The sequence below is a fragment of the Varroa destructor genome, unplaced genomic scaffold, assembly GCF_002443255.2.
Source record: "Varroa destructor unplaced genomic scaffold, Vdes_3.0 BEIS01000004.1, whole genome shotgun sequence".
Lineage (NCBI taxonomy): Eukaryota > Metazoa > Arthropoda > Arachnida > Mesostigmata > Varroidae > Varroa > Varroa destructor.
Window position 1 is genome coordinate 17,006,339 of NW_019211457.1, and position 109,311 is coordinate 17,115,649.

At 40.4% G+C, this 109,311-nt stretch overlaps 2 protein-coding genes and 2 long non-coding RNA genes across 21 annotated transcripts; 2 read left to right on the plus strand and 2 right to left on the minus strand.

Moving 5' to 3' along the window:
• Positions 1-6,920: 6,920 nt before the first annotated feature.
• Positions 6,921-108,845, plus strand: LOC111248667 (uncharacterized). Of its 2 annotated transcripts, XM_022801387.2 has the most exons (12): positions 6,921-7,766; positions 82,879-83,095; positions 84,005-84,179; positions 96,145-96,315; positions 100,788-102,616; positions 104,226-104,655; positions 104,802-105,112; positions 105,299-105,596; positions 105,756-106,038; positions 106,145-106,270; positions 106,682-106,834; positions 107,676-108,845. In XM_022801387.2, the coding sequence occupies exons 1-12, from the start codon at positions 7,654-7,656 to the stop codon at positions 107,752-107,754; spliced, it is 4,185 nt and encodes a 1,394-aa protein (XP_022657122.1). In that variant the 5' UTR covers positions 6,921-7,653; the 3' UTR covers positions 107,755-108,845. The 2 variants fall into 2 exon arrangements, with proteins under 2 accessions (XP_022657122.1, XP_086842077.1); XM_086985951.1 differs by lacking the exon at positions 96,145-96,315.
• LOC147755907 (uncharacterized) lies at positions 11,360-22,401 on the minus strand. Of its 2 annotated transcripts, none has more exons than XR_015325590.1 (3): positions 21,127-22,401; positions 14,372-14,454; positions 11,360-11,612 (listed from the first exon to the last, which is right to left on the minus strand). It is a non-coding gene; the product is annotated as an uncharacterized LOC147755907 (long non-coding RNA). The 2 variants fall into 2 exon arrangements; XR_015325591.1 differs by lacking the exon at positions 11,360-11,612 and adding an exon at positions 13,328-13,803.
• LOC111248669 (uncharacterized) lies at positions 33,015-52,184 on the plus strand. 5 transcript variants are annotated; one of them, XR_015325593.1, is made up of 4 exons: positions 33,015-33,245; positions 50,950-51,022; positions 51,299-51,575; positions 52,037-52,184. It is a non-coding gene; the product is annotated as an uncharacterized LOC111248669 (long non-coding RNA). The 5 variants fall into 5 exon arrangements; XR_015325592.1 differs by lacking the exon at positions 33,015-33,245 and adding an exon at positions 33,252-33,369; XR_015325594.1 differs by lacking the exon at positions 33,015-33,245 and adding an exon at positions 33,364-33,382.
• LOC111248668 (uncharacterized) lies at positions 41,510-56,118 on the minus strand. Of its 12 annotated transcripts, none has more exons than XR_015325587.1 (6): positions 55,379-56,118; positions 54,759-55,134; positions 45,227-45,407; positions 44,609-45,018; positions 42,145-42,222; positions 41,510-41,874 (listed from the first exon to the last, which is right to left on the minus strand). XR_015325587.1 is itself a non-coding variant. In XM_086985953.1 (4 exons), exons 1-3 carry the CDS (start codon positions 50,870-50,872, stop codon positions 42,174-42,176), a joined length of 366 nt encoding a protein of 121 aa, XP_086842079.1. In that variant the 3' UTR covers positions 41,510-41,874; positions 42,145-42,173. The 12 variants fall into 12 exon arrangements, 2 of the variants coding, with proteins under 2 accessions (XP_086842079.1, XP_086842078.1); XR_015325586.1 differs by having other exon boundaries at positions 55,249-56,118; XR_015325583.1 differs by lacking the exons at positions 54,759-55,134; positions 55,379-56,118 and adding exons at positions 47,988-50,225; positions 50,737-50,877.
• Positions 108,846-109,311: the final 466 nt, after the last annotated feature.

Consider the following 109,311-nt stretch of genomic DNA (forward strand, 5'->3'; position numbering starts at 1 on the left):
AACCGATGTCCTTTTTACTTACTAAATGCTCAGGCAATTCCACCGAAGAAAAACACCGAGAAAAGTCTGAAAATATTTTTTAAAACCACGAAAACTTCGTTGCATGTATCGCGGCCCATATATTATTTACTGCTAATTGTTAACGATTTCATCATCCGCCATAAGAATTATTGGCTTTAGGATTAACGAATTTTCAGCACCGGATAAACTCACTTGTACTCTAATTTAGTACTTCGTTTTCGCTGTCCCTAGCGCAATACTTATATGGTCAAATTAATGGAATTTACAAACATTTATTTTTAAACATGCGATATTTTCTCTAGCCTATATGTTCGGATAAGCTCAAATTATAGACTATTCTCAATCGACTTTGGTATCAATTGTCGCAGGATGGTGCTACAAGCATATGATTGAGATTTTATGGCGGACTCAAAAAAGACAGGCAGCTCATGGGCATCTACCAGGTGCATTTTCCTTATGATTTTTCTTATCAAAAATCAAGCCCGGAGCATATACAGACATATATACAGTACGAACTCTGCTGTCTTATTTGGCTCTATGTGTTTATGATTTGACCAAACTGAAGCCAGCTCAGGCCAGTCTGCTTCAAGATTTTACAGATAAAATGACTTTTTACACATGTAGCGAACGGCAAAGTCGTCATTCGAGGTGAGATGCAACTATAATGGCTTAACTCAGAAGAAAGGAACGTTCCGACGTGTGCTATTAAATGTTTTAGACGTTATCTACACCAGCAAAACAGAAATAGGAGATTTCTGGCGTGATAGTGTAAGCTCCACGCATAATGGGCCCATAGTCAGACCGGCATTGCAGAAATTCTCCCAATAACGAAAACTATCTGGATGTAGAACACGAGTACCCTAAAAAAACAGGTTTATGATGTCGCTACCGGAACGCTAAAGAAACATCCCAGGAGTGGCATCCGACACAGAAAAAGAAGGCAACGGCTATAATTACCACGTCCGTTTACAGAGCTCAGAAAAGATTTTAATAAACAGTAAATAAAAGCGAATGTAAAGCATTCATCATTATCTGACTGGACGTGATTTTAATAGGGACAAATTCGGTAATCTCTTGACACGTATAATGACAAAAGCCCGTGATCAGACCTTAGAATCTGATTAAATGCTCCAGTAAATAACAACGCGATCTTTCTTTACGAACGCAGTGAAACAGGATTGGTTTTCACCGATGTAGCGGCGACAGAAGCGTATGGTCTTTGAGGAGAGAGTGGACTTCAGACAGTCATTGCATCTAACGTGACGTACGCACTTCATGCGTACGTCACGTTAGATGCGAATAGACATTGAAACAGACGAAAACAATAATTGATAGGTTAGGTTAGATTAGGTCTGCAAAAAAGAAACAGGAATGTTCGATAGTGTTCCAAGGGGCTTGCTGGCAGGTCATGTAAGAAAATTTACATGGACTATCATAAAATTTCAGTAATCTGAAAACTAGCATCGATGCACTTCGGTGCTTTGTGAGAGAAAGGAGACAGAGATTATAGAATAAGAAATGTCTCTTTTTGCTGCACATAGATAAATTATCATATTTAATAATTAATAACTAATATTCAACCCGTGCCCGCGTTATTACGAGGTCAACCTACATAATCACGGAATGGCACTTCGCAACGTACCGGAGACTGTTTTTCCCAGTTCAGAAATGATTTTTTGCAGCTGACTAAGAGCTAATGAATCATCGAAAATTTTTGCCAGTTAGAAAGCATTGTAGTGTTAACGGCTTGATGAGGATCGCAAATGGGCTTCTCCGTAACAGTCTCTTTGGCGATTTCATACTTCGCTAGTTCTTATGTCACTATCTTTCTTTATTACTGCCACTGTTTTGACAATGGCTTGAATTCTGTTCGCTCCTCAGACGTTATATCATAAAATTCGTTGTATTTTATCCTAAGGAAAGTGTTTCTCGTAAAGACGTACTACCTGCGTAGTCAATGGTTTAGCATTTTTTATCAAAGACAACGCAGTTTCGTAGTGATTTCTGTGTTTCATGTGACGCAAATAACGCTTATTTTTATTGTTTGAGAGGGAATCTTAAATATTTGATGCTTCATTTTGTAATCACTGCGTGCCAGATCCTGCAATTGCATATCTTAAGTTTCTACTGAACTATTAGGCACACGTCCACCCCACCTCCATTGTATCGGCAGACAGGCCTCATGTATTCCGATGCAGTCGGAAACGCCTTGTCAGCTAAATTGGTAGACTCGTAGAGCGCTTGTTTTTTCTACATTGAATTACTTAACTTCTAGGGGGAAAGGAAAGCGGCTATCAGTTCAGTACTGATTTGGCTGGATTGATAAATGGGGTATTAGTGAAGACTAAGATGGGTGAAAATACTTGTCGCAGTGATGACACCCGCACTACAATCGAATAACATAAGCGGACTGGGTGTAAATTGACCGCTATTCTGCATAAATGTAACACAAAACGTGCCTTTTTACCCCGAGCGACAATTACGCAGTGGGACATGTAGCTTGACCTGACGTCAACCAAATATATAAAATTGAGAATTACCGAATTCAAGATCATTACGTGTCGCACAGCGGTTGTATCGTTGGCTATAGACTGAAATCGAGCATGACTATGCCTAAAGCATACAAAATGCGTACCCTTCTTTTTCTCTAAAAAAAAATTAATCCAAACCATTGCCTTTGCTGTTCCGATTCCAACTTTCTTTTACCCTGCAGGCCTTATAGAGGGTTACAAAGAAGTTGGCGGGCGCGTCGTGTGGTTTGCCATCTGCTCCTGGAGTTGCAGCGGAGTGCCGTACCACAACATATGGTAGAGAATTAACTTAGACTGTTCATTAGAAGAATGAACAAAAATCCCGCACAAAGTCGAATACGCCTATGTAGATCTTAAACGATTTTCATAAACAAAATACTAACTTCAGTAATTTACTATCGAATAGTCCAGGCCTGTTATATTGTCCTGATTAGCAGTGGATTATATCCTTTATTTATTTATTTATTGTTGCCTTTTTAAGCGAGCCTTTAAGCTGTATGGCTTGTGGTCTATTATGATTTAAATATATGTTTTTACTCGTATAGTGATGCTACGTTACCTGGTCCTGTCGTATTACACCAACCGCTACGATTCAGTCTACTATTTATTTCATCTTCCAGAAAATGTGCATTTTTATTTGAACGTCATGCAATGTATATGTGGATTTCTGCACGTTTCTCGGTGTGCCCGAAGGAACCGTCATTTAGCAGTGATGCTACTTCAAAAATAACTCAATTAAACCAACCTAATAGTGGAAATTGAGGTAAAGACAACTTATATTAATATGAGTTGTAATCTTTCAAGTTTTTTTTCTTGTGCAAATGGATTATTAAAACGGCGAGTCTGATTTGAAGAAGGTGAGTCTTCTTCGAAATACCGCAAGTGGCCAATCATTTAACTTGTACACATCTTTTGATATTTCGAATCACTATTATCACTTTCTTAGCTATAAATACCTATAAAAAAAAAATAAAATAAGAAACAAATACCTATATATTTCGTCGCCCATCGATTTCACCAAGCTCGTTCAGTTGGCGTCTAAGAGGAAACATCTAAAAGTTAAGGTACCTGGCATCTGTTATATTCACTCGATTCTGATCCCCAATACATTTTAAAGAATACGAAAATACATTAGCTTTCACCGAAAATCTTTTTTTAGAAACTAGATTTATTAGCGGCGCGCTGTATTTTGGCTAATTCGCCTGGACATCTTCGTAAATGTTCAGCATTGCTCGGAAAAACAAATTACGTATGTCGAAAACGAACTCCTAATTTAAAATGGGGTCGGTGCACCTTAAGCATCAAGCTCAAGAATTGCCCATTCCGATTCCGTCGTGGGTTCCGCAGATAATTAAATAGATGGAATCGGAAAGACTTTAAACATGAACATTTAGTGAGCTTGGTCCCCGTACTGGTTTAGCAAAAAAGAAAAAACGGCGGGTCTTTTTCAAGCAACTGAATCCGATTAAAAGCGTTTCAACACGTCGTTGGGAAGTTGTTGGATTACTATGATTAACGCAATTCGATAGCAAATCACCGTACGAGTTGGGTTAAGAATTGGAATCTTCGGGTTCGCTGTGACCATGACATTCAATAGCAGCTCTCAACTGCTCTATGGTGTAGAATAGTATTTTGGAGTATTAAATCGCGTTGGAGTAATTAAGTTTTACTCCAAGGACGGCAAAACAAAGTAAACGAACGGTTAAAAACTTGAGTGCCTCTATTTGATTAGCCATCCAATATACGTAAACAATTTTCTTTATTGAAGTTTGACAAAGAAAAAATGTATTTTCAATATGTTTGTTTACAAAATTCAAGTACCCAAAAGAAATTGGCACTTCTAAAAACAATTAACTTCTAACAGAATTTGCGTCGCCTGTACGCCTCATTAAACATTAAACTTTATAGTCTTAACTACAGTTGGCTTACGAAGAGCTCATATCTTAATAAGCTTAACTTAAATAGATCTACCTGCACCATTTACCTTGTCCTTTACTTCTACCATTAGCTTTGTCATCAACGACGTCAAATTACTCCGTACAAGCACGGAATATCTAATCATTTGTTTAAAACATACATTTTATATAATACATTAACTATTGAGCTAACTAGCTACTAAGCTCAATAGCTTTAGGCCCTTCCAAATAGCTGCCCCCTGCAAGCTACAGCATCACGACTAAGCTCAGAGTTTACTGAGAAACCGCCAAACCTCCCCAATGTACCCCCACGAAGGCCTGCAAGGATTTGCTATTGCTTTGGGTTCATTACGAAGAAGGTGCCTACTCGCTACCACTGCAAACAACTACGTGGCAATGTGTTGATTAAAAAAGGCCTCAATTCAACTGTGTTTTATTTCACAGAGCGCATCTTTGAATCTTCCTGTTTCATATTTTTAAGCTGATCAAGTTTTTTAAGCAAACGGATCGCAGCCAGTATTCCAAGGACACCCCTCATTCCCAGGTAGCAAATGCATTGTATAGAGGCCCTCCCATTAGTTCACAAGATGGTTAAAGTGCTAGCTGAAATCTACCGAAGCCCAAAATTTTAGAAGGACCACGGCTCTTTTGTTAACGAGAAAGCTTCTGCGGCTTAACAAGCAGGCATTCTACTCTGTGAGCTAATGCCAACAGAATGTCTTAGAGTCGGCGTATTTAAGGTGGGCGATTTTTGCCAAATGCGATAATCTGCAACAGAATAGTCGGCTTTGCTTTATTTTACCTGGCCTGATATTTGGGATTATATAGGTGACGAGCTCCATGCTGATCACTGAAACTTAGAGCGATCCACTGCAAATCATCGAGTCGTTGATCGAGAATAGAATATTAGTATGGCTGAGGGCTGTCTGATCAGAGATATGTCCTAGAAAGTGACCGTCTGTATGCAGAGACCCAAGTGGGTCTTGGGTTCGATTGCTTTGTACTTTTTAGTTGGTTTCAGCGAAACAACTGGACACTGACGCGCCTCATAACTATAAAAATCTATCACACGTTTTTTCCTTTACTGCAAAAAAAGTTTGAAGGACTTTTCATTCTTCGACCGTATTCGATTTCGGATACAGACCCACTTAAATACTGTTTGAAAATCATAAACTAACTGTTTATCTCTAATGCACTACCCTAATAGAGTTCTAGCAGACAGCGCGCTTCATTACGAAGCTGGTAGAAAAAAGCGGCAAGCCAACGCATTGGTACACTACATTCCAGATTTTTGTCAAGTTCTGATCACATTTAACTGTATTTTGTTGAAAAAATCTACTTATGAATCTGTGTGTATGCCCCCTATATCATGCCTTGCCCTTGTATGACGCGTGTTGAATTCAAATGAAGTAGTCTGCTCGGTTTCTAGGAGAAAAGGCTTTTCGTCGCTTGATTGAAATCGAATTGAGTCTTTTACTGGAGGGTCACAAACAGCCCATGAAAATGGGCGATGCACACCATCTGCCCAATACTCAAATGAAGACAATCATCTTTGAACAACATGTCCCGTAGCCGACTGCACCATTAGCTAACACATGCGATTTGACCAGAAACCTGTGTTAGTCGAAGTGCTAGGTATAAAAACTTGTGTCACTGAATTTTTGCTTCGCTCATTTTTTAGCCATAACGATAACTGCAGCAGAACAAGTATCGATCGACGTAACGATGACAAGACGCCGGCAGTTCTTCGGAACAACGTGGATACTTATTCCATGCATAATATCTGTCGCCTTGTTGAACTGGTTAAACTAATAATCATATAGTTGTCACCGTAATAGCGGTGACTACGCGGCACAGTTCTCTTTCCCAGGTCGAAAGGCGATTAATCCATCAAAGGCGAGGAGGATTTCTAATGGTAAGGACGTGCCGTAAGTGGTGAGGGTTAGGAACACAGTGAGCTGTACGTTGGCGTTGCTGTTGCCGCGACTATGATTGCTATTATGGCCGAAATTAATGGCGAAGGCTTCGAATTGTCCACAGAACACGTTTATCAATGTTCGTAAGAGTGACTTCTGCTGATTTAGCAGCACTTCGAAACCATCGCCGCCGCCGCACCCGTCGCAGCAGCTATCGTTGGTAGCGCCCGCTTATTTCTGTCGATAGTCGCGCAGAAATCTATAAGAGAGAAAGATTCAGTTGCCCCTTCGTTTTCGGCTCTCTCCTCTTGTCTAGTCGTCGCTCGGTCAGCCGTACGTGAGAGTTTTTTGGGATCTGCCCGCAACTACGACGAGATGGCACTAACCGTGAGAAGTATTGTACCAGCAGCAGCGCTTTCCTCAGGCAGATCTTTCCATCACCCTCCGTTGTTGGTTTCGCCGCTGCGAGCGGTTTTTTGAGAGGGCATCAGGGCATCGGCCACGATCGGTCTGCGGTGCGTTTCTCCGTTCGTCCCGAGCATCAGAAGATTCGGAGACACTGAAGCTTCCGATACGACAACCTCGTTGTCTGTATTGCGCTGCACAGCGGACGCGATCAGTGACGAACTGCACACGGATTTAGAGCCACTCCTTGGAGAGGCGCTGCGTCTGCCTGTTTACCTGTTAAAAAGCAGAGAAGCATAAAAACAGCATAAGCGTAAATCTCTATACAAATATAAAGAGACAACGAGCAAAGGGGTATCCACCAGAACGACCAATTAGACGCTTGAGGTGATGGTCGTAGTGCGTTTTGAAAGCGAACACTTACAATATCTCAAGAAAGAAAAGTATCCATTTGTGTGTCGTGAGCTCTAATTGTTGCTGCTACTACTACTGCCCAGCAGAAGATAGATAGAAAAGATCAGTCCTGCGAAGTATTGAGGAATCCTTTAACAGCATGGGACGTACTTTTTGACCCCTTGTTTGAGCGGTTCAAGTCGAAGTATTAGCGGACCTAATCGTGAAAGGAGACTGCCGTCCTGAAGAGCAGAGAAGCGGCCAGTGAACCCAAGTGTATCAGTGCAATACATTCGTGAATAGTTGAGTATATTGTTAATGTCTTCAGATGCCTAATTAACAGGCATATCGTTTCGTGAGGGTGGTGTTAAAAGCTCGTCCCCTCATCGAGTGTGGAACGGAATGTTTTTGTGCCCAGGGGTGCGCTACAACCGTTAACTGACGTACAAATTTTGTGCACGTTCTTATACTATGAATGAATTCATCTTGCTGCTCCTCCTTGGAGCACCGGCAGCTCTAGAGGCCCAACAGATTCAAGTCAACCCACAGCTGTTACAATGGGCACTTAACAGAGCTTTTCACAGGTAAGTGCATCACAATATGCCTTCCTCTATAGGTGACAATAGAGTAGGGGATTGCCGAACAGTTTTCGAATGGTCTATCGTAACCGATGGTGCATTTTTATAAATAATGTCACGTTGAAACTAAAAGATTTACTTGTAGCTTGAATTTGCCGTTTATATGATCGCTTTTTTAGCATTGTATAAGTGGCCATACTGCTTGCCATGGGCAAAGGATATGGCACCTCATTACATGGTGATTGTTTCTTTTTATTCCCGGAGTCGTAAGATCGACCGTACCCACTCTTAAGCACTGTTCAGAGCGCTTCGCAGACTTCGGGTCCATTATGGCACGCTAGCTCGAGCCAGTTATGCTTTATATCAAGATTCAAACTAGCGGTTTTTAGCCGTGTCGATTGGACTACAATTAGAACTAATGCAAGATGAAATCAGGGATATACAGTATCGAAAACTATTTTCTGTGAGTGCTCGCAAAGAAATGCGTATCTTTCAATCATTCCAACAACTACTGTGTAGTCAGCCGATAATGCCTCTTTCATTCAATGACAGTTGCGCTCATCCACTTCTTTGTTAGCAGTTACTTTATTGGCAACAAACATGCTTCTACTATCAAAATCGTCTAAATCCAGACTTTCATTTCTACCGATACTCATTTCAGAGCATTAATAGGTTTCAATTTACATTTATCTGTATAGTAAGTTAGTTGTGCATCTACATGTGCTCGGTTCTCGGTATGACTATGCCACGGGCGATGAAACACGAGATAACAACTTTCAGAAATCTGGCACTTTTTTCCCCCCGTGTTTACCTCTGCCCCACCTAGATCTATCTGCTGTATATGGGACATCGATGGTGAGTCTCTTACGATGTTTCTAATTGTGTCCGCACTCTACCGTTAAAGATCATAATCGCCCTATGACGCTCTTTACCAACGAATGGTTCATTACTGGCAGCCTGCTTTGTCCCATTCAGCATTTTATTGGTCACTTGCCTGTCCGTTTTGCTCAAATCAAGACGGCCCTGCTGCTACTCCTGCTAAACTCTGCTGATGTCAGTCCTTTGCCAAATGTCATGATAATGGCCATTTATGCTACAGCGACATAAAGAGCAACAGCAGACGTAAACGTACATGTGGTAGTGGCAGAGGAAAAGGAAAACGTCTCTCGTTTTCCGCTATGCGCTGGCAGTTCTCGCGTATCGTTCTATTCGGTATAGTCGTGCTTTTCCGAAGCGGGCAGTAGCAAGATAGCGTGAAGCAAAGTAGATCTAAAGACTCGCAATTCATCATTTATAACCTATTTACGGAAACTGACTATACGTCACTCGAATCTACTCTACGCAAACAGACAGAGAGATGCTTATTTGTCTAATCGTCAGCTTCATTTGGTAGCATACGGCCATCTTGGAATGGGGCTCACTAGTCGGGTACGTCTTAGCGAGTGAAATGCTGGAAAACTGGCCAGCTGACTAGGCCATTCTGGTTAAGCAAACAGTGTGTAGTTTCCATAATGGGTTTTGCTGTTGGCCAACTTGGTTAATATGTTTGTGAAGGATAACCCCTGTTTGTATGAGGCTATGAAGATGATATACGTGCTGACATGGCCAGTTAATTCGTAGTGCTGAAAACACTGGCCAAGATACTGTCTACGCGTTGCATACATTATATTTCACACAGAAATGTCTGTATGTACAGCCTAAGAACCACTCAGCCTAAGGGTCAACGGGCTTTTGCATAGCGATGTATCGTTGTTCGAAAAATTTGCCCACTTCTATAGGCCGTTTTCTTTGACAGACGTATATTATAACATAGCTGAGATTAGATCAAGTCATCGTTGACTTGATCTCTATACGGGATTCGAGCCAGCGATGTTTTTCAGCTATAGGCTTTGCTTCTGTGGAAAATTTTCCGGCCTACAGGTTCTAGCCCTTTGGGCAAAGGCAACTTAAATTTCATTTATATCCATGTTATTATTTCTGGGGTTATTTGGCATTTGAATTAAGTATTCGCCAGTCTATGTATATATCTATTATTAGGTAGGTATGAACTGCTTATCAGATATCTTCGAAGGATGTCAAACTTAAATGTGTGAGCAGCTCGTTCAGATCCTTGTGCGATATAATCCTTGTAGCCGACAGCACATACGTGAAATGTTAGACCAACTAATACTGAATTGCAGAGGAATTACATGCGTTTTACTAGTTAACTATATTATCGACCATCAACTTTCAATCTGGCGAAGTGGTCAACATGCAGAAAAGTTCAGGTGACCTCGGGCCTGTGTCCCTCAGCATGTTATTATCTTATTATTTGCTGTGTGCTAAGTTAGAACTTGTGCTATACTTACGTGAACGTGTGCATAGCTAGCTGATTTTCTAGACGAAACGCTTTGTACTTAGCAAAGTAAACCCTTGAACTTACCAAAGAGCAAGGAGGAAATAAGGCCACCGGCGAAGTTTGACTAGAAAAGAGACAAGCCACGAGTGCATCACTTCAGCATCATCATTTCATCGTGTTGTGCTATTTTCGTACCAGTCTCATCCGAAATTGTAGAAATGTTTATCTAGACTTATGGGTTATGTAAATGTTTACCTATAGAAGTCCGAAAAAATGCTTAGATCGAGGTGACACCTTGACAAGGCAGTCCTTTGGAATCAAAAGTAGCTAGCAAAAATAGACAAGCCGTTAGTGTCGAGAAAACGTTGTTATGGCTGAATAATCTAAAGAATTTTTTTTCTCATTTTTAAAATCTTAGGAATCTTTCTTATGAATGTATTCTATATATCTTATTCCTTTTTTGATGTGTACACACATGATGGTGCGTGATCGCACACGTTCTGTACTGTAATAATAAATAATGTAAAGATATATTGGCGTGCATCGCTGTGGGTTGATAAGCGTCTACGATACGTTATACAGATCTGTGTATATATATATATGTAAGTCTTAGCCAAAAAAACGCGTTTGGATGCTTGCCCCAAAAAGAAGGACGGCTCATCAACTGTTGTACGATTGAAATAGTGTTTCCAATATCGAATACGTAATGTACGTAAACGTTCCTTTCTTTCTGAATTTCATAATTTAGCTCAGTGCAAAAAAATCATGAAAGATATTCTAAGGCGTGTAAATGGCATTTAGGTTGGAAAACTCACCACCATGGTAGTATTGCAACATAAGAATCCTTTTATCATTATTTCAACGAAAACCGAAAGTTACGTTTGCAAAACTGCAATATTGTAAATAAGCCAAATCGGAGGAAAATTTATATTATTATTATTATCACTAATAAGTTGGGCGGCCATATAAATTTCTATAAAATTCTTATAACCTATGGAATATAACTGTTTACATCAATTTCAACGTTATGCTTTGTTTGTTTTTATAGCAGACGACTTTTTCAATTCGATACATTCTAGTGATAATCGTTGTCTTATTTGAGAGCCACAATTAATCGATGGATCCGAGGGTGGAAGATGTTCCCCGCGAACGTACGATGTGCATCTGTACAGTTACCAGCCTACAAGGACCTGAGATAATTGCTAGATGTATCACACATGTACCATTACATTGACTGACTAAATAAACTATATTGTAGCGCAAACGTAATTAATTATTTATTATTACTGTTATTATCAGCGGCTGCAGTGCACGCACAGAACTCTAGCAGAGGGATATATATGTCTCCACCATATATTAGAGGACAATGCGGCTCGAGCCGTACCGGTCGGGCATCTTGTTTTTAGGTACAATATGGCGTCAATTCGGTTTATTCATTCGTGGTCGCTTATGGAACATGCTGCTCGCTTATCGATGTTACTGAATACATTTCATTTGTTAGCGATCTAACACTGCTGTGGGAACAGGTAACAACACATAAAAAACACAAAAAAATAAGCGTAAAAAAATCTGTCAATTGGAGGCGTTCGTACATCATATTTGTGATCGTTTGCTCTTTGGCGTATCGGCGTCGCCGTGCTAATGAATGGTATGGCGATAAGAAACAAGAGGTTGGGGAGAATATTATCAACAACGAACCGCTGATCGCCATATTTTGGGTGGCAGCGATTGATCTCTGTATGAAGATCGAAGACCGCACGTGACAACCTATGTAACAAGCAATCAAAATGAAAACAGTAATAATGTGACGGACGCGTGCAGACGCTCGTTCTCCCATACAAAGGCAAAGTGAACCGAAAAAAGTATACCAAACTGCAACAGATAATTGAAGGGTTAGCGCATTTGAAAAGTGGACGTGGTCAAAATCATGTGGCAAAAAAGGACGTTTCCTCTGAATAACAACTGGTTACGGTAGCGGACGAGGTGTGGATTTGTATGACGACTATTGTAAGCCTAATACTGGACCCAGGCGTGGGGCGTAAACGTACATATGCAGGCAAGCCAGCTCATCTATGTAATGCTAATTCATTCGTATACGGTATATACACAATATAGTCACCTCGCCCTCACTGAATATAATTTCCAGTGTTTGGTATATGCAATTGTTACGTGACTTTGATACGCACATTTATGATATACGCGTGTGAAGCTAAAATAAGAAAAGGGGTCGTTTCATTCGCTTGTGGTGCGCACGGGTCCGCATGTGGTTAGATGCCCAACGGGAGTTGGGGCTTTTGGTGAAACCCTCAAATGACGAATATGTTTAAGAAATGACATTGTGTTTTCTAAAGTAAAAAGAAGAGGTTCTACGTTGGCTGTTGAAGTTCTTTCTGAAAAACGAGAAGATAATATCTTCGTGGAAAAAGAAAGTCTTTTTTTTTTAATCAAGTTGAAACCAATTTTGATCAGTGACAAAATAAAGGCTATAAGCCTGGTGTGCATGAAACTGGCGACCCACGCACAATGACTAATGGACAATAAACCCATTCGAGTCAATAAAGTCCGACCTAATGTTAGCAACTACTGATAAAATCGATCGACTATCTCAACAATGAGTTTTGTAGTTATAATTTATATGTAATAAATAGTTACATAGAGCGTGTACGAGCAAAGCACTTAGAAGCTGCTAGGATGTAGCTGCGACCATGGCACTGAACCTCCTGGGAACAATCTATCACCCCGAGGAATGAATGAATTCAGCACAAACAGATATCTTTGATTTCCCTTATGAGCGGGAATCAATGGCTGCTGGAAGCCAGCAATTGAAAGTAGCCATGCGGTCGATTTCACATAGTATTCCTAGTATTTAGCAAGTCTCCTTTCTGGAGGCCGATCGGTCGAATGTACTAGAGGGAACACCCACTGAAACGCCTTACGTTATGGTCACAGGTTCCGGTAGGCAACGTGTTTGTATCAAAGCTAAATGACTGACGAATGAACGATGCGTTTATTCCTTCACAAAATTTACTATGAACCAAGTGATTATTGGAGTTTCGCAGAGTGGAAGCTGCATTTTCCCTTCACCTACATCTGTTTCAGTGCATTAAATTGAAAGGGTTTGCGTGTGTAAGTTGGTGATGATGGATCGTCTCGATCTCGCTAATTTTTACAGGACTCATAATCATATTGTTTAGCGTTCGGCCTAAAGTTGAGAATTGATAAAACATGGTTTTATATAGTATGCGCGGACACTTTTATTTTTACTCGAACAAAACGTTGCAACACTTGATTCTGGCTATGCAAGAATGAGTCATTCCTATGACGATTCCTACAACTACACATGAACGCAGTCTATCGAAACAAGTGGGACAATGGTTGATAGGGTCGTAACTAAGACTAACTTCTCTATAAGTAATCGTAATAAAATTGTCTGACAGGTTACTATTACGCATCTAAAGTTGCAAAGTAGAGTCAGGCTTAAACTAGACGGTAAGCCTTCTGTGAAAAAAAAACAGAAAATGAAATTATTTCGTGGATTTTTTGGAAATAAGGCTATCGGATCGAACAGGTACCATTGAATTCCGGTTTCTTCTAGGAAAGCATTATTGGTGCCTGCCAGGCTTGGTGTTCTGTAAGTTTATTGTAGATTATTTGATGTAAGCGCGATGTCTGCTTTGCCTCAATCTAAAACATGACACCTGCGAGCTGAAAGAACGATCTTGCTAAGCATTTTAGAAATAGTAGCGCTAAGTGAAGGCGTTCGTTATTTGCGAATTCACTTGCTTGTTCCTACATTTGAAGGTGGGGTAGAAAACACTCCACGAAAAACGAGGCGGAGTAATCTACAGGTTCAGAACCCGTTGACCTTCCCCGCTTGATCGAATAGGCCGGCTGGATTCTTGCCATAAGTAAAATTTATATGAGAAAGTATGACCAGATTCGTCATTGAAAATATGCAGTTTAGAAAAAAACGGGGCTATAGCAGATAATCATGCATTGCCTTATTTTTATGTGATTCAAAGCGATTTTTCTATAAAATCTTTTTCAAAAGATTTTATAGATGTTGTTTTTTCTTTTTTTTTTTTTTATAGATTTTACATATATAAAAATGTTGCAATCCTTTCTTTGAAATATATAGCTTACTGGACCAACATCTTTATTGCAAAATATGTTAAATGAATAGTAAGGAAGATATGCTTAGAATAAATTGCATATAAAAGCATATATCAAGGAAGGAGGCTCACAATGATCTTCCAATCCTGTAACCACTTACTGGACACGTTTTCGTGCAATGATCCACGCAAGGACGAACCCACAGCGATCGCCCAATCCTGAACTGGTACATTTTCGTATGTCCTGAAAAGCGAACGTACACACAAATGTAATCTTCCTGTTTACATAAATGAATATTATTGGTTTACTGAATAGTTTTATAGTTGACCGCAAGACAAAATGGGGCTTTATGCGTGTAAATCAAAACTGGCTAACATAATTACGAGGAGGCAGATTACTGCTATGTTCTATACCTGACAATGAATAGCCGTGAGAATCTGGACGAAATCAACGACGAGATGATGGCGTTAAACAGCAGGTTGACAACGAAAAGGTAGAGCATTTACTTCGTTTTGTGTGTGAAGTCTGCTATTATTACCGTTGTTGTTATCATTGCCGCTACAGATGCAGCGATTGGGCGGCCTGGTCAGCTTCTGCTGGCCTGAAGTCATGGCCAAGAAGAGTTTGACGGCATTCGAAAAGGATACGAAGCTGTTGTTTGCGACTTAGAGTGACGGAAGACGTTCGCAGTTATGCACGTGCTCATGTATGCATGTATATATATATATATACAAAAAAACACAATTGATATTACTGCGAGTGCGATGAAGGTCATTACAACTGCTTACTGGTTCGTCGTCTACGTTGGGTGGTAACCTTATATTACCGTTATTGTTACGAGGGTAGTCACCTGGTAGACCGCCTTCATTCGTTACCATGGCTATAGTGGACAGCTACGGGTGGCGGAGGTGGAGCTAAACGTGTTTCAACTGTGTCCCCGTCTACCTGTCACAGCATTGCAACAGGTATCTTGCGGGCTATATCAGAAGCATCCTTTCAGCACACATGGTGCAATGGTTTGAACAATCATATGGAAAAAATTAAACAAGCTGATCCGCTACTAGATGAGCGTTCCCACTTCAAGAGAGAAGACACGGCCGCAACGATGGCGACGAAACCATCTCTGTGATGATCACTATTATGAAATACATCGACTAATCTGATAATATTGATTGAGATGGTAATCGAGTACTCTGCGTAAATGATGGGAAACGCGTACGTGAGCGACACGATTAGTGGTGGCCGGAAGTTTTGGATTTCAAGGCCTCAACATGAAATATATTTCGTGATTATATGTGTGACGACGATAATTATTAGACAGTTGTACCACGAAAACATCATTGCAAGAACTGTTCCCATTAGGTTTGGAGCATCTGAAGGAATATTTGGGTATTGTACAGCGCCTTTTAGTCCTGTCTCGTCTGCTAGTAGTGGATGAGTAAACATTAACTCTCATTTCCAAATGTCCGTGATTAGCTCAAGGAGCCGTAGGTACTTACGTTGGTTGAGCTCGAAACTTTTGCCTAGGTAGGACTTGAAATCGAAAGAGTCTTTACGAATGAAGTACTAGAAAATAAAGCTAATTAACAAAAGTGAGAGGATCTTAAAAATACGGCTTTGAAAAACAAGATCACAAATTTCAAACGCAAGGCACATACGCTTCTTTTAAAGAGACCTGCTTAAAGCCGACGTATCTCTAATCCATAAAATAGCAGGTAAAAGCGCCGAAGAAATTCTCAAGAAAAATAATAGCTACAAACCACTGATATCACATATAGGGTCATTATTTCGCAGTAATAATTTGAATTATAACATGTTCAAAATAAAGGTTTGACTTGAGCAAAATTTAATTTAGGCATGTAAGGGTTATACATATATATATATATGCGTCTACGCCATCTGCTGTATGCTTGTGTTAGTAAGGCGTAAATACGTAACCGCCTCGATGGAACAGCACGCCCTTACGAACACATCGGCATGCTTCTTTTTGGTTCATCTATGATTCGATGCAGAAAGCTTTGTCATTGTTCATTATGCTATAGCTGCGCATATATAACGATCTGCTAGGTCAACTGCCTCGCGAAGTACGCTCAGAGGACTCCCTGGGAACATTGCATCCTAGCGGTGATAACCGATATACCTTTTGCGAAGAAAGGTCAAATAATTTGAAGAGTTTGATGCATGTCGAATAAAAACGGAAGTTATAACATCATTTTTTGATAAATGGATAGTATATACATGTAGAAAGTATCATGTAACAGTCTATTTGCGCAGTGGCGAAACTGATAACAGGAGAAAGACTCCTATTTAGATTTCAAGGACATATTGAACCATGTTTATACATCCCTCAGTCGCTGTGTCAAATTGGTGATATCGGTAACTGTTTGGTGGCTTTAAAACCGATTAATGTCTTTTTTTTGGCTGTGTTCGTTTACTTTGTGCTTGGCACTAAATTAAAAAAGTAACTTCATACCTGTACCATGAATCATTCTTGCAATCAAAGCGACAGCCGCTTTGATTACGCATGTTGTAAATATACCATTTTAAATTTATTTACTTATTAATCTTTTAGTATTTCTATGATTCTAGTTATCATTACTGTTACTATTATTGAAGAAGCCAAGGTATGAGTTAAAGGATAAAATTATTCAGCGTCGATCATCGTTCCAAGCAATCTTGTAAGGAAGAACTGCATAGTTCCGGCACAGTTGGGGCTTTTGACGAGACGGTAGTAGACTTCTTCTGTATAGATTGATGGGCACGTTGGCTCGCTACATAAAAACTTTTTGTAGGACACTATATCTACGTGGAGAAGACGCTAAGGACGATCAACGGCGGGGATGAAACCCGGAGCGGTATCATCGGCAATCAGCAACTGGGAAATCTTAACACTGGTTGATTGACCAACTGGCGAGGCAACGTTAGCTTTTAGATGGATAACGTACGGCGAAAGGAAAGGAAAAATATTTAAAGACGAGCCCCCTTAGCGAGGGTGAATAGGGCTGGCGATACGGTTCACAGAGATACCATAGCATGCCACGCAGTCTATTATACCCGCTTCCCACTGCCTCAAGGACGAGCAGTCTGTCAATAAGTACCCACCAGTCATATAATAACAACTGTGACAATAAAATATTAACAACGGCGAAGCCAACAACAGGTGCATTTCTGCCGCTAAAATGACCTCTGGCCCGCCGTGTTGGCCGTCCAATCATTTGATGTCCCTGTGACGCTTAAATAAATCTGGCCACAAAAAGCACACACAGCAGAAACTCTATAAGGCCCATCTCATCCTGTCTAATCCGCTGATTAGATAAAAAAAAATGGGTGATCGTATAACAACCGGAAAACGTGTCGGTACTCGAAACGGAGTGATAAAAAAGTGAACCGATGAAATAGAAGGTAAACATTTTGAAAAAAATAAGAAATCTTAATTACCGTTGCATCAAATTTATTCTAGTTTAAAATTACATTTTTGATGAGTGACTGACTTCAGAGTGACTGAGATGCTACACTATGCCGTGCGACCCAGTACACTCACGTGTTGGCTAATGTACGTAATTTTTTAGTTCCTAAGAGAATCTGAACGCAGAAAAACAATTTTTTCTTTGTACTCGTTATATTTTACTCAGATGATATTTAAAAACGAATCAGAGTTGAAGACATATCTATGAGGATAATGCTTCTGTGTTTAAAATATGCACCTTAGATTCCTGTCTGACATGAGAAAGCCCGCCCCAAATAATGGCGCAAAACCGTATGACACACGTGGACGCCCAGCAGCTGCCTTATGATGTTATAGATGTTACCTAGGGTCTGAGTTTGCAAACGCTTACGTCAGTGGTATATGATCTGTTCAACATAGGCTTTATGTCAACAGGAACGGGCGAAACAGCCAGTTTCATTTAGTCAAATGCAGGCAGTAGTCCAATCAAAGGCAGTATACGAGCGGAACTACGTGTTCCGAATCAGATCAACCAGAAGCAAATGAATACAGCCTATGTATCTATGAATATATGGAAGGCAATGTGCCCTCAGGAGGGCGGGAACTGGGCTGACGTTAAGCCAACATGCTTCGACAGAAATGTTCTCAGCAGCTGAATTTTCGGATTTTTGTTACTTGCCTTTTGATGGCCGCCCTGGCGTATGGGCTAGGTCTTTAGTGTTGGTTTATAGAAATATGTCAGGTCGAAGCTATTCAGGAGTGTATAATCTGTCGCATCCGTGATATGAATGGAGCGTTTGCTCTTGACTATCTTTATTTCATGTAACACTTATTGCTAGCCAAAGCATATTGTTGTTGCCCACAATTAATGAGCGGTCCAATCAAATATAAACGACAATTTTCAAACCAATAGGTGTGCCTGCTGAACCGAGCATGAACTTTTGACTAGCAGATATTATACCTGAAGGGAAGAAGCGATCCTTGAATGAAGCATCCATTTCTCTAGTAATTAGTGTACGGAAATGTACTAGCCAGATGTAACCTGATCAATATTTTACGATTTAGCTTTAAATATTCACAAATCAGATATCTACATAATAGAAACCTAGAAAAGTTTCGATAAATTCAGGCAACACGTATATATGTACCCCCCAAACAGTTACTCTACCTAAAAGAACAGAAAGGCGTAATTGTCTGTAATGGCACGATAATAAGTTCCTATCTAACTGCTTATTGTGGTTAGTCAACGGCACGCCATTGTTATTAAATTCTTACGTTATTACGTACGATACGTCAGATTAACTACCACTGAATAAATGAGAGACGAATCAGGTTTGTATGCTCTGGTTCCACCATGGCTCATAATCATGTTTTCGGCAACGACACCATTTCCAAAGTGTAATGCGAGGCGCCATCCGGGAGCCTTTGTCCTGCCAGTCGGCCCTTATAGCCATATTGATTATTAAATATTATTAAATTTGTAAACAGATCTCCTCTCATCTACCCCAACGAGAGACGTCAAGCGATGAAAAACACAGTGTTTTTATTTTTTCATAGTTGGTTCCATTTGCTATTGGGCCGCCATGGCAGCGGCTGCATAGTCAGCCGCTATGGACATGGCAGTAGCAGCAGCACCACCTGCTGGGTGATGATGGCCCATGCCCGCCTGGTCCACTCATCATGAGTAATGATGCCATTTATCTTAAAGTTCTCTCAATGTAAAAGAAAGCACTGATCACTAAACACGTGGCGATATTAATAGGCAAATATGTATAAATAGCGCGGATTCTAGTAGTCCTGTCGGCGTTTAAGGCGATATAATTATACGCCTGACTACAGGACAGAGAACAAAATCGCCATGGCAGCAGCCAGCTACCAGATTACTGCTAATGGTCAAACCTGCGTACGGTCGAATAGAACGACAATAACGATTATTGCAGTATGTCGGACACGGGGAGGCCATTGTAGCTGCGGCTGTCGGGCCTTATCTAAAAGAAGGAACATGAAAGCCTGTATAGTAACGTGTGTAGTCAGAGGCGACATTAAGGTAAAATGTTGCACTTCTCGAAAAAAAAAACGTTTATTGCATTAGACGTTTTTCGAGGGAAAAAAATAAATAAATAACACCGCAAGGAATCGTATCCTTACTGCGCCATTAACTAAATGCTGTATGAAGCAGACTAAGAAGTAGCTTGCCTTTTTCACTACCTGTGTTTGCGTGGACAAAGCTTATTACACTGAATGACTGCACCTAGTCCGCGTATGTCTAAGACAGTACGGCTGCAGTTGCTTGCGAAAATGCCCTATGTGTACGATTTAGCGGACACACGACGATGTATGTATATATGCCTTTGAGACTGCTTAAAGAAACAATAGCTTGATATATAGTGTTTCGGTAATAGCCGCTAGGTGACGATAAACGTTAAAATAGCACCCTGTCTGGGCACTCATTTGTACACCGTCGAACCATTCGTTTCATTTATATTTAAACTTTTTAAAAAAAAAACCTACTTTCACATTTAATAGAATATAGACAATTAATGTAATGTTTTGTTGCCCGAGCGCAGCTCTATAATGACAGGTGCAAAAAATCGCAAAAAAACGAACCCGCCAACTTATCTGATGATCGCAACGCCTGTTCATATATAAGTGTTGAACTGGCAAAAAAATAATTTCACCCCATATGGTTTAGCTTGTTCTACCTACTGTGTTTTGAAAATGCAAAGCTGGTCGACTCTGTGCAGAAACGGATCCCGCTTCAAAAAATCGAGAATTAAATGATTATCTAAAAGAGGCACTTTATGATTTGCCATAAAAGTGGAATCGGCCTAAATCGAATGGTGGAACGCGCGTAATACTATTCTAATTGGAATATTTAAAATGGAGTATTTAAATATATCTATAGTATAGGGAAAATAGTACGCATTCCTCCCAAGAAAATTACGTTGGAGACATTTCGAAAAGTGTCGGTACATGCTTGAGGTAAGGATGAAAAGTATCTTTTTTCTAGGTTACCGTTAGCTGGAAAGCTTCAAAGCATCTCAATGCTTATTATTTTTGGCTATTGTAACAGATTTTACATTTTTTTTTTTGTATTTTTATCGACACCAGCCGAAGAGTTTTCAATGCGAATAGACGCTCTATAGCCACCAGGCAAAGTAATGACTAGGCGGAAAAAATAAATTAATTACTTTTATTTGTATGCACTTTACTTTCGATTCTGCTATATTGCTAAATTATGTTGACGATCGCCTGATACGTAAAATCTACGCCCACGTCCAGTACGAAATTAGCGGCGAACGCACTGCTACCAAAGATTCTGTTGACGTATACCAACTGATTTCAGCAAACAGTGCCAACTCTATGAGCGAATATGCAGCGTCAGCAGCTGTAGAATTAGGTACCAGCGGTAGCGGCTGTGATTCATGTATCTATACTATACGATACGATACGATACGATGCGTACTTACCGACATGGCTCGATAGAATCGATGAGCGAAGAAACGCGTAGATACCTTGATTGTCTGCCGATGGTTAAACAGCTGCCGACTATCCGATATCACCACGACGAGCATCGGCATCAATCTCACAACATCAATCATCTTTGCACGACCCCAGCAAAAGGTTCAACTGCCGAACCGATAGAACAGTTCACCTGTGTGCGCATTCGTACATAGATTGTCTGTATACCTATGGGACTGTTGTGCGTGTGTAAAGCGGCTCCTGGAGTCATCCCCCGTTTCGACAATGACAAAGAGCTCGCGAAAATCGCTAGTCGCCATCAACACCTGTTGCCTTTATATTTCCGCCGTTTTAAGTCGTATAAGTGCCCCGCTGCTCATTAATGTGAACGCTTTGCCGCCAGTGGCGTATCGTTCTTAACGTAAAAATGTTCTTTCTCTAGCCGTGGCAGCGATCGCTGTCGATAACAGCGCTCCTGCTGTGAACAGCACCAACGTGCTCGATTTTCCAGGGATTTCAAAGCCACTGAAAGAATCGGTACGCAATGGCCCTGTACGAGCGCATACATCTAATCAATATGTGTCCAATAGTGCGTAATAAATGGTTATACCTGTTGCTATGATAATAGATTGTAACTAACATCCTGACAGAACGTATTGTGCCTCGTGACACCATAGGGGGTCATCAGCCTAAAGGAAAGTTTAGCGGACAGCGTGGCACATGTGTTAAGATGTCGCAGGGGTGCTATATAATACAAACTGGGATTGCAAAGGCTCTGTAAGAGTTTAACCACAGTAAAATCATAATAATAATTGGCTAACTAAGTCATAAACAATACGTTCCCACTGCTGGGTGTAAAATAGTGGGCACACATAATTTTCATAGAGTTCAACAGCCGCACACAACAGTCCTTTGCCATCTGTACAGGTTCCTATCGCGTCGAGTTGATCAAGAGTCCGTACCATCCTCGAACAAACGTCCAGCTGGTTTGCATGATGGGTTATTATATATATTGTATTATATATGCATACAAACACATTCATGTTTATGCATATCTATTTGCATGCTGTTATCTTTGTGTAGATGACTGGCGTTGTTGAAAACAACTGGTAGACACTCATCATTTAACGTTATGCTGGTGATGAACGAGCCCGAGATTATCAATACCGGTAATGTAGTCATGACTGCAATGATGGATAGGATGATTATGATGCAGGTAGTGGCTATAATTTGGTAAGTATTCACAGCCATTTCTCAAGAGCAGGAAGGAACGAGTTGGAGGGGTAAACAGTTCTACAGTGCTGCCACCAGTTTGGCCATCGACGTTACGCTATGGACAACAGCGACCTTCGTCCTAGTCTATGCAGGATACGGATAGGCGGATTATATAGACAGATGTACCGTTCTATACAGAACTGTAATTGTAGCCATTTCAATAAGTATTGCTTGTTGCAACTGTTGATTTTTTTAATTGTAGATGTTTGTTTTCAATCTATTGAACTGTCGTTTTTTGTTGCAGTATTGCGTCGTTCTCATATCAGGGACCTTTCCAAGGCCTCCGGAGGCCCACCTCTATCACTGTTATAAACCATTTCTCTAATGCAGTTCTGCACGAGAATGGCGATGAGTGAAATTAGAGTGGAGTCATCCACATGATGAGTTTATTACTAACTGTCTAAATACAATAAGTGTCTTCACCGTTTGCCGCCGATGTTTCCTATCGTGCTTCATTGTTTTGTCCTGTTTGTCAATGAACGTGGAATCTCTATAATGGCCGTTGGGAGCTGTCGTATGGTTGTTTGGGGCACATTTGAAATTCTGGCACTTACTACGACCGAACGGGTTATTTTGGCGTCCACAGAAGGAAAGCGACGGTCGCGGTGTCGAAATGTTATCGGAGTCATAGATATCAGTAGTGTTCTTTAATTGTACGCGCGTACTGCTATCCTATTTGGCGTGTCGCAAGTTACATTAAACACTACCTATTCGAAATGCCAAAAAGCCGTCGTGAGCCGACGCACTTGGCAGCGACAAGTTAGCTACTTATCAGAGACTTTAACTTGTTTTTGTTACACACTGAAACATAAATTCACGTAGTATTCATTTTGTTATCTATCAGTACGGCGAGATCGATGCCTTACGACTGGCCCACAATAGGAAATGAGTAACAGGATAAAAAGTTACTAGAATCACAAACAAACAAATCATAATGCCTTCCTACATAATAACATACAAGGATCCATTTTGTTTTAAATTGAACAAATTTCATACTTATTGGATAATGTCACACCTAAAACAGTTGCTATGGTCTTAGGAAGTGTCAAAAGTATTTCTAAGTTATATTCGTTCATTAGATTGAAGGTCCGCTTACGTTCATATGACAGTTTTATGGATAAAGCCACAATGACAACTGAGCACCTAAGGGCATTCCACCTTCCGGTAATCAGTGTACTAAACCATCACACTGATTATTGTTAGTACAAAATCGATTGGCGAAGAAAACTAAGTTTGACACTAAGCTTATTTATTGATTTAACAGGTGCGACTAGCAGACGTTATCTCAGTGATGCGGGTTCCCGTTTTCGACGACAGGTGATCTAAAACAATACGCTTAATAATCCACTTTAGAATGTACTCCTTTATATGTCGTCCTTCCAGCGCAGGTGAGACAAATACTTTCCGGGAATATCGACTTTAAGCAAAGGCCTGTAAGTGGAGGGTTCTTTTTTTACGGAAGAATTCTCATTACTATACTTCATGCCATGCAGGCGTATGCGATTGATCGTGAGCACGTAACATTTTTACGGGCACACCAAATTGCTCTAACCCACAGCCAGTGTTCGTTGTGTATTCTCGATAGCGTCGCCGTAACGTTTACAGGAGACGTTCGTTGAACTTGGAACATTTTTGGGAAACAATATATTGAACAGGTTTTTACAATGGATTGCTGATTGCATCCTTACCTAAAGCTGACATATTCTTTCTGTGTTAATATATCTTATGTAGCTTTGATTACTGATGTGACGTTATCGAAATCCGCCAGAAAAGGTATCATAAAAACAAACGAAGCAAGTTTCACGCGGCGTTAGCGGGGCAAATGACATCCAGTAATTTTTTTAATCAAACGGGAAGATCTCGTTCACTCGATAGATTTTAAAGAAGGCCACCGATTTTCTGTGCAGCAGCGTCGCTTATGCTCCGGTTGGATAGCCGCTTGTTTACGTTTGCCAGTGTTAAATCTGTCCGTTTTGCGATGATAATATGATCAGAGCGTTACGGGTCGATACTTTTCTGTGGTTTCCCTCTTTATAAATTTTAAGCACAGTTCCAGCTACCTTCCGGCCTCTGACTGGTCTCAGATGCCATCTTAACTGACATTCTACTGCCTGACAATCTATAAAAACATTCTCGGTCTAAAATTTGAACTTTGTATGTCATTTATATAGAATGTACTGTTACATAATAATACGTACGTTGGGGGCAACCGACGAACGTCGGATTAGGGTGACTCGCGTCCGTTTCATTCAACGCGTACCTTTGATATGATAATTTATAGTTTCGCTGTTCGTTTTGGTATAAATTGAATGAGCCACAAACGCCTGTTTTCATTACTCGCCACTCAGCTGCTCATCATTGAAGCCTGTGTCTCTATATTGCCCATGAGCCTGTCGATCCTCCTTCAGGGTCCTCCTGGCCAAACGAAATACCCTCGACTACAAACTATCGATATGGTATCCAATTTAATATGCAATGAGTCAAACTGTCTCAAGCTTTCGTGCTGCTACGGATCGTGAACTTATAGTAATTAAACAAATCGACTGCTGCATTTGCTGTTCGATACAAAGGCAGTTAACAGAAAAATCTTGAAATCAATATGAAAGCGAACGGGTACATCGCGCCCTTTTTGTTTTTAGCCAATCGCTTAATTTTGTCGACCGTTTGCCTCCGGTCATCCTTTTAGCAAACGTGGCAATCTCGGAACGGTAACAGTCTTTTGTCCAATTAGACGAATGTACTTAGTTGTACCGCTAAACACAGGCCACAAAGAATTCTTGCTAGTAGAGATCAAAATGAAAGGTTCACTTTTTGTTAGAGCCTAAACGAATGCACGATAGGCCCATGTCTACTTTTTCGCGAAACCGCTACGAAATTTTTGATAATAATCACTATCATCGTTAATGAATGACACGGTATACCAAAATACCTCGTTATTTTAGCAATCGATTGTTGCTTGTTTAGTAGCTTCAACGTGCCTCTCAATAGATAGATTGCCAATCGATCGATAACACGGCAGCAATGCTCAGTCACGTATTGCATATACGGACAACATAGCAAAAAAATAAAATAGAATTACGGTGAGTTGATGAAAGGCTTGTTTGTCCTGCGACCCTTGCTATCGTCCATTGACTCCTATTCCCATTGAGCCCTAATCGACTCTGTTTGGACGTTTATTTAGTGCTTATTGCTATCTACAAGGTATGTTTACAAGCGTTTGTTAGTACTGGTGCAATGTACAACATTGTCACCAAATTCGTCGGCTATTCCAAGTTAGGGTTTATTGCTATAGCATAATGGCAATACGAACTGTCATTTATTTCCTGTACAGTTGTAAGATAAGATCTAACGATGCCTATACCTCAATATACGTTCACGTAGGCGGCTACGTCAAAAGAGTATCATCGTAAAGTGGACTTGAGAGAGGCTGGTCTATGGGAACTTTAAAAGAGTGATGGCTCTATAATAATCGCTGCTGCAGGGGCAGCAGTACGAGCTGAAGTAGCGCTGGAAGCCGGATCTCATACTGCCAATGCTGTAATTCATTCACTCGTCAGCCCTCGAATGACGCCGATGCGCCGCAATCAGCACCGGCACACCAAGCTATAATTGACTTAAAGAAGCCCCTGGTACACATAGTGCAGCTCGTTCTTAAGGTATCATGCAGTTGCCGTGGGCACTGACACGAGGGCGCACCCGTATCACACAGCAACAGCAATGTACGTCGACTTGTATGGCTCGTACGGTTTTTCAGGGGCGATTATTGCGGTTTGTCTGCCAGTTACCACATACTAGACGGCACTCGTCTGATATATACGGTCAGGCGGACAAAGCGACAGAGATCAGACAAACGAATGTACCCTTCATCGGGTATGGCAGTAGATGGACAGGCAATCGAATCGCAAAAAACACGGGAAGGAGAGCAGGGGCAATCGAACTCGCATCACGCAGCTGTGACCGAACGGTCAAGGCGCTTCGGAGAATGTTCTCTCTCATCACAGTCGTCACCCGATGGTATACAATCATACCAAAAAAAGTGTGTGTGCATTGGGGTACATGTGCAGCCGACTGTGCAGTATGTTCGATGTGTGGCACAAGAAGAAAGGGCATACACGTTTGCTTGTCTTCCTCGTTTTGCTTCTATTATCCATATAATTTGCAAATAACGTACGTGTCCATCATCAACGTCAAAACCACCACAGATTTGACGAGAGGCAGTGTAAAATTAACATTATTAAAACAAAGGCGTTCGGCATCTGTAATGCGCAATAGCAGTTGGAGCTTTTGTTTGTTGCTCACATGCGCGCAATAGGAAATGTCAAGTTCCGAGCAGAAGGGACTGCCATAATTAAAACTTGTCGGTTTGCTTATGGATTGTGCTAGTACAAAATACCGTTACGGCCTTGTTATGTCACATAAGCACACCATTCATGTTCACGTCATGTAGTAAGTTAGTAACCACACAACGACTCGATATAGACAAGCAACTATTAATAATGACTGCTGAACGCACGTGGTCACCGACATCAGCCATTCGCGGCTCGACGATGATCTATCAGTGAGTCAATCACTCAATCAATCCGACAACTTCATGTTGCACTGTTGAAATCGTAGCTCGATGCTTGTAGCAGTAGAATTATGCTGTCTGACACTTGGTGTGATGTTTACAATACACTGATTATAAATCCGGCCTTCTTTGATGTCAGCAGTAGGGAAGTTTTACATGTTTACACGCTGAGATTGTAAGCTAAGCCATCGTTACGGATTGAAGCAGTAACTGTAGCCAATGAGAAGACATACTGGATATATTTCAACGCCAAACGATCGCGTTTGGTGAAGTGAAGAGCGTTTTCAGATCTAGTGCTAGTGTACATATTAAGCGACCGCAGTTAATATCTTCCCCATCACGCTAGAAGCCAGTGAGGTTATAAGACGCTTGTAAGTCTGTGACAGCCTGAGACAAGGAGCGAGTGAATATCTTTCAAGGTTACGCGTGGGAAGCAGCAATGCCCCGCCGAATGTTATTTACTTTCAGTTGTTGCCCTCGCTGATAATGAGATATGAACGCGAGCGGAGGACTCGGAGATATCATCTGAAAATGTTTAGAGTGAAGCTTCGATGCATGCTGATACCGATGCTTTTGTGTCTGCGTTACTTATCGACACCATGATAGCTTCTAGCGATGGTTCAGTAACGCCTGATGGCCAACACAATTTTACCAGCGTCAGCAAAAAAAAAAACAATATCGAGCGGGACGTTTGGCTACAGCCGAACTCCAATCGATCGCCTTTCGTAGGCTTAGTGAATAATACGAGAGCAGAAATACGTCATATCTCCACTCTCGTGGAAATTGATTGCTAGTAGAGGCTATTTCTCTTATAGTAATGGACACTCCCAAGAACGAAAGGCGACCCTAAGCTACGTGTGCAATTAACAGTAAATATATTTAGTTAGAAAAGTTTTCACAACGAGCTTTTCTTTCTTGAATAAATAAAAACACACTGGGCACTCGCATACACGCACCGGGAAAGTGGTGGCTTTGTCATTACCATAGTAGTTTTTAGAAGATTTCCCCTTGTATCATTTATTGCTATATGGTATAGTCCACTGCTAAGGCATACGTAAAAAGCAAAAACGCCGTTTTATGGATGCAATGTATTACGTTATCATATTTTATATATGTAGGTGCTCAACACACGCCCTTCTAGTTTCGCCGCGCGGGTGTGGCAACTTTACAAACAAGCCCTTTTGTTTTAAATATTAAAGTAAAGACGAACGCAGGTATATGAGCAACATTATATCATTATCCATTACTAGTGTTATTATTATAATCAAACAAACAAGTGATTTAATCCTGCCCCTGTTAGGGATCATAGTTTTTATTCGTGTTATTCTTAGTCGCGGGTCAGTGAAACATGATTAGACTGTGTGCTTGCCGGTTCATAGTCAGCGCTGCGTTTAATATTGTGTAGATTTTGCTCACGTACACCCCTCTATCATCCCGCGCTGCTCAAATAGTAGAGTCTCCTTGGCGTGCAATTGCCGCTATCGTTAAGGGGCCTTCTAGGGAGGTGTAAGCGAACCTCTTTATTTTTAGCCCTGGCAAAAATGATGGAGTCGTGAAATGGTTAATGCTGTTCGGTCCATTCCATCTCAGCAAAAATAGACAACCCCGAATGAATAAGTTGGGGGTCATATGGTATTTTTGAAAAAATGCTTCAAAAAAAGTGCTGCGTATTGCTTTTTTCCACATAGCAATAGATGCACAAACACGCATCCTGTTAGGGATTCATCCATCCAGTAACGGCATCACTGGGCGCGAACAGATAACCGTGCTGTCGTTGCAGATCTAAGACCCTCTTTTGCTCCTCACTACCTATAAATTCAGCTGTTGCCCCGTTCAGCCATCGAGAGAAAAAGTGCAAGCAAAGCAATGTAGCTTCTTATGCTGTAATAGGTGTAATTGGAAAAGAAAAACACGGAAAGAAAGAAAGCCAGTTTAGAGAGAGACCTGGGGGATCTTCTACCGCCAGCATCCCCTTTGTCCGTTTGCCTTCGAAACGGTGTTAACGGTGATGGCGAAGACGGTAGCGGCCCTGTGCGATTTTGCCTTCTAGACATCTATTAGCTACTGCTTAACACGTGTTGCTACTCCAGACACCGAGCAAGGGGTACAGCAGGGATAATAAACATCGACGACGTTCAAACAAATTACTAGTTACAGCTCGTTGTAATCGTCGAACAAATATAGAAAAAAAGGAACAAATGACATAGAGAAAGAGACGACGGAATCGGAAAAAAAGTAGCGAATTTTATAATATGGCGAATCGCCACCGCCGGTGTACCGCTGTTAAGGTCAGCCTCAATGCGCCTTGCTGAGACTTATCAGCTGCTATACTATTATTCTACTAGTCAATATTAACAAAGTTCGGTAGCCATTAAGCGCACCATTCACAACTGACAGTAAGGAGTTCAATGTTACACCAGTTCACAAAGAGGAGCCATCTTTGTTTCTTGCCCAAATCATTTCTGCAAAAAGATATGGGCGTGATGATTTCGTGGTGGAATATAAGAGGTGCAGTTTTACACAGCTGGTGTATACACATACGTATCTTTCAACAACACGAAATTCGTTTGGTTAACTCTTTCAAGCCATGCTATGTATTATAGGTTAACCATTAGCCATTTTTCGATATTGCTTCGAAAACTGCTAAGGGGGTCTTGTCGGATTTACACGGTGCTTCTTCGAGCAGATCTAGACACTAGGATGTTCCTATCAGCAGCATCTGTCGTTTTGCACTTTGTCTTTCTTTTTCAAGAACGTTTCGTCACCTAACAACGATGAGATCTGAACTAGTGGCAATCGGCATGTGTGCTGCCCCTGCTAGCTATCGCTCTTCGAATAGAGACACGTCTTAGTCGCAGGGTCTACTAGAGCCGAAACGAGCCCAACGTATATGGGGGCTGTACTGCCCCTGCCTCAGATCATATATAGCGTATCGGTAGTTATGGTCTCGGTGCGGCAAGCCGCTAAATCTTCGGCTGACGAAGCCAATGATTGCTGATGTAAACCCCGCCAATGCCATATTGTACGGGATAGATGTCTGATCATGCGAAGAAGCACACACGCAATTAAAATATCAGTCTTCGCCTATGCTTGTGGTAGTACATAGCGTTCAGTGACTTTTGTTACCGTTGAATTAGGGATCAATCAAGTCGGAGCTGTGCCTTATATTTATTGCGTCTATCAGCTCAGGCATTGATTTATAGCCGACGTGCAATTCCATTTATTATATTAGATAGAAGCCGTCGCCTGTACAATATAGTACAATTTTGAAGTCGTATTACCATTCTTAATATTATTACTGTTATACTATATATGAAGTTAGATATCGTAGTCAATACTTCGATAGGAACTTGCATCGATTTAATTACGCATTGCAGTTAGTTCAATTGCAAATAACTGTTTTCAGCTGCCGTTGTTACTGTTGAAGTCCACCAGTTGATATTGTTTGGATCGAGTCAAATGAAAGCATAACTGGAAAGTACCAATCGAAACGTAGTCGTACCTCATCAACTTTGTCCTGTGAAGTTCCGATTACGGCTACTCGTACCCATAGCACTTTACAAACGTGCATGCCTGTCATCGAAATGGGAACTTACGATCCCAATAAAATGCACATAAAAAAAGCAATTGATATAGTACTTACTGTACAAGTAAGTTCACATGTTGAGTTGTTGATCGTCGCCTTTGTTTTTGTCTGTGCTGCAACATTTCACAGTATTTTAGTGCATGGCTCATTTCCAGTGAAAGAATAGTCTTTAGCAAAACGTGACCTCCACATAATTCTGTATTGTTGTTAGGCAAACTTTTTATTGAGTGTAAACTTACAAAACTGAGAGTACATATAGAGCAAAAAAAAAAAAAACGCTTATAATAGAAGGCCATAATTTGCCATGTTTGTACTGACGCTTCTACACGTCATCTCTAGCGTAATCTTTCTGAAACCTCAGGTTCCATATGGTTTAGTCATCTTCTGTACGCGAGGTTTGCTAATGAGCTAAGTATTCTCACTGATCTAGTTTCTGGTATATCGTTATTTATCGTTTCAAATCTTTCAGAAACCATTCACGCGTAGTTTTAGAATGACCCAGGTTCACTCTTCGCTTGTTCCTCTCTCTGCATGGCTGCTATATGCGCAGGTGTTCTGGACCTTGAGTGGATCCTGTTGTCACGCCTGACGACAAATCTGTCGAATCTTGCCGCACGGCAGTGTGTGTATCGTTCGTGCGTAAATGCACACGTGCATCGTACAATGATGGCGGCTCTGAGTAGGTAATACTTTTCGTTGTTGTAGTTGCCGAGGGTGTGGCTAGCGAACGCAGCGATTGTCTGCAGTGCATAAACGGGCATTAAAGAATGAAAACATGGCTAACTCCAGATACCCCATTACTATATGCAGTTTATGATTTGCGTCTGCTGATCATGGCATCTCATTAAACATATTAATGTTATGATAACTAATTACCAAATAGTAGCCATTATACACTTGTTGTTAATGTTCTATTATTACGAATCGGCTACCTATCATATATATATATATATATGTATACGCATATGGTACAAATATTCGTTTTCGATATATAGCGACTGTAGTTGCTATTAGCAACGTTTAGCAGCCTGTGGAGTTCATAACAATAACACGCAGTTATGGAAACGCGCATTAACTTTGTTTATATTTAAACAATTAATCTATTCGATGCAACAACGCATTTTACGACATCAATAATCTAGCCTCGAGCGACATCTAGTGGTTACTCTATGTACTATTCAAGCCAAACCGACACGCACATACGAATATTATGTAAACATTATTTGTTTTCTGTTAATATTTTTTTTATTTCATCGTAAATGTAAATCGCAGATATTATTAGTTGGCATCATCCCTGAGTTTACATTACCATCACTTGTCATGGGTAACCAAATCTATCGGCATGTCCTTCCGAGATCGAAAAGACGAGACCAGATTTATGTCATCGACGCATCACTTAATATCCGGCTGTTCTACCAATCAAACAGATTTATTGATTTCTATTTACCTCTCCTAAATATCCACTCCCGTTTTACTAATCACTCGCCACTCGTATGTTAACGTCAATGAGCTAAGCATGAAGTATTTCTGTAGATATATATATATTGTACAACAATTAGACAAATTTGTCAAGTTTTTTTCTCGTTTACTTTAAATTAATGTCTCATTATTTTAATCTGTCCATTAATAAAAACCTCATACTTACTGTAGTTTTTTTTTTAATAAAAGGTCTAGTTTAGCTTGATGACTTTCTTCTGTCGCGACGATTCATCGCTTTATACTCGCATGTAAGTCCGTGAACATGATCGATTACTTTGCGTTTATTACGTCCGAATAACAACGTACTCGATACATTTGAATGTCAGAAACAAATTGACGTGAGGATGTAACCATTACTAAGTAGGTAATGTTAGTGAGAATAGCACAGCTCAGAGCATCGACGGAAAAGTCTGACGGAAATTATTGAGGTGACGCGTGCGGATCGTTCATCATGTCATGGGATGTTGTGAACGTTTTCGCTTATGAAAGGGGAGGGGAGGGATGGTGGGTTTTCCCTCTGGCTCCATCTTTTTTTTTTGCAACAAACGCTGCTCAGCGATGACGCAACACTTCTATGTTTTTGGGTTGGGAATATCTGAATATTTAAAGATCTTACGGTACATACTTCTTCTACGTTGTTTCGTTGTGTACTATACAAGCGATGCTGCCGTTTCCTGCAGCGTCACCTGCCTTTTCTAGCCTACAGCTGATATATATATATAGGGAAAAGGAAAGAGCGCGCGTATGAGCGTGAATACACATCTAGAAATTGGCAGGCACTACATGTTGCATGAACGAAAACGCGATGCTACATATCAGAAGCAGACGTGCATACGTGTCGACCATGTCGGCGTGGCAAGAACTGGCTGGTTGTCTATTGCACGTGTGCGTGTTGAACTGAAAATGATGTATCACCATTAACTACAGCCACATGTGCCGTCACGCTCATAACACCATATAAATATTAGATAGCGATAAGTGGTTGTGTCATAGAACGTCTTATCAATTGTCTGTTCCAGCAAACGGGTGGGGAGATGTTAGAAGAGTCATGTCTATCTGTTGTAACAGTGTATAATGGTTACTGGCCGAGGAACAATAACTGTGTATTTAATGTGTTTAAATGGCCCACTTTAAGACGTCTGTGCATGACGAATTCGATCGTTGATGTTGAAATCGATTAGATCTGTAATTATCTCCACATACACGAGTCATGTTGATGAGTACGTATGTGAGAGCGAGCTACGTTGAGACGTTGCGTTTAGTAGATCTGAATCCTATACCAGTTTACGCCATTGCAATAAGTGTCCTCTCTATCAGTAATAACGTAGCGGGCCTAATAGTGAGGTACGGCCGTAAAGTATGTATTTAAATAAGTATTTTATTTCTTTGCCTGAGTGACCTATTATGAAGTAATCAAACTGCCGCCACAATTATAAGACATTGCACAACGAATGGCTGGTTTTAAGCGATACCTGTTTGAAAAAAAATCTGTTATTATAGCTGGCTTCTATTTAGCGGTTGATTTGATAACAAAACAAAAAGCTTCTAATTTCTGCCCCGCCTTAGCTTAAGATGGCGAAGTAGGTCAAGACAAGCATCTTTCAAATGAAAGCAGTAATTCCTAATTCAATCAATACAAGTTATTTCTTCATCAGATAGTTACACCAAAAGTTGTTAGGGCATAACGTCCTTTAACGGTTGCAAAAACTTGGCCGAAATTTACATTTATATGTGTTTGCTATTAAATAGCTGCCTAATCGACAAGAAGCAGAAAGTTGAAAAAAACTTGATTTTTATTACTTGGCTAGTAGTATCGTAGGATGTTTAAGTAACTACACCTTATCGTGGCAGTTACAGACGCTAACGGATGAAACTGCCAAAAAGTGGGTGTAGAAAAGCCGCTATTGTTGACGTTGTCGTCGTTGTCACACCGTCGGAAGGACAGAGTAGTGTTAAGCGTTGATTATTAATGACTGTTGAAAATAAGCATTGCCTCCGCCACTTCAAATGATTCCCTTGCTCGTGGCAGATACAAGCGAGACCAATAATTTGTCTAGGTACGACCCAAACAATATAGGGTGAACAAGGGAGCTTTTTTTTTTTAGTCTATAATTTCATACGACTTTTAACGCTTTCTTCTTCTTCTTCTTCTAGCCAAAACAGCTTTTAGGTGGGAACGCTCGTTTTGCGTGCAATCAGCGGAATGTTGTTGCCACAGATGTCAAACCTATTGAATCTAATAAAATTTGATGAATTTAATTAATATGGCCCTTGCATGGATATAAATTATATATTCGCTGAGAATTTTAACATGGAAAAGGAATTAATAAAAAAATTCGAAATAGTACACATCGATAGATTTTTTAAAAACCGAAAGTCGACGATCAGTAGGGGAAAAGGAAGAGTTATCGAAAACATGGATCCGGTAACGTTCAACGTATTTCTTACATCCCTTCTTTGCAAAGTTGTGCTACGATTATGAGACGGTCACCGCTCGTTTAGGTGATGCTTTATACGTTGTATCCGAAACGGCTTACGTAAATCAACATCAAGAAAATTACAGATTAACATTAAATAATGTGCTGCACATACCTCTGCATTGAACGCATCTGAGACATTATAATGATTATCAGGTGATAGTACTTCAGGTTTGACGAATGTATAGAAAGTATATATGATGCCGGACTTTTTTTTGTAAATAAGCCCCTGCTTTCAAAGAGCGCGAGGCGCACCTAGAGTCAGGTTGGGAAAATTTGCCATTAACGGATTCATCCCAACTGTGCCTGTGGCCACTTCCGTTGGTTAAAGGGAAAGTCGGCTTGAGAAGTGAGAAACGTCTATGCAGACAAAGACTAAACGTGGTCATGATCGCAACGAACGGTACTAACGAACTAGCAGTTCCTGGTGGAACTTGCCTATATATATATATATATATATATATATATCGATCTAATTAGAACCAATAACAAATCAAGGGTCGGGCAAACGAGGTACAGCGTTTAGTAGTTATGAGTAGATCTCATTGGTAGTGCCCTCCTACTTACATAATGTATTCTTTCTAAAAAATGTATAGCATCGCTGATTTCTCCAGTGACAATTCCATTCTATCAGAAATGAATGCAACTCAGTCGTCTGTCTGCGTAACCTCACAAGGAGACGGTAACATGTAATTAAATTAATTTATGGCCTTACTATGCTTAACCTGCGTTTGTTGTGTATACAATGAGACGACGAGATATTGTACCGGTACGTCTGCTTAAACGTCGACTATGACACTGCCGGCGATTGAAGTATTACCGAGCAAGGCTACATGAAAACATTTTATATAGTGTAAATAAAGTAAATATGGCCTATCGTATTGACGTTGTAGATAGGTGACCCAAGGTACAGACAAAGTAGTAATGCTACGTATTCATGCTAGGAGGGGGTGGGGGTAGTGCTATTTTTGCCTAATCTTCTAGTGGGGAAACGAAAGAAGTTCGGATAGTACTGATATAACATCGGCCAGCAGCAGCTTTTTGTGAAAAGATCAAATCTGAGCAGTAGTGATAAACCAGTCCGCCAGCCAATTTTTTTGCTATTCTTATTATGTTATAAAGACGACTATCACTATGACTATTATTCAAAAACCACAATTTCTCTCATGTCGACGTAATGAAGAAACAGAAAATCTCGATGTCAGTCTGCTATCGGTTGTTGTTCTGGACACCCGGCAAATACAGAATTATTTAAATAATCCAGCCAGATGGAATGTCTGGGGTGATCGAAGAACAAACTTCGCTTCGAATTATTCAGATCCTGACCACTTACAGAGTTTTCCTTCAGAATACTGCAGGGAAAGGTTTACAACACAGTGTGAGTCATAAAAATGCCTTTTCTATTGTAAATGTCATTCGCTATACATCCTTATGCAGGGTTACAAAAGACAGGCAAACTCATTGGAGTACAAATTATGTGACGTCTATATATTGACTTTGGCGGTCAAAAGTTAATAGGGAGTCTGTGCAAAAGCGCTCTAACATGAAAAATAGACGGTGCGAGCACTCTATGAATCAACCTTTGTCCTGCTGTTACAGACAATAAATTTCACGCCCCGACAAAGCATAACAAACCAACTTGCAGCTGGCTATAATTTCCAGCCATATAATATCTTACTTTGTTTAAATGGGATTCCTCGAAATAGTGAGTTTTCACCAGTGATAAATCATGGGCGCTAAATATGGCGAAGTAACTGTAGCAGATCGGTGAGGTAGCATAAAACGAATTCTATTTAACAGGTGCTTGTACATAAAGAGGCAATATATATTTTTGTGAAAATCCTCTCAGATAGACGTAAGATTTCAACAAGTCATTTTCAGCGCCAATTAGTTCGGTATGCTTCGAGATCCAAATTTTGTTAGAGAATCTTTTAATTTATTTATTATCATTGAAGCTGCATCTGACCAACCTTTACCTTAAAATTGTTCAAGTTCATTTTCACTGAAATCACCGTTCACCCTCTGCGATAACCACCGCTATAATTCTGTTAAAGCTTTCTGGATTATACATGTCCTGCCATTCCATCCCCCAATTTGTCAGTGTCCGCACGACAATGGCTAGCAGGGCCCGCGAAAGCCAAAGTCAACAACGGGAACAAAACTGAGAAAAAAAAAGCTTTATGTGCTTCTATTTTTTGTCAAAAGAGAACAAACCTGCCCATATTTTTTTTTTTGTTATCCGATAAAGTTGTTACTACAGTCGAATGCCTGCACCCTCACCTTTTAGACAGATGCTTCCCAGGTGAATTGGTCAGAAGCAGAAAAAAAACTCTTTGCTATAAATAGAAAGTGTTGTTGATGACCGTCCACTCTACCGAAGAGGCAAATACTAGATCGAAGCGCGAAACATCATTAGTTTTCAGCAAAGACCCCGTATTATGGTAATAAAACCGTAATAAAACAAGGCATTAAATCACTTAGTCTCGTACTCACGAGCTTTTCCCATCTTTATGTTCTGTGTAATCAATCAGAGAGGAACTGCGGGGAGGTGAAGGGGGCTTATTCCTTACGATTATTACACTGTTTGGTATTTGCTATTTCGGCGTATTTTAGGTAACGACGACAATCATGATTATGATGATTATTTTCAGGTCGCTTCTGATGATTTTGTTGACTAAAAACACTTTTGTTACGCGTGTCCAAATAATCAATAATTGGTAAATTTGCGAAGTAATCATCCATCGCCATTACTGTGACTCGAAATAGGACCGGTACCCAATTACAATGAAGGACGAAACAAGAGGCAGAAACAATCGATGTAAGACAGACTGACAGTGATTGTGAATATTCAGCCATCGTCAACTACAATAATTTCATCGTTACTGCCATTCAATGGGCGACGAAGTAGTTTTTATTGCGAGCGTCTGCTTCGTGGGTCGAGTGTCGATAGATTACGGTGAGACGCGATTTCGACGTACCAGAACGATACTGTGTACTGCAATCCTTTTCCACTAACGGCGAAAAAGCGACAAATGGGGTTTTATAACAATGTAACGGTATAGCCCTTTTTCCTCCCATGAATCGTCACCGGATCTTTATTCCTGCGTCATTTAATAATGCTCATAATGTAATCTGTTACGCGGGCAAAAAACGCAGCAAACGAACTACTTAATTATGTTTATTCCAACGGTATACGGCGACAACGAAGTATCGATGAGGCCGAAAAAAGATAGTAGCATCCATCTATGAATGTACGTATCGTTGACGTTTGTTATACAGTAATTATGATATTAAGTGATAGCTTGTACTCACCCAATAGCCATTGGAGGAACGACATTAAAATTGATGGAAAATGTTAGTTTTCGATCGATACATTCAGTGTGTGTATAATTTGGTTCGAGTTCTTATAGAAAAGTGTTAAGCAGTGGAAAGGAAATCTTAATGATGAGCCTATAAACGTATTCTAAGAATGTTGCAAAAATAACACAAACGTAAACTGAAAATAGCCTTCTGCTTGATTCATCTGACCAATCTAAGCAGTCGAAAGAATTAGATCTTTGCTCTCCTCCTTAGCCCGTATACACAAGATGATTTATACTAGCCTATTAGATAGAGCTACGCAACAGTAACGCTTCAGAAAATGCCTGTAAAGTTTTTTTCTCGTATCGTCGAAAAACTGCGCACTACAATAGGCCACAGACAATTTCATGTATACCATTTTACCCATTCATGTACTTGAAAAATGGTGCCAGCGCGTGATTCGTAGTTTAAGGGGTTGCACATACGTCGAATACGTGAACAGTATAAAAAACGTTATAAAAAAATAGGTTGACGATCGCTGCAAAATACCGCATTATCTTCGCTCTGGGGCGGCTGGAAGTTTGAACGAATGCCGCAGTAGCAACTACTTGTCATGCTTGTAGCCAAGCCAACAGAGTACTTCAGATATCACGAAGTGCTCATTACGAATGCACAAGAATCACCTCTGCGCATCAGCAAATGATGAGAGACGCTTTCTGCGACGGTCACAGTAGCACTGGCCAACGAGAAACAAGCAAAAAAAAACGAGCGGATAGCCTTAATACAATGAGCAATTTCAGTTAATGTGCTTTTCACAATCCTCAGTTACCACATAAGTATAATGTAATAATAACAACAATACGCCTATATATCTGACCACCTAAATAAAACGAGATATTGTTTTATGAAATAGAGCTAGCCGACTCAAAGGTAACTGTTGCACTTTACGCGATTTTTTGATTGACCAAAAAATACGAAACTGATCTTATTGTGGATCTGCCCTGTCAATCTTGTCAGATACCCAGACCATCCCGAACGCTCTCGTACCATATAAAGAATTTCACAGCCTCTATTATCGAATGTCGGCTAACGGTTATTTCCACATTTCTAATTTCTTGTCATTTGTGCGACGAATTTTTATTTATTCGTTCCACATTTGCTTACGCTAAACGTTAGAGGTCCTAAGATAGTCCTGAAATCTTCACCAAGCACTTAGCTGTCAAAAAAGGGCAATATTTATATAATTTTAAATTTGGGCGATTGATGTGATCACTCAGTGGAGTCACCTTGAGGAATTTTCAATTTGAAGGCCACGTGACCCGTTAAATGCTACCCCTCTATATATCTGCTTGCGAGTTTGACCGCTCGCAAACATTTGCCGTGAACGTCACTGGTTCTCCATTTGTATGGAGAGTTTCGGGTGCAGGACTATATTTATCACCTACTTCTAGAACAATGAACTAAAAACTGCGGTCTGTAATCGTACGTAAATGATCAATGCGAGAGTTTGCCTCCTGTTTTGATCTTTTTTTCCTCTTCTTCCCTTTCATTTTTTTTGGTACGGAATGCCAAAAAAAAGCAGAAAAACATACGCCAGATAACTCTTATTACCACTAAAAGTCATCCGCGATGGCAGCCCGCTTCTGACAACAGTAGATTTTTGGCAAGGCCTTCCTCTTTCGATGAGGTGGCCTTTTTGATGCGGCGGCGATGGCTGACGGTCGTGCCTGGTCAGTTAGTCAGTCAGCCGATCTGAGCATGCGTGCGATACTGGAGTGAATTATGGAGAGGAGAAAGAAGGGGGCAGCTGAGCGAGAAGAAGAGGCGACGAATGCCAGTAGGCTACTGGCGTGTCCAGCGATGCTTCGATGACCCTAGCGAGGCATTCAAACACAGGGGCATTCATATTCGCTCGTTCAATCATGCTCGACACGCAAATATCTAGACACAACTTTGTCTTTTTTTTCTAGATGGGATCAGTAACAGGGCCATAGCTGTAGAGGGATTCTACCCGCTCATCGCTGGGCATTTAGTAACGAGAATAGGTTATGTACCGCCTGCAGCGGTGACTACCCTAATATCCACAAGCACACGCCCCCTGACCATCATCGTATCCACGCATCCTATGACTAAGACGCTCGTCCTTCTTCATGACATTAATAATCATACATTTTTTATCGCTTTCTTAAACATACACATAAATCTAAACCGCTCATAACGATAATAATCGCTAACTTGTTTTTGGTAATCAGTAATGCGCCATTAGCCACGACTGCAAAGGGTAAACGAAGACAAGTAAATAAGCAATGTTATCGGAAGCGAAAGAAACGAACGAAAGAATTTAGATAAACAGCTAGATGAATATACTACTGGCGGAGGTTATAAGCGACTGATCCATACGCCTCGGGCTTATCCAGTAATTTTCAATTTAAATTTAAGAAAAAAAAGAAAATTTTCAATTTACAAATGTCTGATCATTCGGTTTTGCGAAGCTGACTGCTCGTTGCAGATTTACGGCGAAGACCCCGCGCTAATTTGAATGTGACATTGGCGTGCAGATGCGTTGAGGACTGTCGATCGGTGTCGATTTAATGAATCATAAACGCTCGCGTAACGCATAACATTAACCGTACGAGGCAGGGCATTCGGACAATATTAGCCAAGCCAGTCGTTTTTTCAGGTATTCGATCTTGTTTTTAGATGCCCCGCACACAAAAGGCGTAGTTCTATTCGTTGAATGCTTTATATTTTCTATATGAGGGAAATTTTCCTGTTGACAAGACAGCTCCGTTCGAAGCCAGTATTCGTATATAATAATGGCAAAATCCGAGTGTGTGAATCTGATTCAGCTGCACAGATGCGTACATATACTATTATCCTTATTTTCTATGCATACAGTTAATATCCGAATATCTCGACTGTGCAAATGAAAGGCAGCTGAATGGTTCCCTGTTTAGAAAAACCACAATAGTGATCCGGCCTAATGTCTTTACCTCTTAAATAAGGCTTCGCGCATAGGTACGTTTTCTACATACAACTGCTAATCGCAACGGGCAAAATTCCTGCAACGGTAGTGACAGCTGTTAACAGATGGGCCGCTGCCGCTATAGCCGCCATAAGTCGCGACAGTAGCGCGAAGAATTGTTGCGTACATGCTGCACGCCATAATCGACATTTTTTGTATTCCTGTTTTGTCCGTAAGTTACTACTACCACTAAACAACAACAAATAAAGAGACCCCAGATAATCGACATGGAGTCGTGGGAAGGTGTCTCCTTTGATTTCTGGGTGCAGTCATCACGATAAGTAAACTCAGAGCTTTCTAGATGACAACCCGAAATCATCGCTTCCAAATCTGTCTGGCTGTTTTCCTACATACATATATATATATACATGTTGATGACACAAGAACATATGCAAATAGGCTGCCTGTTCTAGTTGGGCGTTAGCTCGCCGAATCCCAGCCCACAACGATCAGAAGAAACCGATTTTGCTCATGCGTGACTGACCGCAAATCAGAGTAATGACGCGGTAAAAGAATATTATCTAGTTACGCTTGTTGTGGGCTCGACCTCTGCTAAGCGTCAATACGTACATCAGCATAATGTATCGCACACCCAGCCAGCCGACCAGGCAACACAATTGATGCTATTTCGTTAATAATTAGTGTCAAGTGGCCATTTTCGGTAAGTTGTAAAGTCAGATAGTGTGATCGCAAAGCGTGCGTGTTTATTTACTCATTTATTAAAAACTGCCTGACAGAATATCCTCTGAGCCTGGTAGAGTGACTATAAATATCAGATCAGACACAATCATACAAACGGATATTTTATTGAGACCGCTGAAGTTCCAAATACGAGTTGCCTCAGGTGAGCTGCGTCCATAGACGTAGCGAGCCTATGAAGGCACAGTCTTTCCTATTCTTAGAGGCTCTTTTTGACATCGTGCACCGCCATCACATGTTAGCGAACGGGATTCGTTTCCGTTGATCTCGCTCGAGCTGGTTACGAGCGATCGTAAAAACGTATGCGAAGTCCTACTTCACTGCCTCTTTGTCGTTCTGAACTCCATGCTGAAATCAATACAAGAAAATAAGATAACAAAAAAATCTAGCTGGCAGCTGCAATTAGGCACTGAATTGTTAATCGGGACTTTTTTAGCTGTCACTTTATAGTACACACTCGTTTCTGTCGGCAGCGCAAAAACCAAACGTTAATATTAGCATTGTATCTAGCGACGGACGGACGGATCGTAGCAGACGCAGCTTGAACAAAAACAAAATAATATTATTGTACTTCATTTTCTCTGTTTTTGAGGAGAACTTTACATAATACGCACTTACATTTACAAAGGTCGAATCATCCCTCTTTGTTATTGCGTGAACAACTTGCTGTTCCTGCGCTGCGAGACAAGGCCTTGCCTGGTAATCAAATCGTTGTAGTTTCGTTGAGTTCTGTATTTTAGATCTAGATTTTGGAGTACTATATAATAAGATCTAGCATAATCCATAATAAACCATATTCAGTAACCGATAAGTTAATTCTCAAAAACTACTCATAAAAGAACTAAGCTTATACTTACTTCACAATATGACACTTATTGTCAAGCAACCTCTTCTATTATATTTACCCATAAGAGTCATATTAGCATTGAACTTATTCGGATTACACTTTATACAACGATACATATTTCAGACGCTACGCAGTCTGCAATCGTATTCTGCATATCCAACATTTTAGTACATAACGATAGACCGACTATTTCGTTGCCATCCTTCCCTCGTTGCTATGATACTGTCTATTTTCAACACATACCTATAAATATATACGGGCACCATTTATCTGCATTCTTCTAAGTCCCGTTCAGTTTGGCTTACAAAAAAAAAACGATAATTTCAACAATAGCTTTTTCTCGTACGCCCTTAGCGTCGAGCCGCAGCAGCTGCCGCTCCGCGAGCACACCTACAACCCTCTTTGGGGAAGTTAGATGCGTTCGTCCTCTCGTTTCTTTTCCTGCTGATAGTGCGAGCTGTTTTTGCCGTCATTGGTTACGTGAGGAAAAGAGCCGATCTTCGCGGCCACCGTCGCAGACTTTTTCTTAGAGATGTCTGGAATACCTCCCCAAACAAAGGCCATCCCGCCACCCCTGCTGTTAGCCGCTTTGCAGTATGGAAGAACACTCGAGCGGCTTAAGCTCCGCGGGGGCTGTACAGGTCGGCGACAGCACTCAAGGAGCAATGGCATCGGCAACAGCAATGACACCAAAATCGATTGTGTATGACCAGTCGTTGCTGACATCAGTTTATCGTTTATTTATTTTACTACCGTCGCTACTGCTACAGTGTATATCTGTCGCATTTATTGTAACAAAGTGCGACCTTGCCGCACATAGGGGCAAATAAACCGACACTTGGAATCCTACAGTTACGCGACAACAGCGGCGTCAATCGATAGTTCGGCAGCAGCAGCAGCAGAGCTAGCGGATGATGCTAAGAATCACAATTTTGGTTGTAGTTCTCTGTGAACGGAAAAAAGCCTGCTGAGAAGGACGAAAAATAGTGGCGCTGTCCGCTACATCGGCCAGTGTCGTAAGGGGACCCTGCGCAATTGGATTACTGGCCAATCGACAAAAATAAAGTTATCAAGTTATAGCCCAGCGAACAACAACACGTTCTTAATAGAGCTAATTATATATATAGAAATTTTTGGAGAATTTTACAATTCATAAAATGATGCAATTAGCTACTGCTATGTTCAAATTTACCAACGCGCTTGTGTTTGAAGAAATGTTCAATATGATGGCATAAGAAAGCTAAGTTAAAGTCGTAAAAAAGGTCTTCATAAACAAAGCCAGTAAAACTGGCAAGATTAAAAGCAAAAAAGGTAACAAGTTGACTAAATCTTTAAGTGGTACGCTCTAGATCAGCCATATGTAATCTAATGTAATTCCAACAAAAGTTTCCTAAGTTACCAGTTTTGCCATTGTATCATAATATTGAATAAGTCAACTACCTTAATGTCTGAGAAAAATCAATCATTTTGAAAATGCTGTAATCATATGCTAGATAAGCCAACCTATCATAGGTAGCTATTACAATTTGGAGCCACTTCTGACTTCCGGGTTACGAGCCTCACTTTTTCGTCGGCTATAGCTGTGAAAGAAGATCTCCAATATCTGTATCTATCCCGAGTATGTCAATGACGGCTGAAGGGCTGCGTACGGATTAATATTTATGAACGAAATGCTTATTACGCATAATAAATTATTGCGATCTATATACATGAGTATATATATATATATATATATATAGGAAAGCAGGCGTCGTTGCCGATGACCAGAAAATTGTTCGTGTCATATTCACTGTTTGTGTTGGCCGATAAAGGCTAATTAAAAGATACGCTCATATAACGCTGTATCATATAGTACTTATTAGGATTCTACTTGTTAAAGGCGTGTCGTTCTTTTTTCGATGTTACCAGATAGAGGAATTCATTTTGTTCAGGTTGAGCTCCATGCATTTCTCCTGACACCACACAACTGGTGTCGTCCATATATTCATCATTTATTTAGGTATCTAAGATACCTAGTTTATCTAAACAAGTGTCACTAGGGAATAGCGGGTACAACAAAACGAATGTAATAGCAAATATGAGTATAATTATCATATTTAATAATACAGGACTTAATAATTAGCGAGCAGTAAATATTCGCATGATCCATGTGTGTACGCTGCAGTGTAAATACGTATAGACGACGGTTGTCACTTGCAATCTACGAGGCCTGCTTATATACACTTAAACATTTACCCGAAATTCTAATCTTCTGCCTCGTTTAGTTCTTTATTCAGAACAGCACTAGACGTTTGCTCTCTGCCCACCTTGGCCAGCTGCTTTATCGTTAGCGTTTTTCTATCCATTTGCTCCATGTTGTTTTTTCACACAGGCACAGTGCTATGTTGAACTATGTTTTTGTTGGTACCCTGTCTCTACAGCTTGTATGGTTTTTCGATCTCGATCGGTACGCCCCCATTCTCCTGCGCTCGACGATGTTGTCTTCAGACACGCGTGCACGAAAAAAAGATTCGGGTAGAAGTTTTTTTTCCTTTAATGTGACGAAGACGACGACAATGCTTATTGCGACCGCTGCTATTGTTTCGACGTGTCCTTCGATTATTCTAAATGACTGTGCATTACCGCTACCGTGGGTGCTGTGAACACTGTAATAAGACGATAATGCAGTGGCCGAATTTAGGATTCAGTGCTGAAGGTCCGTTAATCAATTGTCTCAGCAGTACAAGACGCAGGATGACCAGTTGGATCAATATCGAGAAAAATGCAGTCGAAGATGGGCGTTCTATTTACGAGTTTTCTGGAAGCTAATACAATGTTCACAACCTTGATCTTGATCTAGGGAATGATATTTACCATGACGCCTTCCGCAAATGTCTGAGGTTTCCTTTCACGAAAATAACCGAGAGGTCAGTGCAGTTGTTCGATCTGAGAAAGTGGTGGACGGATGGCGAGAAGAGCCACCTGAGCGAAACTGAGACGATCCGTAGCGTACAATGCTTCTGGGTAGCGATACGCACCAATCCTCCCGCAAGAGCTGAAGTTCACATGTATATTTCAATACACACACATAGATAGATAGATAGATAGATAGATACGATTAATCAAATACAGAATTCGAGAAAGGGTACTTCGTTAGCTATAGAGACGCTAGTGAAATATCTTCTCGATAGGGATTTTTCAACGACTTAACTGGTTGCTTCAAACATCATAGAATATTGCTACCGGAAGCCACGGTACCGAGGAGTCTGATTCAGTGCCGCAGCTCGATAGTCAGCCTTTTTAAGGCGATGCAACCAATGATTTAAAACAGGAAAGGCTGCAATGCTGAACTACATTTACCAGAAATTGGCATATTACGCACAGTATTTGTGTTCATTGAGAATATGGTACCGAAAATTTACAAAATATCGGACAACTCAAGTACAACGTTTTCAGTAGACATAACGTAGTCGTGCATATGATTAATATGCTAATATTGTATAATACATCAAGTGCTTCACAACGCAGTCACGAATTCAAAATGTACAGTCTTTACGGACAAGGTATGTCTATTTCCTGAGGCGGAAATATCCGGTACACACACATTTTCTTGTTATCACGCAGAATTAATTATTATGATACGATAATTTGGCAGTGATCAATATACTCTGGATGCCATGAAAACTTCAAGGCGACGGGGCCATAAGCAGTTTCGTGATATAGTTCCAACTTAACTTGGGAAGGTTAAACGACCACCCGTCTCGTCTCACTCAGTTCGACGTTTTTTGTCATTTATATTAATAAAAATGAAGCATATATGTGATTCCCAATGCCGTCTACGGTACACACGCTAATTTTCTTGCCTCGCATTAAGCATACACATGTGGAGTGTATTGCGGTAAGATCGCAGAATATTTGCGGGGATATATCAACGGTAGTTGGGCGATGGGGTTGAGGAGTGAATATGATATCGTCGAATATAAACGGTGAAAAGGCAGCAGTAGCAAAAACTAGCAGACCAAATAAACTGCAATGAACGGAACTTATACAGATCCCACCTATATATATCGATATCGTACAGCGGTGCACCACTAGATAGAAAGCGTGCAACATGACCTCCGCCGGTTGGTCGACGGTAACGTTTAAATTGCTCGTCAGTATGGTCTGACAACGCTCTATAGCCAGTTATCAATGTGTCGATCTACTAGAAGTGTGTAGAAGAATAGTAATGACGCTGTTCTCATGTCGAGGTGCCTATTATTCATGGACGAGCTATCTCTCGACGAAAGTTGTCTTCAGACTTTTTCGAAGTTCGCTTAATTTCTTCCGAATTAATCTCTAAGCAAGGTCTCGACAATGACTGATCCTGCCTTTCTTTGTAACACTAAGAAGGAAATTAATGGTAGGACTAAACACGACGAGACTGTAATGCCAAATGGGAACTTGTGAGAAAGCCAGTGCATTGGCGCTGCTATACGGAAAGGGGAAATGTACACAATCATTGAATTGGCCTCGTATACAATAGTGATTACTTGTACGCCGAATTCATACATTCAATCTGGCATACAAGTCATCATTGTTAAATTAATAAATAAGGGACAATTCTAAGAGTAGGATCATGTCCTGGAGTATCAGCCTTACTTTTCTTCAACGCTGAGCAAACGTCATTATTAACAGGCCTTTGTGTTACTGGCAAGCTAATAACGCTATCGTATAATATATACTAGTCCTTTACTTAAAAACTAGTATACGTTATTTGTTAATTTAGAAAGCATCGATGTGACAACAGGCAGTACGAATAATACACTTTTTTCGTGTGTTCTTGCCTTCTTAATCAATAAGGTGATTTTCATTTAGGCCGACTACTGAACACACATTATGTTTCTGTTTTATAGTGGACCCCCTACGATATCTAAACTAAATAAACGGCTTGAGCCTGATTTCTGGTCCGCCAGTCGTCGTTGCCGTACATTTTTCTTGTTCTAATCTGGGATTTCCGTTTGGCTTTGGCCGAACGACACCTTCCTATCTATTGATAGAGCGGGCATTGCGACTGCTGTTACTGCCGCTGCTGCAGGACGAAAAAATGCCCCTGGTCCTTTCGTTGCTTGAAGAAGGTCACTAAGCCAACAGACATAGAAAACACACAGATGCTACAACACCTGTAAGGTGCATCAATGGTGAACAGATGGGACGACAGAAAATGCCTTCGTCGCATTTCTTTCAGTTTCTGATGCAAACGGCCTATGCTGTTGACAAATTGTGTCGTTTTCGTCGATTTCGCCATCCTCTCCTTTCCTTGACACATTCGCTTTTTTAGTCAGGAGGCATATTTTCAGTAAAATATTAGGTTGGAATACTAAGCCCACTAGACACAACCCAGGCAACATTTTTCTACGTAGTAATAACGGGCCCAATTGACAAAGAATGAAAAACGAATACAGAAAGTTCGGAGCAAAGCGTCAATGAGTTGCGTTGTTTCGTTGCCTCCGGCCATTTTGTAAATAGATCATACTTGATATCAGAACGCGTTCGTGGAGCTTTCCTAGTAAAAAAAACTGCGGTTAGACCATAACGTTTTTGCCCGTAGGTGGATGTGTTGAAAAGTCATACCTACCATCAATGAACGGCTTACTTGTTGAGCAGTTAAGGATTCTGGCAATATCCGCGGTGCTGGTTAGATGCGTATCATTATGACTATACTAGTGGATTCGGATTTGCGGTTAGTCGGCTTGCTTTAGGTTGACCACTAAAAGTAATGCAAAATTAAGGTTTTGGTCAATCAAAACCAAATTAAGAGAACTTTTTCTGAATAAATTCTGAACAAACGACATTTCTATGCGAACGATGTAGACCAAATATGTTATTTAGCCTAGGTGCATATTCGAGAATATATCTGAGCTATATTCTCTGCTATATCTGCTATACGTCACATAGGCAGACGTAACGGCCTTCGAGAGACAGATTCAACAATAGGCACTGGCCTTACCGCGTGTCGGTGTCGTCGACGCACGCTCATCGATAAGTCATATTCGTCTACACCACTATAATCTTCAAGTCTGATTACGCTTCCTTCCGCCTCTGCTACATTATTTCGTGTAGCAAAGGTGCTTACAGAGACAGGATAAAGGAACAAATGTCGATAGTATGTCGCGGGCGAAACCAAATAAAAACAAAAATCGCTTTCCCGTTCTGCTAATGCTACAGCAGAATTTAATCAGCAACTGCTTATTTGTTTACTTTTCTTTTTTTTTTTCATTTTTCTCTTGTAAAGCACCATTCAATATGACCAACATGAACGTAAATGTTGCGCATGAACGACGCCAGTGTTTGTTATTGAAATGCGAATATATAGACTTGACTTGGACTAAAATACGCACGCGATAAAGGACAAACGTTTAGGACGAAATGAGGACCGAGCCTAAACAAACGAACACGGTCGGTCGGTCAGTCAGTCAGTCAGTCAGTCAGTCGCCTTGTCGCGTATCGAATACAGCGGCTCCAATTGTAGTCGCTGATATTTCTACGGAAGGGTTTGCCGCTTTCGTCTAGAGTAGGAAAAGAAGCAACATAGTTCCAGATAGAATCGATAGGCTAGGTCCAACAAAATCAGTAAATCAGCCACGCAGACAAACTGACATCAGGTTGACATGTAAAACGGCAACAAAGTGTATCGTAAGGAAGACAACAGGACGGTTGTAATAATGACGATGACAATAATATTGTATGTGTATATTTAATTGGTTTTGTCTGAAGGCACCAGATTGGATCAATACCATAATACCATTGCATAGAGCAAGAAGCATTGTCGAGGTCTTGCGCCGCTGACGTCGGGTTAGCATCTAGCTGACATTGAAAAAAGAATGATGACAGGTTTGCCTGAACACTAGAATCAATATTACGATTAAGTTGAATACGACCACAGCACTAACGCTGTGGAAATGAACAGATAAGCTTATTAGTCAGCATGCACCTGTGCACATCGACACGTACGTGCCCTTGCTGTATGTTACATGTTATTTGGTGGCATGGTAGCTTGCTATACAATGGTTACCTTGTAACTGGTAAAAAAAATCAAATGCAATATGTCTATTCTGTGATTCGCAATAAGATTAGTAGCTTATCAAATCCACACAAAGCGAGCTTAACTGTTGTTTTTCGTTGAATTTGAAAAACTGTTTCATCTATCCAAGACAGTGCGTCTACTGTAGACACATTAGAAAGACACACAGAAAGATTGGCAACGACCGGGTCCACTATCGAAGCAGATGTGTAATAATACCAATAATTACCCACATGTATAAAAGATATCTCTTACTGGAATGTGTTCGCTATTTGGTAATGATGGCTTTATCACAGGCTTTAATTATAGTTGGTTATAAACGTTCCATCTATGTCTTATTATTACTAAGCTGTGTTAATTTTCACCTATGGATGAATACAAAATAATTGTCAAACTAATTATTCTTTACTTCCATCTTTGCCAAAAATGTAAACTTACCTACGCCTATGACTTTTTATCTATAAAATACGTTTGTTTTCAGATCAAATAGCTACATTGTGTTGTTCCGACCGGTTAAATTCAATAGGTATCATCTTATGGTAACATTCTCAGCGGTGGGTAACTCCTCAGGGTGGCTGATTTGCTTTTTCATTCGGCAATCCAATCCTTTCGTCTCGTGCGGCAAACGAGCCAGTGGATGGACTCTTGGCACCATGGGCCGTTTTAGATCGACGTGACTCTTTCGAAGACGCGGCGGTCGAGGGCATTTTTCTGCTGGAGATCTGCCTCCGCCCACAACAAGCCAGCTTTAACTGCCCATCCCAAGCGATTTTCAGTAGATTTGGCATCGACTTGTTGCAGATGGCCTTTCTATCATACAAAATTTATTACGCAAATTTACCTTCTTGGATTGAACGGAAAAAATCGTTACATACATTATTTTGCTCTCATACATATAAGAACATAAAGACACACATTCACCCACAGTCATAGGACCTGATGAACGTCCTTAAACTGACATCTTAGCATACGCAATAGCAATACGCTCGCCATTTCGGCAGATTTTACAAACAGGCGGTGTTCGAATTAGAATAGAAGGAAACAGTACTTTATCTTAAAACAGATCAATGCCGCACCGCACGACATCCGCAGCCCGATACAAAAAATCTAATGAATAGAAACTAGAATCCATTCTTGCCGTAGAAGCTATCCTTCTCGGGCCCATTAACACTGAAAAGCACGATAACGACTTCGTTGATTAACTCACTTCCGTGAGTCAGTTACGGACGCGACTTACCCAAACCCCATGATCACACTGCATATTATGCCACATCTTCGTGTGTCTGTCAACCAAATGACAGCTAGTTAGTTATAGACGTACCGGAAAGGATTAGGAAATATCGCAGCCTAAATCTGGTGGGGCACTCCTGTACCGTTAACTCGGTAACTGGACGTTCTGTTCGGACCCTAGTCCTGAGTAGCTCAATTAGGAGCGGCGAAACATGATCGTAGACCATTTACCGGAAACAATCAAATATGTGTCTGTGTGTGGTAAATTAGTGTTGATTTGTGACGACACTTCTTTCGGCGGTAGGTTCCCACTCGCCGGCAGCACATTCCTTCCCTCGTCAGTATCATCACTATGAAACGCGACGAATTTGCTTCGGGTTAGTGCCACTGCTACTTATATATCTCATAGTTATTATATTCATAATGACTAATACTACCGACATGAGTCATTGTAATTCTTTGTCAACAAAAACAATAACAACAAGCGTTCTATTTTGATGATGATAATTCAAGAGTCGTCGCGACCTATTCTGTTAATGCAGTTTCAATTGCCGAAGTTCTACTAGCACTAAATTAATTACGCCAAAGCACGACGAGCATAAGGGACGAATAACTGCTTTGTTATGCGTCCATTTGGCGCCACCGGTCGATAGTCTTTTCAGGCGAGCGAGTTTCTGATGCCTGCTATGTCGAGACGAAGATAATAGTAGCGGTAGCAAGAAAGAGCTTCTAGCTAAGAAATACGCGCATCACGGAGAAAGGCCATAGCAACAGAGAAAACAGAATGAGTCAGGCCGACCGCATAAGATTTTTAGTCGGCATAAGTCGCAGGTGTATTCATATCGTACGATGATTATAAACGCCCGCGCAATGCCGGAACTCTGTCAAAGAAGATTAGCTCCTTTTCAACGAGGGCCACAGCAGGAATCGGTGCGCCGGTATATATGCGTCTATTTGTAGATACGTATGATACGCTGGTTTTCGTAAGTTTGCCTTCATCATACTCATTTCTATCCGTATTTGAAGGGCAAAATCAGTTTTTACAGTACACAAAGGTATAGAAGATATTTTCAAATAGCGGAAATGAGTGAATACACATGCGCGTGGTCGAACTGCGCTGATGTCTGCAAACGGTATACCTGTACAGAGGATAAGGTCTACGTTTCTGAAGAAATAGCTTCTTACATCGTGGTCGAAAAGAGATCGGAGACGCCAATCATTAAAACTATCAATATTTCGTGAAATATTTCATCAGAGCCAGCTTCATATACTAACACGTATTATTGTACACACGCACACACACACACACACACACACACACACACACACACTTCTGTCATTAGATCTCCAATATCCGCTAATATGTTGTTTCTGTTATTCATCTGTTGCAGGTAATCTTCTACATTCTGATTTGACGGGTCATGGGACGAGCTTAGAAAAATACCGTATTTGTCTTTGTGTGGTCTTCACAACCATCCGTGCTAATAACCGGTATACACACATGTACATATAATAAAAAATAACAAGCAGCTGCTCATAGATATCAGCGTGATCGATTTCTAATATCATATTATGTAGCATTAGACATACGTCTCTGAAACAATCTAGAGCTGCTCCATTTGAAACTGACTAAGCCCGGATTTTCGCCGTTTGCCGCGTGGTCAATGATGTCCCTATCCCCTCATTCTACTCGACTTTCCGTTTCGATAATGGTCCTTCCTGATCTGGTTCTGCTCATTCCAGTTGACGTTTACGAGTCAACATGTAGTAGCAACATACAATACCTGTCTAAATTGTCGAAAACGTTTCTTCTGCCCTATATGCGTAAATTTCCGGTGCCGGACCATAAAGCTGTTGCACGTTGACTACCATTGACCCATATTCTATCCGATGTATCTTTATAGAGCAAGAATTGCTCATGAATGAGCGTTCTCAGCTTTTTGGGATACCAATTGACGACGGTGCACAGACAACACATGGCACTCAACTCACAACTGCCACCATTGAACTATCTTTTTTGTCGGTTTTTAATTAATTACAACAACATATTAACAGTCAACAAATACACTGAAGTCTGTACTAATCTATCATAACCGAAGCGTTTTCGGGCTTTGAAAAGCTAGTAAACATGAAAAAAATGTTTCTTTCCTTTTTAGTTCTGAGAGCTTGGGTAACGAATCGTATGGTAATAGGTAAAGTTCGCAATAAACAAGCACTGCTTTAGAAGATGTATTGCGAACGCGATAGATAAACGCCCACGATTACGATCGTCGTCGTGCATTCTGTATTGTATGGTGCGTGCATTATAGTCAGATCAGCAATACATGTCACTTACTTACCATGGCCACTTTTACCTCCCAGTGACTCTCGTATGCTGAGCGATTCTGTTCATAATCGACGCTCTGTCTGTCCACGTTTTTGCGGCTTATATAACGAAGCTCTATTTGCGACGCTAGCGATTCGTGTAATTGCGCGCGTAATTCAACTTTCTCCTCGTGTACCTCGTATCAACAACATATTAGTGAAAGCAGCTATAGAGCGACTCCTTCCCTGGTGTTGTTGTGTTTCTTAACACAGAGCCACAACAACAATGGTAACAACGGTAGTTGCTCATTGATACGCAGTTGAAATTAGGGCCGGTATTCAATTCTGCTAAGTAAGTGTCCATGGGAAACGAAGCGCTAGTTCTGCATGCATTTGATACTTGACCGGCGATCGGACGGAAGGCTCTTGCGCATAAATGAGTGACCTATATATATATATATATATATATATATATATATATATATATATATATACACATAGTTACTCGTACTAAGCTGTATCGTTATTGCGCGTTCGGTTAATACGCATGCATACAGGTGATAACTATATGCGTCACACCTATAAACGGTTGTTGTATCGGTCCAACTACATACGCGCTCCATTTCCGCACTATTAGGCTTAATCAATTGATGCACGACGCTTCTATCGGGACAAAACAAGGATGAACGCTGCTAATAGAAATTTCAACACGTCAAGATAACAATAGAACAAATCATCTATCGGCTGATGTATTTTTTTTCTGCCTCTTAACATAGCCACCGTAACCCATATAACAGGTGTTCGATCCGTCACGTTATTAACTAGCCTCAGGATTCCGAGACAAAACGAGACATCTGCTAGTGCTATCTGAAATTTATTGTATATAGAGGTATGGCGTATGCATCGGGTCGATCCATTTATCGTAGACAGCATTAAGATTAAATGAGGTACGGAACGAGCTCTCCGGTCGACCAGCGAATGTGAATGGGAAACAAACGCTTTATCTTATCTATTTAATCGCTATTCAACGTTCAGTTTACAGATGCTGGCACTGTTCAAGACAAACAAAAGTGAGCGTAGCTTTCCCTTTCTAAGCAAAGCATCTGTTGGCGGTAATCGGACAAGCATTATATAATACCTATGCGGCATGGGCGTTACTCATATATTCGTGTAATATATAATCCTTCAATGGCCTCATACAGCAAAATGTATAGACGCGAATGAATGAAATTGTAGTTCACAAGCAGACGCTCCTTGTGCCTTCAAACAGGTACATCTCTTGCTATCGACTGGTTCAGTTTGGAAAAGACGTTTTTTTTTTTTTAATATTTTTTTGTAATGTAATGTACACAGAACACGCACAATGCAATATATAGACTCTTTCATTTGAAAGGTCATTGAAGGCGTACACGTGAAATACGGGCCTGCATATACGCTTCATTTCTATCATAAATTGCACCATTTTTTGTTGTTGTTATTGTTTACGGCTGATAATACCATTTGTCTAACCGAACCGGAGATAAAAATAATCAGCTATAGTAATTTGTCTTATTCAAGGTTTCCATGTTGCCATTTCGACACTTTCATGATTATTGTTTCTATAGTAGAAAGTCCAGGCCTTGCACGATTCTTTCTGTTGTTGGATTACCGGACGAAAAATAAGGCGTTACCCGAAAAAAAAATTTGCTCAAGATCACTTATACCAATCTAGCATATTAATAGGTACAAACGAACCTACGTATGGAAGTTGTACGTGAATATACAATAAAAACACGCAAGAATGTCTTTTTTTCGCGTCACGATAAGTACCTGCATGATGATGATGGAGGGCATTCGAAGTTCCACTGACGTTCAATGACAAATTAAAAAGTTCCAGTTGTTTGCTATATCTATTTCAAAGTGTCTATGTATGGTCATACAGGCGAGCTGACGAGCAATTGCGTTCGCTGATAGATGTTTATTGCACATGGTGTCAATGCTGATGAACTATCCGATGAGTAGACGCTCGTAGATCTATCGTTAGTCGAATATCATCAAGCTCTGCTTTCCGTCAAACCCCTTCAATGTGTAAGCACGACGAGGATCGCGGACACAAGGTTTTTTGTACAGGGCATGGTCTCTTGTTCACTATGCTGCCCGCTGTGTACCACGTCGATAGCAACAGTAGGGCGGGTCTTTTCGAACACTAAAAAAAAAAGCTACTGATGACGTTTTTCAATGGATTGGCCCATTAGAGTATTTGCCCGTCTGGGCAGTCACCTTGTTCGATGGGACTATTTACTAAGGCGACAGTACTTACGGGAAAAAAGGCAACCTGTCACACCAATTCGCTCGTAGGAAAGTGTACGATAAAATGACAATTTGGCCATTAGGCGAAACCGTACAGCTGTAGTACTTCATCATATAAAAACTACATCACACGTACTTACAATAGTGTTGCACGTGCAAACAGGGAAATTTTTCGATAGAGCCTCAAGTACACGAGTAGAATGGTTAGCGTATCTAGGGGCCGATAAAAGAGGGCAGCTTAGGGATAACAACTAATCCCACAAAAGAAGGCGTACCAGCGCACTGCCAACTTAGGCTGTCGTTATTGATTACGTGAGGAATATGACCGAATAGCCATGTTATTATCTGTGTCATCCTTGATCCGATTTCCACTGTGTCTTAGTTAAACGCTAAACAGACGGCTTCTGTATAGTAATTATTTATTTACCTCGTCGTTATACGTTCCTTAATAAGAGTGATCCATTCTTAAACGATTGGCTAAATTCTATACGTTTGTTTATGCATTAGGAGACGCCGAGTCATCTGCTAGGTGAATCATGATGAATATTTGAAAAATTCGCAGTAACAGATGCCGGGCGACTTGCAATGTGGTCAGAAAGAATGAATTTAAAATATTACCAACGGACGTGACCATGGCTGAAAATGATCTCTTGGTGAGTCGACGCCTTTTCAATCAAATAACTCTTCTTTTGTGGACGACGTAATCCGATAAACGAAGTTTAACGCCCCCTACGAACACCAGCAAATCAAATAATGGGTTGGTAGTGTTCGTGTGCGGTCTATTAGAGGAGCGCCCCGTTCGGATCTGGAGCTTCGCCGACTTCTCAGTAAAATGTGACGAACTCTCTAGGTACCCTTATCGGGTTCAGGTAACAGTAACAGGTTAAGTTCTTTGTGAGGGCCTTAAAGAGACACGACATTGTAATGGAGGGTGGTATTTAAAACATCTTGCCGATTTCTCAAGCAGTGGGGCTAGCTATACGGATTGGATAAGTATTACTGGATTCTCTCAGTAGTTGCTGTGGACTGAACGAACACGATTCTAGCGGTAAGTGCTGGCTGGGAATAAGAGGGGATCGTGTGATTTAAGTGGTCCGAGGGGAAGGAATACCTTTACACTCGCCTGTAACAACGGTCCATACACTTTCCTGACACCGAAGGCAAGCCTTTCTGAAGATCTATAAATCACTGTAGACTACGTGCCATAATGCTACTGTTTGTTAATAATTGACTATCGTTGTTAGGGATCAGCTAGCCGCTGCTTCAAATAAATTGAGCGTACATAAATAAATGAATACAGATACACAGCAAGCGCTTAGATATATCCATCTGACATGCGCTGTTGCGACGGAGGCAATCTAAAAATTTCAGAGTAATACTTAGATATAATTTGTTAACTTAATGAAAACAGGAAAGGTCAAAATGGCCCATGCACGACTAGTTCGAGTGGGAGAAGTAATTAAGGTTCAACTTCTTTTTGCTTTGATAACGGGAGCCACTGCGAACTACCACTATCTCTAAGAGGGGTTAGGTATTACTTGACACTCCCCCCCCCCCCCCCCCCCCACATCTTCTTCGCGCGTACCTCAAATGGAATTCTAAACAATGTCGTTTGACTGAAGAATCAGTTATACGTCTGCCGTTGCAATAACGATTTTTGCGAGAACGTCGACTGGTCACGCGAGCTCTGCAGATTAGTCCTGCCATAAAATCCTAGCAGAATAATAACAATAGCGCACGAGCCATGCTAAACTGGCTCATAATCACATAAGTTGCATCGCGAAAAGCGTGCTTTGTTACCGTTAGCTTGAATCAGACAACAGGTATCAGCGGCATCGATTTTCGAATTGGACGCAGTCCGTGTTCAGTTCTGAGCTATCCAACAGACGGCTGCTACAGCTGTCAAGAAAAAACTTAGAGCTGACGCTTACGTATTATCTATCTGGCCTGTATACGTACATGAGTAAAGTGTCATGGCCAGTGCAGGGAACAGCGAATGTGGCTTTTAGTAGATTACGGCAGTCTATCAGTGCACGTTTCTACCATATTTACAGGCACCCAATCCTCTGTCCCGTACGAAAAACAGCGCTAAAACAATATGGACATTGCCGTACGAGCGAAATGAGTTGCGTCGTACTGATTCGTTTGTTCAGTCATCGAGCGATGCTCATTGTACTCTTGGGAACTCAGTGTTATCGATTTTTCTGCTATAGGTCCCATATTCTCATTTTTCCTCATCGTTATGATTCAAAGGTATGATGTACATTGTAGCTATCTGTTCATCTGGCGGTCCACCTTCAGCTTTGTTTATGCTCTTGATCGTGCGTTCCCGTTTTAGGTTGTACTGTTCTTTAGCTGTTTTCCACGAGACTGGTCACTTGAATCTGCCTTTTCATTCACTGGGCGTCAATTTCGTTCGTTTGTTCGTTGCTTTAGCGATCACTCAACGAGTGGAAGCTGTCAACGCGCGCTGCCGTCTTGATAAATGAATTCGAACAAAGTAGAATCGACGGATGAACCTCTAAGTAAAGGTGACCAATAGCTGAATGAATAGATAATCATTAACGACCGTAACCGAAACAATACTTGGGCTATTGAGTTGTAATAATGATCATAAATTGGCGTCATCGCCATCATCATGATCGTCGCTGCGAACTCAGTAAAAATATAGTCTAATACAAGGAACAGAACACAGTAAATGGGCCATTTAGGTTGAAGGCAAATAGCCCTAGATATTTTCAAAACACATCAGTCAGCTATTATAGTGCTATGTACTGATCTGCAGGGCCGATTTAGGCACATTCAGATAGGCGTTCCCACTCGAAAAGTGTTTGTGATTGAAAGGTCGACGTACCGTTCGCTTCACATATATGAGAAAAAAACTCGTGAGCGTACGATTTCACAGACGTAAAATCGAAATATGGCGGACCATTTGCGTCAGGTAAAGACGCCTATGAACAGAGGAGGCTCACTTGATGATACACGCGCTGGTTGGACGGCATAGCTCGAAGTAATCGTTCATGTTGACAGCGACGTGATATCTCAGTGTAAACGACTCTTGGATTTTTATGGTACAAAAGCGTCGTTTAATATGAAGTTATTTTAATTTGCCCCAGAAATCCCTCGACTGAGGCATACTCTGTCTTGCAATCCAATATACAGATTCTTTTTTCATGCCACCGGATCTGCCACCAGTAAATTTGCGATTGATTATCTCTCGATGGGATATCTCATATAATGGATGCCTAATATAGCGAACGAAAAATGCCGAACGTCGCGCAGTTCGTCAGGGTTCAAGTTAACAAATCTAGTGTTTCTAGCTTGGGTGGGAGTTACTGTCGCATTTCTATTTTGTTAGATATTATAATTCTTTGTAACGTTGCATACACAAGGCCGGGACCCATAAAAAACAGACCATAGAGAGGTGGATTATTCTAAAGTGATTAGAAGTAATTATCCTTTTCTCGGTTCGTCCACAGGAATAATATTAGTGTTACAGAAAAGTAAATTTGAACAGAAACGTACTAAATAAAGACAATATGCATACCAAACAAATCTTCAGGTAATGCCCGGTGTCATCTTTTCGACTTCGTAAAGACTTTCGACGGTGCGATTTGCTCTAGAGGATTACCACGATGAGTTGTGACAACTGCTCAAGTCATTAGGAAAGTAAAAGCTTGCTATTCTCTTGTCGAAAGCCTGTGTGAGAAGTGGCCTTTTTCTGGGCCAATAATTAGAAAGTTTTGCTATGTAGAGGTTAACCAGATACTGCCTCACTGACCAGCATCCTAATCTGAGCAATGACTGCTGGCCTGCTAATGGTTGAACGCGCAAGACCACAAACGTGAAATGCTCTTCGAATACATTTGGTTACCTTAAAAACGATGTACGTCTACGAGGAGGGGATGGGTAAAGCTTTTGAAGTGGTCGTATGGATCGTCCCATTCTGCATCACAGAAATTGTTAGCTTATTATTTGTTTGAAAATAAGTTACAGAGTCAGGGTATATAATTAAGTTGTACGTTTTGCTTTTGTCGTAGCATTTTATACGTAAGGTAATTTCCACATACTAGCTATCATCAGCTGGACAAAGCGGTTCACGCAGTTCGTTCTCTCTTGCTAACATCTTGAATTACAATCAATTGCTTTAGAATAATATGCGTTTTTAAAAGGGCACTAGATGTATAGTGAGATCTACACTGAATAGAAGTCCAGACATGGGAAGCAAAAGACACGGTAAAAAAAAAGGCTAGATACGCTTCTGTTTCAAGCGAGCGTTGCATGTCAGCTATTTTTGTCATGAGTATGCTTTAAGGCGCTATTAAAGTATTGGAATTACGCATTATTTACTATAAAGTAATGAACTGTAGCTTTTAAGCATCCTAGCGACTGCTCGATATCGCTAAGCTGTCACTCGACATTCATTGCTGCCCCTGAACGATCTTTTCGACCACCTGCAGGCATCCAGTATCACTTGGGTTTTCACGCTTGAGCGCTCCTCAATTGGGCAAAATAGCCGGCCTCGACCCTTCTGCATACGCCAATTATGTCCCTGCACGGCATCTTCACTGCGACATCCGCCGCAATTTAGAAATTAACATTCCCCTATACGATTTGGTGCACTGGAAGTTGTACAGAAGAATACGATTAACAGCCATTGAGGATTGTGATAGGTTGTTAAGCAGATCAATTGAAAATTACTAAATGCAATTGTTCGTATCGTATGAAGTAATGATCCACATTTGAATCTTTTGTCACAGGACCAAGTACGCGCGTCAGTGGATCGTACACAGGCCCAACAAAGACTAGAAGGCAAATAGTCGTATATGCTGGTTTATTTCAGAGCCTATTTTACAGAAATCATGATTACGCGTTTGGAAAAAGCGCCACTTTAGCTCAAGTATGACTAGTAGAAGTGTTCCCCGTTCAGGAGAAGATATTTAATCTGATAATACAATGCAGTCAATTACCATAATTTAATCGCAAATCGCAGTGCGGAATGAGATCGTTTTATGCATAAATAGACTCAGTCCAGTACCTTTCTATGTTAAGTGCCAGTAGTTGGTAAATCCACATTGATTTTAGGCCAGGTTATGGTCTTTATTCATTTTGGAACCATTTCCTGATGTGTCTAACGGCACCTGTCAGACACAGCAACAAAGGTGTTGCCTGTCTTCACGATGGCCAAAAACTTAACCCGTGGGGTTAGGTATCTTCAGTTGCGGCACTAAGTGTCACAACAGGAAGGCAAGTTTCATCATTCAGACATTATTATTCCTTACGACCGCCTTCTTTTGCTTTTTCTCTCACTTTCTCCTACAATATATTCTCTATATAGTACTGAAGAATAAATCTTTAGGAAATAAGATGTATTATATTTGCAATACGATATAACATTAGCGTGCATTTCAACTGTCGAGCTGACGCAACAACTGTTAACATCACTTCTAGTTACCTTCATGTTATCCATGGCCATGGCGTCGATATATTCATCGCCTCAAGAGATTCATATTTGAACCATAATCAATACCCTTCACGCTTTATTAGGGATTCGATGACTTGAGCCTCAATCTCTCTATCCATGCAAGTACTTAGGTGTCCGTCCATCTTATGTAATTGGGGAAAGGAAGCAGTTGCTTCTTGCAGGCCAAATTGAACGAACCTGCTATCAGTTGTTAGAGCAAAGTGCTTAAATATCTGTCAAGGGTTCACGCTCGACGACACGCTCAGCAAAGCGTGTGTATAGGACCGCCCATCGTTTGTTCAAACGATATGTTAAAACCAAAACACAATTGCAATTGTTGTATGAGGAGGACCGTTTACGATCGCATACTCACTTTGCTCCACTTTGAATCCGCGATCACAATTGCCAGTAGTTTCGCCCAATGGCAATGATTTGACAACGAGTTGTGACCATGACGGAAACCTGCGATCGATAGACCTGCAGATACCTGAATGGTATGTTGAACAAAAACATTCCAATTGACGCGGTGCGCAGCAACCTATATAAGCTAATAATAAATGGAAGGTCGAGCCTATATACACTACTTCAGGACAGCTTGAGTTTGCATATTGCAGAGTATCTTCAGCAGGTTGGCATACAGATCAGAGGATTACATATGTTTGTACTACGAAAAAAGCTAAGTTATATGGGACAATGGATAGATGCGGCAGTGGACTCGCTTCCTGGATTCAAAAATTTCAGACTCTTTAAAATGGCGAGTATTTTGAGAAAACTGCTTCACAAGACTAATGTCTTATCACTTTCACAGCTGTACTTGCACGCTTCATTGTATCACTACATTTTGCAAGAGATTTACATCTTTTAAACCTTCTGGGTTTCCCTTCTATTAGCTCGTTATGTTAAAACGCTTATTCCTCGGAGTTACATTGGTGACGTTCGGCAGTTATAGAATCCTTGCCGACACCTCTGTTGCTGTTATTTCTAGGTGTGCACTTTCTCGCTGAATATGTCTAATAATATGTATGCTATTTCATGTTAGCGCGATACTCATTTATTCTGCCAAAGGTCCGATGCAGTACTACGTCCATCAGTTCATGCTACTCGCTACAAGTGACCTTGCGAAACGCGCAGCCAAAGTAAGCCTGCGGCGGGTTCAAGCGGGTTAGTTCTCGCCGACTAACAGCGCCGCCGCAAGCATATATATATATATATATACACCCCCAGGTACCCCATTCACCTTGGGGCTTAACTGAGCACATATGGTGACAATATCAGTCCGTGCAGACAGCTGCGGTTGCCTGTACGTTTTCTTCGAGAAAGCGTGCGCGAGAATCTGTGTCACGTTGTGAATCTGTATTCGACATGTTGGCGTTGGTTCGTACTATTTTTATTGTTGTACTTAAATAGCTATTAGCCATGGTAGCAGCGGGTGTCTGTATGTAGAGCCAGCTTCTGGTAGTTGCATTGCTCTAGGGGCGACGAAAGCTGCCATGTCTGCGATATGTATCTCTGGTGTTTTAACATCAGATGAGAAAAAGGGACCAGCAGCAACAGCATAAGTTCCAACGGCTGGGGAAAGTTTGGTGGTGAACACCCTGGGGGTGTACAATCACTAGATAGCAAGACTTGACTGTGGTGCTGGTGTATGATACGATGCGAAGAAGTGCATGTCTAGCGACTAATGATGCTACAGGTTAAATGACGGTAGTTTTATAATGAACGGACAACTCACAGCCAGTACGTGAGAAAAGGCTGATGAGATTTTTGTTGTTTGTTTCCATGGAACACGAATAATTACGAAAAGTAGGAACAGGCTCTTGAAAGCAATGAAATTACTGCAATTGTATGGCCTGTGTGGGTGTATATGTTATCAATTGTGCGGGTAGTATATATCAAACAGTAGATGATTATGCTGGCATTATTTACGCGACACATTTCACCTAAATGAGTTAAGTGTTGTTTGTATCTCGCGGCTAAAAACAATCAATTGGATGCCATTTTGCATCAAACAAATAGATGGGCAACGTAGACTGCTTAAAAATTACAGCTTACGCGATTGCCAGTAGACTGAAGAACCGTACGAACTAAAGAGCTTCAAGTTCTCAAGGAGGAAGATGGCTGTTTCTTCCGTGTAGTTAACAATCATAAAACTAGCTCATATATAGTTATCAAATATTTTTCAAGAAAAAAGCCAGACATGGTTTTTTTTTTTGTAGTTCTATACTTTCTATAGGGTCCTCGTTTTGCCAACCAATGATTTGGACATGAATTAGTATTATTTGTCAGTCAGAAATGTCAGTTTCATAGTAATAATTTCTCATAGTAATAGTTAAAGCTGCATAATATTCTATTTTTTTTTTTTTAATAAATTAAAATCTCCAGATTTTAAGCAATCTGGAGATTTTCATTTATTAGAAGCTATGCATAAGGTAATCACTTTCCCTTGCATTTATTCTGAAAATAATTCAATAAAAAAAAACAGACTCATTTATTTGGTTTATAAAATAATGGTTCTATTTTAGATCATTTAGGTAAAGTTCGCGCCTATAATAGCGGTCGGGAATCAATCAGTATTTTCATTTACTGCATGCCTCTGAGCACCATTACAATTGAATATTATGATAAAGCTCTTGTGATAAGTGGTTTTCAATTATTAACTATTTAATCTTGTTCATATTGTTACTCGACACTGCCGCAGGCCTTAGAACCGTCTATGAAACTGACAGAGAGGTCACCATATATAACGATGTTGTAGGTCCGCAAGAAGATCACCAGTGTCAATTGACTCTGGTGCTAGCGAACCCCCGTTGAGGGGTTACAGGATCCATTATTCTTACCGTTTCTTCTATTGAAAATTAGAATCTTATGCGATCTTTTGCTCTGTCTTGTGCCTATCTTAATTTTCACACGTCACTGCATATTGCTTATTTAAGCGCATGACGACGTTGCAGGACCCTCGACATTGAAGAGCTGCAAGATAGCTTATTCCTGGTTGTGAACAAAACATGCACTGACGCTGTGTCTGTTGTCAGCAGTGAGCGCATTCTTACAATATGTTTTCTGCCGATAGTCTGTGCAGGTGTACAAACATGTCTGTGTACACAACTGAATCGAGCGATTCATTCAAAAACAGTCGAAAAAATAAAAAAATAAGTTGTATTTCCTTGTACGGCAATAGCGTACCATATGTATGCGTGTATACGTAAAATCATATAGTGGATTAAACAAGTATTTATACGTTTCAATCTATTGTTTCAGCTGAACTGTAACTTAATTTCGGAAAAAGCGATATCAGACAGGAATAAATTATTGACATCGGCTGTTATAAGATAATTGGGTCATCAAAAGATGTCTAAATATGGTATCAATGTTGATTGAGTACCTGCAGGATCCTTAAAAGGTCCTCGCAGATCTGATAATCTCCAGTTAGAATCTGCAATATATACTTGCTAAGTAACTTCGATCTCGATGTCCTGGAAAGGACGTTAAGTGGATCTCCGAATTATCGATTGCGGTTATTGCGTAGATTATGCCGAAGATTATTATCGAAGTAGAAGCTTGCATCATCCTTTTTGGCCCCATATATAATAGATCTGTCAGCCTACATATTCTTCTGTTGCTGTATATTAATCATATATTAGTAGTAAGTTTATGCGTAAAATGATGACGCGGCAGCATCCTTTATACGTCTAGTAGTTTTGCCGTCGATGACGACAGCATCAAGCTCCGGTTGGCGGTTTTCATTCTTTTCTCTTACCTCAACTCAGCTCGCGTTCCGTACTTCCGCTCGTTTGTCGTTCATGCGTTAGTTCATACCATCACGCAATTAAACATATTGTGTTGTGGATTACGATACCCGCCCGTCGCAGCGGAACGTTCTTTTTCATCGACTTTAAGAAACTGAAAAATCCCCAAATGACTTGATCGAGAACGAACCATGAAAAGAAGCAGTGAAAGTCAGCGTTTTTCAGTAGGAGAAACACGTGAGATCGATCGGAGCAGTCGGGCATGAATGGATCGCGTTTTTAAAAGAGCCGACGATCGTTTTTCCATTATAAGAGAAACGAATCAAAAACGATAGGCGTATTGGAAACGTTTATTTTAGTGGACATTTTCTACTTTTTAACGGCAAGTCGAAAAGCACAAGATTACGTGTTGAATGTTATGGAGAAGTGACCTGTTCTTTGCAGATATACAATAGTTTCCGGGCTTCGAAAGGTTTCCTCCAATGAGTTCCTGTCATGGATAACATGCTCATCTGGAATGAGCTACAGATACGTCCGTTGACGACGTGAGGGATGGCTGGTCTAAAAGGTTCTTTTACAACGCGCTTTTGAGTTGATTTTTAATTTACAACGCAATACGGTAGGTATTGAGTCGATAGTTATACGTGGAGAAAGGTTCGTAAAGAAGGGAAACGTTCGTGCCAGATTAGCAGTTCGGCAATCGACTGGGGATCTAAAAGAAACCCACACGGAATTACCAAAGCTAGAACAAATGCTGCATTTCGCTAGCTTTTGGTCATTTGCTGCTTAAAAGAGATTATTCCATGATTGGATTTCTATTCACTTTCGTCCGCCAGTCTGTTTACGTTAAGTGGGTTTAATTTATATTGTAGATGGCCGGTATATATTCCCAAAGCAACGAACGCTGGCATTTTTTTCTCTAAGGCTTGGCCTGTTCATTTTACCGGGCAATGGAATCCTGTAAGTTACTTTTACGGCGTGATGTTGGTTAATGCTAGCCACAAGGACAGTCGTTGAAAATCGGTGTAGAATATGGTTCATTGTAGAACTTAGGCCATGTGCCATATAGTGAGATTTTTCTTTCTTAACCAGTGATGGAATTCGGGCCGAAAAACGTGTAGATAAGAAGGCGTTATGAGCGAAACATTTAAACGAAATGATTAACTACTAGCAGCGTCAGGATAGCGTGAACGGCTAGAAAAAAACTGTGCTCTAGTTGTTTATATATCGAGCTTAACGTCCAGTATTGCCGCTAGGTATTCCATCAGACGGATGCTTCCCGGCATGAAACGAAGCTTGCCCATGGCCTTTGAGTTAGACCCCAGGATTAGCAGGCAAATACGTTGCCCACTAAGCTATCACGAAGACAGTTATTGATAAACTACTGGAATTCCACTCGAACGCTTAGGCAAAGTCACGGAATTTTAGAAGAATAATCTAAACTGTAAATTCAAAATCATAGTTAATATTTAACCAGCAAAATTTGACATATTAGATTATAATACAATATATCTGATGGAATGATTGGATCAAATTAAGTATTACATAAGTAAATTACTACAAAAACGAAAAAAATCAATCTCTACGCTTCTTGTTTCAACCTAGGCCTTAGCATCCTGACCCTTAAACGATTTCGTATTCACTTGTATATGGGAATCACTCGCACCGTATCTGCTAACGTCACCGCGGCTGTTCTCACACACCGAGCTACTGGCTCCGTTCTTTGTTGAAAAAATTTCCACTTGTATGCGATTGATTTCAGCGCTTCTAAACGCTACAAAAAATGTGAAATAGTACTTAAATATCAGCAAATCATTGCTTTCTCCAGCTTACGTATGTGCCATATTCAAGAGGGATGCGAGACCTGAAGGCGACTCAGGATTCTGTCAAGCATTGCGGGGCTTCCACCTTCCCACCGGATGAAAACAATTACAGGACCTTCTTCTTCTTCTTCGCAGCAGCAGCAGCATAAGATTAATGCTAGCACATAATCCCAAAGGAAACTAGTTGAGCATAGCTAGATCTGGATAGGCTTCCGTCGCCATAAATTCGAAGATATGTCGCGGTGCTAGTAAAGATAGCTACTTATTTATGTCGTATCTGTCCGATATCTTCCGCAGGAAATAATACGTTCTTTTTACGTTTGTTTGGGAACGACTGTCCAACAACTGAAACAAAGTGCTCGTGACTTGCTATACACTTATCGATACCTATGGTTCAAAGCAGGTTTGTCCTGAAAATGCACAATTATAAGCTCCTAATAATTGCAGTTCTTCTTATTTAGAACACCACTGGTCAGACATCACTAAAAATTCATCAAGCCGTTCCAGCAATACGTTGACGAGACTATTATTTGCCAATTAATAGTTCACTGGTACTAGCGCCAAGAAACTCTAAGGCGTCAATCCTACTTGAAGAAAAACTTGGAACTTAGTTCAGCTAGCACGATTATTTGACTCATTCATTAGTACTTATTAGTTCATTAGTACTTCGTTAGTACAATTTTTATTGGACTGGTTACTAGACAATTTACAATATTTTAATGCTGTCAAAATAGCTGCAGATTGTAAAGTCCGCCAACCCAATAGATAAGATTCATAAACAAGCTTACGACACGTAATTGCATCTCTCAAATAGAATAATTTACGAAAAAAATAATCTTAAAATCAATTCGGTTCACTGGGATAGTTTACTTTCGAAAGATTTCGGTGACTCGACAGAATGAGAGCCAAGGATATATTTACAAAATAAAATATGATTATCTATTGTGGCTATATCGGTGTTACGATGGCACGCACACTTCCTTTCTCAGTCAGAAAGTTGTCACGCGCTCAGCAGCTTTCTTCTTGCATAACGTGTAGACTTTTCTTTGGGGGGTGAGCGGGGGTCACGATCGATTGGAGAATGGGCATAGCTAGCTGACAATCGTAAATTCAAAAGGAAAACTTGGTACAAACTTAGCTAGTTATTCAACATGCTCTTATAAATTTCAGCAATTAAGCTGTTTAGAGGCGACAAGTAGAAACACTAGCCACAGTTCGGGCCACGTCCTAAACTACAAATAAGCTAGAATTTGAATTATACCTATGTTTGATGCTACATATGGATGTGCGGCTAAGAAACATGGTAGCATTGTTCAGGACTGAACGGGCTAGTTCACGGAATGAGAGTGGCCTATAACAAATAAACGATTCAAGTAAAAGTCTTTAGCGATCTGTACTAGCTTTTATTTTGGCTTACGATACGTATATACGCTCTGGAAAAATAACTGACTCTTCTACATATTGATGCGTTGCTCAACGATAAATATAAATGACCGCCTATTAAGTGCTTGAAAATCTCTTAGAGAGACAGATCAGATGTTGCGTTTTAAGTGTGAAAAGAACAATTTCTTAGAAAATAATAATAATCTTATATTTTTATGGCCGTGTTTCACACTTAGAGGGGATCTCACAAAAATCCCATCACGAACGTATGGAACGTACTAGGAAATTCCCTAATTTTTCCTGTGCTTGTGTCTTTGATATGCTGGAGTACAGAGTGACGCGTAACGCTTTTCTTACTGAAACAACTGCAGGGCGTTTCGAACATTCGGTCGTTGTAAAAAATTGACTCGAATTGATATTACGTTTGTTTTCACTGATTTGTCTAAAGTGCGTCATGATCTGTCCATGCCCTGAATCAAGTGCTATAGCAGCCATTTTTAAATGTTTCTAAAAATAGGTAAAACTTATTTTTTTTGATGGTCAATAATAGGCCATTAGATAACTATTTCAACTCAAAGTATACATACATGGTAGCTTATAGCTGAGTTGTATTCTGCACTGAGAGGATTTGCTCGCTGTTGTACCATACCGCAATATGAAAATTACGGGGCCGTTACCGATGGAAAAAGGCATAGTGTATTTATTGATGGACTGACAATAGGTCATATCTATGAATGGATACCGTACCTTGACGTAGATTCACGGTTTTTTTTTAGAACGAAACCATTATATATTCATGTGGAAGCTTCATCGGAAATAAATGGGCACAGTTGCTAGTCTTATTTAACGATACGGCATCCAACATCACGTAGAATGCAGATATAATATATTGTTTCGATACGAGTTTGAATATTTTCACTAATTTGTGTGGTGGGTGTTGTGAACAGGGGCAGATCATGGGGCATCATATATGTGTATTTATGAAACAAGCAGAAGCTGCGAATGCTGACCAGAGTGCAACGGAACATAGACCTTGAAATAGAATATATAACGTATAAAATATAACAAGCTAATTATCATTATATATGTATACTTATCATTGTATACGTACGCCGCAATATTGACCAAATAATTTTCTAGTTGAGTAGAAAAAAACGCGTAACTATTTTTTCATTTCGGAATCATTACTACCTGGCGTCTCTGGTAAGTACATATCTAGTCATATACTATAATATTAGACCAACGATATTTTTATAACTTATCTATAGTCCTCGAAACAGCGACCTCAACTCAGCAGAGCCGCGGAAACTTTTGTGATTTCTAGATGTATACATCTGTAAAATCCATCTGTAAAATCGTTTCAACAGGTTATGTATACTGAATCAGCTGTGTGGAACTAAAATAAAGCAGTAACTTTTATACCGAAATAAGTCGATTGATTAGAAATTTCCTAAATAAGTAAGTACGGCCTGTTGAGCCTGACTACTACGCTGAGAGCTAATACGACAACCGTGTACCCGCGCAGGATCAATTTTACACAAGAAGACAAGCAGGCTTCTAGCCTTCTGAGAGGATTTTCCAACTCGACTACGACCAAATAATCAATCCTAATCTTACATAAAATTATGCAATCCTGTCGTATTTCCTATGCAGCGGTGCAGTTACGCCTATGATTCATAATTACATTATGTATACAAAGCAAAATCAGAAAATGTCCTTTTTGAGTTATTTACGTCTACGTGAGTAATTACAATTTGTTGTTAATTGCAGGAGGATGGTACAGCGTCGCAACAGAACAAGTATGAAACATTTATCTATCTCCTTGCCGCCCCTTCACATCTGAACTTGTTAGCGTACCAATAGGCAGGCATGGTAATAACTTCCTGGCATCATGCTATCTAATCCGGTCGGGTTGACTGATAATTTCACCTATCTATCTATATATTTGACGCTATATGAATGATATGTGGTACTTGGACAACGTTGAGCGTCACCACACAAGCGCTCGCACAAAAATGACCTATCCTGAATCGTTTGTAGGATCAGACGGTATCACATACGTGCGAGACTATTGATAACCTACGCCATTAAGTGCGAAATCGCGGTCTATCGATTACGCACCGATAGGGCAATCTCCAACCTTAGATAAGAGCGTGATTTTCTTCAGAGATCTCATCAAAGTTATACGTAACCGCAGGAAAAAAAGATCGGAAGATCAGACGTAATAGAAAAAGTTACAAAGACCATTTACTAATTTAGCTGTGTGATCCAAACGAAATATCTCGGAGCATGATCATCGATTTGACCGATATCCTTCAAGATGGGTCTTATGCATCACTCGTCGACTAGGCATTTGTTACATAACTTCTGTCAGTCTCAGAAGTGTCTGCGTTTTCTATTCAATAAACATCTGGACGAGGTCTTTGCATCTTTTGCTTGTTCGCTCAGTAACGCTGTTGTTGTTGCTGCTGCTGCTGGTGTTACAGGGTAACGTTATCACTGTTGTAATTCCGATCAGGGCATTGTGGTATAATAATATTTCCATGCAGTACTGTTAAACTGCATCTATTTGTTTTTGTTTGTTTGACTTCTCTCCGATGTAGAAACAATCGTTGCTTCTTCTGTGGCTTTTTATTGTGTGTACGTGCGTATGCATATACGTCATATAAATTCTGTCATGTCGTCATCATTATTGATTCCATTAAACACTATTCCATTATTAAAGCAACAAACAATCCGATCAGGATCATTTCTCGATAAACTGATCATTCATTTGCACAAATCCACACACACACGTATTTCTATTACGATTACTATTTTGTATCATTCGTGTCAAACGGTGATGGAGATCCTGCTATAGTAGTTCGTTTTTTTGGAATTATCAACAGTACAACTACTTCCACGATGTCGCCGCACCGTTGTTAATCATATTATCAGTATTTTGTACGAATAAAATGTCTTTGCGCCGCTAGCCGAGAGCCAGCTGCTTTTACGTCTTCTTCGTTCAGAAACGAATTCCGTTCGAATACGACACCCGTAGCACTGAAGTTTAACGTTGAACGTGCTTGCCCTACAACAAAAGAGAGGCAGGTCGCTCTAGCAACAACGATCTGCACTGCACGTTCGATAAATGAAGTGAGGCGCGGACAGATGCACGTACATACCGCCAGAGTTATGGGATAAAGCTGTCGCACAAGATCGCGTATAGAGTCAAACAATGTCGCAGTTTAGGCGTGTCAGAATACCCTCGTCTCCTGCCACGCCTGCAATGATTTATCAGGCGAACTCCTAGCGTTCATATACCGATCCGGATTTGGTTTCTAGTTAGCCGAAAATTCAATTCATCTATTTCTTCTATGAATCAGCAATTACTCACATTATTTGTTACGAGTAGAGAAACAATCTAAAGTCTAATATTTGCTGATTAGAAATGGAGAGGCTATAGGTGCGAAACGATCTATAAATATATTTATTTTTTGTTTATCAATAGAATGAATTAATAATGACGTAACTTTCCGCTACGGATAATTGACTAGTTCTATTTTCTATGTAACTGTGAAAGATTTTTGCACAGTTCCACATATAATTTTAAAGCATGAATGGCCACCCGATTACAGAAAATACATTGATTTGTTTTGCCGGTTTGCCAAATATGTGTTTGTCTGACACCATGACAACGCAGCGACGGATTGACGTGTAATAATAACAGCTTTCTTGTTATTGCTAGGTTTGTTGTGCTGTGAAAAAGTTTTTTTTTTTTTAACTAAACAGAAGGTTCCACCAAATAGATCTGTATAGATCAAACTCCGTTCTGCACTCGAAGATCATATCAAGCCTCGCTGGATAGTCTGAGACACGTTCATGTATCACACGTTCGAAGTTGCCGAACAACTTACATGCGATATTATTATAGCGGGGTGCAATTAGATTTTGTAAAAGGCGCGCCTTTCACCGAATCAGCTGAAACTAAATACAACAAACTCTCGACAGACAAGCTCAACTTATAGTAGGAACATGTTATGCAGACCAATCTGATCACCGCTATTAATCCTGGAATTATTATACAATGGGCCTTTGCGAGGCTCCCTAATCCATATCATTTTTCAGCCACTCTAAAACATGGATTGACAAGGGACATGCAACAGTTTAATACATTCAATACAGATTTATTCGACTCATCATTTGCCAATAAAAATACGCGACAAAAAGTTAACAATAACTATATGAGATATTGTTTCCGCTCCGCTGACGGCTCTAATTGTGTGGAAGTGCACTGCGTGTCACGCCTCTAACTTCACAGGTCTTTGCGGTTCTAGGTGTGTTTAAATTTACGGTTTACATTAATACTACGCCACGATATCTATCTACCCATCATATATCAAATCCATATATGAATACATCCCTTTTTTGGGCAGCACCATCTTAGCGAAGCCGTTCCAGCTTTGGTAATAGGCGACACCTGAAAACGTGTTAAAGCTCGCTGTAGAACTGACTGGCGAAGTTGATTTTCTGTGGGCCAAACCAGCAAACCGGTGGGTATGACAACGCAAAAATGCACAATACCATCACGATAAGGGTGAACAGCACGATCTGTTACCTCCTGCCTTCACTTCAGCGTCGAAGAGAAGCCGTTTCGAGCCCCCTCTTTCCTTCCCTACTTCTATTTCTCTGCGTAATCGCAGCAGACACGCGCGAGATAAGTCAGAGCCACCCGATCGCGAGAGAACTTATCGTAACGACAAGTTAGCATAAGCGTTTCAGCGGCTCAACAGCTTGAGCGATGTTGGATCATTGTATTGATAACGATGGTGTTACGGCCGTTGCACAGATATGATTTGCCTCCAGTTCGCGCGACAGCATCCAATAGCAGAAATAAGAGAAGAAAGGCGCGCGACGTGCGAAACGTACAGCCGAGGGCGGAGATCATACAACAAAACATCAACGAGCCAACAAAGGGAAACAGGAGCGGAGTGGGAAGGTGTACGAGCAGTGATTGCATAGGGCCAGGAGGAGGAGCAAATTGCCTCTAAAGCCCAAACCGTCTAATGTACACCCAACACACCAGTATATCCATATAGATGCGGCCATCGCCATATGCTAATGCGATGACAGTTATTCAATAAGGATGGTGATTGAGAGAAAGGAGCAAACGAAAAGCCCGATATGAGTTTTTGGAACTATCATCATGTCATATAAACGTCTTCTGTTCCTCGTGCTTTTATCTCCTGGGCATGCACAGTTATTTTCATGGTAAGAGTTGGTGTCGTCTAACAAGGGGGCAAGTTCAAAGCTCGGAACTGGCATTGTCCGTCGCCGTTACAACCTTCCGAGACAAAAGTCAGTGAACTTTTCCGCTATGCATAGAGGCAAGCAGATATATGCATTTCGTTGACCCCTGGTTACAGCTGCTGAACATGAATACCGTTTGTTAAAAATAAGAACAAATGCAGAAATAATTATTTTTATTGAAACTAAGCAGTGGCAGTTATTTTCGAGCGTGAAGTTACTAACGTATCCATCGTGGAGTTTGGAAGCGTTTCTCGACAATTGCTATTTAACTCTGATTGTGCTTAAATTAATCATACGAACGGTAAGCTGCCGTAGCTGAATCATTGTATGTTTTTAGCGCCATACAATATTGGACACAACTGGCATTGGGCATAACTTTTCTTATCCTATGCTTAGCTGTGATAAGCTTACAAACGTATCCAGCTAATATGGCATCAATCCGACTTTCTCTTATCAGAATATCTCTTGTTCAAGATGTGTATAATATGTAAAAATGGCGCTCTATCAAGTAACTGCATGTCCGAATAGAAATATATGTGTAACCTTTGTTTAACAACACCATTTACTATGTGCTCACAAGAACAACATGTGATTGCACCTATGTGAAGGTAAACGCCTTATACCTCGTGATCGATAGGGGTCTAATGAACCCTGCAGAACGGACGTTTCCACCTAGCAAGGTACACAATAATGTTAAATCATACGTAGCATTTGTTTCAGGATCCAGACACTGACCCGACACGATTTCGAATACGGTGTCGGTAAAACAGCGATCTACGGTGAGATTCACACATGTTGCATCTAACTACCCTGACAAAGATGTTAAATATCGCCATGATGTGGCTCGCTATGATTGAATGTGAGATTTTTTTTTATGTAACTATGGCCTATGTTGATTTACATTTAAAGAAAATCCTGTTTGTCATTCTAGTAACGTTGTAAAGTAGTTCTGTAATTCAAGAAACGAAACATTATAATTTTTTTTTTATCAGTTTATCGGTGAAAAAGTTTTGACCTAATCAAAGTATAGTTCAAGGCTTTAGACTTGAGGCTCAAGTGCGTCTGCGTGTATAGGGACAGCGTCAGTCTATTCGTAATGCCTATTAACATCTTTAGAAGCGTTTTTCTCATCTGGACGCAGTAAGTTTGTTGCACAGACGCTATCGTTACTTAAATCAATAAATAACAGGACTTGTGTGGCTCACTCTATTTACTTCTAGGAAGATTTAAGATAATTGTAATTATTATAAAATGATTTAGATGTATATGGGTCAGAAATTGGGTGCACTTGGATTTTTTCCTTCGAACAAATTTCAATAGGAGGGCTACGTAAGTTAGCTAAGTTTTTCCGCATTTCATCGAACTTTTGCCAAACAATTAGCTCGTTTTCTTGCCAAGACAAATCGAAAACAAGTAAAGTTTCGAAGTAAGGGTCATTACATTGAATTGTATTAAATGATCACCCAGAACACAGTATGGGCCTGGGTGAGGTGAGGCGAGGCTGTATAGGCCGCCGCATTTTGAGAAATATATATGAAACTGTATACCGTCGATGCTAATTCTACATTGAAATGGATTTAGTTTAGTACGAAGGACCATATGTGTAGGTGTGTCAAAGTAAGCTAACATGCTATATACCTTTTTTTAGCACATGTTTTTGTTCTGGTGGCCAATTATATGTAACATATGTTTGCTTTTAAAAAAAAACCCAGTCACTTTATTACCATAACGCACCGTTCGGACAAAATTAAATTACCAATAGACCAATACCACACTATAAACTACCATGATCATGCGTCAGAATTCAGCATGGATGATTATCTATACAAGAATAATGCATAACGGTGCCGCACATTGATTTTCTTCCATAAAATGCAACCTGTAAATACTTGGGCCATTCAAAACCCAGATTTACACCCCATTGAAATTTATGCTACATGAAATAATAATTTTTAACAGATATAACTTGGCAGTGATTTATTAGAAAGTATCGCCGTTTCTACCAATAATGGCAGCCCTTTCCTAAAAAGAAAAGCATTATTATTATTACTGAACGGCTGATTTCTGTGCACGAAATCAATAATGGACCATGTATAATCATCACTTTGTGGGGTTGTATAGGCCAACGACGTAGATGCCCTCAACTGATCCGTTTCAGCTCACTTCATTTTATTGACTCTCAAATTTCTAAGCCCCGAACTCCAAGCTGCAGCGCAAGCGCTTAACCTTCAGAGTCGAATTCCGACCTTTTGAACTTTGTTCCTTATCTTCGATTACCGCATCTACAGTTAAACAGACTTTAGAGCTCAGCATACTCCGGTGATGGCGACTGCGGCGCATGAACTCCTTCGCGGCCTCGTTTCATCCAGCCTAGATGACTGCCAATTTAATAAAGCGTTTAATTTACAATTTTCTAACCGGAGACTGAGACATTCGGCCGCCATTTACGCTAAAACAAAAAAAAAAAAAGCCAATACGATAAATGATGGCTATCGTTGTTTAGGTGTCTGCAACATCATTCGTATGACGTATAGTAAAAATTATTAATAAAAACACGAGACAAACCTAAAACATTTTGATGAATGCCAGATTTTACTACGTCATAAGCGCGTCTTGCTTTTCTGTTATACGTCCTATTCAAGTGTCTAAACGACACGAGAACTGCGAGCTAAACGACAATGACAAAATACTAGTTTATTGATTAGGCAAATATTCGCTATTTACAAAGCAAATTGATGTTCAACAACAGTTCATGTTATGGGGTCGTTGTCCCAATAATTTTTTATAATAATCGTAAAAATAATGATAAAATTAATGAATTTTTCCCCTTCAATCTCGTGTGTTTGTTTGCTTTTCATAGGCCTCGAGTAGGCAGACCTTTATCGATGCGCGCGAATGTTATAATACGACCATGGTACGATCTGTACCAACTATGCAGTGAGCCTAAAGCTTAACACTGTGACGTCTGACTAGACCAAAACAGTTTCCCTTCTTAGCTTTACGAGAACAGTGACTGGAATGTATGTTTCTTCATGTAGAAACGTCTAGATATAATGGCTTGAAACAGGGGAAGCACTTCAGCTCTACAAGTAAGTAAATGGGAATCTTTTTAGTTTTTTCTTTTTGATTAACCTATTTCGTAAAATGTTTAAACCGAGCTTTATCTGTATTTTCTCATCAGATTCATCGACCATGTCATAACTGGCGATATTAGTAAGCACAACAAACGAAACTAGCTGCGTCGCCTAGGTTGGATGTCACTTGTTTAGGCAATACTTCAGACTGGCAGGCAATGCTCTACGTTCAACGGTCATAGGCGTTGAGCGTTCGGAACATCGGTAATCATTATTAGCCCAGCAACTGTTAACCGCCCTGGCGCTTGTGTTTATGCACAAACAGAAACGAAAAAGAATTTCAATGGAGGAAACCTACAGCGAAATAGTTAGCAGACGGAAGATGCAATTTCCGCGAAGTCAGTTGAATTGATGACCAGGCTGACGCAGCGCTCTATCTGCATTAACGATTTTGTATCATGGAATAAATGGCGCATTTCTAAGTCAAACGTCGAAGCTCATGAGCGACAATGGCCATCGATAATTGTACGGAATGGTACGATCGTGAACACAGAAAAATCAACTCTATTCAGCGTCGCATAGATGATAATCTGGGTAGTCTGGTGTTCGGTGTACGGCTTGTTCAGAAATGGCGCATCTGTAATGACGAGGGCTTCTTCTACTAGTCGCTTGACGCCATTTTATGAACTATGTATGTACTTTGACAGCGCTCTTGTTAGAAACAGATGTGAGTTTTGCTCATTTTTTCGTAGTTTGCCCCTCTCGAGGCTATCAAGATACAGACACATGCACATACAGTGCCGAAAGAAGAAGTCGGTTTAGCGCCGTTTTGAGGATTCGGGTTTCGAAGTTTGTGGTCGTCCTGTCAACCATAACGGATGGACACTCCGTAGAACATAGGAGTGGTCATTACGGGGTTCGATGTTGTTCTTGTGATATTGGGTTTTGGTTTGGTCCTTCTCTGTACGCAGGTCAGCGACCTCTTATGGTGGCTTTGCCTACTACCGAGGGCCACGAATTCTGTTTGTAATCGCTGCCGCTATACGAGCTGTGTCTGTTAGATTCGCTGCAACGGACGTCGCTTTATGACGGTTGCCGGTTACGCTGAAATTCTAAGCAAATCTACATATCGAGGAAGCTATTGAGAAGCACCGTTATATCACCACAGAACATTGACACCTGAAAACGACCATCGTCTTTTCAGCAGTACGCAAATATCGTATAGAGGAACACTTGCGGAGTTACGTGATTATGAAGCGCAAGAAAATAAAGACAGCGCACAAACGCATCTTGTAGGCCCTGCAATCAGAAATCTACGTAGTCAGTGATTTCCACTGTGGTGCAAAACGCGAAGCTAGGGTCGTGCTCGAAGGAATGGCTAATCGTAGCGGTAGGCCGATCATTCTTATGGAGGATTCTGGTGTCGGAGATAGCGAACTACTTTTCGCCAAATACACTGCTAGAGTTGACTTATACGCGGCTGCTTTAATGGTGATCGTGATTTGCTGATCGCGTGCCTGAACGGTTTGCCATTGCTCGTAACGAAATCTACCTTTGTGTCGTGCTAGCTAAAGACCATTAGATGGCCAACGATCGAAGGAATCGTATGAAGTAAATCGTAGCTTGACTTCGAGAATAAAGGTGCGACCTCGTATAGTATCTTGCCGGTGCGCAGTTCGGAGCAACATATCTATTAGCTGCAACCGGTTAATATCTGTTTAGGTACCATTTTCATTTCTAGTTCGTATTAAAAGTTAATAGTATCTAAAGGTATGAAAAAAGTATTGTGTTATATATATATATATATATATATATATAGCTTCTAACTTAAACTCCTCTTTTAATAGTAAGGTGTATATATTATCATTGATCTAGGTGTCAATTCACTTGTCAGAAAAACCGCTGAGTTGATGCTCGGCACCTTGCTTTCGGAAAAAATATGTAGCAAATATTAGTACGTTTCTTTCGACGACTGAGACCGCATTTTCAAAGGATTTCCAGTTTGTTTGCAATCCACGTAACCGTTGTGGAGTCACTATGGTAAATAACAGTTGATGCTGATCATCATCAAGAGTAACGGCAGCGACGAAAAAGAAATGCTAGTCCTTTTGATTTAACTGCACGGTACGAGGCGTCTTTGTAGCCGCTAAATGACCAAAAATAACGTCATGGAGTAACAGTCTGAAACTGTCACTCCTGCCCAAGAAAAATGAAAGCAAAAAGAGGAGTAAAGTTGCGCACCTTCACAAGCCAGTCCGCAAATAATGATGTACTACTTCATACACCGAAGTCAAGAATCTACCCTTGAAAACAGTTAGACAACACGTGTACTAGTCCTGTAGTTGTATTGGTACTCACTCGTATGAAGGAGGTGCGCGATCATCCACGAGCCATGGTTCACGTAGGAGAACACTTACTAGGGCGGTAATATTTAAGATGGCGCACTAAACCACTGTATTGGTGGCCAGGATTAACCCTTCTACAAAAAGGTTACCTGCTTGTTTTTGATGATCGATATTAGCTACTTGTATGAAAACATCGGGTGCAAGATGCCCACACTCTAACTAGACGGCTGAAACGCGGCACAAAGAAGTTCGAGGAACGGTGCGGAACATTCAGACTACAATGGCCATTGTATGTTGGAATGAGTGTCCCAATAACGCTCATCATTCTTAAACTGTCTCTATGCACGATCGAATTGTATGGAAAAATAGGGCAAACGACCTGAAGACAACTTATTTAATATCGAAGTGATTGTTTTGTGTTGTCAATGTTGAGATACTAAAGACCGGATGACAGTGATGGCTGCATTGTGCTTTCCGTAAACACAATAAATCGTACGGGCGTTTAGCTTACATCTTCATAAATCTACATGTCTTTATGTCGATTTGTAATTATCATAATTCTAAATATGATCATATATATAAATTAACCTGATTTGCACACAAACCGGGGTATAAAGGCATGCACACCTGACGTGCCTACCCGAATGCACTGTGAAGCAGGACCATACGACTTGACGGTGCCCATGTACCCTTAGTGCCTTCCAACTTTCTAGAAGACGAAGAGATGTTGAAAGTTTAAAATATTGATTTAGTGCATAACTAGCATACATCAACTCATGTTGATGTTCATGGGAATCAATGGCTCATCGAATATTAGAGTTGAAATTCATTCGATTTCCTCAGTGACTTCGTTACGAGGTCAGATAGAGGATCTCGTTGTGTAATTTTCCTCTATCGATATTAAGCGTGTTTTATGGTTAATGATTATTGCTTACTTAAACTCCCGTCATAGGTGTCAGTGTCAAAATAAATATCGACACCGCGTTTATGTAGTTTAGAACGCTTAAAAATGTCTAAATGCTTCGTTTACTTCCGTTAGCTTGATTATTCCCTCACAGGCTAAATTTTGAAACATTCGGTATACCGTAGAGGTTTCCCTTTTTCTATGCTCGCCATCCCTGTTCTCCACATCGAAGTCGTCTGCGACGAGGTTTATCGCGAAATTCCTCATTGTCAACTGAGCGTACGCTTACTTTTGACCTTTTAGTAAGCTTCCGCTGTATTCCTTGCAACCTACGTATCTATTCACTGTTATTGCAGGCTATTTATTCAGCCGCTGCCGCTGCTCTAGTTATGGATGATGGTCGGGCTGTTAGTAGTAATGATGGCGCCATAACAGGATTGTTTGTTTTCGTTGAACTGACGCGGCAACGTTTACAGAACAAAAATAATAAAAAAAAAAAAAAAAGCAGTTGCCGGCGGCAGCAGTAGTAGAGCCATTCATGTGAAGCCGGCAACAAACCCAAGTAGACAGACACATTGGGACTGTTCACGGTGGGCCACTGCAACCGTTTAGAGTGTTATGGGCGATCATGCAACGATTGGATCCGAATAGATGCATGCACACATATATACCCACGTACTATTTCTGCCGCGGCTGCTGTAGCAGTCTTCATAAAATTGTTCAAAGTATCCGATTGTCTGACGATACCCCTCGATTATCTATTGGAATGTCGGTGTTATAAACACTAAGGGTAAATAACCATTTGAAATCGCATGTAAGAGTGTATTTTGTCTATGAAGGGTTCTTAAGCCTGACGAGCTCCTCGCTTACTGTTATTACTTCGGCTGTACAACAGAGGCATGCTTCTTCCCTGGAGTCCTGAATGGTACGAGTGGCATCATCCGGCTGGCGAACCATGTTGCCTAACATAGTTCCCCCGACAAACGGCTTTATACAAATGTGGCGATCACATTGCGTCCATCGCTTTTGGTGCATTTTAGCAGCTCGCTTAATAGTACTTACTTTCGGACAATTTCAAGCATTTGCTGCATTGTTGAATCTCATCGCGTTCGTGAAGAAGAAGCGTTCATACCCACATGGATTACTTACAGCCATATCATAGAGCATCGGAAAATATCCTGCAAACCGCCGCCTGTTGCTATATCCAGTCGCGGCAGTACCGTCGAAGCCGTAGTCGTCTATGACCGGTATCGATGTCATCACTTTGGCGAAAATCAAAAAAAAAAAAAGAAAGCGGACGGGACCAGAAGTCCGGGCCTAGAGCTGCTGGTTACATTACCCTGTTGTTCCTGTCATGGCTTAGTGGTTAGCATATTTGCCCGGTAAGCTCAGGGACACGGTGTAGATTTGAAGAGTAGATGAAACGACATGTATCACAAGCAAGCAATAAATAGCCTGTGACTGTGAGTGCTGTGTTTTTATGGACTGCTAGATGACATAATACGTTGCGTCTCGGTAATAGTAACGAGTCTGCATAGCTATAGTGTAGGGTAATCATAACTAAAGAGTAAACGAAGAGCATCAAGAAGTAGTACAAACGTAGATCCATTCATTGAGCGAGTGGATCACATTTTCAATCGATTGCTTCGCACCGATCGAACGTTATGGGCCGGCAGTTTCTTCCGAAGGTAAACCGGCCTACGAATTTATGTCTCTGTGTAATGTGATGTTTCTCTGTCACAAAGCTGAAAGCATATGCGTATGTGTGTGCACTAATAGGCTATCAATAACTGCTACAGGCAGCTACATCAGCGATGATCGGACATCCTGTTTATAATAGCGGAAAAGAATGGACTGCCGTTTAATAGCACGGATTGAAATCGAAAAATTCGAATTCATTGTGTAGGTATATCGGGGTTGTTTGTGGGTGCGTCCGCCAAAGAAGCACCGCGTGCTGCAGCAGTAGATGCACGGGACGCAATAAACTTTATTGCGTTTGTTTTGTCTGAGCTATAAATAGTCATAATGGTTATTGGAGATTACGTAGCAAATCCATGTTCATAGCAGCTTATTAATTTCGAAAAGTTCGATTAGCGTACCGGGTAGGGATAGCAGTGCTGAGGGGAGGCATCAATAGGACCATTTTTTGTTTTGAACGTAGTCGTACTAGAGTAATTGCATGACAATATGAGAAAATCTGGCAGTATACCTCTTTTGATGTACTCTGTCAGTGCATCCAAACACTCCGTTCAAAAGAACACGTTCAAAAGGAGATTAGGTAAATTCAAAAAGTCTAATCTTTGACAATTTCTTTGCACACTATGAGACGGAAAGCGTGGCCGCGTGGCCGTTATCCTGTGTTGCTTAGCAAGATCAATGTTTCCAAGTAAGTGGCCATCTATCGGCACGAACTACCAGATGCGATGCCACAAAAAAGGGTGGCTTCCGCTACATTTTTAAACCCATCATTACAAAGCCGTCAGACTAGAAATAGTTATCGCTAGCGTATTTTCAGCTGTTCTCAGACAGGAATAAGCGGACAATTAGTATTGTGATAACTATAAATTGCATACGGCCCGTAAACGATCTAATGCAGTTGAGCAAAAAACACTTAACAGTTAATTTCATCCAGTTGACTATTTCAAAAATTAGAATAGACGAGCGTCATCTCCCCTATACTATGATGACATCACGTGGGGTGAACGAAAAAGTTTTTTAAGGCTCTTTTCTGTGAACATATAGTCTGCTTATAAGGATGTCTTTCATTTCGAATATGTATGACTTTATTATATTCTTACCATGGCTAGTTGTGACAATTCCATTTTGGCTTATACAGACATAAACAAACATAAAGCATGTACTTAATGCTTGCGCTCACACAGTTACGTGACGTGCGTTATATATGAATGTCTACAGGAATAGATGTACGGTAAACGTTATCGGATCAAAGTGTCTACCTATGCAGAACACCCACGTACGAATTGCGCTGATAAAGATTTTCGCCATACGCTGATAGTTGAATACGAACGCGTGGTTAATACAGACGGGCGAGTGCGGGCCAGCTAGAGTTAGATCGATCGAGCTAAGATCGTTTGGGCTTGACGTTTATGCAATTGCTACATTCGCTGAAAAGGCGCTTGAAGCGAACATATCGGTAAACGATCCGGGATTGGGCCATATGTGATAATTGTATCCGGATAAAGTACCTGTGTGGGTTACATGGTAGACACTGTAGCCCGCGTAAAGGAACGCTCAATATTCCAAGGTGAAACGATTGAGAAGTATAACAAAAATTAGACTGAGTGGGAAAAGTTGTGCGGTACGAACAACAAGACGAAACAGTTATGACGTGCAGTATGATTGCTACGTGCTGCATGTCCTTATCAGGGCCAAACGTCAAAAGAAAAATTGGCGTTCCTCGTGTAGTAGGCCCTCATGTAGTTCAAGTAACATAAACTCATATCCTTAGTCGCGTTCTTTTTTCGTCCTATAAGTAATTACTAACCATGGTAGGTTCCGCGTAACTAGATGTACGTTACATGTTTAATGGCGTGTATACATCACCAGATTGAAGTGACTAAATTTTTTTACAACGTTTCTCTCTATTTACAGCCAGCAGTTGTTGTTCAATACGACAGAACCGGAAATCTTTCGGCAAGGCGTCACCAGTACACCCCGAGAACCGTTCTGGTTCCTAGGCGCGATTGAAAAAACCAAGGTAGCTTCTAAAAATCTCTCAGCACTCGCGTCAATTACTGAAGCAACAACTAGAGACATCGCTCAAAATCTCAACCTTTCACCTAGAGACGTTACCTTCGGACTTACCAAGGTAACTATCTCGTTACTTCTGGAGTTTTTTTTATCAATACATCGTAGCACACAATTGTCAATGACCAATACTGGATTGTTTATGATTATTGACGTTTTCGGTTATTAGTTTACGTATAGAATGTGATATATCATAGTAACTTGCGATAGTCATCGCTAAAACCGTTCGGCGTAGCAAGCAGTATATAGCTTCATTACATATCTTTATGCACTTTAAATTAAACTTCTTTCCAATCTTATACTTCTTACCAACTCATTGATCTGCTGTAGTAATTGAATCTAGCTTGAGCACTTTAACGTGGCCTTTTGTCCTAACGGTGCAGTGTCCTAACAGGTACAGAGCTAGCAAAATATTGTAACTCTATCTAACCATGACCTAATATGCCTACCAATTCCAATGGTGGTTGCTACATTTGCACAACAGGGTAGGGTGATTAATAGAATTAATAAAGTACCTTGCCGTAGCTGTGTAGTCAACTAAGAAGAAGCATGTATTACAAGGGGGTACTAGAGAATAGGTATAGTTTTCTTTCAGCCTATGCCCAATCAGTCAAATCTGGCCTTTTATCTAAGGCCCACGTAAACAACAAGAAGTTTCATATGTAACCATTTGAAGCACAGTGGCTACGTAATCGTAAAAATAATGAATCGAATTGGCCTTGCAAACCTTTTCAATTCTTGATTCAGCCAATCGAAAACAGCGCGCCAGTTATTCTTTGCACCGGATTTACTAGAATCTCTTGTTCAAGTTAATATGTTAAAATTAATTAACGCGTTTAATTAGCGTACATGTTTGCTTATCTAGTTGATTTCATTTTCTTGTAAGAGAGTCATCAAATATTGGTATACAAATAAAGAACGATGGGTTACTTCACATTCATATGGTACTAAAATGAAAAATACTTTCCAGGTGAATACAAAACGGACGTTTCTGGATCAGAACTGCCCCTATCGTGTGGGAGTTAGGTCGTGTGCCCCTGAACGTTACCGCTCGTATGACGGCTTCTGTAATAACATTGAAAATCCCTACTGGGGTTCCGCTAATCTCCGTTACCTGCGATTTCTTCCACCTGCCTATGCCGACGGTAAGAGCTTTTTAACATCAGAACTATTACTGACGTATAGAAATAAATCACACCCTTTTAAGCCTTTGAACGTTTATAACCGTTAAAACTAAAGTGCACTTTTTTTTTAATTGCTGCCGTCTTTATTACGAGCTACCCACATTAAACTGTATGCCTTTTTCCTACAGAACCAGCAGCTACTTTAATCTATTCCGTAGCCTTGAGTTGTAATTTAATTTTTTTTTTTTCGGACAAACCTGTTCTATAATATCGGATAAGGCTCTATCTGACTCGATCTGAGGGCCAACTAGCGATGCTCGCATGACTTCTCGATGGAATCCCGGTCTTCATGGTTGTTTCATGGTATGAATTGGCCAAGGTCTCGTTTATGTTTCAGGAAAACGGTTGTTGCCGACAATAATATTTCTGTAGAACTTAAAATATTTTTACATAATGGTCCTAGTTTTTAGTTTGTGTTTGCAACCTTAGAAGTTTGTGTTTGTTACACTGTTCTTTAGTTTTAGAAGAGACTAAAAGCGTCTGACGAATTACTTTTTGCCAGCTTCTGAAACAGACAGCTCTAATGGCTTGATGTGTAAATATATGTACATATTTATATATATATATATATATCTCGCAGCGAAAATAATAGCTAACTCAACATTCTCTTTATATTAGGCATACTTCGGATAGGACGTCAGCGATAACACACATATTTAATAGATTTTAATTTAATTTATTTATTATTTACATTATTATATTATTACACTGATTTAATAAGTGTCGAATAGTTGGTTCACTTCTCTTGTTTTGTTGAATTTCTCGTTTATCGTAGCTGGACGAAGTTGCCGAAACGTATGGCATCGTACGAGCACATTAGGAATTCCTCTATGTTCTGATTGTTGTCGCGAGGCCGAGAAACGGGTACATTACTATGAAGACATTGTAACATATCACCTCTTCTATTCTTCATAGCGCAGTAGCGAGAGTGCCTTATGCAATAACCCCAGACTTAATGATTATCGTATTATATTTATCTTATAATGCGAAGCTCGCGCTCACCGCAACAACATTAGTAGCTGACCTTTTTTTCTTTATTCTAGTAATATATGGGGTCTAATGTCCGATACTGTCGTTAAGCACAGCTTCAAACAGTTCATTTTTAGGATGAAATGAATGGATCTTGTTTAGAACCTGGTCCATTTCACTCGTTTCTAAGCAGTAGACAAACACTTTATTATCACGGGGATCACACTTTAGCACTTTTTTTTATTGGGAGGTGACCGTAAAATGCTAACCCGAAGCTTCATTATTATAGTGTTGGCCCGAACTTGTGGCCTTCAGTCATCTGCGTGTCTATCGCGTTCCCACTAAAAAAATCATTTGCACATTAGTTCAATCCTTTTTCACCACTATGACGTTTAGCGCTAACGCTCACCCGAACAACAACAACGGCGCTACACGCACGTCGTCTGCTGTAAACAAGAATCTTTCCATTAAATAGTAGGTTATGTATCACCGCTGAGCGAATATTAAGCACCATGCGTTCGATCGATGCAGGTGTAAGTAAGAGCAAAGCCAAAATAAATGATAGTGATTTCACTGCGGAGATAACAGATCCGATATAAGTACGCGATTGACAACATCGTAGTGTTTAAATAATACCGTATTTTCTGGCAAATTAAACTATGCGATAAAACTTTTGCGACTCACAGTCTGTTTATCTTTGCCTAGTCACACAGGGCGAAGCTTGTTAGAGCGGGCAACGTTACTTCTGTTGCATAATACATCGTTGAAATTTCAACTCTTCTCAAGTCGAATGTAGGAAAAAACCTAAAAACAAACTAGGGTCATTTACAAGAATTATCGAATAATAAGGTCATATAATACTGTGAACGTACTTGCAGTGCAATAGCTTTGCAGGTTCTGGCCGGGGAAGCTTCAGCCAATCATGACAGGCCGGCTAAACAAAGACTTCAATGTCTGGAAGGAAGTTAGTCGTGCTCGCCGTCAGCTACACGAAAATTCAGGCCGATAAGTGTCCATACGCCACAATCATTTGTTTGAAATACCTATCGTTTAGTAGATGAAGATATAGAAATTATACTATTATTAGTTATATAGAATTATTTAATTAAGAATTAGAATGGTTCTACGTATCTAAACACCGCTTCAAACATGCAATAAACATTTAGCGTAGGGGGACTTTTAAAAAGGCTAACATTGGTAAGGCTATTGTGCTGTAAAAAAAGTTCATAGAATTTACCGAGAGACGTGACTGGCGGAGGATACATCCACCAGGCGATGTTAGTAAAAGGCAAACTTTCATTTCTCAAAGGAAAAGTATAGCCATCTAATTGGCAGGCACACACAGCTAACCAAACCTATACGTTGAGATTTCCTAGCACATATGTAACCTGTAAATAATAATCTTACGGGAATGGATACTGGCTTTAATTGACAGCACTGTCATTATAGTAAACTACAGTGTGATTTAACAAATCCTACTTTTGAAATACGATAGACCAATAGGCCTAACTAGTCCTAAAAATACTTCTGAATGACGTCACAAAGGCTCTCCATTTTTACATCCGTACGCCGAATTCGTCTTTGGTCAGATTGACTTTCGGAAAATTGTCTGCGATCGATGGTGGTGTATACGTTCTTTATCGGGGTTGAACAGAAGTTTTGATTAATCTAAGGACACTATATGCTGAACGACATGTGCACTTCAGACTGGGTCTGAATGAAGACGTAAAGCCATTATAAATGAAATGATCTATCTCTAGCCATCGTGACTATCACCACCCATCTGGAGAAATGACATGGCGGAAGTCTGAGCTGGTGTTATATATTCCGGTAGTGTTTTTGCAAATTGAAATAAATAGCTATTATAATACTACTACTGCTTCCACTACCGCAACGATTATCGACGGCTGTACAGAATAATTAAATAACTGCACAACAAACATAATTGTACCTTTTTTACTTTGAGCTAACATATGTACGCGTGTGGTAGCTATCTCATTGGACGTTAACGACTATGTCCAAGAATTATTATACTACAGATGAAAATCGACTCGACCTGCCCGTCTCAATATAGTGGTGCCGTTGCATAGGCCTGATATGCTAAGTCTATCTGTAATTAAACTGCACACAGTCTCCTATGGTATCAACAATCCCACTTCTCACCATTTTCAAATTGATGTTGTTTTTTTTTTCGACTTTCTGTATCTATATGAACCAATTAACTGAGAATAAAAGCTTCACAAAAATATGGGATTGTCTTAGTTCCGCAATCATAACTATATTCAGACGATCCAAAAGAGCTTCATGACAGCCACAAACAATCTTGAATAAGCTACGTAGCTGATACCAGCCTGTATGTCCACCAAAATGTACGAGACGATCTTTTTTCAAACGGCTACTAACAACGCGCCTCAGGTTTGCCATTTATGTCCTTATGGCATGATGAGTAATACGTTCTATCGCAATAGTTGGATTTTGTTAGTTTGTGCCTCCTTCGATTCGTATCAGTCACCGTTTGTCATTTACTTATTTAATTGGTGAATCAGTGAAGTGTTCATGTTATTGTTTATCTGTGTCGGCCATTCGGACGGAATACGTTCATCTTCTTTGCGTTTGACTTTCGTTAACGCCTGCCAACACTTACAATTTCTATCCGCAATGTATCGTTGACATTTGTGTGTTACCTACTGCAGCTTTGATTACCAATGATCATGGCGATATATTCTGATTACTCCTGTGCAATTATAGATGGTCACGTTGAACTAGCTCTTGTGATCTGACCTAATACAATCGTCGGCCGAACGACTAATCTGAGGGGAGACGCCAGCCGCAACGCATAAGAGTTCCCCACTGTGACCAGTATACGAACATATGTGTGTCCTTAGTGTGGTCCATATAGTGCAAAGTACATCTGTTCTTTGTCTGTATTTCGGTAAAAAGTCCATCGATAATAATCGCTCCCGGCTTACGTGCGACCGGTCGTCTATATATAGTTTATAGACAAATAGTTTATCAGGGTGATTGATTAGGTTTGCTTTCTACAGGCACACACGTGAACGTGTCTTATACGTAATACGATGCGTCTTGCTTGTACTCGCCCGTTGATTGAATTCGTAGCTCGTTATAATGATGAGAAGATCTATGGCGACTACAACGAAGCCGATAAAGCAGCATCGATTAGGGATTAGTCACTGCTAACGTTGAGGCAATTTCTCGTCACGATTATCTTCAGCATGTCATTGACCATGTTGAGTGTTTTGCCGTAGCCCGTGCGAAGAATAACAATAGTGACACTGTAGTGACGAGACTTGTCAATTTGGGTTATCGTTAATGATGCAACGTTGAAACTGATCCACTTATTCGATACATAGTATAGAATACATAATGATAGACTGCGGCTTATATTTCTGTTAGTAAGTGTTACACATAGCTGATTAATGCAAAGAAAATAATAATAAAGAAATAATAATAATAAAGAAGATAATCAGATCTTGTTTGACTATTTATGGGAATTTTCGTGGAGCGGCGTGCTTTATGATAACTTCATCGTTCTGAAAAACGAAGCTCTATTGTCCCCCGTCCCCAATCTCCAGTGGGTCAATACAACAACATCAAAAACGTAAATTCTTCATCGTATTTGCCCGCCAGAAAGATCTTGCGGGCCAAAATAAACGTAAATACCATGCATACATATTTTCTAAATAGCGTGTAAGGTCATTTGGTTCGTCCGGTTAATACAAGAGCAAGCCATATCCTACCCTTTAAGCAGGCGGAAGTGATGAGACGGCTAGTAATAGCTTAAGAGCAACAGAGTTATTCACCATTGTATAAATGTACAGCTTCGAAGAAAAAACCGAACAAAGTGATTTGCTTGTCCCGGAAGAATCTGAAGTGACTATTAATAGTAATTTTATACCAGCATACGCGAATATCTCTGCATTGAGGGTGGGCATAAAATCTATCACACACACGTCGAACACATATCGAACTATTACTGCAGAGCATTGTTTCCTGCAAAGCCCCTGATAGGTGCTCGGACCAAAGAAAATAACAACTGGTAGGGATAATCATTTTTATCGAATCATCAATCATGATCGTTATCGAAACAACGGATGATGATAATAATTTTTTATAACGGCTATATGTAATTCTTATGTACCTGGTTTGCTATGCGTTCGATCTTTGATGGCGTGTCCGAATCACTTGTAACTTGTTTTGTTATCGGCCATCATTGCCATACAACAAAACACGATTTCGGAAAAAAAAAAAAAAAAAAGGCGACTACAAAAATTGACATAGTTCTAATTAGAAACATGAAATGTCAATTCGGCTAGTTGCATAGCCAGAACTGCCATCAATATCGTGGAATGATGTGTTTTTTACCACACGACCCAGCTGTATGGCCCTGTTTTTCGTTGTTCAAGGGCTGACACTTATCTAACTAGTTACTGAAAACTTTACTTTCATGTATACTTTCATCGAATATTTTTGTATTTGTTGATCCGACGCGATCTACGAAGGGGAGATTGCATAATAGTCTTTTTGTATTGTACTATGTTATAACAGCTATTATTTATCAGCAGTCACGGACACGCTGAAGGAGGAAGGTCCAATTCTTATAGGTCTTAGAAGACTAATTCATGATTTCGTTACAACATGGAGGCCAATTCGATTGTCCTAATCTCATGAGTTGAGGCATTTCAAGGAGAATAAATCCGAAGATTTCAGAGAACCTCGTAGATTAAGAGAGTTTGTATTATTTAAATGTTTGAAATTAAAGCGGCGCCTGCTTCAAATGGAAATCTGCTTTTTGTGCTAAAGAATAAATTGTGTAGGTACCTTTTTATAGGTAAATGGTACTTTGCTAAATAAGAAAAATCTATGTCATATCCCTGAACACATACACACAGCCTATGAAAATTAGATACTGGCCTTGAAAATGCTTTTCTGTAGCGCTATCACTTATAAGGTTGAAATGTCCAGATAACTTACAAATATCTCAAGGTAGGCGAAGAGATTAATTTTGGCAAATGTGAACAAGAACGTATCTTGAGAAACATTTTCGTATACAGTCGTGATACGATGACAACGTTGATACCGTTTTATCGTTAGCGTCGATCCTGGGATTAGTTACGCACTATTACTATTTTTTGATAAAAATGTACTTCACCTAGGGGTTATCCGACAGTATCGTCAGTTTCGCGCGCTAGTTCAAATCACTTCGGTTTTTTTTCGAAACAAGTACAGATGATGCTAGTCGAACATGAGGTAGATAATGTTAAGTGAAGTTGGTTAATAAATTCTGCCTAAACGTCCAGTCAAAAATATGATCAGATCGAAATTGAGAAAACTGTTTCAGCTCTCGTATTGTTGTTGTTGTTGTTGTTGTTGTGGGGGGAGAAGTGCACCGTTGCTATTCATTTCAGTTATAAACGTCCTAAAATGTCATCATCATATTGCAACATTCTGCCATATTATACGTGCAGTCCTGGACGTCTTGATGTAGCTAACCAGAAATTTCGGCTGTCGAAAACTGCAACAAAAATTCGTATGTCAGCATCGTATAATTTGAAAGAAGAGAAAAATTTGCCACTGCATTCGAATAGTTCATCGTCTTAACAACTCAGTTTAGCTACTGTATCCGTTCTGCTGCTAATTAAGCGCCTTGACATTGGCCAGGGACATTTTGGAATAGGTCCCGCGTCGCGTGCCAGCGGAGCAATTCGAAGTTCTTCTTTGAAATTTGTCAAATCCAACACGTAAGATCGACGCCAGCGAAGCTTCGCCCAACATTTGTCATCGCTTCTGTTTGACGTGATCGCGACTGCCGTCACTACTACTAGAACATCATCAATTAGCAATGAGGATGCGGGCCGTCAGCGTAGCCTGAGAATGTGGGCCTAGGCCAGAGATGCAGGATTTCACTTCTAGGCCTTCAGCAGACAGTCCGCTCTCTGTGACCTGTTCAGTTACGAATTTTAATGACATTTCGGGCCGGATCGAAATGGTATATTCGTCATTTAAATGACAATGAACGTCTTGTGCAATGACAGAAACTGTTTGCAGCCGTTTATAGCCGTCTTAGCTGGATAATACTAGACATACATCTTTTATTTATATGTGTATATGTTGACTAGAACAACGGGCTACAGATCTACCTATCCGGCGTACTTGTGATCCTGCTGGCTTAGCACAAAGAGCACACATATATGACTTTCGTAACATATTGACAGTTGCCGACTTTATGGCTATTGCTTAATATCAGATTCCGGAGCTCATGCGTCTCTGAGAATTCAGATTTTCGGGCACAGTTCTTAAAGTTAAAAAGAAAAAAAGCACTTTTATAACCTGGTGTTCAACTTCCAGGACTTGTCGAACTTTTATCTCTCAGCCAATTCGGTCAGCATTATTTAAATAAATAAGGTTGCTTTTTCAGTCCCCGCCCATACTTAGACCTTTGCTCCATAGACATATGTTTTATCTATAATTTTATAGTTAAAAACGAAATACTATAGAAAGATATGACCCCTCTATTTCCTAACTGGCTAATTTTTGATAGTAAATGTCTTCTGCGAAGAGTATATTTGTCATAGGTACGTCATATCATTTGTATGTCCGATGATTTATAGATAGAAATATATTATACACCTGATTCTTCCTATTCCCAGATCTCCTTCTGCTGTACTTCGCTAACTGTGAATGTAGTCCTGTTTGTTTTCTGTTACTCTATACTATGCTACTGCTAATCCTATACCGTTTACCACTGACCGTATGCGTATCACTGTGGATTTAACTGTTTTGAATACGACCGTTATTGTCACCGTTGGTGAGAACACCATCGAGGGGAAGCGCAACTGTTGTAGTATTACTTCTATGAGTGGCCATGTTTTGTTGCTTTTTGAGTGGCGCTCCTAGCGGTTAGTAATATCCACATGGATAACGGCGACGCCACTATAATACTATATATATAATACGATTATATATATAATACGCCAAGATAATACGATTCGAACCGTAGGCACCTCATATCCACCGGTTACATTTGCCTTTGGTCTTCCAGTCGCGTTTCCACGTGACTCATTGTAAAAATAATCAAATGTACCTGTAAAATGCGTATATATCTCTGGGTATAGAGTTATTAAACTTGGAAACAGTGAATGAAATCTACGTATCGTAGAAGCCCTTTAATGTTTAGAATGACTGGGGTCTAAGGCCGATCGTTCCTCATCGTCATTTCTCACTTTGAGCTTTGCGTATGGTTATTGTTCCATTTATTCTAAATATAAGGTTATCTCTACTGATCAGACATGCTAGATTCCGTTGCAATCATATTTTGTTGTAACGTCTTTTATTGAAAACGCATACTTACAAAAGGTATTATATTAATTCTGTAATATAGGCAAAATATCCAAATTGCCAATAATAAATGAAAAAATGAATGATAAAAAAAACTAATTTGATTTTCCTAACCTAACTGTTTTCAAATGGAAGTATTTACGGTGCCTAGTCCATGTGATACTGTACAGTATAATTCGCAGTAACTTCAAGCATTTTTAAACTTTAATTGAACGTTACACAAGGGTTCCTTGCCCCACTGTGTTATACATGTATAGAGGAGCTTTCCCCTTTACCCCCCCCCCCCCCGTGCAACGACGAGTGATATTCAGGGGTCCGCTACGTCAACGACGCATTTCAGACATTTACGTGTAACAACAACCGCAGGAATATTGAGTCACACAAGATTGAACACAGTTTCATCATTGGATATGAAAATACCAATGACGAGACTACTTTTACCTACGTTAAGTTCACTGTCTCCTATCGCAGCAGCGGTCGATCAATAATGCGTGAAATTGTCTACCTAGAGCGATGTAAAAAGACGGTTCTAAGAGCTGGATGTGCATATGATCGTGTTTTCACTGTATGTTACCACGGCCAGTATAAACTGTGCATAGGAAAATTAATTTAACTAAAGAAATTCATTCTACAAATGATTGTACATGTAAGTCTGAACAAATATCTCGACAGCCACAAAAAAAAACCGTATTTAGATCTGTGAATCAGCATTGTTGTTGAAATAGTTAATGTTTGTGCTTATACACATTGAACTATGCGTTCGTTGTCGAAGTCACAATGGGTTAGATCTCAGGTTAGCCTAACACCTGTACATTTAGAGACGACGCAACTTTCAGCTATCCTTCCTTCCTTCCTTTGTGAGAATGTGTCCATTGCACTAAAAAACGTTCTCCAAATAAATTGATGATATATTCTATAATAATTTTGTTTTTATCAGGTCTAAAAGGCTCGTTTCGAATGCTACCTATTTCTTACAGCGAATGATAAAGTTTAGCCCAACTAATACAGTAATAGCTGGTCGTATTCGTTCTGAAGCTCTCTAATAATGCGTGATCTGGATGGGAATCGCAATGTTAACGGTCTCCGAAACGAGATCGATACTTTTTCTTATCCAGTAGTTGATTAGCTGTTGTTTTATATGACAATTATATTGCATGACACTCCTCAATAGAGCCAATGACCGATTCCTCTTGTCTGGCTGCAGACACGCAGTCGATACAAGTTAAGCTCGATAAACAAATTTATAGTTTCGTCTATAGTAGATTTATACCTAATTATATTTGAAATTTTCGTCGAAAGCTTCCGAACGTCGAACTTGTTTACGCTGTCAGATACTCATTTTGCGTGTTTTTTAAGACGAGAGCATTTTGACGAGGGTATATATTGTATAAACAATAAGACATAGCTGGCGTGTGCATACACGAAAGGACGTTCGTTTAGAAAAGAAAAAAAAAGCTGTATTCAAATGTATAGCTCTTGAACATGGAATAGCGCTAGCTCGAAAGCGACGCATTCGTTGAAACATTTTATGTTTTTCAATCGTGTAGACATCAAAGGAATATGTTAAGAGATTTTGTCTTTGTATTTTGTCATTATATTAGAAAGTCAAAGGATGAAGCGCTAGCAACCAGAAAAAGTACAAGACCAAGTATTCATGGTTTTGGCAAAGGAAGACTATTAAGCCTATCTATTTGCATAAATCTCCCGTGTTTGCATCTTGATACAAACCACAGAGTGCGTACACTCAATACATTTCTATTTTTTTTTTCAAGAAATTTTTATACCACTACCAAGCGCTTGATAATTTTTATCACGGAAACTCACGACAGTCATATGCAGATTGGGTAATGTTACATAAATATTTGTCCTAATGGCTATCTCGTAATCGAGAACTTTTTTAAGTTGAAAACGATTGATAGCCATTTTCCACAGAAGAGCTCTCGAAATTATCGGAGTCGACTCTACCAACCGCTAGTCAACATAGATCTTGATGGTTGTATGAAACATTACGTCTTCACTGACCAAGAACAACACAAGATCTTGACATGAACTATGGTGATATAGTTTGTAGCTGATTCGTTTTGGCCCCTCGTTTGGCCGCATCGTTATGTTCTAATTATCTACGGGACATATTTAGACGAATATGTTGAACGTTACATGAACTTGCATGATCTCTGTTCTATGGCAGGGTATAACGAAAAAGCTAAGAAGTAGAGCTGTTTATGCCAATAATATACGGGATATAATAATAACATGGGAAAATAATAATGAATACGGACAGGGCTAACTTGGTAACAAGTTTTTATCTGGAGATCGCTGAGAAAGCCTAATCTTAATTTTATGCTTTCAGCCGCTGGATGTAGTAGTGCTAGCGGTGATACCGCTTCGTTTTATCATATTCTGTCAGAAGATTCAATAACCGATAGATACATGCTGCCAAGTGCTCTACCGTTGTCGCTTGCGTCCATTGAGTTAAAAAATTCAGTGAAGCAAAAAAGATCTGTGATGCTTTGGAAAAAATCTATAAAGCTTTCCAGAGTTTCTCTCATTCGAGCTTCAACTCCTTCGGCTACGCTATATTTACGTCGATACACGTAACGGAATGGGCTCTCAAAATAACACTCCATTTGTTCAGTTATCTGCCAACATTTAACTGCTAGATGGCCTCAAAGCTCAAGAGCAAATGGTAATTCTGTAAGTTCGCGCACGAATCTCACTAATAACAGATCTGCTTTCATTTTACAGCCTTAAGGGACACGGTAGCAAGAACAAGTTCATGAGGCCGGTTTCACGATATTACGCACCTACTAAGTCGTAAGCTTAAACGAAAAGAATGTCAAACTCTTTCTCAACAAAAAAGAAGAAACTCATCATAGACCCAGCTGGGTTAAAGCGAAAGTAAGATTCTGTCTGAGGAGATATAACATACTCAGAATACGTGTATTACTGACGTTGTTGAAGCAAATGCTTGCGTCGCTTTCTCGTCGATAGTCCTTTCCTTTCCTTTTCTTTTCTTTTCTTTAACGATCGTCTGTCGGTCCGAGCGAATGTCCACTTTCGCATCATGTCATTGATAAATTTCAGTGTGAAGCACAAATCAATCGCGAGACATGAAGACGCACACTTTTTGTGCTGTTCATTACAAAAATAGTTTGATTTGAAATGCACTTTGGCGCGTGTGTAAATGATTATCCATTAACAAAAACATTTTACTTCTATTTGTTTATCTTAAATTGCTAGTGATCAGCACTGTTCCTCAAAAAAAATACACCGAGCAAAGGTCTCGGCTACGCGACGTCGTCCTACATTAATCGACTTATGAAAAACAGGAAGGAGAAGCCCGAAACACAGATTTGTTCCACTGTAACTTATTGCGATAGTTTAGTGAACTGATTGGTAGTTCCGATCACAAGGACTTTGTCCGTGTTGACGAAGAGCTGGCGATCAGAAAAGCACCCATCAGCGAAGAAAAATTTCGCGCGCATAATTCGTAATTGTCGTTAGTGTGCCTATGCACAACGTTTTCTAGCCAATACAAGGTAACGCTGGGTGTGATGATTCTGAAGACTTTATGTGTTTAATTGTTTCGAAAATGATGCAGGTGTATCGGCTCCTCGCACAGGACTTTCCGGCGCAGCACTTCTTTCTGCACGCGAGATTTCTGCCAGAGTATTCCAGGATCGGGACATCCCTCACGAGCATGCGTCAATGGTCGCCGTAGCCTTTGGACACTTTGTCTTCCATGATATCTCGCACACTCCACAAACAGCAGGTAGGCTAAAAACAATGGAACTGTCAGGATAACCCGATTGCCTTGTTCAGGAAGATCTTGACGACTGGCCATAGGATCTCTAAGTGCACGGGCTAGATTTATGAAATCTTCTGACTTATTGCCAATCGTTTCTCAATAGACAAACGACCCTGTGAAGAAGTAATTTCGGCACGGTGCTATGAGGCCGCTAGGTGCGGCTGTAATTCGTCCGCTAGCTTTTTTCTTCGATAAATACCTACGATATATAAAGCGCCGAAGGTTTACCATACTTATTTAGAGGCCAACATTCATCTCAGATCAAATCCCATTAACAAATCAAGAAGAAATATGCTAGCGTTGACTAGCTTCTTGCTCCTATTTAGAGTACGCCTACTCTTGGTGCTATCAATATTATTATCCGTACGGTACTGTGCATATGCAGCAAACATGCCTGAGATGGTGGATCAGATCAAAGTTCCATTGATCAGCAAACATTATCCAACACTTACAACTCCTGCAACGGCCGCTAATTCGTTCGGTTTTTTCTTCTAATAGCTTCCCTTGTCAACTGGGTACGATCCTTGAACTGCACGGCATCACAACTAACAACTGTGAAGCGCTAGATATGAATACTTTTAATAGTTCACAACACGGATTCACAGCACGCGCAGATGCATGCGGGAATATAGATACGGACCGATAAATGCTTCTGTTCACATCTTCTATTGGTGACGCGTGCGCGCTCTGACACTGCAGACGCATACGAACCGATGATGATATAGACAAGACTCCTTCGTCGGTTAAATGTTCCAGCGGTACTAACATCGTACGCGGACGCCTTAAAGATCAGAAAAGATGCCGAATTATAATCTAATTTCCAAGTTATTATTTTATCAATTAAAATATCAATACGCTGTTATTACTATAGTGAAAATAGTAAATTGGCGTGTGCTTTGGTCGATGTCTTTATGAGTGGGATAGGTATAGCCAAGTGATACATAATGTTTCTGTTATAGTCGTTGCGGTAGACTATCTAAACGTTAACTTAAACCGTTAATGTCAATACGTAACTATACGATTGCCAAAACTTGTGGACCCGACGATAGTTTACGTCTAAACGGACATAAACATACAAATCAGCAAAAGCTGACTTGATGAAACATGAACTGATAAGCGTATAAGAGACACTACACAAGCCATGGTTCCTCGGGCTTGTCGTTTCAACCGCCCATTGACGATCTATCATATCAAGCTGACTAGTTTAACAGAAATGAAGTAAAAATAATAATAATAATAATCCTGAAATTTTAATATCACTAAACGTTTGTTACAGTGACGTTACTAAGATCTGTAGCTGCAGAGTGGTGTGCATTAGTAAGACGTTATAATATTAGAAGGGTTGCCACAGAGGCTACCATGCTTTCTCCCTCAGGTGGTACATTGTGCTCAACAACCTACAAAGTGAAAACGGTACAAGCAGGATGAAATGAAAACAAAATACTAATATCGGCAATAATAATGATAACATAAGTGTTTGCTTCGATTCTATCCTGTCTCCATCATTATACAGTCAATTTATTTGCAACTTGTGATTCACTATTCGTAGAAACGAAGAATCGAGAAGACTCGATAGTCCCACCGGGGGAACGCCACAGCCCGACGCAATCGTTCGATCGCTATCAATTCGAGATACCACATAAGGTTATACAAATGTATGGGCTGCCATACATAAATCTGTGTAATTAGTTAATTTGTGTGAGTGTGCAAATGCATACCGCTGATATTTTATTTTTACATAGATACACAGCGACGCCATTTTAAAATTTCTAGATGAATGTGAAAGATAGTTTCCCAAAGTGGACTTTGGCCGATTGTGCGGACTACAACGAAATATTTCGAAATACTACGAAGTGCGAACCGTTGTATAAACAATGCTATCTACTGTACAGTACGTTCCATATGGTCGTTGTGGTTGGCCACACTGAGCTCGATTGTAAACAAACCATATTAACCTGCACGTATGGTATTACCTATAGTAGCATATATGATATCGTATTGTCATTTATCCATTACTACGTACGACATTAGTATTCGGTGCCCAGTACGGCTGATTATGGCGACAATGAATTTGTCGTCGTCGTCGTACGAAGAAGAAGAATCGAAAGCGACGAATACAAACAGGAGACGTTGGATTAGAGAGATACACCATTCCCGATGGTGGGATTTGGGATGGTCAGCGGTTATTGCTAGCTTGCACAGGCATCCTAAGAAAAGCATTTTGTTTCTAAAAAATCGAGATAAAGCTTGTTGAGTGACTTAGGCTACTAGAGCCTATATTTTGTACTTTTTTCACATGAAAGAGTACTCTCAGCTATTGACAAACGATGTTCAAAATTCAGCAATTAGACGCTTTCTTTGCTGGGTACTATGCAATAATAATAATATAACCATGAACGACAACCTGGCAGTTGCCGTTTGCTAGACCGTTAACAACAGTTGAAATATCTGAACAGAAAATCTTGTGTAAAAACGACCACTGATTGCGCCATATCGCGCGCGAAAACTTATTTATTAGGTAGTTTCACCTTTGACCAAAGCCACTATTCTTTAGGGGGTTTACGTAAGCTTGAAAATGAAAGAACTTGAAGTAAAATTTCCCCTGCGTCCGGCAGCAGCAGCAGCAGCAGCTCCAAGTCTGAGCTTAACGATTATCAGTAAAATATGACAATAAAGATATTTCCAAGTTGGGAGAAGTCTGAAAAAATACAAAAGCGTACTTTAATCGGAAAAATTCAACGCTGAATTCATAATTAGGAAAAAAAGTATTTGCACACTGTTTTTTTCTAATGAATGTTAAAAAACTGGCAAGACAAGTAAAGCAACTCATTAGTAAATTACCACCATAGCTAATGATAATGGTGAGAACAAGCTTGCGAATCTTCTGCATAACATCGTTACTATTGGTAGTGCGTGGATTGGGCACCGGTTGTAACTGTCGGTAACTGTGTAACACTGATGATAGCAACATATTATAGCATAGTTTTCAAAAGTGATTCTTTGAGAAAACGATATTGTTTCTATTAGTTACAAGTTCAACATAACAACTCGTTATATGTAAAATATAATATTTGTCCGTAAAGAGCAAAAGGTCTGACTAACGAGTTCACATCGAATGATAGATATCTGTTTGAGATTATTTCAGTTTGTTACGCACCTCCTCCCCCTCATTTTTACATTTATATCGTTTTTCGATATCAGACGCGTTCACGAAGCGCCTCATGAGCGCCTAGTGAGACATCTAGTGAGACATATTTGGACAAATTTCAAATTTTCACGCTTATCAAGTCTACGGGATGCCGCTATAGCCGAAGTTCGGTAAATTCGTTTTGTTAGACTTATGGTAAGAATAACATATTATCCACTGTATACATCATAGAGATCTAGCCAAATTTATGTTATTAAATAGTCCTCTAATGATGTTTTCCGTTATGCGTAGACGTCTTCTTCAGGTAACAACGATTACATAAGAAACCTCCCGAAGTTATTGTTTTATGACAATACATTACGTAATTCCCTATCGGCGGCAGGGACTAGGGATTAAGTTTTTTTAGCTCGATAGCTAAGTGAACATTGGTTAAATGAGTTACGTCTTTGCGCCAAAGCTCAATCGTGCCTCATTCACAGATTGATTGTTTATATATCTTCTACTGATCATAAACACATTTGATGTACATGGCCCTCGATAGCATTGAGGTAAATGCAGCCTATATGGTTAGGACTTCGAGCTAAATTTATAAAGACTCTCAAAGACTCTGTAAAATGGGCTCGAAAAACTACGCATGAATGCTTCCGGTTTCTAAGGAAAAGCTTTTTGTTAAAAATGTTTGAGTCACTGTGGTGTCACCACCAAGCTTATTCTGAAACTGAACAAATAATTGCAATCCAAAGCTTTGTGGTAAAGTTCAGCTTATCGGTTATGAACTGAGGACCAACAGGCAAAGAATATCAACAAGCTGTTTGTCATTGTTAAAAAGACTCTAATGTATATCAATTTACCAAGCACCAAACACACTTTTCCGTTAAAATAATGTCGAACATAGCATTCGAATATCATGATCAGTAACGTGCGACGGAACGCAGATGCCCTAAAGTACCTGTGCTGCAAAGGCCATGATTTGATAGTATACAAAAATCAAAACAAGAGTAAAAAAAATAGATATACTTTAGGGACGTTATGTTGAACCATAGATATTTTTATGTCATACTTATTGCCGAAAACGATTGCCGAACGATTGTGCTAATAACAAAAAATACCAGCAATTTAATGAATCGCCATAGAATTTTTTGCCGAGCTTGGTGTTTCATGCATTGTTTATACATTACATTATTTTGTAAACGATTACCTGTTAAAACTGGTCTTGTGTACGTATAGAGCGAATGTACTATATGCATTCAGTAGGAAGCCTTAATGATTTTTTTTTATCTCCGCTCAGGCTTCCAGGGTGCTCGTCTTAAATGTTGCAATGTGCCTCCCAACCTCAAGCATCCGGAGTGTTATGAGATCAGCGTGTCGCCAAATGACTCCTTCTATGCAGCGTTCAGACAAAATTGCCTTGACTATGTACGGTCATCAACTGCGCCCCGAGAAACTTGCGGTTTAGGCCCTCGTGAGCAGAACAATCAGGTCACATCTTTCGTGGATGGTTCAACGATCTACGGCTCATCAGAAGCAGAAGCTCGATTCTTACGATCATTCGAAGATGGCCTTTTGCTTACGCAACGAAATGATGCTGGGGAAGAGATTCCTGTTGGAGATGCTTCATCCTTGGACTGCCGTGGCTCAAAAACTGCTCCATGTTTCAGCTCAGGAGATCCGCGAATGAATCAAAATATCGGTTTGGCTTGGATGACCACTATGTGGATCCGTGAGCATAATCGTTTAGCTCGAGAACTTAAGGGGCTAAACCCTTTGTGGGACGACGAACAATTGTACCAGGAAGCACGTCGTATTGTTGGAGCAGAAATTCAACACATTGCCTATAATGAGCTACTTCCTACTCTTGTGGGTCCTGAAGTTGTTGAGAGATTCGGCCTCCGCATGGATAGCAATGGTTTTTTTACCGGCTATGATCACAAGCGTCTACCAGGAGTTACAAATGTAATGGGCTCCACTGGGCTATGGGCCCTCTTATCCGCTCTGCCAGGCAATAGTGAACTTTTTGACGCTCAACGCTTCCGCAAACTTGGATCCATTCCCTCCACTGAAACTGCTTTCCATCCCCAGGATCTCTATAATTCCAATCGCTTCCGTCAGTATGTTGCCGGAGCACTTATGCAACGTGCACAGCGCATCGATGCATCCTTCAGTAAACATATTACTCAAGACATGTTTGCTTCGGATAGCAATCAACCTGGTCTTGATCTAGCCTCTATTGCCATTCAGCAAGGAAGAGATCACGGTCTGGCCGGATATACAAAATGGAGACAATTCTGCGGTTTACGCGATATCGACAATTTCGATGGTCTCGCTCAAGTTATGGACCAAGACACCGCTCAGCAGCTGTCGGAGCTATACGAAAGTGTTAGTGATATCGATCTCCTTGTAGCTGCTCTCGCTGAAACTCCCGTAGAGGGAGGTCTTGTTGGCCCTACGCTAGCCTGTATTTATGCTCATCAGTTCCGTCATCTTCGTATCTCGGATCGTTTCTGGTATGAGAACCCAGGTCAGCCTAGTTCCTTCACTAAGAACCAACTGCAAGAGATTAGGCACACATCTTTGGCTAGGGTTATCTGTGATAACGTGTTCCACACTGGAGTAATTCAACCTCGTGTTATGCAGTTGCCTGACCCATGGCTAAATAACCTGCAATCATGCGACGATAGACTTCTTAGCTCCGTTAACCTTGAACCTTGGGCGCAGGAAAGTCCTCTTAAGGTATTGACCAATGGTCTAATGATTGATGTGCTAAACGACGCTAGCAACGCTCTTCGAGGTAATCTTCTTGGCGACGGAGAATTTGGATCGGGTCGGAACAAAGGCTTCATGCGAGCTAACGTGATTTCGCGCAACGTGCACAATCAGAGTGAGGTGCTCGAATTGGCTACGAAAAAGCTAATGAATGAACTTGGACGTGACAAGAGGCGAACTATCGATGACAACTTCATCCCAGCCCTGCGGCATGTGGACCTTTCAAAGTTCCATCGCGAATTCGAAGAACCCGCCGCTTGTGAACCCACACGTCTCCAGCCTTGCAATCCACGTACGCCATTCCGAACTATGTCTGGCCGATGTAACAATCTACGAAGCCCTAATTTCGGAAAGGTTTGTTCCTTTTATGCATTTTATCTGTGAGCAGGTGCCACGTACCTTTTCTCACCCGAGTGATTCCCTTAGCGAAGGCCGTTCGGAGTCTAATAACAACTTTAATCAAAAATTCTCTTTTGCTTTATCTATTAAACGCATCTTAAATTGGCTCAGTATAAGACAATTTAGTTGGCCGGAGCCCAGCCATTTCAATACGCTAAATTTCTAAACAAGATATTAGAAACACTTTATGGTCTCAACAATAGGGGTAAACTCACGTTAAATCATTTATAATATGCTACACGATATATTGAAAATTTCAGGATATGCTTATAATATTCACTATTACTAAATAAACTCAATCAATAAGTTTTCACTTTCAAGGCCAATTGCGCGGCGCTAAAGCGATATATTTTAAAATGATTTTGACCTATGAAAACAATACTGTTCAGCTTTACACCGGTATACTACATGTTGATAAAGGATTAAGCAAACGAGTTGATATAGTTACTATTAGCGGTACTTTAGGGCACTACCTCCAGCAGCAACCACCCTTTGGGACATGTCGCTGATGCTGTTTTTTGCTGCTTCAGCTCTTATTGGATCCTGTTATCCCACATTAGTGATTTTTTCCCGAACGTTTGAGATTTCCTGTCCTTGCGAACTTGCAATTTTATGATTTTCCAGATCTGCTTTATGGGATTGCTGTTTTCCCAGTGCCAGCGGGTGCTTCAAGCTCTGTGACTAGGCGCCCCACTCGTCACCGTCAGGGAATCATTCGCGTCCCTAAGGCAGAATTTTCCTCTTGATAATTTCAGCACATTCCTGGTGCTCTAAAGTATTCCTTACGCTAAATGTGTCATCCCAGTGTCTTTGGCACAAATCATCATAACATTTGACAGATTTTGATTTCCGGTACGACGAAGTTTTAGAAAAACAGGTCTGGAGGCATGAAAGGCAGTTTTCGAAAAATTTCAAAATGAGAAACGTTTGAAAATCCGACCTTTGCCTACTTTTTAATTTTTCTATATGATTTGCCCAATCATAAACCGACTCGTTTTGGTTGAGCATTCTTGGCAAGTCTGCTGTCTTTGAACCCAGCCTCTTTGAGTTTCCAGTACAGCGTAATTTTCGACACGTTATGTAAAGAAACATGCAAAATGACCAAAAAACACTCAAGTCAATCACATAGACACTACCACTTGCTTGTTTCACGCCGGAACAGTCGTGGTAGATGCTAAGGCAGAGCGCATCGGCACTATGTGGTTCGAGATATTAGTACGAAACATAAATGCCGGACTCGCATGAATTAGATCATAGCGAGCTACCACGTCTGCAACAGCTAAAACACGGTATCTCAGTTTTACATATAAGATTGTCAGCCAGTAGGTTGAAATTGCCTTCAGGTGTCCTTATCGATACATGGTATTAGTGTAGAGTAGAATAACGCCGCAGTCGTAAGCCAAAAACCGCTTGAAAGATCTCGTTTTTAATGCCGCGCAATAAATAATGGATGTTAAAACTATTTGATTGAGTACCAACCGTACATTTTTTTTATCCTTCAAACTACGAGCTGCCCATATTTATTCCAGTACAGAAACAGAAATGAGGACACTGTCTTTTGTAGGTGTCTCATTCGTTCCGCCGCATACTGCCCTCTCGATACGACGACAACATCAGCTCGGCTCGTCAGACCTCGGTAACAGGTGCTCCGCTTCCCCCAGCACGAGTGGTCTCCGCGGCTGTACACAGCGATCTATCCGTGCCTCACCAGAAGTACACCCAAATGCTTATGCAGATGGGACAATTTATGGACCACGATGTTGCCCACACCCCCCTAAGCGAAGGACCTAACGAGTCTACACTGAAGTGCCGCAAATGCGATTCTCCGCAAAAGGAGAATCAACAAGAATGTTTCCCGATACCGATTCCCCACGGGGATCCTTTTTTCCCATCTGTATCAGTCAAATCCGGACGTCCCTTGTGTCTTCCCTTTACGCGTTCGATGAGCGGACAGCGAACTTTGGGCTCGAGAGAACAGATCAACCAGGTTACTGGTAAGTCGACCATCTGCGAGGAGTATTAGACCAAATTTTCTTAGCATTTTAAACGCGTGTGCCATAGTCGACAAATTAGAGAAGGTATTCATACCTATAAATCCATAATATGAAACCTATGATATCAAGCGACTCTTTTATTTCAGGGTTCCTTGATCTTTCGACTGTTTATGGCTCGGACAACTGTGCTCGTGAAGAACTGCGTCTTCTGCACAGCGGTCAACTGAATATGTCTGCCCATCCTGCGGATCAATCGCTAAAGCCTCTTCTCCCAGAGATTCAGGGTGCAGCTGATTGTCTGTCATCAAATGATCGTTGCTTTATTGCTGGTGACACTCGAGTTTCGGAGCAACCTGCACTGACCTCAATGCACACTCTATTCGCTCGAGAGCACAATCGTATCGCTTTAGAGCTCAGCCGACTTAATCCTCATTGGGACGATGAAAGATCGTTCCAAGTATGTCTTATTTGCTATTAATTATCGAATATATAAAACAATGCATTTAGGTATGACAAAATCACGCTCTTGAGCAGACTTGACTAACTATATCGCAAACCATGTCTTGCATCCCAGTGTAATTCTACTTGCCGTAACTGACATATCGGTTCCCGCGCATGCGTATGTGTGTATTTACTTTCGCAGGAGGCTCGACGCATTCTAACGGCGATGTATCAACGGGTGATCTACAGCGAATGGCTACCTCGAGTGCTCGGATGGGAAGCTGTCAGTCAGTGGGGATTGAATCTCCTCGATTCTGGATATTTTGCTGGATACGATCCCACGTGCGATGTCGGTGTCTTCAACGAGTTCGCTACAGCTGCTTTCCGTTTTGGGCATACCCTTTTGCCCCCAGCCTTCAAGCTTCTTGGCCCGGCTTACAATGAGATCGGTCGCATTAAGCTAACAGACGCTTTCTTCAACTCGCAGATCCTCTACAAAAGTAAAATTTCCGTTTGTCTAGATTTGCAGGTAGCCATAATTATTAATTTTAGAGAAACAGCTTTTTAGCGTTTCTACAGACTTCGGGATTACGATTCCGCGGCGTGTGACAGCATCTCTGCTCTCGTTTTTATGAGTTTCCGGTTTATTTACTTTTTAGGAGACCAACTAGACCAACTGGTTCGTGGACTAATGGCGACTCCAATGGAGAACTTCGATAATCACGTTACCAATATGGTAACAGAGCATTTGTTTGAGTCGAAGACCATTCCATTCTCTGGCCTCGATCTTGTAGCCATCAACCTGCAGCGTGGAAGAGATCACGGGCTGCGTGGATATAATGACTATCGAGAATTCTGCGGTAAGCCACGTCTTAGATCGTTCCAGGATCTCCAGGGCGAGGTTAGTCCTAACGCTCTCCGAGGACTCTCCAGTGTTTATCGGTAAGTCTTACAGGCCGTTTGTACTATATTCACTCAGAAGTTATTCTATTATTAAGCCTTTATAGTACGTAGAAACTTCTAATAATGATATCTGTTTTCGTTACAGGCACGTGGATGACATTGATCTATTTTCTGGAGGTCTGTCCGAGATCCCCCTGCCTGGCGCTGTTGTAGGACCTACATTCAGCTGTATTATTGGCTTCCAATTCCAGAGATTGCGTCGATGTGACAGGTAACAGACGCTTATATTTTTACTGCTAGAAGCTCGAGAAGGGAGGTTCAGTGACTATCCGACTCGGTAGCTTGCAGCACATCGAAGCGGCCAGAGACAGAATTCACGCTGAAGGAACAATACCCCTCAACTTAGCGTACCGTAGTAACAGTAGCACTTAACTTGTTTGTGACATTTACGTGATTAATATAATTATTGACTATTATTCTTTGACAATTAGTTAGCTATTGTATTACGTGAAATTTATTTACGATGGAAATACATAAAAATATTGCACAAAAAAGGTAGAGACGCAGTGATACCCTATCGTTAAACATTTAGTAATCCGCAAAGATGGCGCGGATGAATAACGCTACACACTGTATGGACGAGTAAATACGATTGTAAACATTATTCCCCATCATCTTTCAGATACTGGCATGAAAATGACGAGCATTCAGTTCGCTTCACGGAAGGCCAGCTTGCCGAACTTCGAAAGACTTCATTAGCAAAACTTCTCTGCGAGAACATGGATACGACTAAGTTTGTGACAAGATCCGTGCTCGACCTTTACGATCCGTTCTTGTAAGGCACCAACATAAAATCAATTACTTTTATTGTAATAACGATGCACCAGTACTGACATAAGTGCTATTTGTTCAAATAATACTTCGTCCTTAAATAGCGATAGAGACAGAGATCACTGACATGCTATATACAGGCCGTGAGGCTCCGCCACGCTATTCAAGTGTACGTCCTAATATACAGCCTAGAGCCGTGCGCGCTTTCTGCACCCTCGTTACCGGATCTACAGAAATGCGGCAACTTCCGGTTAACGGTCATTCAGGGTTTACCGTGTTGGAGTCGATTATTCTCGACATTGTCGGCACTGACCTAACTTGCTCACTCGAACTGAAACAGTTACCTCGTCTGTTGAAGCTGCGTTTGTTGATGAATACTCGCATGGACCCCAACATTATCTGTGATGGTTAACTTCAAAAGTAGTTATTGCAACAGGAACTAACTCCACAGCAAGAGGCACCACCAGCACAGAACTTCACAACTTACCCGACCCTTTTGTCCACCGACGAATGCGCTAGCCTCTCAACTTCGTCTATTCTAGCGACGACGCACGAATACCTCTCCCAGTGCTACTAATATAACATAAAGAACAACAGCGACGGGAATTCCTAGGATTATTAACGGAATAATAATAGTAGGCTAGGCATGCGGATCATTATGTCTAAAAGGACATATCAGGCAAAATCAATAATCTAAAAAATGCTGTTAATGAACATATTATTGTGGATAAACGATGCGAAGTTGAAGTTTAAAAACATTCACATTTTTTATTATATAGCAGGATAAATTCATATTAAGCGTCTGGTAATATGTTAATTATTTCGAGTTGATCTGTTCATTACAGGAATCCTCGAGTGTCCTGCCAAAGTATACCGGGAACAAATCTCGCCTTCTGGAGAGAAAATCCCAACCAGCAGGCGTAACTAGTTCAACACTGCAATACAAGCGAATGTTTGAGCCTTATTTACATGAAACACCGTGTTTCCATCAGCTGCTATTAATTCACCACAGTTTTCCACTTGGCAAGAAATACTGGAAATCTTGCACAGGACGAAATCGCATAAAGGCAAAAAGTAACAGAGACAGAAGAAATCTAACAACAACACACACATACACAGATATTTCAAACGGATCTTCAGCTAGATGACCGGCTGGATCGAACGTTTTGTACGTAGTAACAAAAAAAAAAAACATTTATATATATATATATATATGTATGGACATAATCGATATAGATTATGCAGACCCAACGAGTCCGTGTCGTGACAGCACGTTCATACAGGACACTGTGGATCATTGTGGGCAATGTAGTGTGAAAGGTTAGCATAATATAATGGGGCAAGCGGAGCTGATATCACATTGCAAAAAGTCTAAGCAAGCTATATCAAAAAGAAAAACAAGGTAACAAAAAAGCGTCAGCCGACTGGATTCGCTGGCTTGAATTTTTTTTAGTCATTGTGGATGCGACCACTTGCAGGATCAGCGCGCGAGGGATTCGACCATCCAGACAAATACTTCAGTATAAATTTAAAACTGTATGCATCAGATATTTTCGATCTTAAAATGTTGTGTTCATTAAAATCATTTCTCTAAGGCTTTTTCGTCACTTGAAAAGGGTCGTACAGCAGATTGTCCATAGAGACGCATAGTCAGAATGATCGTCCAACACCATCAAGAGCAATTAGAAGATTCCATGCACAGCTGCTGGCGCGCAGAGCGTTGATTATAAAGCGGGCAAGCGATTCCATCCATTTCAAGAACAGCTTATAGTCGACGCCAAGCCTTGTGGGAACTGACCTGGGAGACGATGATCGGATAAGGACATATAAAAAAAAATAGAGGCACAATGTGTCAAGGTTTATTATTTAAATCTCTACAAATATTATTATAATTATTAAAATGACCTCGTAAAGTTGCTGTGCAGAACGGCAAAATTGTCGGTTCCAATGAACCAACACCTGTACATAATCTGAATAAATAATAAATGCAATATGAGAAATCTGTAAAACGTGAATTTTAGTCTTTAATCAGCTTGTCTATGTTTATCGTTATGAGCAGGCGAAATTTATTCCTATTACTAAGTAGAGGCTTCGCTCAGAGAAATTCTATAATATTGAAATAATGAATAGGAATATTTAGTTAGGCTCAGCTAGCGAAAAGGAACCAGCAATGCATTCTTTGCGTATTATATACGTTCATTATTTTTATAGTATACTGTACTTAGTATACTTATAGTACATACATATATGTATATTCAATTGTATCTATACATGAGAAAGCATGATCATTCGCATAAAAACTCTTGACATGCAAACAAATGCCCTGGAGTGCAGCAATGATAGGATATTACTTGTGTAATTGCCGATGAAGGATGCTGCTTCAAACTTGTAAGCCTTTATTCAGTATGACGTATGAGGTTATAGGAGACGAAGACCTTGCTTAGGGCAATCTTCCACTCTAATATATAGAGCACTACTATT

Coding starts and splice junctions, on each gene's coding strand:
- LOC111248668 (XM_086985952.1), bottom strand. CDS start 50,872: ATGGTCTACGATCATGTTTCGCCGCTCCTAATTGAGCTACTCAGGACT. Junction 45,408..50,736: donor ATATTTCCTAATCCTTTCCG/GTACGTCTATAA, acceptor TGTGAACTTCAG/CTCTTGCGGGAGGATTGGTG. Junction 45,019..45,226: donor CATTTGCGGAAGGCGTCATG/GTAAATATCATT, acceptor GTCTTATTACAG/TGTTCACAGCACCCACGGTA.
- LOC111248667 (XM_022801387.2), top strand. CDS start 7,654: ATGAATGAATTCATCTTGCTGCTCCTCCTTGGAGCACCGGCAGCTCTA. Junction 106,271..106,681: donor AGATTGCGTCGATGTGACAG/GTAACAGACGCT, acceptor ATCATCTTTCAG/ATACTGGCATGAAAATGACG. Junction 106,835..107,675: donor GACCTTTACGATCCGTTCTT/GTAAGGCACCAA, acceptor TGTTCATTACAG/GAATCCTCGAGTGTCCTGCC.